Source organism: Passer domesticus, chromosome 6, assembly GCF_036417665.1.
Source record: "Passer domesticus isolate bPasDom1 chromosome 6, bPasDom1.hap1, whole genome shotgun sequence".
NCBI lineage: Eukaryota > Metazoa > Chordata > Aves > Passeriformes > Passeridae > Passer > Passer domesticus.
In genome coordinates, this window is record NC_087479.1 from 8,203,712 (window position 1) to 8,347,456 (window position 143,745).

The 143,745-nt window shown below is 46.5% G+C and overlaps 2 long non-coding RNA genes across 7 annotated transcripts; one reads left to right on the forward strand and one right to left on the reverse strand.

The window, feature by feature from the left end:
• The first annotated feature begins 9,249 nt into the window (after positions 1 to 9,249).
• Positions 9,250 to 115,298, forward strand: LOC135302554 (uncharacterized). Of its 6 annotated transcripts, XR_010364153.1 has the most exons (6): positions 9,250 to 9,374; positions 22,494 to 22,652; positions 22,750 to 22,863; positions 30,786 to 30,953; positions 107,208 to 111,470; positions 112,166 to 115,298. It is a non-coding gene; the product is annotated as an uncharacterized LOC135302554 (long non-coding RNA). The 6 variants fall into 6 exon arrangements; XR_010364152.1 differs by having other exon boundaries at positions 107,208 to 115,298; XR_010364154.1 differs by lacking the exons at positions 107,208 to 111,470; positions 112,166 to 115,298 and adding an exon at positions 77,986 to 78,102.
• On the reverse strand, positions 58,690 to 94,811 carry LOC135302555 (uncharacterized). The gene is made up of 3 exons (XR_010364158.1): positions 94,546 to 94,811; positions 91,650 to 91,701; positions 58,690 to 58,999 (listed from the first exon to the last, which is right to left on the reverse strand). It is a non-coding gene; the product is annotated as an uncharacterized LOC135302555 (long non-coding RNA).
• Positions 115,299 to 143,745: the final 28,447 nt, after the last annotated feature.

Below are 143,745 nucleotides of genomic sequence, written 5' to 3' on the forward strand. Positions count from 1 at the left end.
GGACATGTGTATATACATTAATGGGGTTTTTTAAACAGACCATCAGTAATGAGCTGTTAATGTTTTCCAAGTGCTCTTTCAATCCCGTGCTCTGATTTGCTTCGGCCGCACGGCGCGCTCGGGAATTCCGGATCCCTCGGTCCCTGTGCAGGATTGCAGATCCCTTTCCATGCTCCAGGTCCCTGCTCAGCCTCGGCCTCCCCAGGCTCTGTCCTTGCCTGCCCCAGGTCCCTCAAGCACTGCCACAAGCCCCAGCTCAGTCCCACATACCCAGGCTGGCCACGCAGTGGGTTGGTGGGACCGGTGTGAGCTCAGCCAGGAGGAAGGTGTAGGATGAAAACCCAAGGAATTGCCTTTCCAGGAAACCTGCTTAAATCACAAGCTGAAGGCTCGTGGCTCGTGGCCTCAGGCGCACTCAGGAAAACAAGAGCTAAGTTTCTACACCCCCTTTCCTCCCACCCCCAGCTCATCTCTGGGGCACCCTTGGGAGGCCACTTGAAGAATCAGTAATTGAGGAAACTGATGCAAACGTGATGTCCCAAAAGGTTGTGTGGGAAGCAGATTTGGGAGGGATGCTCAGATAAGTGGAATTTTTGCTTTTGTGCCTTTCTTGAGCAACATCATCAGACCTAAGGGTTTCCTGTTTATTTATTCAGCACTCACTGCTGTATTACACACTTAGGAAATCACAAAACCCATTGTTCTGAGGACAGGTGAGGTGGAAATAAAGGCTGCTATTTAGGCTGGGGCATTTTGGCTGGTGCTGAGCATCTTGTCTTGTGACTGTTCTCATGCATCAATGAAGTGAGCACAAACACACCCTGCAAACATCTGGAAGGAAGATGCCTCAGCTGTGCTGAGCAGGACCAACAACAAAAACAACACAGAGCGGCCCCAAAGCTGCTCTGCTCCAGGCCAGGTAGCAGAGATGCCCCAACAGTGGGCTCTGTGGCAGAAGGCAGATGTAGAAATGGCTTTGTACCACCCTTGGTGAGTGTTTGGCCAGCGTGGAGTGGCTGTAGTAAAGCTGGGGAGCTGGAGTGGCCGGTGCTGCAGGAAAACCAGCTGGATTCCAGCGTGTCATCCGCATCTGTTCCCCCCGGGGATGTTTGCATCCAACTGCTCTCCCAAACCAGCCCACCACACAGCCTCCTCTCGCTGCAAAAATGTGCTCAGATGACTTAACTTGATGACTTTGCTGAGCTGAACCGTGTCCAGCAGCGCAGTCATGTGTTTGGAGAGGGAAGAGCTTTCCAGGGGAAGCTGTTTGCCCATTGAACCCAAACAACTTTTCATTGCTGGTGGGGGTACAGGGAAGTCTGAGTGCCCTGGGCAGGGTACCATCCATGCCTCCATGCCTATGGAGCTTGGCAAGGGAAGCAAAACCCAGTAATTCAGCTCTTTCCCACATTTTCCAGCTACTGGACAACCAGCAGTGGGAAGCTGTGGCAAGTCAGGAAGGACTTGCAGGAAGCCTTTGCAGAGCCTGCACTTGGCTGTCACCCAGTGATGCCAACAGGGCTGGGCTCAGAATGTCTGGGAATTCTTCCCTTCCTCAGCAGTGACTTTCTCAGCAGCCCAGCGCTGGGCTCAGAATGTCTGGGAATTCTTCCCTTCCTCAGCAGTGACGGGATTCCTCTGTCTCTCCCCAGTGGATCACAACTGGTGATGCTTGGCAGGACAAGGGGTAATGGCTTTAAACAGAAAATGGATTCAGACGAGATACAAGGAAGAAATTATTTAGGATGAGGGTAGTGATGCCCTGGCACAGAATGCCCAGAGAAGCTGTGGCTGCCTTTGGATCCCTGGAAGTGTCCAAGGCCAGGCTGGACAGATCTTGGAACATCCTGGGATAGTGGAAATTGTCCCTGCCCATGGCAGGGGGTGGAAAAAGGTGGCCTTTAAAGGTCCCTTCCAACCCAAACCATCCTCTGAGTCAGTTGTTTGTCTGAGGAAATAGGGGGCTGGTGAGCTGCTTCAGTGTCCTGGGGCTGGGAAGGATGAAATCCTTTAGGATCTGAAAATGTGTAACTACAAATGCTACATATTACTGTTCCAGCCTCACCTCATTGCTGTGAGCTCCATGGGATCGTGGACAAGGATATTGTTTCCCCTATGCTCATGTGGGGCCCAAAACTCACAGTTGAACAACTTCACTTACAGTTTTGGTAACTGTGGTGTTTTTTTTTTTTCCATCGGAGAGGTGATTTGGTCAAAGAAAAAAGGTAAAATCCTAATTTATTTGTCTCCTGAAATTCTAGGAAGCCTGATTGGTTTCAGCGCAAAATTTAAAAATTGCATTTTCTGAAATAAACCATCTGAAATTATTTTCAACTTATCTTTATTATTTTTTCATTTAATTATATTAATTTACTTTCATTTAAGTTTCATTGAAGTGTTGATTCTGATGCAGAAATTACCCTAAACTTTTCATTTTGCATTCTTTGTGATAATTTAATTTTTTTAAAAAATTCTAACGAAATATCTAAACAGGTGGCATGATATTAGAGAAGACCAATGGATTGAAATTCTGAATTTTATTCAACCCCACCTGATTGCTTGAGTCTTTTTTAAATACTCAGCAAGTGCAAAACTGCTGTGACATGACTCCAGGTAAGAATAGACAGATCGGTTGCTCTTTTTGGCATTTTCTTTTGATCAAAGCTATAAATCTGCTTAATACAAAAGCAAATTTAAACACAGTTTTTTTCATCTTCTTTTTATTTTTCTGTGTCTTGCCATATGTTACTTTTTAAGAACTGAGTAATTGCATGCAGAAAAAAGCAAACAAACAAACAAAAAACCCCCCAAAAAACAAAACCCAAAAAACCCACCCCAACAACAGTGACAAGAAGTTAATGCTAATAATACTAATGATATTCCCCACAACTGCAGCACTGAAGAACCCATTATTTTTACTTCTGGCATAGTCTTCTCTAAACTGTTTTATTCTGGGAACATATTTGTATGTTTATATTTATTATCTTTATTTATATTGCTATTTATTAATAATTATTTATATAAATACATTATAGAGAAGCGTTTATTTGCATTATATATTAATTTTTATATTGTGGCGCTTTTTACCTGATTTTTTACCTAATACCCAACCATGGGTCCCAGCAGTGGTGCAGGTTTCCCAATCCAGTGAAGGATCATCCTGGACAATCCCAGCTCTTCCCATCTTGTCATCTCACCAGCTCCATGTATTGGAAAGAGAGGGAAAAAAAAGGGAAAAAATAAATTGCATCCCATGATGCAAAGGTTGTTTTATCTCGCGGGAGGTTGAATGAGGCCTCGTAATTGCTGGGAGATTTATGAGTCTGGAATTCTGCTCAGCTCTCACTGGCTGATGTCTCCATGGTGTGGAGGTTGTGAAAGCACCTTGGGAGACCACATGTGAGGGAACTTCAGAAGGTGTGTGTGATCTCTGGGGGCAAAATGGAAACCCCACGTCCCACAGGAGGTGAGTTTGTGGTGTTGGCAGGGAGCCAGTTGTCCCCCCTGGCCAAAATAAAACCTCTGCAGTGACACTCTAGTGCTGCATCAGATAAACAGTGGTGGGGACAGACTTTGTGGTCCAGGCTGCCTCTGACTCTCTGGGGTCCTCACATGTCAGAGGATCGGGATGGGTCATCCACACACCTCTTTCAAAGCAGGAAGTATTGGAGCAGCCAATATTTCCTCCATCCCACAAGTTCTCCCCACAAGCACAACCTTGCTCCTTCGGGAGGTGCTGGTGCCTGGGGCCCAGATTCCTTCAGGGTGGAAAGGCAGTGGGACAATCCAGAGCCACACTGGTGCCTGGGAAAGCACCATGGGATGCAGCTGGGTCAGGAAATGCCTTTTTGTCCTTGTGCCATCAGGGTGACCTCACTGCCAGGCTGAGCATGGATCTCATGGCTCGGGTGCCATCCCATTGTCACTGGGGGCATTGGCACTGCCATTCACCCAGCCAAGGCCTGGTGATGTCCTCCAATATTTTCAATATTTTACTGCCAGAAGCATCCCTGTGACAGAATGCATGCTGTGTTGAACCCTGACCCATTTGCAGCACTTACTTAACCAGCCTAACCTGACCACAAGCCTGCAGCACTCACCAAATTTAAGAATTAAGTCTTCTAGCTATTTTTTTTCTTTTGCATTTTCCTAAATCCCTTTTTCTCTGCTCTTTTCCACATAGTTTTGTGCAGCTCTGCCTAAGAGGGGGGCAAGGACAGCTGCATCACACTGTGCACAGGGAGGTGCTCATCATTCCTGCCAGACTTTTCCTTGCTGCTCCTGTGTCTTCTTCTGCATCCAGCTGCTGCCTTCGATGTGGCGCTTGACAAGGTCACAGAGTTCTCTTTTGCAACACAGTGAAATAGGCATTCCAGTAAATATTTGTGGAACAGGGTGACTCTGTTTGAGCAGTGGGGTGACCAAAGCCAGCAGAAGGGTGTGAGGATGCCAGAGCAGGCTCTGCTAGATGTGGGCTCAGGCAGAAACCTCACCTGCTGTGAGGGAACTCAGTGCTCTGCTCAGCCCTGCCCGAAATAACCTGTGTGTCTGCAGACCACAGAGACTGACAAGTGACAGAATCACATTTGTGTTTAGGCAACAGCTGTTCCAGAACCCCATGGTAAATAGTCCTGCTGAGCCCTTTCCCAAGGCTCTGCCTCCCCAGGGGCTCCCTGTGTGCTGCTGCAAAGCTTCCCTGCAACGCTCATGGCTCCTCTCCTGCATGGAATTTGTGGATGGGCAGTGCCCAGCTCGGGCCAGGTGTGTTGTGACCACCCAGGTGTGTTGTGACCTGCCCACCCTAAAGAGCTGCAGGGTTTGTGTTGGTCTGGAGCAGCTGGGGATGCCCTGGGGACTGGACTGTAGGAGCTGCATCCATGAATCCACTGTGACAGTGACAGAGCCCAGAGAATGGCTGGAGCTGTGCCAGGGTGGGTTTAGGTTGGAGATCAGAATATTTTTTCCCCCCAGAGGGTGCTGGGCACTGCCCAGGCTCCCCAGGGAACATTCCCAAGGCTGCCAGAGCTCCAGGAGCATTTGGACACCAATGCCAGGGATGCCCAGGGTGGGATTGTTGGGGTGCCTGTGCAGGGGAGGATCTGCACTGGATAATTCCTGTGGGTCCCTTCCAGCTCAGGATATTCTATGAAAAAAAGCTGAGGGTCTGTAACACTGAGAGGAAGATGATGGTTGTGTTTTTATAAAAGCTTTAAAGAGCTGTAGGATTTTGTGGATCACAGCTCTCTACAGTCTCTGATCCTGCTTGCAGCAGCTGAGAGTCAGTGTTGGTATTTTCACCCCGTTCAGAGGAGCTGTTCCCAGGGGAGGCACTGCCAAGCCTTGCCTGAGGGCAATGACATCTCAGTTCCCAGTTGCCTCCTCTACCTTCAAACACCTACAGACCTCCCCAGCCATCATTCTCTCATTCCTAAATTCTTGATAAATGGACTCTTTCAACCAACTAATTCCCAAGCACCCCCCTGCAAGCCAAGACAATTAAAGATGTAAATATAACATGCACCAGCTTTGACACCTCTGAGAAATCCATAGGTGCAGGGGTTTGGTTTTTTCTTTTTTTCTTTTTTCCCCCTGGTCTTAAAAACAAAAAACTTCAGATGTTTCACCATGTTGTATTGGTGGAGCTTCAGTGAGAGGAGAAGTGCCTTTCTCTGAGGAAAGGAGTGAGTTTCTGGTTTGGCTGGTTACTCCAGGACTTCACACCTTGTTTGTGAGATGCAGCTGGAGGCATTTGGTCTGGGGCTGGGTGCGGATATTAGAAATGCCTGAAATACATATTTGAGTAGATGCATAGCCAGGAGCAGGAGATGAGATAAGCTCTATGGTTTTGCATAATACAGGTGAAACCTTTGTTGCCTGGAAGATGGGAATGTCACTGCAAACCTGGAGAGATAGAGAACAACAAAACCTCGGAGCTGATCTCTTTTGTATTTTTGTCTTATGAACTTTGAATTGAACTTCTGCACCGGATCTGATCTGGATGAAATATCATATCTGGGGCTGATCCTTATCTCTTAAACCTTTCCTTTGTCTCTTTGATTCTTTGGGCTTTACCCTCTTGTTTTGTTGTGAGTGGCCCAGGGCTTTGATCTCGGCTGAGCCCCGGCGGGCAGCACAAACCTTTGCTTTGCTGTGACACACACAGGGGGACACTGGGGTCTGAAGAGACAAGAGGGTTCTTCTTCTGTGGCAAAGTCCAAAGGCAAACGGGGTAACTTCAGAATTCATTGTCTCCCCTTACATGATGGGAAACTGGAAATTCACACGGGTATTTCCCCAGTAAAGAAAACGCACCTGTGGGAACTTGGTTGTTGTATATCTGTTTCCAATTTTATTTACAATCCCTTTTATTTTTATAAAGAGTTTGAGCAATTTAAGCTTACCTATCCTTTAATATAAAATAATTGAAACCAAAACTCTTAAATGCTTTATAATGTCTTTTTCTCTGCTTTTTACAGTCATGAGTGGAGGTTTTTATTTTTCCAAAATATCTAGGCTGCTAAGCTTGAATTATATTTTACCTTTTTGGGAAATTCCTTTACTAGAAACCAACAGCTGGTCTTAATCTAATCGGATGATACCTGCTGATCTATACAGTAAGAGCAAAGTGAGGCCAACTGTGTTGGAAAGCATCAGGGGCTAAGCTGAAAATATTCATTCATTGTTTTGGACTTCTTTTTTTTTTTTTTTTTTGAAGGAATGATGTAGAGAGACACTTCAGGCTTACTCCCCACGTTTTCCATTAGTGGTAATTTAAAACTTTGAAAAATGTACAGTAACTTGCCTAGGTCAGCTGAGTATCAGCATGTAGCTTTTCATTCACATTTTTCATTTAATCCGGTGGCTTTGAATTCCTTGCCTTGTAAGTTTCTATATATGAAGATTAGAAACTGCTCCTGGCTATGGAGAATTACATGCTTTTAGATGAAATTTAATCCCTTGTAAAAGGTTTTGTTCCTGGTGATCTTTCCTGTTCACAGCACTGGTCTGCCTTGCTGAGAGCAGATGACACAGGTGAAGCTATCAGCAGACAATAGACAAAAAAAAAAGAATAAAAATCAAATAATCACAGCCTGTGTTTAGGATTAAATCTTTATCAGAGGTTTTGGCGATCTGGCAGCTTAGATATTTCTGCCTTTGATTCCAGGAAAGCAGCCCAGCAAAACGAAAGTCTGCAAAACCTATTGAGAATAAATTGGATGCGTCCGCATCGTCTGTGTTTTGACAGAGTTTGAAGTGGGAAGTCTTGGCTTTGGAAGGGTTTGGTGTGTGATCCAAGCACACCCCATCCCACGGTCTGGCTGGGACTCCTGTCTTCCTAGCAGGATCAAGACCTTTCCCCAGACTTCACCCCCTGAGAACTTTCCTTGGAGGGAAGAGCCAGCACTCATCTCCTGCTCAGAGGCCACTGAGAATTTCTTCTCCAAGCAATTGGTCCTTTACACACTTTGGGATGCAGAACTGCCCAGCAGGGTCTGGGGCTGAAGTGAGTCCTCAGGCTATCCAGAAAAACAAAGAAGAAGCACAGATTGAAGTTTCTGGAGTTCTGTGTCCAGCTCTGGGGTCCCCCAAATCAGAAGGACATGGAAATGTTGGAGCAAGTTGTGAGTGGAGGCCATGGAGATGCTCCAGGGGCTGGACCCAGGCTGGGAGAGCTTGGGGTGTTTACCTGGAGAAGAGAAGGCTCCAGGGAGAGCTCAGAGCCTAAAGGGGCTCCAGGAGAGGTGGAGAGGGACTGGAGACAAGGCATGGAGGGCCAGGACACAGGGAATGGCTTCCACTGCCAGAGGGTAGGGCTATTTCAAAGATGGGATATTGGGAAGGAATTCCTGGCTGTGAGGGTGGTGAGATTCTGGTAGAGGGTGTCAGAGAAGCTGTGGCTGCCCCTGGATCCCTGGAAGTGTCCAAGGCCAGGCTTAGAGCACCCTGGGATGGTGGAAGGTGTCTCTGCTCATGGCAGAGGAACTGGAAGATCTCTGAGATTCCTTCCAACCTAAACCATTCTGTGATTGAAAAGCTCTGCTTGGGGTGAGCTCTTTCAGCCTGGGAATTTATTGCAGTCAAAAAAGAAACCAATTTTCCCCTTCTAAACTCTCTATCCAACCATGCCATTTCAGCCTGACATGAAAACTAACCCTGCAAAATCCTGCTGCTTTCCTTGGCCCATGGCTCTGCCTCTGCCACCTGTGAATCAGATGACAGGATCTCATGTGGGAATCAGGAGCATCTATGGCACATGCCAGGAGAGCAGGTGTGGAGAAAATGCCTTTGAAAGCTTACTGATCTTTTTTTTTTTGTCTTATGATATATGGATTTAGAGGGGGGCTGTGTTTTCATGGAGGTATCCCTGGGGCCTGTTGAATCCTTCAGTAGAGGACAAGGAGAAAAAGCCAGATGACTTAGGTGACAAATTATATAGGTTAAATCACAAGTATTTCAATCAATTCTGGCTGCTGGTGAATGGCAGTCCCTGGATGGGACCTGCATACAACCTTGATGCAGAAAAATTGGTGAACCCTGCTATTTTCTGGCACTTTTTAGAAAAATGAGGACAGAACTGCTCATTTCAAGTTGCTCTCCTGGCTCCAGCAGAGTTAAGAGTTGCTGGAGCCAAACAAAATTCAGAAAATTTCACTTCTGAATAAAGCATGTGAGCCTGGCCCAGAAGTGGGCTGCTCTCTTCCTTTTATGAATCAGTCTCCAAGATATGCTCACATTCCTGAGGAACAAGCCTGGAATAACACGGCTGGCTTTGGGTGCAATACACTGATTGTGAGGAAGCAACAGTCTCCCGTGTATGAATAGCTTTTATGTTGCAATAGGTCAGAGCTATAGCATCCAGTGAAAAATGGCTTTTTAATGTGCTTTACGGGCTGTCAGGGCAGGATGAATGTAAACCACGGACCTGGCTGTGTCAGAATGATATTTTATTTTTTTGCTTTATCGCCCAGACACAATGAATCTCAGATCAATTAGTTTTGCTTTGAAGTTTGCTCTTGATCCAGATCTTCAATAAAAAAGGAAGTTTCCAAATCAGTGGTCTGTGAACACTGTTTGTGATTAATTACCCTCTTATAATCTGAGGAATTCTGGTCGTCGCTGTATTTTGAATACCTCAGACTGCATGGGGAGTTTTATTTTGGCTGGTATATTTGGAAACTGCTAATAAACACCTACTTCCTGTTTTTCTTGCTACTGTGTATAACAAATTGTTAAAAAACTTGCTTTCCCATTTCAGCCTCCTGCCTGCTAGACCAGACCTGAACCATATATTGGCTAATCAACACCCTACATCATTTGCCAGAGAATTTTCTCAGCTCTTACAAGCAGGACGCTGTCTCTGGCTGTAACAAAAAGTGAGTAACTTGAAGAAAAACCTCTGCTAGAGACAAATACTGACTGATCCGGTTTTAAATTCGAAAGGAAGCTCTCTGCAAAGCTTCCTAAAATAACGGAGTGTTTTCCTGTCGATGCCTGGGTTAATTGGGGATGGTCATGGATGCGGAGGCTTCGTTCTCGATGCTGAGCCGTGCCCGTGGTGGGAACATCTGTTTGGGCAAAGATTTTGAGGTTAACACTCTATGGAGGATGTTTGTTTAGACAGGATGAATGCTTTTGTGAAATCTAATATTAGGCTCTATCTAGGTATGTCCGCTTGGCACCGGCCTCCGCATTTTGTGCGCGAACAAATGTTAATTAGCAGGGAAAGGGAAAAAAAAATAAAAATAATTCCCCACTTTGTGCCTGAAGTAACGCGGCGTAACAGTGGGAATAGATTAGTTCAGCTGCTGAAAGGTCCTGTGGCTGTTGCCTGGTGCAAGTGTTATCAGTGTTTGTGTGGTGCTCCGGGGGTTTGTTTGCTGGCCGTGCCCGCTCGGAGCGGGTGACTCACAGCAGAGCCCATTTCCAGCACGTCCAAATTCCTTAAATCCATCGCTTTTGTGGCACTAGCGGTAACAAACACTTTCAGAAATTTCCCTGAAATGGTGTGTTGAGGTTGTTTTGAAGCCCAAGCCTTTGTTTTCACAGTCTGTGCTGCTTTTAACCTTTTATATTTCGAATATACTTCTGTCCCAGCTCTCTCTGGGGTAGCTGGCTCTGGGGGATCAGCTCAGAGTTTGGGTTGGGCAGGGTGGAGAGATGGATGGATTTGCAGAGTGATGGTGGTTTCAGTGCATGTCATGTCCTGCATTCTCACCATGTCCACCATTCTCATGGATTTGGAGCAGGTGTGTGTGAATCACCTGGAGTGGACACACTCTCTCCAGATTTTGGTCCTGGTTCCTGCTGATGGGATCTGGCAGCATCCAGCTGGCTGCTGGTGTGCAGAGACCTGTGGGGTTCATCTTGGCTGGGGGCATTTGATCTGTCCAGCCTTGAGAATAGAAAAGAAAAAGGAAATTGAGGGGACACCTCATGGCAGTCTACAGCTTCCTGATGGGGGGAAGAGGAGGAGCAGGCATTGATCTCTTCTCTCTGGTGACCTCTTACAGGACATGGGGAATGGTCTTGAATGTCAGGGGAGGTCTAGGCTGGGTATTGGGGATGGCTTCTTCTCTAGAGCATGATCAGGCACTGAACAGGCTCTCCAGAGAAGTGGCCACAGCCCCAGCCTGACAGAGCTCCAGGAGTGCTTGAACAATGCTCTCAGACACAGGGTGTGACTCTTGGGGATGGTCCTGTGCAGGGCCAGGAGTTGGATTTGATGACCCCTGTGGGTCCCTTCCAGCTCAGCTCATCCTGAGATTCTGTGATTCCTCTGAGTTCCCATTGCTGCAGGAGGAGGAAACCTCTCCCCAAGCCCAGTGAGGTTTGGTCATCTCTGACCCTCAGATATCCCTGTGATGGTACCAGACCTTCAGGCTCACTAAACTATCAAAGCAAAGCACAGCCCTGAGGATGCAGGTCAATGCTAGGGTTCAAACCACCTGCAAATCTTGGTGTCTGCTGAATTTGGGTCCACAATTCTCAAGATCTCCACAGCCCCAGGCTGCTTCTGCTCTGGTGACACTGGGGTGTTGTGACAGCACAGACTTTAGTGGTCCCAGCTGCCTGGCCATGCTGGTGGTGGCTGGTCACTTTTGCTGGCCAGATGCCACTGGGCAGGACAAATTCCAGTTTTGTTCCTCTGGTTCCTCATTTTCAAAAATCCAGTACCTCTTTCACATCCAAGTCTTGTCAGTCCTCCTGTTTGTTCCTTTATTAGTTGCTTATTTGGAAGTGTCCTTAAAGATGCCATTTGTAAATGGTGGAGGCTGAAGGGTCACTTTGGAGTAAAAAAGGTCCAGGTGTATGGGAGTAGAATATTCTTCCTTGCCTCCTCACTGGCTGGAACACCTCATGGCTGCTTCACCCAGCCAAATATGAATGACCTGCATCTGCTCAGGGAGGAGCTCCAGCCTGGTGGCACTGCCACTTCCCCCTCTGACATTTCTCCCAGGAATACCCACTGCCCTGTCCCTGCACAACATCCTCTTCTCAGCTGTCTGCAGCCACAAGCCTTTCAAAGCAACAAAAAGGAGAGAGAACTGGCAGGAGGTGGAAATACCCATGACTGAGGGCTGGAAAACCCACCTGTAATTTTGGGCCATCTCAGCGTGATCCCTTGGGTTCAGCATCTTCAAACATGACTCAAACATCACTGTCTGAGTCACCTTGAAATGGGGCAGGATGTGGGAATAAAACCAGCAGGCATCACGGGAACCTCTGAGTCAAACAGGTCTCCAGCAGCACTGGGACAGAGTTTGGGATAGAGGAGGGCTCTGGGGTGCATAACCTCTCTAATGGAAATGTCCTGGAGGGGCTCTGGATGCTCCAGGAAAATGGGGCACCCCTCCCTTTGCTCAAGTGGCCAGCAGGTACCCAATAGCTCCAGCAGCATCAGAAGTGCTCAGCTTTGCCAAAATATCCTATTTTTTGGTGCCAAAAATATCCTTTTGGCTGTGCTGGCAGAGTTTTCTTCTTGACTAGCAGCACACACAGGTCAGGGCAGTCTCCAGCTGTGCCACCACCTCTCCCACGTGCCCTTCTGAGGCACAGCACACCTCAGCAGGCGCTGTTTGCTTTCCACCTCCCGTGTTCTTGTTATATTTAGAGCCTGTTTTTTGGCTGAGCTGCCCCCGTGCTGGGGCTCTCTCCTTGGAGCTGGCTCAGGGTTTTAAGCTCTGCCCTCAAACAGTGCCCAGGTGGGTGGCAGCTGGCCAGATGTGCCAGCCTGAGTTTTGGCAGTGAGGAGGGAGAAGGCAGTGGGTGGAAGTGCCTGTCCTTCCTGCCAGCTCCCCTGTGGCAGCCTGGTGAGCTCTGATCATCCTGGAACCATCAAAAAAGCAGTTTTGTCCTCAGGTTCCAGGTCTGAAGTGTTTGAGATGTAGTCCCACTGGATGGAAATGAAATCCCCCATGGAAGGAGAATTTTTAACTTATTCTGCTGGGCACAGGGAGGTTAAATGAGCTGCCTGCAGTCAAAGAGAGCTCTGGACCAGGGATCTTGCTGCTGGCCCCAGATTCCTGTATCACAGCCCCATTCCCATCACTTTTTGTCACTATAAAAGCCCATGGGATCAGGGACAGGTTGGTGCCACAGCACTGGGCATCATGGAGGGCTTAGCAGCAATTGCAGCTCAGTCCTGACCCTGTGGTTTCTTTGTGCTTCTCCAGAAGGTTGTGATTAATTCCTCACTGGAGGAACAAAGCACCCCTCTTGAATATGCTGAACTTTATTAATGCCCACAAAATTATAAAGGAAAAAGAAAAGAGGAGGTAATCTGAAGAATGTTTGACCGTGAGCCCATTTGTGTTTTGAAATGACACAATGTGTGTGTTTTATGATAGCTGCAACCACTTTGTGTGGAGATAAGAGATTTAACATAATGTTTTTTTTCTTCGCCGTCATTTAGGAAAAAAAGAAGCCAACATACCATTGCTGAAAAACATAAACAAAGTGGCCTTTTATATCTCTTACTTAAAACTCAGGCTGTTCCAAATGTGTTTTTACTGAATGGCTGGTGGGTTTGGGGTTTTTTCTTTTTAAGTAGCAGAAACGTTGGTCAATTTTAAAACAGTTCCCTACGGCTTCCCAGGTAAATAAATTAGAAGTTAGAGCTGGTTCAGTAGCCACTTCCTGCCATGAAGGCCAAACAGGATCCATTCCCTGTTTTCTCTGTCACGCAAGGAGCGGGCAAGGAGCACACAGGTTATGATTAGGAGAGTGTTTCAACCTCCTCTCTATTTAATTAGTCATATAATTAACACTTTCTAAAAGGAGGTAATTTTTTCCAAGCCCTTGTAAACTCCTAACCACTTCATTGAACTGTTACTACTTTCAAAAAGGCTGCTGCAGAAAATGCTGGTGTTTCCCAGCCTTGGACACTTTTCTCCCAACCATAACACAGGGATTGTCCAGTTGTGGACAAAATCTGTACCAAAAAAAGCTAATTTATTCACTCTGTCTCTCCTAAGGCTGTGGTTGCCTTATAACAGGTGAAAGACATAAACTTTGAGTAATAAATAGAAAAAACAGTGAGGTAAAACTGATCTTAAGGCAGCAGGAAGGAAAATATCAGAATTCTGGAAAACTTGATGTGAAAAATGACTACTTGTAAGACTTCTTGTTGGCACATGGGCAGGGGATGTCCCTGCAGCTGCAGCTACATCTCCTTCCCTCCCTCAGTGCTCAAATCCCAGGAGCACTGGGATTGGCCAGGATCAGGCTCCTGCAGATCCCGAGGGACAGTGGAGCAGCACCTTTCCAGAAGGATGAGCAGCAGCTGGGTGGGATGTGAGGTGAGATGCGATGTCCCTACTGCCCCTTGCTGGGTGAGAAACCATCTGCAGGTGGGCCATGAACCACATCCCTGGGGTGATCCAGGCCTGTAAAAAGTGCTACACTCCCCAAATTCAGTTTTTTTTTAAACCTGGATTGTTCCACCAGGTGGGGTGAAGTGATCAGGAGGGGAAAGGCTCAGCCATGAGCAGCTCAGATGATGGGGAGATCTTACTCCAGCTCCCTGGCTCTGCTGGTGGATAAAAGCCATAACTGAGCTACATTTCAAATGCCCACAAAATTTCCTAAACTCAAGGCACCATTTTCCCCTTGGGAAACTTTCTCAGGTCCAAAAGCAGGGAATTCCAGCTGCTGCTGGGGAATAACCTAAATTATTTCTCCCGCATCCCAAAATTGCCGGTGTGAGACGCAAAGCCACAAGAGCTTCTTTCCTCTGCCAGCAGAAGGATGAGGCCCCCGCAGGGACGGGGCAGAGGAGCAGGACCATGGCCCTGGGGAGAGCCTGGCCATGCAGCTGGCTCTGATCAAAGCCTGGCAGCACTCGCCGTGTCCGACAGCCCTGTTTACATTATCCGGCAGCAACGCGCTCGTGCAGCGTTTCCCAACCTGGTCCTTGCTTCCATCTGCCCGGGAAGTACTGCTGGATAGGGGGGAGGGGATATCGAGGATGGGGAAGGGCAGCCAGCCCCTTCCTAGTGTTGCTGGGCACAGGAGGGATGGGATCCCCTCGTGGTGCAGCCTCTGTGGAGGGTGGCCACTCTACAGAGCAGATGTGGTGTCCTGGAAAAGGGAAACGCTCGCATCAGAGTGAGGGGAAACTCCCTCCCCATGGAGTTCTTGGCTGCTCTGCTGTCCCTGACTCCAGACTGGTGGAGTCACAATATGAAAGCTTCTGTTCACAGGGTTTTCTCTGTGAGTTCTCTGAGTTCTCCCTTCTTCACAGAATCCTAAAATTCCAGGATGGTTAAGGTAAGGGACCTTAAAGATCCTCTTGTTCCGCTCACCTGCCATGGGCAGAGACACCTTCTATAGACAAGATTGTTCCAAGCCCCATCTCCCTGAACACTTCCAGGGATGAGGCAGCCACAGCTTCTCTGGACACCCTGTACCAGGGCCTTACCACCTTCAGAGGGAAGAATTTCTCCCCAATATCCCACATTCCTTCTGTCAGTGGGAAGCCATTCCTCCTTGTCCTGTCACTACAAGCCTTGTCCAACCTCCATCTCAATGTCTCTTGTAGCCCCTTCAGGTACTGAAGTGCCACAAAAAGTTCACCCTGGAACCTCCTTCTGTCCAGGCTGAAGAATCTCAATTCCCTCAGCTTTTCCTCTTTGGAGAGGTGTTCCATCCCTCTGATCACCTTTGGGATTTGAGTCCTCTGGACTCACTTCTTCACAGTGTGCAGGAGAGTTGGGTGATTGTGGCTGCTGAGTCTTGGTCCATGGACATCTGCTGAGCTTTTGGCCACCTGTCTCAGTGTCCTCATGACCCCAGGATAGCACCACCCCTACCTAAGAGCAGCCCCTGGGATATGAGTTCCAGCAGCACTATTCCAAAGCACCTGCAAGCCCTCAGGATGAGAAAAAAGCTGCAGTGTTTTCTTCTCTGGGCAGGAGTTTTAGGGAGTTACAACAAAGCACAGAGCACAGGCTGGATCTGCTGATGGAGGGGCAGTCTGGTCTCCTGGAGATTAAAGAAAATTGTGCATCATGTGAGGATCCAGGGAATGGTGTGGGAGGATGTGGGCTGTGGGATGGTGGGGAAAAGGGTGGAAGAGTCTTGGGCTGCTCTGGTGCAGCTTGAGGGTGTTTTGCAGGAACACATCTCTGTGCACCATGTTTGGTGCTTTTTGACACTTGTTTTACTTTTTTTTTTCCCCCTGGAATTTATTAATGCTATTAGTTATTAAATTATTAATGTTATTATGGTTCTAGGACTCCAAGGCCCTGTCAAAGACCAAGGGCAGTTTGGAATATTACGATGGGAAATGGTCCCTTGGTCACTCATCTCAGGGTGAAAATTAAGTAATATTATGTGGTTAAATTCTCTTCACTTCAATTTTAGAGGGAAAAACTATTGCCTGCCATGGTGGCTGGTTGGTCCTGTGCCCTGAATTTGTGTGTAGTAGACCCACTCATTAGTGGGTGACAAACTGCCTCAGGGCAGGGCTGAATGTCCCTGCACATCCCTAGGAGGGGTATCTGCCATTACTTCTCACTCCTGAAAACTGTCACCTTCACTTCGCAGGACGTCATCCATTGAATTTCCTCGCACTCCTTGGAATGTGCTAAGTAATCAAAAGGAGCAGCTGACAAAATAAATGAGGAAAGTGTGTTTTTTATGGGGACGTAGCCCAAAGGGCAGGACAGAGCGTTTGGGATGTGCAGCTTCTGCCCTTCAGGAGTGTTGATGTTCAGGTCCATAGGGCAGCTGGCACAAAGGGTCACTCCCAGCTCTAGGCACCCAGACAAAATCCCTCTGTCCCTGGCTTTGTTTGGTGCTATCTGTCTGCTTTCCTAATTAGCCGTAGTCCTGCTACCTCTCCTCGCAGACATGATGCAAAATAAATGACCTAAGAATTCCCCCCAGAGCATGGCTCATTAGAGATGGACCAAACACCAGGAAACATACGAGAAGGGCTGGTCAGAGCCCGTCATGAGGTGAGCTAAATGATCCAGCAGCCCCTCTCCCTTCACAGGGATCTGGGTCACACACCAAAGGCTCCCTGGCTCACACCCTACAGCCACGCAGCTCCGAGTGCGGTCGGGCTCGCTCCGAGTCCACACACCCTTCCCAGTTATTCCACAATCCTCATGAACATATGGCTCTAGCAGTTGTCAAAAAATGTTGGACAGAGGCTTTGTGGTCAGCTTGATCTGTCCCATCTGGTCATCTGATCTCTTTGTTCTCTGGACTCCCATCCCTCCACTCGCTGTGGAGATAATTTGAGTAATGCTTCCCTTGTTTTTTTCGTTTTGCTGTGTCGTTATTTTCCCTGCTAGGAAGTGCAATCTTCTCCTCCTTGGCTTCGGGGATAAAAATGGTATGGCTTGACCCTGGCTGCCTGGAGAGATTTGTTTAGTCTTTCCTGTGTTGTGGAGCACACAGTGTGTGCAGCACAGCAAACCTGTCCAAGTTCAGCAGGACAGTTTGCATTGGGGATGCCAGAAGAGGTGAGAAATATCATCCTCTGACCTGGAGATCTTGATTTTCACCCAGGTGAGGTGTGGTGGTAGGTCTGTACCTGCATTTCTTCAAACCACTCTAAGCAGTGGGTTTCTCGGAGCTGCGCTCTTCATTCTTGATGTGTCCAGTACCTTGCACTTACTGGAGAAGGGATGAGGAGTCCCCGGGGGTCATGTCCATTGCAATTCCTCTCTCCTTTTTATCAGATCTCTGTTCTTCCAGACCCAGCTTTGGCTGAACCCCAGTGAACTTCCCCTCCATCCCGTGCTCTTCCCCCTTCCCCACCAGCACTTTTGCCGCCGTGAACTTCCCGTGCCCGACCCGAGAGTGTCTCTGAGAGGTGTGATCCAAGTCGTGGCAGGAATGGCTGCAGCCACAGGAAGGAGATCCACCCCTGGCTCCTTCCCAGCCTTCCTAATCAGGGGAGGAATGTCTCTGGATGAGCCAGTGGCCACTTGGCTCTGCTGTGCAAGCGCTTCCTCTGCGAGCCATCTGTGCGGGTCACTTCGGGCAAAGCACACCCTGTGCCCTCATGGATCAGCATGTTTTGCACCTCTGGCACCAGCTGGGAGGAGGAAGGCTGGCAGGAAGAGGAGGGTGATACACAGACTGAGGAAGGGTGCAAAGTGGGTCAGCCACTGCTGTTCCTACCTTGGTGCACGTGGAAACAGGATTCTTCTGAGAAAGGCAGCTCCTGCGTCTGTGCTGAGGGTGTTAGGGGTGCCCATCGTGCCAGACAGTGCTTGTTTCTTGTTGTGGATTTGGAGATTTGTGGCCAAATGGCAGCTGCTTTCCTCTTCTTGATGTTCCATGATTGATCAATAGGGAGGCAAGACCTGCCCTTGCAAACAGGGGCGTCTCATGAATCCACACAGGACAGGCAGGAATGGCTTGGTGGCTGTGAGGGTGGGAGACCCTGGCAGGGTGCCCAGAGCAGCTGTGGCTGCCCCATCCCTGGAGGTGCTCCAGGCCAGGCTGGACAATGCTTGGAGCAACCTGGGATAGTGGAAGGTGTCCCTACTCATGGCAGGGGTGGAATGAGATGGTCTTTAAGTTTCCTTCCAGCCCAAACCATTCTGTGATTTTGTAATCTCCTTTCTCACTGAGATCCCCACCATGGTTACTACAACTGCGTGGAGAAGGCTCAGATGGACGTGCCTGAGTGGTGTGGCAGCAAAGACTCTCCTCAGTGGTTACAAACCCCCTCTGGCAGCCCCTCATCGTGGTGGGTCTTGTTGCTGTGTTTGGAGGCTCCAGCACGGTGCCCATGGGTCGCTCAGGGCTCTCTGCATCCTGCAAAACTGGGGCCCAAGGCTGCTGCCCTCCCAAAGCCAGCGGTGGGACTCCACACTGGAATAAGGCAAACAGGATTTAACCTTTGCTACGGCGTGTCCCAGCCAAGAGCTATTGTTAACAAACTTGGCCCCCGTCCACTTGGCCTGGGTGGTTCGAAGAGCAGAGAGTAAATAATCTGTCATTCGAAAGAAGTTAATATTTACAAACTTGGGGCCTGCTCCTGCTGCCATTGCTGTTGGGGAGAAGGGTTTTGCTGTGGGCTTCACCTTCGGAGGAGCAGGGCCCTGCAGCAGAAAGGATTGCAAAGTAGAGCAGCTAAAAATCCTGTAAGCAGATTTGACACCCTGCCCTGCAAATACAATGGCAGGTACTGTTAGAGCAGGGCCTGAAAAAAAGCCTCACTGAAAATACCCCCTTTACACCTCCATGCAGGTCTGTGGAATGCCATTTCTTTATTTGCCTTAGTATTTTCCCTAATAATTTAAGTTGACACCTCCGTGGTGGCATTTCTTAAATATTAAAAAAAAAAAATAAAAGAAGAGTGGCTCCTATATTTTTCCTCTTCTTGAGTGGGCTTTTACCCTCTGATTATATTCCATGGTCTTTCCAGCTTCCACTCCCACAAAGACAGGGGGCACGTGCTGGCCTGTGAGTATCCACTAATCCTATTCACTCCATGAATGCTTGAATGCTTCCAGTTCAACATGGATGTAGGTTTGGCAGCCCTGGGGCCTGGGCTCAAAATAAGGAACTTCATTGATGGATCAAGGATAACTCCGAGCTATCACGGAAGCTGGAGCTGGAAAAGACCAGTAGGTTCTTCCAGCCTGTCTCCTTGCCAGTGCAGTGCTCTTCATTATTTCTCATCAGAAAGGAGATCCAGTTCCCTGGATATTTGGTTTAGCTTGGACACATCTGCTAAGGTCTGCAGATTTCAGTCCAAAAACAAGAGTTATTTATTCAGTTACATTTTCAAGTATTTTGGGAACTTTCTGCCAGAGTGTCCTTTGTTTTTATTTCCTGTGCTTCCAAGATGTCTATTTAAGCAATTTTGCATGCACCTGTAATGCAGAGCCCTGCATATTTATTTCAAGGAAAAAGGTGCAGGGGATGAATGTCTCATTAGCATTACTTTAATCATGTAATTTTGGAAGGCAGCTGCCAAGCTCTGAGCTGGAGCATTGTAAGCAAGTCTTTCAGGGGATTTTATTTCTCCTGGAGTTTTCTTGGCAGGGACAGGTTGCAAGATTTGGTAGCTGAGCGGGTAGTGGAATTATAATCCAAAAATTGTCCATTGGAATGTCCAGGTAACCACAGGCAGAGATAGCAGAGCTGTTTCCACATGCAGACACAGCAAATTTCAGCTGCTTCTGTGAGTGTTGTGACTCAAGGAGCTTTGAAGAATGCTACACAAAAAGCATCCGAATAATGTTTTTATACAAAAACATTGGTTGGCTCAAGGGAAATCCAGGGCAAGAGTTTGTGGCATCAAAAATGGTGCCTCTATGCCAAGATATATATCTGTTATATTATATATAATATAATACATATAGTAGATAATATATAAAACATAACATGTAATAGATATTATATTACAGCTATCATTATATAGATATAATTATATTTATAAACATTGTTTAGAAACCTTTTAAAAAATTTTAATTGAGGTTTTAGAGCTGAGTTCCAGATACCACTAAATTAATATTGCTGCTGTGCCTCTTGGGTGGTGTTAGCAGGGTTAATGGATGAACTATAACCTTTAAATGAGGTACAGGTGCAAAAGCAGATTTGATAAGTGCCACCCATGAGGGAGAAGGTACAAAGCAAAAATAATAATGCATTGAATGTGTTGCTTTGCCTCTGTCCAAAGAAGAAGAGCAGGAGCCAATTAGTTTTTTTTAATAGTTTAAAATTTATAGATAAAAATTAAGATTTTCTATTGATTTGATATTTGATCACTGCAAAGAACCATCTGATAGTTCGATGTTGCTAATTTTGTCTGGGTTAACACTGAGTCACTGGAAGAGGTTGCCCAAAAAAAGTTGTGGATGCCCCATCCCTGGAAATGTCCAAGGCCAGGCTGGATGAGGCTTAGAGCAACCTGGGATAGTGAAACTCCCCATGGCAGGGGAGCGGGAACAAGATGATCTTCAAGTTCCCTTTCAATTCTGTGATTTTTTTCAGATTTATCAGTGGTAATTTCAGAGGCTGGTATTGCAACATGGGCACACCAGAAATCTCCTGTGCTTTTAGCAGGGATAACAGGAACTGACTCAGTGAGGGCTGACAGAGGGAAGGGCTGACAGCACTGAGCCTGTTGTATCCAAACCTGCCTGTCTTGGTTTGAAAAGGCGGGAGCCTTCCTTGAAATAGAAAATGCAAACCCCCTCCATCAGAATTATTGTAATTTTGAAATTAAGGGGCTCTCAGGCAAAGATATGGGAGCAGGAATAACAGCTCTTTACTAGGAAAATTAAAAATACAAATGCAATAGTACAAAAAAGAAAACAAACCACTGCCAGAGTCAGTTGAGGAGCTGTCCCCCTGTGTGTTAGGGTGGTGGCACAGTCCCATCCCATGGTGGCTCAGCCCTCCTGCAGTGCCAGCTGTGGTTCTGCTGGAGCAGGGATCCTGCCCAAGGCGGGAGTTTTCCTCTGGAGCTCCAGGGCTGCTGGAGATGGACCTGGTCTGCCTCTGGGAATGCAGGGCAGGAGAAACCTGCTCCTCTGGGAAGGCAGGGCAGCAGAAAGCTGCTCCCCTGGGAATGCAGGGCAGGAGAAAGCTGCTCCCCTGGGAATGCAGGGCAGGAGAAAGCTGCTCCTCTGGGAATGCAGGGGACAAAGGCTGCTGTGCTGTCCCAGGCTCAGATTGTATCCAGGTAGGAATGCTTAGCTCCTGCCCTGGGGGGAGCATCTCCCCATGGGATGTGGAATTTGATCAGCCATGCAGGGACACTCCCTGGCCATGGACAGCAGAGATCTCCTGGAGGGAGGATTGGCTGTGGGAGAGACAAAGAAATAACTGCCCCATGGACAGAGGATAACTGCCCCAGCTCTGACAGATGGGAAATAGAATACAAACATCCAGGCACATCTTTCAGCCTAAGACACGGCTCCAACAAGAGGAAGCCTGAGCCAGGAATCAGCATTTGGGGACAGCCAAGAACTGCAGGCGGTTTCTGACCAGAATTTCTATCCTGACTGACCAAATGTTAAGAGAGCCTCCACAGATGTAGGAATTATTTAGGTCTAGGTCTTGTTTTCAGAAGTTTTGAAGGCATTAATCTGTGTGTAACTAAGTCACTGGTTGTTTTTTGGGAGACATAACTGGTATTTTAGGTAAGAACAAAATGAGGTGAAGGATTCCAAGGTATCTCTGGGAAAAGTAAATGCAGAGCTTATTTTGTTTTGATATTTTGTACTGTAAAGTCTCATGCACTAACTATTGATTATTCTTTGAGTGAGCTGACAGATAAAACATTATTTATGGGACATGAAATCTGTATTTATTAGCTGTTTAATCCTACCAAAAACAAAACAGAACAAAAAAACCCAAAACAAAACAAGAATAAATCAAAACCAAAGAAAGTAACCACAGCCTACAAGTACCTGGCAATGGAGTTAGCACATGGAATCAGCTTTATTCCTCTTTTATTCTTCTCTCCTTTGCTCATCCTCCTTGTTATTTGGTGTATCATTAGTCCATCCTGGGAGGGAGAAAGTGGAGCTGCACACACCTGACCAAAGGACATGAAACTGCAGTCCATGAGAAAAGAAACAGCCAGAAGAAATGTTGGAAAGCCCTTGCTCAAGCAGCCCATACTGCGTCCAAGTTATGTAATGGGTAAAATTAAAATTAAAAGTCGTGGTTGACCCAAGAGCCAGGAAATGCATTTCCGAGTGGCAGCCACTTCTCCATGTGCATGCTTTGATGCATTTCAGAGCGTGGTGTTTCAGCTCCCCTGGGTGCTCTTGCACTGTCCCTTCTCTTTTGTGCTGGATTCTGAGTCAAGACACAAATCCTCCTGTCTTTGCAGAGAAAATGTTCCCCAAAAATGCAGTGTGGAAGGGTGTGATGAGTGCAGACCTTTCCTGTTCTGCACTTTCTGTGGTACTTCTGCAGTGATCTTTTGAGGGTGTCAATGCCCCTGTTTCCATAACACAACTTCCACACCCAGAGGAAAGCACTAGTTTGTGTTTTTCCTTCCTCAGGAGTTTGGTGGAGGTGGCAAATAGAGCTCTTTATGTCCCATAACTTCCCTGCCCGCTGCCAGCTTGGTCATGGATGTGGAAAGATAGAAGATGGTTGAGAGGTTCATTGCAAGAAATGATACCTCCCCTTTCCAGATCCCTCCTGAAAACCCCTCCAAGGTATTTTGTTATTTTATTTTATTTTATTTTATTTTATTTTATTTTATTTTATTTTATTTTATTTTATTTTATTTTATTTTTATTTTAATGGCTGCAGAGACAAAGCCTGAGGAAGCAGCACTAAGAGAAATAACATCTCCATGGGCACTGGGAATGGGACTGCAGCTATGATGATCTCCAGACTGAAGCAAAGCAAAGTTAGGGAGAGGTGGTATGTAGAAAAAATTCTGTATTTTTTCAAATAGTTGTTAAAAAACCAACTGAGCTTTGAGAAGACAAACCTTTCCTTGTAACCTGTATGTGTGATTATGTGCTTTGTCATCTAAATGTGCAAACATCATAATGCTTCTAAATTTTACCAAAATAGTTCTAAGTCTTATCTGAGGCAACTGCATTTGAAAGCAATGAAAATGTTAATGCTAACAACATTTTTTTTGTTCTCTAAATTCCTATCCTTAATTTAATATAATACACTGCTGTTTTAAAGGGATATTAATATTCTTTTCAAAGTGTTTGGGACTTTTACATAATTTAAAAAATATTTGCAGCTGTTTTGAATGTATCTGCAAGTACTGATAGACAAAAGGCATGGATATCCATAAGAACGTTGTCATAATACATTCCATATTAACGTAAGCAAAAAAGAATGTTTGCTCAGGAATACCAAAAAAGGTGATTGGAAGACCCACTTCTGTGGCCTTAACATCTTCCTGCTAAACAAGTTACACTCCTTATTTTTTTTTCTGCATTCTTAATTGGTTACTTGCATCTGCCTTTTAGAATTAGCAGCTTTTTTGCATTTGGATCATCCATAGAGCTGAGCTTGGGCCATTTGTTTTAGATTTCCAGAAATGATTTATTTGTACTGTAATGGGATGGAATCATACAGTGTTTCCCATTTGTTTTCAGCCTTAGTTCAGAGTGTAGCTTAAGCTCTCATAGTATATCTGGGAGTGCTGATTCCACTCTCATGTCTAAGGACCACAAATCTTTTCTTCCACACTGTTTGCACTCTTCTCTCACTGTATAAAAATCGAGGTCCCAGGGTCAATATTACATTAGGGGGAAAAGATTATCTTGGAGGCTGAAAAATTTTGCTCCTGGCTAAATCACTAAAGGATGGGGTGTGAATGTGTGTTGTGGTAATGAACAGGGCAAAAAATCTTCTCCAATAAATTTCATTTTCCCTCTATGCCCTGCATTATATTAGAACTCCTGACAGAGGGTGGGATCTTCCTTAGGCTGTGTGCTGGGCATAGGCACAGTACTAGAACCTCTTGGGAAGGGGATATCCGCTAAAGTTATTTTATTTTCCTTCTTTTGGAGTCATTGGGGTGGTCCATGTAGAAGAAAATAGCTGTAGAAGATAGTAGTATTTTCTTATAATAACTGACAATTGTAGAAACCTAGAAAAAGAGGGTAGATGAGACCTCATGGAGCTGTCTTGTCAACCCCTCTGTCCACAGTAGATTGGCTACAAAAAGAGACTTCTGTTGCTTTTCATCTTTTCTTTCAGCCTTTACATTAAAAAAAAAAAACAACACAGCAGCAGACCAACAATGAATAATAGAGGGGGAAAAAGGGAAGCAACAATTTTTATGACATACTCAGAGTTCCTTATGGCTGTGTTTGAGGGCACTTCTGTGTCCACAGTGCTTTATGGCCATTTTTGATCACTTATTGCACAGATCTGGCCTTGTAATGAATGGACAGTCCCTCTCACCGTGATAATGGAACATGAGAGTACAAAAACTTTGAAGTGCAGGAGGCAGCTGAAAAGAAAACAATAAACTATGTATATGAGACTGGCTTGTTGCTTGGTGATTAAGAGATGAGGACCCCGTAGGTCAGCTCCCTATAGGTACAAACAGATGTTTGCACTGTTTCACAGCTGCTAAATATGATATAAATCCAAAGAATTTCTCATGTTTTTATAAAGTTAAAAAAAAAGTACCCAGACAGCAAATTTTTGGTCATTCAGATACTCTTACCAAATGACATCTGGTTTCTGTACTGCTTATTTAAGCAATCCTTAAAAAAATGTTTGCCAAGGGGAATAACTCAAACCTTTTAGTTCTTCACCATATATAACTGTACAGTTTAGATTACAATGTAGCATGCAGAGTTTATTATAAGCAATGCAGTTCTTCATTTCTTAGCTAGCGAGTATTACTTTAAAGAAAATAGGATAAATATTATGTAATTAGTTCAGGGAAATTCATGTATAGTTACATTTCAGAGTGCCCGAGTTTCAGATCCAAACGATGACAAAGAAAATGAATTGTTTCCATATGTTAGGAGATAGCCCCAGTTGTGAGCAGAGAGCTGAGGCATAAAAATGCAATGGGGCTCCCATTAAATGGAAAGACACAACTCCAGTGAGTGGGGAATTGGGATGTGAAGGTGCTCTGAAGGCACCAAAATTGCTGTTAGGAGCAAAGGAGAAGGAGAAATGGGTGCTTTCAACAGCAGGAGATCCTCAGATCTTGTGCTCTGACTTGCTGATGTCTAATGAGATGTGAATTTCTTCACACATCCCTATTTGAAGATTCCTGAGGTCTCTCTGGGTTCTCTGATGCCTCCAAAAGGGTGGTGTCCATACTGATGCCATTCCTTCAGGGCACTTGACAATGAGTCTGCCACTCCTACCTGGCCACCTAGGAGCACAAAGCATATGGGAACTTCATAGCCTTAAGACCTCGATCCCTCTGCCAAAATTGGTTGAAATTGGCTAATGGGCTCCAAAGTTATTTTCTTTGGGACTGAGAGGGGACAGACGGACTCGCTCTTAAGGGAACATAATTGCCTGCATCTCGTGTCTGCGGGAAGCCAAGCTAAAAATCTCAGTATTAAGCTTATCATATAAATTATATATGCATGTATTTTACAGAGGAAGATTTATGGCTTTCAATATCTAAGCATTTCATGCTTTTGAAGTAATGCATACTTTGATCCAACAAATACTTACACTTTCAAGTCGCCCAGTGTACTGAGGGTTCAATAATGCTGCTTATTTTGAGAAAGATAAATCCCAAAGAGCTGAAGGACCATATCTAGGCTGTGATCTATGTGTTTTCTTTGTGGTCTTCTCTGCCATTTACTAATCAAAGGATTAAGGCTAGAAAGGGTGTATTGCCCATTAAGGCCTTTGAGTGCTGCATATTGACTCAGTGACTCCCACCCTTTTTGAATTGGTGGATGTGCAACTTTCCCCAGTTATTTTGAATCTAAAGAGCATGTTTTTCTTCATTGCTTTTCACAGGCCTGTCTGTTAGTCTTCAGATAGAAATTTGCACGTCCACAGTGTCTATAACATTAAATTTATCTGTATCTGTGGTCTTTCTTGAGGTGCCTGGCAATCAACAGCTTTCTTCCCTCTCTTTGTCGAGCAATTCCAGTGTCACAAGTACCATGAATCATCCATTTTGTATATATCTCAATGACTGGTTGGGTTTATTTTCACATGAATACACACATCCCATAGTACTGCTTGGTAGCTAGAAGCAAAATGTGGTCATATGTTCTGCTGTAATGACATGATTGCATTTTTGTCTGTACTTTTTTGGTCTTCTTGATTTGGTCTGTCGCCACCATTGTGAGATGCCCTGGACTAATTGCCCATCAGATGACAGGGAAACGTGCAAGTCCTTGAAAGTGGAAGCTGGTTTATATGGACAAGAATGGAACCAGCAGTGAGTTTATTCTCCTTTTTAAGCTCCTGCAAAAGAACGTGCTATATTAGAAACCTTCTTCTGGGGCTCAGGGCAATTAATTTTGTTGCACATTTGAGCAACACACTGAGATCCTGCTCGAGGGCAGAAAAGCCAAACACTTCTGCAGTGCAAGTATTGCTGCAGTTGTAATTAGTGGTAATAACAACTATTGTGGGAGCAGTCCTAAAAAATATTAATAGCAGGACTGATTTAGTTACAATGGTCCTCATGCCTGTGGTGGCTTCACTCTTCCCTTTTCTGAAGTTCAGCTTGCATTTTATTGCCGGTCTTATCAGACTGGATATTGACCAAACTGGTACATTTGAAGGGTATTTTCCTGTCAAATAAACAACAAACCCCAGTGGTTAATTTGTATTATTCCTCTCCACTCTTTCTCCAGCCAAAACACAGATTTTCTCCTCCTGCCACAGTCCCACAACTTCCTGTTTAGTAGGAAACTTGATTAACTTCTTGGCTCCATCAGTCCTGAAGGTCTTGCTTTTATTAGGAAGAAAATTCTTCTGCTTGCACAAGATTTTGCTGGGAACAATTGTTCACAGTCAGGTGCTTCAGGCACAGCTTTTAACTGGAGTTAACTGGGAACAAACCACCACAGGGGCAGTTCATGCTGAAGACACCGTGCTTCAACATTGCCTGAGGTGTCCCCAAGCTGAGATAAACTGGGTTTGTAACTGGATGTGCTCATCTGTGAGCACCAGGCTTGCCCTAGTTTTTAAAAAGGTTTGAGCATGTTGCAATATGTGACAATCAAGAGGTTTTGTAAGGGTGTTGGTTTTGGGATTTTTTGGGTCTGATTTAAATAAACGGACTAATTCTTGCAGGTGGGGAGAAATTAATCTTACAGTTGTGTCTTGGCCTCTCTTGACCCTGTGAAGCTCTAGCCAAGGGCCCAGAGGGGTTGACAGGTTTGTTTTCACTCCTGGTTTTCTTTCCTGCTTGGTGTGTAGCAATGTGCTCTGGCAAGGGGCTGGGCGTACTGACAGTGTTTGGCACAGAAGAGGAAATCAATAGCTTCACACTTCTTGAGAGCAGGTCTGGTTCCCCAGGCTTCAAACCAGAGAACTGCATGTGATGGAGCAACTATTTCTAAGTTTTGTAGCTCTTGAGAACATTTTGTCTTAGAGTCATGTTGTCATCATATAAGAAAAAGTTGGGTTTTGAAGAATTCCTGGAAGGTTCTCCTTAAGTTATTTATTTTTTGTCTTTTGATGTTGGGGTATTCTAGGGAAAAATGCTACAGAAAAACCCCAAAAGTGGGAAAGAGGACTTTTCACCTGGGGATTATGTCCATGGGTAGTAATAGACCCAGTAAGAGCATCATAAATCCTTAAAATATGGCTCTTCCTTTGAGAAATGAAGTGTATTTATGATGGTATAAAATGCTACTCTTCATTCAACTCCATAGACTTTGTAACTCCTGGGCATCTGTAGGTAAATACCATTTCTGTGTACATTACACGAAGGTCTAAAGCCTTTAAAATAAAATCAGGCAGAGGTATTATTTTGGCAGAAAGCTTTTACGCTGATTTCCTGATGTTTGCAAATATTTCTGCAAGGATAAACATCTCTGGAGAAGTCAGCTCTAAATAAATAAATGTTGCAGCAAAGGAGGAATACCCTGAGTGGGTGTACTCCAGCTGTTGGGGTTCACTGGATGAAATGTGTTCCACATCTTCCCAAAGCTCAGCGATGACAGGCTCTAACTAGAAATTCTCCTTTCTTAATCATCATCACAGTAGTCAGAAAAGGTGGAGAGGGGAACATCCCAGGCTCTTCTGGGTTTAAACCCAAATTAGCATGAACATCATCAAGACTCATCAAGAAACATGCCCCGTGGCCAGGCTGCTGTGTGGTGCAAATATGGAATGTGATGCAGGGTGTCTGCTGCTTGCAGGCTGAGCTTGACATTTTTGCTTAATTCACCATGGCCATGCGAGTGCAGCGCACGCTGCAGACAAATTCCACTCTTGTTACTACTCTGCACTGCTGCAGAGGCAACACTTCTAATTAGAGACTATCTCTACATTTGGCTTGGCAGCCAAAATAAACTTCTAGGAGTCGCATGCTGGATGGCTTTTATCTCCATGGTGGTGGTGGGCTCTTTCCAGCAAGCACAATTGCAAACACACATGGGGACCAAAGGCATAAACATTTTGGGGAGAGGTTCAGTTAAAGTTCCTCAGCACTGCATTGGAAAGCCCCACTCAGCAAGGTTTCTTTTCCATGTGGCTCTCCAGTAATATTGAGAGGGAAAAGCTGGAGGAAAAGTGGAGAGCCAGGGTGTGTAAGAGCATGAGGAAAAGGAGGATATTGGTGAAAAGCTGTGGAGGAGTGACATATGGGAGTCTTGTGTGTAGATCTTGGAGGCCTGCGTCCCAAGACTAGCTGGTTCCAGGACATGTCACCTCACATGGACCAAAGTGACACCCAACAGAGGCAGGGGGGATGCCCACATTGCTGGGCACAGCAAATGCTACCTGTCTTCAGCCAAAGGTGGTTTCTGTACCATGGACTACTCCATTTGGGATGGGTTTTCAGGAGTGCCTCAGAGGTAACCTCAATGAAATCAAGTAGCTGAGTTCATCCTCTACATCTGCCTTGGTTTTTTTGTAGTCCATTGAGTTAGACATCAAGGGCAACACAAGTTTTCAAAAGTCTTGCATAGCAGGAGAGCAAAATGTAGCTTTGGATGATAAAACCCAAGACTAGCATGGTTCCTGGGCCTCCTGACTCCTGTCAGAAGAAACAAAACCTCAGAGCAGCCCAGCACAGGTTGAAATGTGCTGCTTTCTGTGGGGTTTCATTATTTCTCTGTCCCCAGACCCGACTGCAGTGACACCTCTGGAGCTGGGCAGACCTCACCCCACGCCGAATTCCTTTCCGCTGAGGCATGCCAGCAGCCCACCCCGCACTCCAGATGTTGCTGCTCTCTGAGAAACAAGAGCTTAATAAGCCAGGCTCACCCTTCCTCCTGGGGTGAGCCCAAAGACAGTCAGAGATGGAAAATTGCTGCTCAGTACCATGAACAATGTGCTTGGTCAAAGAGCAGTGCCAGCACTTTGTCTTAATGGAAGAGAAAGCCGAGACGCACAGTGCAAAAATCTGAGCTGCCAGCAGCCAGCGACTTTAACATACATTGAAAACTATCCATGAAAGAGCACACTGAAACCAAGAGAAAAAGCCCTGAGGTATATTTAGACAAACTGAAAAAGAGCAAGAAATGGGGGGGAAAAAAAAGATTCTGTGTGGCTTTCATAGGTTACGTTTTTCCCAGTCTGTATTTCACTCGGGTTTCTTTTATTGGCTTATCATGAGCACATGCACCACAAAAACACACGCTTGCACGGGACTGCACAAATAAATCTCCTGGTTTGCACACACAGGACCCGGGTTTGCCATTGCCCAGAGGTGTTGGAGCTCTGCTCCTACAGGATTTGGACAGACCCTGGATATTTTTATGCTCAAGCCTGTGTGTTCACATTGTCTTTGCTTTTGTTGAGCTGAGTGGCTCTACTGCTGGTTGGTTTGTTGTCTTGTTCCCTGCTTTGTATTCCTGACCTCTTCCTCCAACTCTTCTCAAATAGGACACATTTTTCCTTAGGAGAGCCTGAAGTGTCAGGAAATACAACATCCCCCTTTGCTGGGGTAAGACAGCTCAGAACTGATGTTGTAACCTATCAAAAACCACATTGGGAAAGTGTCTAAGCCAAGATGCTCACCTGGTATCTTGTGTCCTGCTCTTGCACAACCATCTTCTCAACATTCTGAGCCCTTTTCCCACTGGGATCCACTCGGCTCAGCCCCATTTCAGGTCCCAGCAGAGCTCGAGGCACTAAAACGCTGCTGTTGGCCAGGCTGGCAAGTGCTCCTGGAACACTTTTGCTGCAGGGGAGTCATCTGACGTTGGAATAAATGGGTGCTGGGATGGTGACCAAGACCGGAAGGGAGCGCGGGGGACATCGGGCCGGATCCAGGCATTGTGTCCTTGGGTGCGACACCCCGCAGACACCAAGTGACAACATTTCTCCGTGAAGAGTCTCATTAGCTACCAGGGCTGGGCTTTTGGTGAGCTGTTACTCAGTGGAAGGCGCTGGAATCTGGCCCGGAATAACCTCCCTCCAATTTCTCCCTCCCTGGAGCTGCAGGAGTCTTTCTGCACCCCCATTCTGCAGGGCCAAGCCCAGGTCCCCAGAGACCAGTCCTGTGCACATCCCGAGCTCAGCACCAGCCCATAAATCTTGCTGCTGGATCCAGGCAGTGAAATATGAACAAAGGAAACCACCATGCAGTGCAGGGGTAGGGTGGGGAATCGCTCTGGCACCCTCCTTGCTCGGAAAGAAGTGAGAAAACATGGCTTTGTGTTGCTGTTGTTGTAGTTGTTGTTTTATGGTTTCTACAGATGCTTCCAATAAAAGAATTATGAAACTATTCCCATCGGTGGCCTGTCCTCTACCCGCAGTAGTGACGGAGAAGTTAGCTGGATTTCCGTCAGCAGAACAATTTGAGTGTGGACTCCACTGCTGCAAATTTAGGAAAGCTCTCCATTTGCTGCCTGCCAAGGAAACAGGTGATTTTTTTATTTGTTAATTTTGGACATTGGCAGGTGATGATGACGATCAATTTCAATTCAAATGTGTGTGTCTTAGTACTTCTGTTATTACAATTTTTCCTTCCTGGTCCTTGATTTGCTGATTATGTTTAATAATCAGTGTTAATAATTAGTGTTCTGGGGCTTCAGCCATGATCTCTGCCTGCATTACTATTTGCAGCCTCCTGGTGTGCTCCAGGGAAAGGGATGAGAGCATGGCAGAGCAGCCACTGGGGAATTGTTGAGCATGGGCATTGAGGGTCTGGATGTTGAGACTTTCTCTGGAATGAAGCATAAGTGCTGTGGTTTGAAGACAGATCCTCATGCAGAGTGAAGGAATTACATTTTATTTAGGAAGTAACTTCTTAAGCAAAGTGAACAACCAGCTAGCAAATGCTGGGTGATTCATTTAATCCATAAAATGTCATTCCTGGACATGACTTTTAGGAAACCAGTCCTGAGTTTGCTGTTTTCAAATGGAGTTTGGGCTTGTAAAACCAACATTTAGGCATGCAATAGCTTTTCTGAGAAACATGACATTTTTTCCCAGTATTTTCTGCTCCAAATGCACTCTTTTATAAGTGAAATGATGTTTTTCCTCTCTGCTCCCCATGGCCTTGCCTGGCTCTGAGGCTTCCAGTCCTCAATTATGCTGCTGCAGCTTCTTTAATGAGGTTGCAGAGATGTCACCGGTACAGCAATGTCTTGGGTGGTGTGGAGCTCTGGAAGAGCTTGAGCAGCAAGGGCTGTGTCTGCAAAGGAGGGAAAACATCCTGGAAACATCCCAGCTCTGGCTCTGGGGCTGGACTGTTGCATGCAGAGCCAGAAATGAGACCTGATCTCTGCTCTCCAGGAGAGAAGCAAACATGTGGTGCTTGGGCTTTTTCCCTCCCCATCAGTGCACGTGTGGTCTCCTACCCTGGCTCAGCAGACACGTGGCATCTGCTCAGTTCTTCGAAGGGCTGAGTCCTAAAATATTAAAACAGGAGGTAAATAATGAAAAGAAAACAAAATTTTAGAAAAAAAAAAAGGAAGAAATAAGTCCGGTTGCGGCAGGATCTGAGAGGCTCATGCTGGAGTGGGCATTTAGCAAATGGCTGCTCTTTACATCACAGGGCAGAAATATGAAAAACATGAAATATGTAGCAGGGCTGGATAAAAAGGAAAATGTAATAAGAGTAGGACAAAGAATGTCACATGCTCCAACCGCATCTGAACTTGGCAGCAGCAGCCCAGGGAAGCCCATGTAAATCCTGGGAGCATGTTAAAAGCATTTTCACCCACAAAGACTGACATGCATGAAAAGTACCTTTTCAACAATGTCAATCAAAAGCCTGGAGAAATAATTTACTAATACACTGCCTTGCAGGGACACATGGCTGATGGGAACTGTGTTCACATCTTGGAATGGGAAATAATTTGGGGTGGGTTTGTAGCAGGGGCAGAGAGGTGTGAAGTTGTGTGAACGAGCCTGTGTGTCATTGCTGAATTTAAATACAGTGAGCAAAGAGAGAGATTTCATCAAGGAGCAAAAGGAAAACACAACAGCAGAAGGAAAGTGCTGGAAAATGAAGCAGAGACAATAAAATGTAACCCCAGACCAAGGGGTGCTGTGGAGAAAGCCTCCATGGAAAATGCTCTGGGTATTGTCTAAGTCACATGGAAAGGAAATTATTATCCAGGCAAGAAACCCAGGGCTGGTGTGTGCAAAGGGAAGCAGCTCAGTGCTGCAGCAGGAGTGGGGTAAGATCGGATTCAGGATTGTCCAGGACCTCCCCTGGCTCAGCTGTGCCCAGGGGAGCAAATCTTCCTCCCAGAGAGGTTCCTCAGCTGAGCCCTGACTTCTGGAGGCAGCATGGCCATTGGATGTCTCTCCTTGGCCTGTCCTTTGTGTATTGGAGACATGCCAAGATCTGCAAAGACTTAGCTACACTGGTATTTTTTCCCCTTGAAAAAATATACTTTCTAATTTATTGAATTAAGGGATACATGTTATTTTGCATTAAAGGGGATATGGTGAAACCGTAGCATGTTCATTTATTCGTATTTAATTTGGCTGTTGCAGAAGGAAATACTACAGTATCTTCCAGAAAAAAAAAATTCTATATTTTAATATATTTTTAATAGGGAGATTAAAATTCCTTGCCCTGTCCAGGAGTACCTGTAGGATACTCCTGGACAGGGCAAGGAATTTTAATGTTTTTTTTTTTTCCATGTAAGTCCCTGTCAGCTTCTGCAGGTTGAAAAACTTTAGTTTAGATATTTCTAAACTCTGGAACTGTTTTCCCCAAAGTTCTGGGGTGTGTAACTTGACAACAGCCAGTGTGTGATCATGTCTAGGAATGAATGCTGCAGGCAAGGTGGGTGAGAACTGTCTGTAGGTGGGGGACAGAAATAAAGAGGAGGAGTTGCTCCATCTTTATGCTCACTCCTTTTACTTATGTGGAGTTCTGATAACCCTTAAGATAACTTGTGGCTGTTTCCCCTTGTCCTGTCCCTTGTTCTCTGGGAGCAGAGCCCAACCTGGATGCATCCTCCTGTCAGGAGATGCAGAGCCACAAGGTCCCCCCTGAGCCTCCTTTGCTCCAGGCTGAGCCCCTTCCCAGCTCCCTCAGCCTCTCCTGGGGCTCCAGACCCTTCCCCAGCTCCATTCCCTTCTCCAGACACACTCCTGCCCCTCAATGTCTCATAATGAAGGACCCAAAGCTGAATCCAGGATTTGAGGATTCAGTTCAAATCCTTTTTGAAGGAAGTAAAAGGGAAGATCCTGCACACCTTCCTGTGGGTGATTTCCTCCTGTGCTTTGTCCTGCCTGTTGATCCCATCCCTGCCCCACAGCCCCGTGCTGTGCCCCACATGGAACCTACTGGGACAGCTGCTCTCCCTCCCCACCACGCAGCTGAGTTCCCCTGCAAAGACAAAGACTTATTTATTCTCACTCCTCTTAAAGTACATATATTTTAGTCCAGGAGGATTTGCCTGCAATAAAGATCTCTTCTGAGATTCCTAAATCACGAGGTACTCAGGCTCTCCAGACCGTGATGCCCATGGACAATATTTGCACTGTAGCCTGACACATCTTCCTGCTTTAGAATAACAAAAAAACATGCAGCTGGGACCTGCTAGGCTGTGAGGACTTTAATCACCTGCCTTTTTTTTTTTTTTTTTTTTTTTTTTTTTTTTCCCCAGAAGGGCAGGTGCAACTTGGATTATCTGCAAAATATTTTTTATTACTTAACAACACGGTCCTTAATGCAGTTAGAGATGTCTTTATTCATTCTTACACTCCTGAGTATTTTTGTGTAAACATTTTTCATCTGTGGCAAGCAAGTTTGTTTGTTGTGTTTTGTCATGTCAGAGCAGACTGTGATTAGACACTGAGATGAGACTACTAAATATTTTCAGATGTTTTCTATTTCCCCAGCGAAGAGCTGGATTTGAACCAAAGCTCGGAGGTGAAAGGGTGATGTGTAATATATTGAGACATCTGAAATAAAATAATGTAATGTTTTTAATATTTAAGAAGAAAAAGGCAGCAGTAAAACATTGTGGAAGGAGGAGAACATGAATACCTATATATTTTAATTTTAAATGCATGCAGATGTTGAATTTTAATCAGAGCATGTCAGAATCAAACTGTAACAAAGGCAAAAATGTGAGATCTGTTTTCTTGAATTGCTTCCATATTTTGGGCTCCAGATTTTTATTACATATAGCACTGCATCATCATATATTTATGTAAAGTGCCAGCATCCATTGAGTTGGTGTATGCCTGATGGTTAGCATGTAAAACACTTTACAGTGAGAAGTATATTCTTTCTCTCAGTATGTGCAGTATATATCATATTATACAAGCCTATGCCTTCTTGCACAGTGGCAGGGCTCGTTTTCACTGCTTGGTACATCTGGTGTTTCTTTTGGACCCCTCTACCTCTTTTCTCAGTTCCAGAAGACTTTTCTGGTGAAGATCTCATGAGCAGGGTCTGGAGCAGAGGGGAAGCTGTGCTTTTAAAGGGGGTGATAAATGCTGGAGAGCTGGCACAGATGGAAGGTGCAGAAGCCAGGCATCACTTTGTCCCTCCTGTGTTTCACACAGCCATCACACAGCCCCTGCTGTGTTTGTCACTGGGACATCCTGCTGCCACCCAGGAGACACAGAGCAGCAGGAGCTGGGAATGGAGGGGGCCTGGGAGCTCCCTGCTCTTCCCCAGGCAGTGCCACCCTGGGTCAAGCAGCAGGGCTGGCTGGGGATGTGGGTGAATGATGCCTCCACTCTGGGGCTGGGCATCCCTGCTTCCCTCACCAGCTTTTCCACATCTCTGGATTTGTTCTGAGCCAGAATCCATGCTGTGAAATGTCTTGTTCCAGCACAACTGCCTCACCTGCCACCATGCTGTGCAGTCTGCCTCTTGCAGAGGGTCAGTTTTAAAGCAGAAAAATGCAGAAGTCCAGCGATGACAAGGGACTGCTTTAGGCAGAGTTACAGAAGGGGTTCAGACGTGCTGCGGGTTCGCTTTGTTCTGGCAGCAGGAAAACCTATGGCATTTTAGCAAATAATTGCACTGGTACCAGTGGAAGACTGGGGTTCCTCAGCAGGGCTCCCTGTGCCTCCTGCAGAGGGCACAGGGCTGGGAATAGGTGCAGGAAAGCCATCCTGGGAACCCCTGATCTCAAGAGACCCGTCAGCCCCTTGTACCCATCCCAGAGGTGGGCACTGGTGTCTGTGTGGGCCAGGCTGATGCTCCAAAGCCACTCTTCTGTTCAGGATGCCCCACAGCTCTCTGAGGGGGTCTGCATTGGGTCTGCTTCCTTTTTTGGTTCCTTTTCTGGATTGCTTTTCTTCAATGAATAGACTTTTTTTTTTTTTTTAAGCCCTTCTCATGCCTTCAGCTCCTGGAGTGAAACACGTGACCGCTCATTGCTGATGTTTTTCCTAAAACAGTGATGTTTGTGGAACGTGTCTCGAAAGCTGCAGCCCTGGCTGGTCTTGGCTGCCAACTGCTCTGTCCTGGGAGCCTCCAGCCCTGGAGCTGAGGTCCAGCAGCACAGCCTGAGCCGGGAGAGGGGGAAGGCAGCTCTGTGCCATGCTCAGGCTCCAGGTTTTGGCAGGGGAGTCTCTAGGTTTGTGGTAGCACAAGTTCATGCCTGAGGCTAAAAGTTAATCAGAATAAAGTGATTTTATTCCAGCTGGTTTACTTAACTGACACTCTGCAAATACTGTCCTGAGGTCATCCACCTTTTCCTCTACTATCTGTGAATTCCCACTGGGTTGGAAACTTCCCCATCTCAGCTGTGCTTGGTCATTCCCCCTCTCCCTTGGAGGCAGCTCATTTAATGGGAGATGTCTTCAAAAAGCTATTCCAGGTTGTTCCATGACAGGAGAGATGTACAGCACATAAGGAGGGATGTCCCTGGGAAGGTTTTGCATCTCCTGGTGTCCCCACAGGGGAGTAATTTCCACCAAAGGCCTCACCCCACTGACGTAGCTGTGGGGAAATAGGAGAGATCATTTTCAGGCTGCATGTTTTTCCTTTTCTGTCCCACTCCACCTCTTAATGGGTCCTTTTTGTTCAGGGGGTTTCCTGCCCCCTCTTACAGCATCACAAGCTGGATTCAGGAGTGCTTTATTCTCTTTAATGGATACTGTTAGGATGACAGATGAGTGTGGGATTTCTGACCTTTTATTAAGGGCTGGTGATATTATTAGGGATTCAGAACAAAAAAAGGGACTATTCCAAGGGCTAGATTAATAAAAGCCTCTATGTGCCTGACTCCTGAGGTGTTGGGAGTTTATGTGCTTGAAGTGAGCACCCCTGTACCTTTGGTTTTCCTGCAGGGAAGGGTGATTCTCTGCCATCCCCTGGGTATTTGTGCTTGTTCCCTGTGCAGAGCAGGCAGAAACAGAGTATGACAGCCCTAAAAAGATGTCCCTGGCTTTGGGAGCTCTGGATTTGTGCAAGAGTAAAGCACCTGAACAATGAAGGAAGGCAGAATCAGGATCTGGCTCCTGTTTTCAACATCCCAAAAATACACCCAGGGCTGGATGGCAGAACTGGGACCCTGGTGAGCCAATTCCTGCAGGGGGAAGGGTCTGGGATTGCCTAAGACAAATAGGTGTCCTCATCAAACTGTGTGTCATCTGATGCCAGGACTTTTCCCCATGAAGACAAAGCAGGACCCAGGCCCCAGGTGGTGCCAGCTTGGACATTGGTGGTCCTGCCTCCCTCAGGAGCGTTTGAATGCCCACACTGTTTGGCAAAAGTGATCCTGTTCCTCACATGTCTGTGTTTTTGCTCCTGAAGCTGATGGGATTGCTTTTTGAGGCCTCAGCAGGGAGGTCATTCCCACAGCAGACGTGCAGATGGAGCAGTGATGCTGAAGCACTGCAAGACGTGGAGCTACCGAAAACCCTGAAGATGCTGATGGACCTGGACTGTTCAGAAAGGTTTGTCACAGGCCAAGCATTGGTTATTTTTTGTTTTATCCACAATTTTCTAAGACTTTTGGAGCTGCTTGGCAGCAGTTTGGCTCATACCCCACGATCTGAGCTCATACAAAACTCTCATTGACACCAATAATTTTCCAGCCCGTCATTCCCAGTGACAGCAGCAGTTTTGTCTGGGCAAGAACTCTGCCATGAGGGCACATACATTTTCCAGGGTTTTCTCAGGTAAAGGTTTTAGTTTCCTAATTCTTTCCCCCTGGTAGGTGCTGAGCTGTCAGAATCACAGCCATGCAGAATTCCAGCTTAGTTAAAACAATATCCTAAAGGTTGCAAAACCGTGCTGCTTGCCAAGAGTGAAAGTTGAATGTTCCACTCTCCTCACTTGACTATATTTAGTTCGGGATCCTAATGAAGTCTTTCTTTGTGTAATTTCATGTCTACAGGGCAACTGTGAGAGAGGACTTCCTAATTCTGTCAGGATGCTGGCAGCCCTTGTGCTGGGACAGCGTGTCCTCTGGGCCTCTGCTGCATGGCTCTTGTACAGTGCTGGATTGTGCCCTGTGTGCTACTGGGGAGATCCTGTGGCATTATTCTTTATTTTCCCTTTTCCTCTCTTTCTCCATTTTTTTTCCTCCTCTATGAAAGAAACGTGTGTGTGTGTGTGTGTGTGTGTGTTGCAGCAGGTTAATTGCTGGTTGTTTTCCTGCAGATTTTGATAATAACGCTGCCTGGTGATGGTGGGTTCAACCAGAGTATTTTGAAGGGTTGTTTGGGATTAAACCCCCCTTCCTTTTCTGCTGTCCCAATGAACAAGCATGGGATGGTGAAACACAACCTGAAGATGCAGGATATCCTCCCCATGCTCTTCAGCTATAGGACCAAGCCATGGATGACCATGGTGTGAAACAGAATCACAGAATTATTTAGGTCAGAAAAGACCTCCAAGATTTCCTAGTCCAACCTTTGACTATCACCACCACATAAACTAAACCACTGAGTGCCACCTCCAGTCATCTCTTGAACATCTCCAGAGATGGTGAGTTCACCATTTCCCTGGGCAGCCCTTTCAAACACCTTTGAGTGGTGAAATTCTTCCTGATGCCCAACCTGACCCTCCCTAACCAGCCTGAGGCCATTCCCTCTCCTCCTGTCCCTGTTCCCTGGGAGCAGAGCCTGAACCCCCCCGGCTGTCCCCTCCTGTCAGGAGCTGTGCAGAGCCACAAGGTCTCCCTTGAGCCTCCTTTTCTCCAGGCTGAGCCCCTTTCCAGCTCCATCAGCAGCTCCTCAAAGGACTGACTCTCCATCCCCTTCCCCAGCTTCATCAAGTCTTGTGTCACCTCACTGCTCCATCATTGGTGCCTTTCCCTGCCTTCCTCTGCACACAGCTCAGGCTTTGAGGATTTTCCTTCTTCCTCACATCCATGTTACATCACCACAACATGCCAAAAATTATGTAGAGAAGCATAAAAACAATCATATCTCTGGGATTCTGTTGAGGTTTCTCAACATGAGGATGAGGCTGTGCTGGAAGGAGATCTGCCAAGTGGAAATGCCCCAGAGAAACACCAGCTCCTCAGGGTAAAAACTCTGGAAATCCAAGGAGGAAAAGGCCACGCACGAGCTGCTTTTGCACTTCTGTTCCAGCAGAAGTGCAGGGCTGGGCAGCCTGCCGTTCATCAGCCTCCTGGATATTCATCTCAGTCCCCAGCTGGCAGTAAATGTGTTGTCGGATATCCCTCTAAAGTTGTGTAAGTTATTGCTTTCTTGGAGTGCCTTTTATACCTATGTGTCTTTTTCTCCCCGTTCCAGCATCTTACAAAGCTCTCTTTAGAGGCGCTCGGCACTGCTAAATATAGGTTTTTTGCAAAATTCCAGGACACGTCTTCACTTGGCACATGAAAATTAGTTAACAGGCTGCCATGAGACCTTTCTGTGCTCTCCCACTGTTCTCACTCCCACGACACCTGACGTGGAGCACACGGGCTCGCGAGCGGCCTCGGCTTTGCTCCGCGACTCGCCGTTAATCAGGATGAGGAACGGCCTTCCCAGTTCATAAATCCAAGGCAAACTCCGTTTCCCACATTTTCTGTCAAAGGGACATCAGCAGGCTGTTTGTATTAATCCATGCCCTCCCCAGCCTCGTGTTAGGGGAGGTGAGATGTGGCTGTGGGGGCCTCTGGGGTATGGACAAACACATTTCCACCCTCAGCCCCAGACCTGTTCTCCCTCCCTGGTCTCTGAGTTGCACACGTAGCCCTTGAGCACAGATTGTTCAGTCACTGAAACCACAAACTAAATATTTGGGCTTCCAGCACATTAAGTAAACATGTCCTATCTACACCCCAGCTGCCAGGAGAGATGCTGAATTTGGGGATGAGCTCGCTGCATTAAAAATTCCTAAATATCCATGATCACTTCACTGGGGATTGCTGTAAATAGCTGTAGCTGCTGAGCAGTGGTATGAAATTAAATCATAGGGAACAATAGTGATTTAAGTGGCATTTCTGGCTTTTTATGGGAAAGGGAGGGGAGCAGAGGGAATGTTTCACAGCAAAAATCATAAAGATGGTTAATTCTCCCTCGGTACCACCAGTGCCTTGGAAAAGATCATGGAAGATGAGCTGTTCTCCCTCAAAAGTTCAATGCACTGATGGAAAATCCCAGGGCAAAACTAGAGTGAAAGAAATGTTGATAGAGGGAGTCACCAGTAGTTAGTAACCATGGCTGCTGTGCAGGGTAGAAGTTCTTTGTTAGGTTGTTATCGCAGAGGATTAATTAACACTTGGGAGGGACAAACACATAGAAATGAGGTAGTGAACCCCAGATCTTCTCCTCTGCAGCAGCTGAGTGTGGCATCAACTCTTGCAGGATCCCTCTCCTCTGCTATATCACCTCTGCTTTTTTGGCACCCCAGTCACTGAGGTCTTTTTCCCACCCACTGTTTTACAGGTGGAGATTTAACTGGATTACTTTCAACATTTCTCTGAGTGCCTGGGGCTTTACCAAGTTACTCCCAGGGACTGTGTCCAGCCTTCATGGAAAATGTGGGGTGTCTTTCCACCAGCAGTCAGGGAGGTCGGGTGCTCTGCCTGTGCTCAGCATCCATTGCACCACACACCTCATGCCTTGCCAAGGTGCGTGCACATGTGCCTTTCCCCACTCTGGATGAATCACCTTTAGGGTTTCTTTTAATTAGGGGTGAAGTGTTAAAAAAAGGGGAAAAAAAAGAAAAAAAAAAGGAGGGAACTTCTGCACTCTACCATGCTTGGAGAGTTTGCATCATTGTCTTTCTAGATATTTCTAGATATACCTGATTGTGGATATCACATATGCCTGAACAACTCAACTCTTCTCTTTCTCTTCCATTTGTCTAGTCTAGTCTAGACTGTCATTTCACAAACCCAAATAGGCTAGATTTCAAAATCTGGCTGATATATACTCAGTGGAGGGTTGTGAAGCTATTCACCAGCATTTTTTGGACCACAAAAGACTGCTGTCCATGTATTCCTCTACACTTAATGGGGGTCAGGTTTTGGTGCAGAGCTGAGACCTAATTCAGTTGTTTTTCAAGTCACTGTTCTGGTCCATTTAGCCCCCTGACTTGCACCACTTTGGCACCCATGGGACCACAAAGAGCAAGGAATCCAGGTTTGAAGGTTCAGCATTCCCCTCCCCTCAGCTGTAAAATTAAGCTTCTAGCAAAAGCACCTCTGCATAGCACATCCCTGAGATGGAGAAGGCAGTGGGAACCCCTGGGCAGCTCCAAAACTGCCTCTTGGACTCCAGAACATTGAGAGAGGGAACAGTGAACACAGCAATCCACATTACCCTTCCCACAGAACAGTCCAGCTGGGCTCCAGAGCAGCACATCTGCATGCACACCATGGTATTTAATACCTCAGCACTGAAATAGAGTAATTATTTCATTTATTAAGACACTTTTCTTCATTGTGCTGCAGTGTCTGGATGCTCCCCCCTCATACAGAATCATTTTAGAGCGTTAAGGGGAAAAGCATCAAGAAAAGCACATCTTTGTAGGAAGATTTCTTAGCAATTTATCTTCTGGGAGGGTAAAAAAAGTGGAGATACTTTGTATCTGGGAACTCTTAAATTCATATTTATACACATTTCCCCTGGGGCAGGATTTATTGTTAAATAACAATAGGGGAACAGCATGATTTCAGTGAAGACATTTGGGCTAGTGAATGTTGGAGCGAATTCCGCTTCAGCGTTACTATTCAAAGTCAGAGCTGCCTTTAAATTGCTTTAAAAGTAAATCCTGAGCAGAAATACCCCAGCCCAGGCGCTGCTTCTCAGTGGCACCAGTGCCAGTGTGTCTTGCTTTGCTGCAACCAAAGGCCTGTGTCGTGCAAGCCCTTGAAATCTTCATTTTAATAATGAAAAAAATCCGGTGGAAAAGGAAAATGCAGTCTCAGGGCTTAGAGCACTTCAAAATTGTATGAAACCACTGGGTATTTGAAGATACTTTCTCCTTTCTGCTTTTCCTGGGGGTTGTCTACTCACCTGGTGTGGGATGGTGCCGGTGATTCCTGTCTGCTGGAGCGTGGTGGGTGCCTCTGGGGATAGAGGGTCCCTGTGGATCCCACCCTGCTGGCAGTGGGCCACAATGCCTGATGGAATTGTCCTGTGGTGAGACTTCTGCCCTCACCACGGGGTGGGCATTTTATTAAAGATGAGGAATCTCCCTTGTTGTGACAGAGGACTTGTTTCACGTGTCTTCTTCCAGCAGTTGCTTCTGCAAATGTGTGTCCTCTCCTCCCTTTCCCTTTGCCTGCTTCCCAGTGCTGAGGTCCCCCTGAGCTCCCCACAACAGCAGGATTTGTACCCTCAATTCTCAGAGCTGTCCCACTTCCCCTCTGTAAGTGATATTTGTGTCCCAGCCTGCAGCAAAACCCGCTGTGCACATCCCTGCTCTTGGAGATCCAGCCCCTTTCTTTCCACCAGAAAAATATTTGCCAAGTAGTCCCAAGGCTTATTTAAAGAGTTAAATCTCTGTGTGCCCCTAGAACTGGAAAAAATGACCAGGAAACCTGACCAGGCAGGTACCAGTTTATCCCAAAATCTGTACTTTCTGTGCTACACCTGCTCAAGGCACAGCGATGGGGAGAAGCAAATTTCCATCTCCTATGAAGAAGAGCTTTAGGGTCTCTGGAATCATGGCAATGCTGTTTAAAGAGTTAAATCTCTCTGTGTGCCCCTAGAACTGGAAAAAGGACCAGGAAACCTGACCAGGTAGGTACCAGTTTATCCCAAACTTTGTCCTTTCTGTGCTACACCTGCTCAAGGCACAGCGATGTGGAGAAGCAAATTTCCATCTCCCATGAAGAAGAGCTTTAGGGTCTCTGGGACCATGGCAATGCTCCAACATCCACGAGCCCTCTCAGGCAAGCAGCTGGAGACTTTTCTCTTGGAAAAGCCCATAGGAAAACAACTGAAGAAATCCAAAGAAGGAGTTGGTCTCAGCTCTGCTCTTTGCACGCTGTCCTGCTTCCTGTGAGCAGCATCCAACGATGGCCTCCCGTCCCTACTGCGGCTGCTCCGGCCGCCGCTCTGGCACACGCGGCAGCTTGTGCTGCTGTCCGAGTGCCAAAGGGAACGTCTAATGGGGTATTGTTTGTGTGTGTTCCTGAGATGGAAGTGATTAACATAAAATACGTAAAAGGATCATGTCAGGAATTCTCTCCAGAGCTGCACGGTTAGCGGGCCCGCTCTGGTTCGCATTACAGGATTACAGCATGTTCCGTAACTGCTCCGTGTTGGACACAGATTTGGGGCTCTTTCTCCAGTGTTTACAAACACGGATGGGAGCTGAGCAAAAATGCAGCCAACTGCTCATGGATTTATGGACTTCTATTCCATCAACACAAACACACATAAGGATATTTACGTTGTCTTCATATCACGGCAGATACCAGAGGGTCCTTAAATAACCCCGCAGGGATGAGCAGCTCATCCACACTTCAGATGCAGGCAAACAACCTTGGAAAAGCTTGGCAGCTCTTCCTGCTCTCAACTGATAGACATGCTCTTCATCAAGAGCCTGGAAATGTTGCTCCTTTGAGCTCCAGACTAATTCAACACCTAAAATATGTGGAAAAGAACTGTGCTGAGCTGGTGGGAAACTCAAGCAGTCTGAGGTGCTGGAGCCAGTGAAGCTGCTAAAACATAAGGTAACATTCAAGCTCAGATCTCCAAAGCCTGATCTGTTTGTCAGCACGGCTACATTGACTCTTGCCTCATGATCCTCTCACACAAAGAGCCCAGGGACATCTCCTTCCCTTTCCATGCTGTGGAAGTGGGTTTAGTGGAGAATCATTAAAATAAAGCGGGGGGGGAAGGAATGCAAAACAAATCTAAACCCCCAAAAGTTTCTATTGTGAAAGTGTCAGAATAACTGTCCTGGGGCTAATTTTACCCTGGGTGTAGCTTTATTGATGTCAGTGTGGAAAGGAAAGGCCTGATTCACCCCTGCACTACAGCAATTTTAAGTTGAGGCTTCTGGGAAAGCTACATTGGTGTTAAAGTGATGCTGCAGAATGAGATATGAGCCTGGTGCATGACTCTGCCAGAGCCAATGGCCTCACATTAAGTTCATCTTCCCCACTGGAGGCTCTGAGGAACAGAACCAAAGTGCACAGAGCACATCCCTTGTTGAGTGGTTTATTTTGTGCCCTGTTTGTGTCTGAAGGTCACTGCCCCCAGCTAGCCAGACCAGAACTTGGTGGTCCTGCAGATGACCCTCATGTCTGGATGAGAGGGGCATTTTGGAGCAAGTCCCATGCTCCCATTCTCCTCTACCTTGGCCAAACTGGCATCTGTTGGAGAGAAAGTGATGATCCTCATCATGAAATTTCCTCTTTTGTGTTTCTCTCTGCTTCTGTCTCTTCTCTTAATCCTGCAAGATTGCCTTCACTTTGTCCAGCTCTAATTTCCACATGGGACCTCCTCCTTTTCTAGTTCTACCACTCCAGAAAAATCCAGCTGGGATTTCTCTGCTGCTGACTTCCCAGCCACAAATGGCTCACAGACCTCACTGCTCAACTGACCAACATCCATTTTTCTTTCCATGGTTCCCTGCTTGTTTCTCTATTGCATGCCAAGGATAATGTGGCCATGCCTCCACTCTTGTCTATATTGTGCATCATCTTCTCCTGGTCACCTCAGTGCCCTCATCCACAGTCAATTCTTGTAGATTTTATGCAGAACATCCCCTGTGGGATTCCTCTATTCCCACAGCTAAAGCTTTCATCCAGGACCTCATTCCTCTTCCTGGTTTCTGCAATACCCTTTCTTCTAGTCTTCATAGGAAGCACTCCATAGCTTAACAATTTATTGTCTACTTCTTTTTAAACCTCTCATCTTGTGGGTGTGGCCAGTTTCATCCCATTGTTTACCTGTCAACTTCTGTCACCTCTTGACTGGACAAGGTAATTTCTCTTGACCAGCCTTCCTGCAGTGCTCAGCACAACAGACCCAAAGACCATCAGAACACAAGTAGCCAGTGGTAATATAGGAAAATCTATAGTGGTTCCCATGGCAAAGATGTGAAGAAAAAAATCTGTTCCTCTGCTCCAAGATCAGCAAAATATGAGGATGCAGGAAAGGATCCTGATTATGCCTAAACTCACAGCAAACCCCTCCCCAGCTTCCACAGTGATTTCATCCCTCTAAGTGAAAGGACTCTGCATCTCATTTACTTTCCCTCATTTTATTTATTTTATAATTGACTTTTTCAACTTCTGCCTGAATTGAAGCCAAAGCTGAGAGTGACTGAATTCCAGCAGGATGCGAAGGCCTGGACCTTCCCAGTGCAGAGTCTCCCCATTGACTTTGGAGTGATGCTCAGACAGTTAAAGGGAGCCTGTGATCTCTCTGGAAGAATATCCCCATCCTTGGGAGACTGGTACAGTGGCATGGGGATCTTTTTCATTGCTGATGTCCAGGAGACACAGTATTGCCCACCAGTCCCCACAGCAATGCCCTCTGTTGGGTAAATTTTCTTGGGTCTTTTATTCAGCAACTTAGCAAATACCTTCTTGGCCTTTTATGTTTTACTAAACTAAATTTTGTGGAACAGAGTCACAGGTTGCTTTCTGGTCTGTGAGGAAAGCAGGGAAGGGGACTGCATGTTGAGTTGAAGAAAAGATGGAGTTTTTGGTTGTGGGGATTTCAGGGTCACCCGGATTTTAAAATAGTTGAGATAGTTGATGCTAAATCTTCTTAAATCCATCAATATTAATCATTCTACCTTGATAATCCATAATGGCTTCTCTCTTTTGGAAGTATTAGCAACAACAGGAGAAAGCAGATAAAGACAGAGATTTTAGATGATTTAAATTCAGCATTCTTTCATTTCGCAGAACTGTTGTTCATGGCCCCTCCAAGACTTATACAAAACAAGCAGAGCTGATGTGTGAGAGCTGGAGGCCATGTACCTGTTTGAAAAACCAAATGGGTTGAAAAGTATGAGCTGACTTTTTTTGTATTGAATTGTTCTAATGCGTAGGAAAAAAATTAACAAGTGAAACCTTGCAGCCCACAGGGCGCTTTTATCTGCCATGTTTCTTAATTAAGTGGAGATGAGCAAGTTTCCTGCTGGTGGAAAGCAGGCCTGCAGAGAATTACAGGGCACTACCTCAAGATAAATCCCCTGTAAACCAGAAGAGAGGAGATACCGTGGTGCTATTGAAAAGGAAGGTTCTTGAGTGGTGTAGGCAGATTGTGGAAGTCAGTCATGATCATTCACAGCAGCTCCGGATGTGACGCAAACCCATTTTTTGGCTCCTTTCTGAAATTAAGCATTTCTGATGAGGCGGAGGAAAGCTCAGGCCAGATTTTATCTAATGTGGGCCACAAAGGGTCTGATCCTCACCTGCTGGAAATAGGAGTAACTCCACTGACTCACACAGAGTCCCACTTCTGGGAACGCAGCCCAAACTACTCATTTTAGTCCAGGGCTGTTGGCAAAACACGGCATTTACCCCCAAATTACGAGGAGCTCGCCACCAGTCAGTGAGTTTCCAGCACGGCTACTTTGGCCCCATCACACGCTGCTAATCTCTTCAATGATTTATGTGCTCTTTTAAGTTTTAATACTCCCTCTGTCATGAACCTTCCTCACTAGCAAGTTGACAGTTTAAATTAGTGTTTAGACATGGCTTTCATAATGTCAGCTTTTGTTTTGTCTCAGTCATCTGTTGGAATTCCTTCCATTGTATCTGAAGTGACTCATGACAATAAATGACTTCTTTCTTCTTTTGTTCTTAATCGGGGAAAGAATGGAATGAACCATGCAATATTTGTAAAAGAGCAGTCTTAATTAGTCCTCAGCTGTAGCTAAAGATGCTTGTCTTGTCTCTTTAGCATATTAATGCAGGAAGCCATGCGTTCACGTGGGCAATTGCCATGTTCCTGAAAAGCCTCGTTACAAGCCAAATTCTCCAGCGCAAAAGTATTCCCCGGCCCTGCTGCTGCGCTGAGCCCTGCCAAATGAGGAGCCTGTGCCCCGGGGCTTTGTGTGGGGCTGCTCAGGCCTGCGAGGAGAAAAACGGGCACTCTTTGGAGTGATTAATCTCAAGGATTGAGTTTCTTTTCTGTTTTGTGCCTCTTAAAGGTATAAACTCTCTGAGCTGAAAGCTGGAGCTTCGCCTCAAAAGCTCACAGCTGCCGCCTGTGCCTTTCCCTGTTCCCAAGGGGGTGATGCTCACTGATTATAGACCTCAAAACTTTCTTTGCAAGGTTGAATTGTCTAAAATACCCAAGTGCTGATGAAATCATTTGAGTGGGAATGTGTTAATATTTTGCACAAAATTAATAGTGGCTTGTTTTAGGGACAAAGTATGCTTTTGCGCTGAAATGCAAAAGGCTGTATCTTGTATTGCCAAAGTTGCTCTGACCATGTCATATTTAATACACTCCTGGACCCAGTGAATGGTAACAGTGTCTTCCTTCTTATGTTTTCTGTTTGTCATTTGAGAGAAGAAAATTGATTCTGTGGGGAAGTGTGGGAAAATGGCATTTCCAGCTCGCCTCCCTGCTCACTGAGCGCTCTCCTAGTCCATGTAGGGCCATGCCCATGATGCCAAGTTATGCAGTAATTGTTGTGAAACGCAGCTAAATAAAGGTTTAGGTTGAGAGCTGTCTTCTCCCTGATTGTGTTTTGAGGAAGGGCTGTAATGGGGGTTTGGGGATGTGCTTGTAGCTGTCACTGGGTTTCAGGCACTAAGTCTCCTTTCCCAGTAAGGCTCCTTTTCCTGAGACCTGGCTTGCCCAATGGTCTGAGAGCATGGATTGCAGCCTTGTCTTACTGGTAAAGGGGTTAGGCTCCCATTTCATAACATACTTCCCATCTATCCATATTTCTCTCCAGTTTTATGCTTAATTCCCACATAATGAAGCATCCTGGACACATCCCTTAGATCCTCCTGAGGTGCTTCCTATTTTAGCTCATTAAAGAGTGTCCTGTCACAGAGCAAGACACAAGTGTAGAGGGTCAGCAGGAGATATTTAAGAGGATGGAGAGCCAAAAATGGTCACCAGGAACCCATTTCTTCAAATCATCCCTCTTAGAAAAGACAGTTATGTTTTGCAAGTTCTGACCCAAATCTAGTGCTTTTTGGAGAAGGAAAAAGGAAGCACAAACAAGGCTGTGATGAGAACACTGGTGAGGTACTGTTTGCTGTGCTCAACAACAGCCTTGCTGAGCCCAGAAATATATGAATAACACCATGAATTCTTCTGTGCCAGTACATGATGCTCTTTATTTTAATAGTCTGTTTAAATATACATACAGCTATTTTTCTCTTGCCCAGACCTTGTAACGAAACCAAATGTCTTAATAAACACAAGGAGAAAGCGAGCAGCTGGAGAAGGACATTAAAATGTACAAACCCAGCAAAGTCCTGGGGAAATCATTGCAACTTTATTCAAAGTACTTTCAAAAGTAAGTTGCTCCTCTGGAACTGGACTGAAATAAGTGCTGTGCTGCTTTCCCTCTGTGCTCCAAAGAAATCCATGTTCCCTCTCAGGTCTGAGGTCTTGTACAGTCTCCAAAAATATTTGTACAATTCATGGTGAGCTCTGATGGATTGTGCTGTCACCAGGTTCATAAAAACCATGGTCTTCTTTCCAGCCCTGTCCCCCACCTCTTGCTGAGGAAGATTTGGCACAGCATTTTTAGGGAAGCATATGTTCACTGGGAGAAGTGGTACCATTTATTGGCTTAATTGGTAAAATTGAGGAAAACAGAACATGTCTGGGACACAAATCTTTCTGCAGGTGCAGTAAGGTTTTAGGCAAATGCCCAAACCAGCCTTGAAAATCCAGGTTTTTGCAGGCACAGATATTCGGAAGTACGAGTTATGCCTCAGAGCAGACTTTGGGCAACAGCTTCACTTTTAATATACAGAGATTGTGTGCTCTGTGTCCATCTAACATCTCACAGTGAATTTCTAAGAAAATTGCAAATTTGTGATGGCAAGGCCAGAGTGTGAGAGCACAAGATGAGTTCTTTCCTTGTAGGAGAACTGCCATGTCTTTATTGACTCCAAAGAAATACTTTCTAAGTATTAAGAAGTACTTTCTAAGTACTTTCTTTTGCACAACCTCACAAATCTCTGCTGTGATGGTGTATGCCTGGTCTTCCCTAAAGCAGGAGCTGCCAAAGGGCAGAAATACACTAATATTGCTTTTTCCTACAGCATCATCAAACGTGTTCTTAGCTTGTCATCAGCTGAGGTCAACTTTTCCTTCCATCTGTGTTTACACTGGATTGGGATGAGTGGGTTCTGACCATGATCAAAGCCTCAGGGTGGTTGTAGCATAGAGGTGCTTTAGACTTCTGCTGGAAAAGCTATCCAAAGGGTTTATCAGTTTGGCACAGTGGTAATGGGCTGTGATTTCACAGAAAAACCGGCAGATTTGGATGCCTTTGAAATGTAGAGGAAGATGGGGCTGACCATGTGGAAAGACTTCCAACCCTCCTGCAAAACCAGATACTTCTGTAAGGGCCTCTTAAGCAGCACTTCATTACAACTTTCCCATTGGCCTCAAACTTAATGTTAACCTTGGCCCTGGTGCAGAGAATATTGACTTTCAGGGTCAATAAATCTTAATATGGATCAAATTGGAAGTTATGTTTACTTACTTTATAACTCCTTTCCAGTGCAATTACTCTTTACACAATGCAAAGGCATTCTGCACATTTTTCTTCCTCTTCTTCGCCATTTTGAGGCGCGTAACTCTTTCAACAAGAGCCCGGGCTTTCCAAGGTTGGATTTTCCTCCAAAGCTTTCTGCCACAGCCGCTTTGATTTTTGCGTTATTTATCTCCTCCTACAAAAGGCAAACATGATTTTTTTTTTTTTTTGTGTCAGCCCTAGTGTGGATCCACGTCAAACGACTGCCTCCTGGCGTAGCCGCGCCACTCCGTCCAGGAACGGCGCGCAGTTGCGTGGGATGCCGGAACCACAAAAGGTTTTTCAGATTTCCAGGATTCCCAGCCGTGTCGCTGAACCACACGACCTATCCTGCAGTCAGTCATTTTCTGTGCTCGGCTTTTTAGTACTGGTGCACTTTCCTCTTTGTTTATATCAGCCAATACCTACAGAATTTTAATGAGCGTACAGTGAGTTGCCTGTACGTGGCAGGGTGTGTGCTGCTCCCATAATGAGGCATGTTTAGAGCCTGAGGCTACAGAGGCAAGGAGCCAAAGGATGTTATTATCGCCCTTATAAATTGTTTTCAAAATAAATAAGATACAGAGTGTTTCACTTCGAAGGGGGAAAAAAAAGAAAAAAAGGAAGATTTGTGCTCTGTGTACTGACCCAGGGTGGGGGTGGGAGCAGGAAAGAGGAGGAAAAAGGGTGGGTTGATCTGTAGCCTTTTGATTTGAGTCACTGCTGTTGAGCACATGTGAACTCAGTGTACATGTGTTGCTGGGGCTGCAGCCAGGCCCAGATGTGTCCAGGATCATGGAATCATGAGGTGCTTTAGGTTGGACATTAAAAAACATCAATTTCCAGTCCCTCTGCTCTGGGGAGGGACACTTTCCACTAGCCCAGGTTGCTCCAAGGCCCACTCATCCTGGTTTTGGACACTTCCAGGGATGGGGAGGCACAGCTTTTGTGGGCAACTTGTGTCTCACCACACACATAAGGGAGAATTTCTTCCCAATATCCAATCTAAACCAATCAAATCCTTCAGTTTAAAGCCATTCCCCCTTGTCTTATCAAAGGTGTGGAGAACAATTGGTGTCTATCTGCACCAGTGAGCAAAGATAGCAGAGGAAGGGTCCTGCACATCTTTTGTTCTGTTATTCCCATTAATCCATCCTGGACCATGCTCTATAATTGTGTACCCAGGAGCTGAGGTGGGGAAAGTTGTGCCCATCACTCAAAAGGATCTGCCTGCGCCCCCATTGCCCCAGGGACTGGTTGAGCTGGATCCATCCTCTAGGGATCCTGTACAGGATTCCTGCCTTCTGCTCCTTCACTGCCTTGGTGTGGAGGTGACCAGGTCTGTCACTTGTGTGGTGAAGACAAGAAAATCTTGTATCCTACTTGAAAAAAATGAGAATGAAATAGTATGCCTTGGGAAGTAGAAGGATCCAGGACTGTTCAGATCACAAAGAGACATCCAGCCAACCTGACAGGGGTTGCTTGTAATGAAAGCAATTCCGATCATAGGAGGTGCTGAACCCCAGTTGCTTAAAACAGGTAACTTAGAGAGGAAATAAATAAATGGAAACACGTTCAGTGCAAGGCTGCACTGTGGCTTTCAGGGTTGGGTCCACCAAAGAACAGGCAGATCCATGGCTCGGCCTTTGTGGAGCAGCTGATTTAGAGAACGAGGCTTGCTCCATGCTACAGCTGACAAATTCCAGGAATGGCTTCCAGGCCAAAGCTGGTGAAGGAACCAAATGCCAAAGGATGGTGTGGTGCATGCAGGAAAGCTGCAGAGCAAGGTGCTGAGGACATCTTTCCTTCAGTGTGGCAATGGGACACAGCTGTGCAAAGGAACATCCATGGATGTGCAGTGACTCTGTGAGCCATCCTCAGGCAGAAGGTGAATTCCAAGTCTTTACATAAAGTGCACTGGAAAAGGGAAGGAAACACCACAAGCCAACTCTGTCTTGTATCAGCCCCTTCAGAACAGAAGGAAGAGATTAAAATCATTAGCAATTGGAAAAATCCAGTTTATTCTATGCATTAGTGGTGTTGTCATGCAAACACATCTTCATAGAGCAGCTGCTGTCCTGGGGGCTTTCATCCTTCCAAAAGTAGCATGAGAAGACCCAGTAGGTGCACTGCACCTTTTGTTGTGAATTCTCTGGTATTAATAAACCAGAGCATGTTCCTGGGCAAGGGTTAGCCCAGCTGTCCCACAGCATTAACTTTCTGCTCTTTTAGCTACTGCTGAATACACCAGAGCACCCTCAGATACTTACAGAGTTTGGTGTATGGTGGAGCAGTATGCAAATAAAGTTGGCAGAAGAAAACACCAAAATTAAAAAAAAAAAATAATAAAAGCGCCATGTGGGAAGCAGAATGAGAAGAAGGAAAATAAAACCACAGAAAAACAACCTGCTCCCAGCCCTTGACACCAGTGCTGACTCCCTCTTCCCGGTGACTTCTTGTCTGCTCTTGTGACTTCCACCTAAAAAGGAAGAGGAGGAGTCACCTTCATCCCTGGGGCTAAATTTGCAGTCAGCAGGGCACTGTCAGGTGGGGATGTGATGGAGTGACTCAGATCTGTCCAGAAACCACAGATGTGCACCTTTGCATGGCTCACTTCGTTGTGACAGCCCTGGTTGTGTGATAAAGACTTCAGGGACACCAGTAAGCGTGGACAGCTCTCCAGCCAGCTGCCAGCAAGGAGCAGAGCTGTTGGAAGCAGAGGTCTTCCCATGGAGATCAGGTCTGGGCAGGGAAATGGGAGAGAAGAGGATTGATCAAGTTTGTTGCTCCCTCAGGGCAGTGCAGAGGGAACTGTGTGAAACCCAAGATCCCATTTCCAATGTGTGGTTCAACTAGGTGACACAGGAGCTGCCTCCTGGAGCAAAAATGCACATGTGGCACTGCTCTTGGAAAGTGTCCATGGAATAGGTTGAAAATTACCTTTAAGATTATCCAGTCCAGCCATTAACCTGACTGCCAAGTCCACCATAAACCACGTCCCCAAGTGCCACCTCTACTGGTCCAGCTCTCACTGGCAAAGGCTGGTGACAGGATTGGAGCAGAGTGGCCACCAGGTGTGGAGGAGCTGGCATTTGTTGTCACATCATCAGTTTAGGAATCTCCAGGGTGTGAACCAACCTACTTAACATCTGGATGGTGCTTTAGAGCTTGGCTTGACCTGGGAAGGCAGTTCATGCCTGCCTTTTCTGATGAAAAAACTGTGTGAGACACTTCACTGACAGACAGAGCCTTCAGTGAGGAGGTTTTCCGTGAACCCGTAGTTCTACAGATGAAGTTTCAGCAGCCCTGACCAATTGGCAAGTGTTTCCCTTGTCCAGTAAGTATTTGGCATTTGTTGATGGGATTTATTAGTAGTTGAGGGTTTTTTTTTCAAGTAGTTATGACTCTTGCCAGGGGGCTAAAGGCATTCCAGTTCCTCAACAGGAGACTGTTCCTAGGAAGATGGTCTAACCTGACAAAGAATGATTTGGAGTTTGGAAGCGGATTTCTGCTCTTGGTGAAGAGACAGGGCATACTGGGAATCGGCAAGGAGCTAAAATGCCCCTGGGAGGCCTTTGAAAAGGTAAGAAGCTACTGAGGAAAAGGGATAAGCAAGAGGGGTGTGGTGATCAGGGCAGGAGAGAAGATGGGGGGACCCTGCACAGTTCAGGCTCCCTTTTTATTCCCTTCCCAGTTTGGTTTGTGGTTTTGCATTTGCAGCTTGTAAAGCTGTATGGAAGGAATGTGCAGCTGAGGGCTTTCGCCAAGTTGGTGTCAATTTGGGTTAAACCAGAGGTCCTGGAGCACAGCCTCGTTGGGAGAGTGGGTAACTCTCATTGAGAGGAGAGCTTTCATTATTCTCCCTTCAATTGTGGTGGCTCCTCGGGGACCCCATTCCAGGAGCAGGGCCCAAACCCTCTTACAGCAGGCACACTGCACAGGAATAACCTGCAGGCAGGGCCTCCCCCTGCGGCCTGGCAGCCCCTGGGATGCTCAGTGTCCTGCCATTGTCTTCCTCTGGCCTCCTGCAACGCTGTCCTGTCCTGTCAGCAGCGGCCCACGTGCTTCTCAGCTGGACCCCACCAGTGCCTGGGATCTGCTCCATCCAGGATGTTGACCACATGTTTTGTGAGGTGTCCAGTGTGTCTTAGGAATGGTACAATGAAGACACTTTCCTTCCCCAGTCCCTGGGGGTTCTGCTGCTGGATCCTCTCTGCTGAGGGCTTGCTGAAAGCCCTGACTGCAGCCAGCCTGACAGGGAGATCCTGCCAGCTTCCAGCTCCAGCCAGAGCTCCTCTGCAACCCAGTTTGCCTTCTGGGATACTGCATTTTTTCCCCATGCACAGATAAAGTGGCAATCTTCTCACTTTCCTTCATTCTCAGAGTTAAACTGCTCACAAGGACAGACTGGTTTGTGCAGGGGGATGACTTCCAGTTGGGGATTTCTCTTGTTCTCTCTGTCCTCACATATCAAAAAAATAAGTTTTTGTTGGGACACAGCTTTCCTTCCTCAGGTCACACAGACAAGGTGGGCTTTTTTTTTTTTTTTTTTTTTGAGCAAGAGCCTCCTGACTTTATAGTTTCTGGGTCAAAGGAATGTCAAAATTGTAAACATGGCCTGACTGTGCCTTCTGCCCCCAGTGCCAGGTTTGCCTGATCTCAGCCAGACTCATCTCCCTTCACCAAAGGCCACAAGGCATGAATGAAGTCTAAGGTAACGATTTGTCTTTTAGAGTTAGAAAGGAGAGATTGGCAGCTTGGAAATCCAACCCCTTCATCCTGAATGCTTGAAGAGCTGTTCTCAGGCCTGCTCCCTCCCTTCCCACTGCTCACACAAGATCCCAGCATGGTTGCAAAGCCCTTGCTTGGGCCTGGGGCTGTGGAGGAGGGAGCTGGGCTTGTGTGGTCTCTGTGCTTCATTTAGGTTTGGTGTCACGTGCAACTGATGAGTTACACTCTGTTTTGGGGCAGGGCAGCTCTGCCTTATTGCCCTTGTGCAAGTTTCACCCACAGAGCTTGGCTGGACCTTTCTGGTGGGGGGAGATTTCTCCTCTCCAACCTTGCAGGTATTTCTGCAGAACCCAAAAACTGCTTTGACAGCTTGGCCCTCCTCACTTGCTCTTTCAACTCAACTCAATTTTACAAACCACACAAGTCTTCATGTGCCTGTTATTCAGATTCCGGACTTAAACAAAGCAGTATGATTGCTGTGACTGCAGGGAAGCCACCGAGCCTTGTGGTTTATTTACAGAAGGCAAATCCAACCAGCAGGTCTCATAACTCACCATTGTTCCCCTGTCAGCCCTTGGGTTGGAAATGCTGAGCAGCAGCAAACACATCATAAGAGACCACCTTTAATTATTCATATGCTCTCAAGGGGAAACCAAGATCTCTGATGAAGAGGAAACAAACAGAATATCTTTGAACTGTAAATCATGGCTGCAATAGCTTTGTTCTTTGTTTCGCCAGAGTTTTGTTTTATCTGAGATCATAATTTGTTTTCAGTGAAGCACTAGATTAAATTAATTGAGGTTTAGAACACTATCCATTTCCGTTTGCAAGTGCTTTCACTGATGGTATGATCTTGTCTGACTTGTTACCCCTGCTGGCTCTGTTTTCCTGACCTCCCCTTAGCATCACATGCTTTAGAGCCATTTCTTTCTGTTCTCTCTCTTTTATTTTCTTTCTCTTCTCATTTTTTTCTCCCTCTTTTTTTTTTTTTTTAGGCATTTTTTAGTTTTGAAAATCTCTGCTCTCTCCCAGCTATTACTTCTTTCCTAAGGATAACTGGTGAATTTCCTCTCTGGGGGGGAAGACAAGTCAGACCTTACAGGAAAAGCCAAATCCAGCTGCTGCAGCACCTGGACCAAGCACCCCACTTTTGTGGAAGGAAGGTGGTTGGTTGAGACCCCAGATTAAAAAGTTGATGCCAACACGTTTTGCAGTGGAAAAAGAACAGGGATTCTTCTCTGGAGGAAGTGTTGAGGCCCATTGCAGGACAGAGCTCCAGAACATTGGCTCTGTTGTTAATTCCACATGTAATTACTGCAGTTCTTTCCCACAGCCCATCCCGAGGACTGGTCACTGGCAGACACCATCCAGACAAGGCTTTGGTTTGACTCAGTGCTGTCCATGTTGCATTCCTGGGACATTCCTGCAGGACAGGACAGCACTGCATGAGTGGGAAGGGACTGCAACACTTCATGGAGGGTTTGGGTTGGAAGGGACCTAAGAGCCCATCCAATTCCCCCTCCTCCTGTGGGCAAGGACATCTTCCACTAGACCAGCCTGGCCTGGAACACTTCCAGGGATCCAGGGTCAGGCACAGCTGCTCTGGGCACCCTGTGCCAGGGCCTCCCCACCCTCCCAGCCAGGAATTCTTTCCCAATATCTCATCCATCCTTTTCCCCTGGCAGTGGGAGCCATTTTCTGTGTCCTGTCCCTCCATCCCTTGTCCCCAGTCCCTCTCCAGCTCTCCTGAAGCCCCTTTAGGCCCTGGGAGGGGCTCTGAGCTCTCCCTGGAGCCTTCTCCTCTCCAGGGGAACACTCCCAGCTCTCCCAGCCTGGCTCCAGAGCAGAGGGGCTCCAGCCCTTGGAGCATCTCCATGGTGTCTCTTGATTTGCTCCAGCAGCTCTACATCCTTCCCATGTTGGTGCCCCAGAGCTGGATACAGAACTCCAGGTAGGATCTCCACAGAGTGGGGCAGATGGTCAGAATACTCCCCTTGCCTCCTGCCCACGCTGTGGGACCAGCCCAGGACTGCAAGTGCACATTGCCACATCATGTCAAGTTTCTGGTGGCTACAAAAGACCAAACAATAAAGGAGTGTCCTGCCAAGGTTTCAGCTGGTGCCTGGGGAAAGCTGTGAAATGACTGCTCAGGGTAAGGGGCAGATCTTGGTCACCAGGTCCTCCTCTGGGCAATGCAATGCCTGGATGCTGCTGCTGCTGTTCCTTCACATTGTCACTGGGCTGGATCACCTACAAAGGGGAGGGAGAGAAAATGTGGTGAAGAATCCCCACAAACAACCTGTCATCTGGAAATTATTTGCCGAAATCTGATTGAGTCTTCTTCTAGCCATTTATTGTATTAGCTAAAATGAAAGGAAGAAGCAAAAATCGTGGTGTGTTTTGTTCTCCTGCATATTTGAACAGCTTTAATTAAAGTTTTTAAGATTTAACTAGGAAAAAAAAAAGCCTGTTAAGGACCTATGTCTCTTAGTTGAGCTGAAGTTTAATTTAATCGTCGTGGTGTGACAGAAATGCTATCCCAGAGACCAGGTTTCTGTCCTCAGAAATCTTTTCACAGCCACTGAAGACACCTGACATCACTAATGCCAGACCTCTAGGACCAGAGTTATCTTGGAGCATTAAGAGGGCTCTCAATGACCTCACTTTCACCACAACACCACGACACCCACCAAAGCCCTGCTTTCAGCAGGAATTTGCAGATATCCCTAACAGTAAATACTGTTGAGGATCTTCTCTCCCTTTCTCTTTTTTTTCCCTCTGATGCTCATTTCTGAAGCAGATTTTCCCCCCTCCTCACCCCAGCTCCCCATATTTATTTTATTACAAGCATTTTCGCTAAAACGATTAACTCAATTTAAAATTTCAACTGTTTCCTTGCCAAGGATTTTAGGAATTTTCATTATTTCCTTTGGGAATTCTGAGATTGCGGTTAGCCAGTTTGGAGTTCAAGACACGAGAAATGCCAGCACAACTGAGGACTTGGCTGTAAAAGCATTTTCAACATGAAAGAATTCCAGCGTTTCATGAAAGGAAGTGTAGTACTTGAAGAGATATGTTGATATAAGGAAGGTCTTAGAAAAATGAAAGCCAATCTATTATTGCTTAAGTATCAAAGAAATCCCTTTGTAAAGGTGTTAAGCCCTTCTGAAGAAACACAGAACGTGTCTATTTATTTGTTGTGTGTTTAAATGGTTTATGTATGATTAAGGAGCCAAGCCAGTATTACTGAGCTGGCTGAGGTTTTGGAGCTCTGTGGCTGTAGGCAAACATCAGTAAAAAGGTAAAACTTCTCTGCTAGGATGTGTCTGCAGGGCTGTTATTTAGCAGAGATTTCACCAGCCATGGGAGAATAGGTGTTTTTTTGAAAGGTGCTCTTAAAAAAGAAGACCCTGCTGGTTCCAACCTGCAGATCCAAGGGACCAGTTCTGACCCCTTCAGCTCCCATGGGTGGAGGGTGATCTCAGTCTGTCACTGCAGCTAGAATTGCCTTATAGTGATTTTTTTATCCTTGTTTTGGGGGTTGAGCGCAGTGAAACTCTCTCTTTGTGCTCTGCTTGCAGGTGAGGAGGGAGTCCCAGGGCAATAAATCACCCTTGGGACTGATGCTGGTATGGGTAGGAGCAAAATTGCTTTGCCTGCAGTGGGTAGAGTGCTCCTGGCACAGCCGTGGAGATCTTCTCCTGCATGGCCAGGGCTGGGGGTCACCACATCAGCTCTGCACAGCTGCAGGAACACCTCTCCAAGGGGAATCTGTCCCACGGATCAGCCTGTCCATGCTGGAATGATCCCAGGAGCTGTGCCAAGGCCACACATCTGACCCTGCATGGGGGGCTACTAAATCTCCCCTTGGGACCTACAGTGAATCCCCACCAAATGACCCTTTCTCATCCCATGGCTTGAGCAACACAGCTCCCCGGGAGCTCTGCAGGGCTGGGATCCTGCCCTTCTCATTTATGCAACAGGGAAACAAACACTCGGGTTACCATGGGGTCCAAGTGGTGCAGCTGTAATTGCAACAGGCTGTGCCTCACTCCCTAAATCACACTGGGGAGGTGGAAAGTGCAGGCTGTGTATTGGTCAGGGGACATGGGAAAGGTATGGGAGCAGGAGACAGGTATCCCAGGGTGGCTGAAGGGGTGCCAGCATCTGCTCTGGCCAACATCTTCTGGCCAGGAGAGCAGCTTGGGAGCTGGAGATGCTTCGCTTGGGAACCTCTCTGGAGCAGTGATCATCCTGCTGAAAAGTGACTTAATTGGTGACACTTCAGTAGAAGCCCCAGCTGCACCGTTCTCCCAGCTCCCCTATAAAAATGCAACGCTGATGTTTTAACATAAACAGGATGCCGAGCGCTGATCCGGCGCAGTTCCCGATGGAAACAAATGTGCTCCCATGCTGTTCCAACGCACTGCACGCCGTGGGGCCTGTCAGCAGGATGACAGTCCTGAGAGACAGCTCATTTCCCTCTGCTCTGGGAATGGCATCACCCTAAAAGAGCCCCCAGTACAGCCCAGAACCTAAGGAGAGTTTAAGTTTCACCAGAGCTTTGCTGAGCAGTGTCATGTCCATCCCAAGGTTCCTGTCTCCTCTTTCTCATTATTGACACTCCTCACCTTGGGATCAGTGGGGCAGCACCTGTTAAAGATGGGAAAAGAAAAAAAAAAGGGGTTGTCTGCAAGTTTTCAGAGCAAATATGTCAATTTGGACTCTCAGGCTTTCATTGTGGCCACCAAAATGCCTGGTTTGCTGACCCCTCACCCCAACACCTCTTCTTGCAAAACTCAATCTGCAGTGCCTAAAACTGGCCCCTGAAAAATGATCATTCAGAATCTTTCCTGGAAATAAAAAAAAAAAAAACAACAAAAAACAAAACAACCAAACCCAACAAAACAGAGCAAACCCTGCAGCCTGGGCCCCCGCTCAGGAGGAGTTTGGCTGAGCCAGATGCCACCAGCAAGGGACATGAACAATAGGGACTTGGTGGGGGGCAGAACAATGGGGTTGGCAGCAGGGGCTGAGCTCAGGAAAGTACACACGAGCTCTGGGAGATGGTGGCTGGGTGCATGTGCCTCTCCAGAGCTTGAAAAACTGCACTTCAACCAAGTCAGGCAGACATTGAGGTGATTTTCTCTGACCAACCAAAATTATGTCCCAGCAAATGCATCCTCAGCCCTCTGTGGGGACCTGAGGACCCTGGGGATGCTGCTGAGGGGTTTTTGAGCTGGTGGGAGAGAAAAGGGAGGCAATGCCCCATGGAGAGCAATCCTGGACAGGCTCCTGGGGCTTGGAGCATGGGAGGTTTTGCCAAGTTCTCCACATATGTCTGCCACGGGAGAAAACCACACGTGATCTCTCAGAGACAGCTTGGAGAACCCCCAGTTAATGTGCCCCCATGCAAAAGGTCTCTCTGTTCTCCATTAAAAGTCTCCCCTCAGTGTCTCTAATTGTAAACAAAACTGAAGTGAGATCAGAATTTATGAAAAAAAAAAAAAAAAAAAAGGAGCTAAACTCAAAAACCAAGCCCCAAAGGAGGCCCCATCGTTTCCCACCCTCCCCTCTCCTGGTGCTAAAAATGCAGGTAATCCTGGTTTTATTTTCCTGCAACTAAATTTGGTGATGATGTCATGTGTGTGGCTGAGCAGAGCAGTTTTCTGAGTGGACAAGTAAGGCTTGAGGACGTATTTAGTATTAATTTATGCACAGCAAATAAAAGCTTTGGTGCCAGAAGATGGGGTGCTCTGTACAGCAGATCAAGAGTCTACTGGGCTCAGGCCTGCTCTGCTCTGTCTAATCCTGAGGCTTTTTGCACAAAATAGAGGCTTTTTACCCCAAACCAAGGCTTTTGGCACCAAAAAGCCAAAGGACTGCCCATGCAGAATGTGGAAGTCCCTAGGGATCAACAGCTCCCACTTTGAGGGTTTGGGATACCCCTATTTAAGGTCTCTGAGTAATAGGGACACCTGGCCACCAGAAAGGGTAATTAGCCACTTGTTAGAGCCCTAATTGAGTGAGAAGATTTGCATCTCAGGTCATGGCCACCAACAGCCAAGCTGAAATTTTGTTTTCACATCATAGGAAAAAATACCAAGTGCCAAGCCATGTGGTAAACCAAAATAGCTTATGAAGCATGCAGGTTTTAGAACACGGGGAAGGATGAACCAGGAAGAAAAAAAAAAAGTAGCTTTATATATAGATGCTAAAAACCGAATATATCACATGACCCAGCCCAAAAAAGGCTTCAGTGAAAAGTTTGTGTCTGGGATTAAGAGCACTAGTCATTACTTTAACTATGTATGGTATGTTCTCGTTTTGAGAAATGTGTACACCGAATATTTTAGCCTTTTCTCATGGAAGGATCCGAAAGGCAAAAAGCTTTTCAGTATTACGCAAATATTAGCCTTTCCAGGATAGTGTTGGCTGGCTGGCTGTTTCCTGTGCTCCTATATTTCCCTGTCTGTGCCTGCTTGTGTGCCCTCTGACTCCATGTGGGGTTTCTGTGGTGGTTTTTTTTTTGAAGCGGAATCTTCCTTTTCCTGTTGAAGGTGGTGAAATACAGGGCAGATCTGAGCTGTGCTTGCTTTCTCCCCTGACTTCCAGCAGTCCTGGTTGATAAACACTGAAATATTTGTGGGGTTTAGTGTGTTTGAGGGTTACTGGACTTTATCTGTTTTAATTCAATGCCCCACAATGGATTTGGGAAGGTCATGGTGTGCTGAGAGCAGGATTTGACCCTTGGTTTGTCAGGTTTATGGACAAACTAGGCTCTTTCCATCTCCTGGATAATTCACACTTATGGAGTGGGATTTAGGGCTCTTCTGGACGTGCCAGTGTCCCATCACAGCCACTAAAGTGAACATCACACTGGAGATACATGAAAAAACTTCCCTACTAAAAATGGACTGCCAAATGAGCCCAGCCAGGCTTAACCTCTCCTGGACATCAAACCATGGAATCTTGGAATCACCAAGGTTGGAAAAGCCCTCTAAGTTCATCGTGTCCAGTCCTTCCCTCAGCGCTGCCAAGGCCACCACTCATCCACGTTCCCAAGTGCAGAATGCACTGCCCAAGGGTGTGGATGTGGAAAGAAGCTCCAGAGATGTTCTTGCTCTCACTGGTGTTGCCACGAGTTGTCACAAGCCCTTTGGGAAGTCACAGGGTGTCCCTGCCAGTGAAATGGGGATAATGACATGGAGTGGCTTTGCCACATGCTCTGCGCTTTGTTGACAAACAGAGCAGAGTAAAACCAAGGTATCCCTCTATTATTATGTATCTCAGTTAGAAAACTTCTCAAAGAATATTTTGCCCATCTGTAGTTGATAGAATCCCAGAACAGTTTGTGTTTAAAGACCCCTGCCATGGGCAGGGACACCTTCCACTATCTCAGGTTTCTCCAAGCCCTGTCCAGCCTGGCTTTGGAAACTTCCAGGGATCCAGGGGCAGCCACAGCTTCTCTGGGCAACCTGTGCCAGGGCCTCCCCACCCTCACAGCCAAAAATTTCTTCCTTATGTCTAATCTAAACCTATTTTCTGTCAGTTTAAAGCCATGTTATGTTTTCCATTAAAATAAGCCTCTTTTAAACCTGGATTTATTGAACTGTGGTCAGCAGTTCTTCATGTTTCTTCATTTACAATCCCCTCCCCTCCAGAAGAAGAAAGTTGTTAAAACTCTTTTAATTGGTCAACAACTCTGTTGTGCTGGTAATGCTGCTCTGGGGCACTTTGATAAATTAAAAAAAAAAAATTGTTTGGCTCTCCCCTGTCAAAACAATTTGCATTGCCTAAGCTGGGATTGGGCAGGACCTGGAGCTCCCTCACTCTGTGTGGTGGCTTTGCATCCCTGTGGCTTCTTTTGCTGCTGTGAGCAGCGTTTGGGACTTGCACAGACTTTACTACACCACGGGAGTTACACCAGTGCCAGAGTCCTCCGTCTAGACAAGCCCTTAAACCTGATTGCTTCATTCCATTACTGATAAAAAGCACTAGACATGGGAATGAGTTTTCCTCTCCATCCTTTCTTCTTTTTTTTTTCCCCTTATATCCCCAAGGAAGGAAGACTTGATTTTTTTCTGATCCACCCAAAAGAAACCACAGCAACCACAACTGCAATTATATATATATATCTTTTAAAAAAACCAAAAAACCTTTCTGGCAATTCTTTCACATTCTTTTTTAAGCTTCTTTGCTACATGTAGAACAATAAATGATTTAAAAATGAAACATAAAGGCATCTGTTTGCACTATATTTGAAATTAAATTGGATAAAGCTGAGAGGGAGCAGCTAGTGACTAATACCAAACAGTGCCCAAGTAATAGTATGACGAAGTTAACAGGACCCAAGTTAAGCTAAGTTTCTTCCTAAGGCAGGAAAGACTCCTTTTCTTAGCTCCCTCTAAATGTCACACTGACTTTTTGCAAGATGGGGCCAAAATATTTATTTTCTAAAGTTATTTTTGGTAGAGAACACTTTTAGGTCTTTTTTTCCTTTGTCCTAAGAAGATGACAAAGCCAATGAACATCGACACCAAGGGATTATTGTCTGGTGGCTTGGCTGCTGCAAAACCATCACCAATATAAAATTCTCACATCAAAGTGTTTCAGTCACTTACTGGAGAAAACGGAGCACAGACCAAAAGCGACAGAAAAGAAACATCTGGATGTTTTCCTTGGTTTTATCCCATCCCTTTAAATCGCTCGTGCTCTATTGCTGTTTCCAGTGAGGCCAGGCTCCAACTGGTTGATGGTTTGGGGGGTGCAAGACTGGGGGAAAAGTCATCCCATTATCCACAGGCTCCTGGAGGGAGAGCAGATGCTCAGGAGGGCAGCTGGCAGCTACAGTTACATCCACAGCCCTTCCACTGAGATACGCGGTGTTGGATTTGATCTTATCACCTCCACAATTAAAAAGAAGTATCAGTTCCAGGAGGCCCATAACCACAGCTCTGGTGTAATTACAGCAGTCTTGCAGCACATTCACACTGTAGGATTATCCCTGGCCTGCCAGCTATAAATTATGCACTAAGTAGGACTCATAATGAAAAAAATGGCATCCTCAGAGCAGCTACCAAGAACATTTTAAGTGCTTGGTTATTGCAAAATGATGGAGCATTTGTAATGAGCCCATTGTTATGGTTTGGTTCTCTCTTACACTTGGCTTGGTGGTGGTGGTGGCAGGGAATTTATGTTCTTATTTTCATATGTTTCCATCTTTTTTAAGGCTTTTAGCACTCAATAAAGCTTAGGTTTTCATGACAATATTCAGACAAGATAGTTAATGAACCGGAGTCTTTAGCAATTGCAAACTGACTTTAAATGAAATTTATATTCTGAATCTGAGGCCATTTAGCCCTTTCTATTTTTAAATTCATTGCCTATCTGCCTCACAAATCAGGATTATTGGCAGAGTCAGCTGACCCTGGGGCTATTTGCTTATTTCAGTAGGTAAAAGAGAAAAAATATATATTATTCATCAGAACTGAAGGCCTCGGTATCCACGTAGCAAGCAGAGATTTGGGGTTATGGTACCAATTTCCATTCTCTCTAAGATACACCTTGAATCAGCAACTACATTACTATTTTCCTTGACCTGCTGAAATGGGAAGACTTTTTCCCAAATGTGGCTGTTGTGCAAGTGTGGGCACTGATGGACATAGAGATGCTTACAGCTTCCACACTCTCAGGTAGTTTTGTTGTCATACTAAAAAAGAAATCCAGTCTTTGTGGGCACTTCAGCATATTTTGCCTATGATTATTTTAACTTTTCAAGATTCCATTGCTATTAAGCATAAAGATTTCTGTGACACATGGTCTGATGCCTCAGAGATGGGACAGGAGCTGGGCTGTGAAAAGTAAGATTAATGAGCTGAAAATGCTTCTCAGAGCTGACAGATGATGCTGGCCCTTTCCCTCCACTTTAAATTCAGTGCTAGGGACCAGCTGTGACAGGGAAGTAGCAGGAACCTAATTTTTCTCAAAATAATAATTCTTGAGAGCTCACATGGATGATGTACTCAGCTCTTGATTGCCACAAGTTGTGATGCTGTGAACTCTGAGCACACACTTTCAAATGAAGCTGTGAAAACACTCAAATAGGGTGAAGAACAAAAAAAACCAAACCAAAACAAAACAAAAACCAGTGATATTCTTCACTTCTAAGGAAGGGCAGGCAGAAGTTGGCCTCTGATGTCTACTTTATCCAAAGAGCAGGTATTTTATAACCTGAAAAATCCAATCACAGAGAATTTGCAGGTAGGGGAGGGGGGATTACTGATCCAGTCCAACCAAACCAAGTGTGATAAAGAAGAAAACAAACTAGATATATTCCCACAATCACAGAAATATTGGTGGGAAGGATTTTCTGAAGGTCTGTAGGTTCTGCTTGGAATGGGATCTGATCAGTGATGGCTTTAGCTGAGCCTTTAAAACTTGCAAGGAGCAAGATTGTCATCACCTCCTGAGTGACCTGGCCCAGTGCTGCAACACCTTCAATTGAAGGCTTTTCTGTTAGTGTTGAATCAAAACACCTTGACCTTCAAAACCTGAGGGAATGCCCCAAACTGCACTCAATATCCCAGGTATGGGATCATCTGCGCTGTACTATCAGAGCAGTGGATCTACGAGAAAAGCAGGATCAGAGTATAGCCAGGTTCCGCACAGAGGAATGACACCAAAAGTCAGAGCAGACTCAGACAAGTTTTTCCTTGCCTGTGTTACTTCTTATGGATCTCAGCTGGGATGGCTTGGATGTGGGTCTGGATGGAAGACTCCCAAATTCCTGAGTGTTTGTAGCCAGAACTGTGTTTGGGTTGGATCTGCGAAGTTTGTAGTGCTCCACAAGAGCTAGTTATTTGTTCTAGCAAATGTACAAACAAGCAGACAAACAAAAACAGAAACGGAAAGAAAATCTGATCTGTTCCATCAGCAATGGGATTAATAAGCCTCAGTTTCCTATGGCTTTGTGATTTCAATTTGAGTACCCATGTGGATTTGATGAGGTTTCATAAGAGCTGATCTCCTACTTCAACTTTTCTCTCTGGCCACCCTTTTATTTTTTCACTGACCTTGTAGGAACTTAACATCTTGAAGATCTCATCAAACCCAACCAGAAAATGGCAAGGAATTCCACAGTAATTGGTGAAGAGTGATGGGAAGATGCACATGTAATCTGATCAAACAGGGCCTTGTTCCTGCAAGAATCTGGGCTAAAAACATGTAGATGGAGGTCATAAGACATCTTTGTGAAGCCTGTGTTTATTAATATATAGATGGGTCCTTGTCTGCCTCCCTGCAGAAGAATTTGTTGTTCTCTTCATCGGAGGTATTGTGATTTATAAGAAAAGGAGCAATTGAGAAGGAAGAATATGTTAGACAGGAAAGGGTTTGTAGATTTGGGACCATATTTGTCCTTACTTTGAAATCACTGGCCTCAAAGCTGAGAAGTAATTTGTCTGAGAGTCTCAGGAGAGAAACACTTCTTAAAATAAAAATAATGGGTAGGGGAAAAACTGCAGACCATCAGCAAGGAAGAAAAAGGGTTAATCCTGTCTACACCAAGCGGCCATTTCCTTGCTTCCAGCTGAAAGGTAGAAATTGCAGAGAAAAGATGTGAAATGAGAAGTGGGTTCACATTTATAAGGGGCTGCTCCAACACTCATAGTGGGAAGGTAGTGGGAAAAGCTGTCCCGAGTATGATGGCAAACAAACAAACAAACAAACAGACAAACAGAAGGGCTTTGAAGGTGGGTGGCTTCCATGTCCGACTGTTTGCCATTGACTGAAACAAAGTCGTTCTGTGGTTTGTAATTGAGCGGATGCAATGGGAGCGTTCGGGCCTTTGATGATGGGTGTGGTTAGACGGCGTTTAGCAATTGTGGCGTGTCCCGCTAAGTACGGAGTGGTCCCTATTGTAGCGCTTCAGTCTGGCCTGTGAGGTGGCCAAAGTGTGGGTTCAGTGACAGCAAACCTCCCCCAAGTGAGAAGGAGCTACAGCCGGGCAACTGCTGAGAAGAAAAGAAAAAACAGAAAAATCCCCACTTTTCTGAGCCCGAGGAGATAAACCCGGGGGTTAAATATTCTGCCTGGCGCCTCCTGCTCTCTTCTCCTCAGGAGCTTCCCAAAGAAGTCATCGGCAAGGCGGTGCTTCCCAGCGTGGGGTGGCAGAGGAAACAATGAGTCAGGTGAAGAGTCCCAGAAGAGCGTTTCATAAGCCCTTGGAAGAGAAACCGAGCAGCGCTGCCTGAAATAACTCCGGGTTGAGAACCCGAGAGCTCGGAGAGCAGCAGCCAAAGCACACTGGCCTGGAGGAACATGGCCAGGCAAGGCGAGGGAAGCACGGGCCCGGGTGCTGGGCTTACCCAGGAGGAGGACAGGAGATGCCAGGTCTGTCACAGGGCCAGGCTCTGGAGCTGTCACCCCAAATCCTTCATTTCCTGAGTCCTTGACCACACTGATGGATGTGGGAGCAAGGACAGATGGATTGAGTTTCTTTAAGAATGTTCTAGTCTTGCAGACACAGTGTGGAAAGAGGAAGAACAAAGTGACCACTGGAGCTGGCTGGAGAGAGCATTGCACTTTTACCTGCCAAGGACCTTCTGTCCCTGCAAGAGAGGGAGGGTGAAGAGAGAGGGATGAGAGGAAAGAGGGCAGATGGAGGGAAGGGAAGCTTTGCAGCAGCATTTGTCATGGAAGCATGATAAATGGGATCATCATGGCTCCCAGGGGAAGAGGTGAAGAACCCCACGGTGCCATCCAAAAGGAACTGATCCATGACATTCATGTTCCTTGTTTTCCACCCCAGATTTTTACATTTATTTCCTCTTTATGCACGCCACCTAAGTGGATCATCTTCTGTGGTGGCCTTAATGGGTCTTTGATAATTTTTGGAGCCTGGAAATTTGCTTGGAGCATATTTTCAGCCTAAATCCAACAGGCTCCCTCCTCTGGTATAATTAAGGTCTATCAAGGAACTGTATATGTTACAATAAGCTCCATAATTCAACACAGGATAGGGCCATCTGCCATGTCAGGATTCATACATATCCATAGGCAATTGAGATCTGGATCTTGCACTGACAGTGTAAGGATCAGTTAAAAGACTGAGGCTTTGCTCCCTCACATGATACTGTGACAGAAAAGAAATTAAGCTGTAGAATTCAAAGTCAATCCAATTTGTATAAATAGGCACTGCAAAAATCCAGAGCTGCAGCTAACCACACATGGACTTCTAACTTACACGGCAGCTCCTTGCTGGCAGAGAAAATTCTGAGCCAAAACATAGCATTGTTGGTCATGGAGAGCACCAACTGTCCTTGCTCTAATTGCAGGGAAGGGATTGAGGATTAGGAGTTCTTTGAGTTAAAGATGGCTGGCAGCTTGATGGTGTTTGTACATACATCAAAGGCTGTGCTTCTCCACAACTCATTAATTTGGGTTGGAAATCTCACAAAAGGAAGTTTTCCAGAAATTCTGTGTTCTGGTTTTACCCAGACAGTAGCAGTTGTGACAGCAGACCTTGGTCTGGGCTGGCAAAAAGTACAGAGGCTGACAAATATGATATTGGTGTCCTGTAGTAACCAAAATAACGACTTTTGATCAAAATAGTGACTTTGGTAGGTGGTACATGAAGAGGACTCACAACCAGAGTGTGAATCAGCCCCAAAGTAGTAACCAAGGACTCCTGACACCAGCATCCAACCCCTACTCCCCAGGGTGCCTCAGCCCCAAACACAGACCTTCTATAACTGGGGATTTAAAGCAGACATGGCACATTTTTAAGCCACATGACACCTTCTGCCAGATGACACAGCCCAGGGACAGGGTCTGGCACTGGTGTGGAAGGCAGGAAGCCACGGGCCAGGGCTTGGGTCATTCAAAGGCTGAGTCTACCACCGCCTGGGAATGTCACACTGCATTTAAGTCACCTTGGAGCATTCCCAGTGTCATGGCAGGAGGCAGTGCCAGTGACCAGACAGCCCAGGGCTCAGGGGTATTCCAGCAGGACCTGGCTCTGATGTTATTTTCTCAATATCTTCTGTCTATTCCCTTCAATTTCTCCAGGCCTCAGGTGTCCTGGGTGCAAGGCAGAGAGGAGCAATGCAGTCCCCAAGCAACAGTGCCCTGAAGGTGAAGTCTCACCTGTGTGAGGGCATCAGCTGGAAAATCAGAATCTGGCCCTTTCCCTTGGGAGGCGGCATTGCAAATTCCATTCAGATTATTTAAAAAACATAGCGATTTGGTTACATAACTAAATCCAAGGCAGAATGAACCAGAGTATTTTGCTTAAAAGGCCAACATGTAAACTAGCTGTTTTGCTTAAAATAAACAGGACTCTCCAGAGGACAGAATTTCTCACAGTCTCCTCTGGGCTGGCCGTGTTCCTGCAGAACTTTGCTCCAAAGCAAAAGGTTTAGATGCTCTGGGGCCTATGGCAATATGAACATGCATTGCCTCCAGCTGGTGAGAAAAGTTGAAGGTTATTGTGTTTCACAGGCAGGATCAGGCCTCCAGAGAGAAGGAGATTCCAGCTGCACAGCAACAAGTGCCACATTCAAAATTCCATGCTGAAATTCGTTATGAAATGATGCCATGGGCAGTATCCCATGCTTTGTTTCAAACCTTTCTCAGGAAAGTAATTAAAATAAAGTAAGGTGGCTGAAAACCTTCTCATTTCTACAAAGTCCTTGGATTTATGGAGTTTAGCCTGGAGAAAAGGAGTCTGAGGAAAGTCATTCTCTATTTCTACAGCCACATGAAAGGAGTTTGTAACCAGGTGAGGTTCAGTGTCTTCTCCCAAGTCACAGGACAAGAGGAAATGGCCTCCATTTCCACCAGGGGAGGTTTAGATTGGATACTGGGAAAAATTTCTTCATGCAAAGGATTGTAAAGCACTGGAATAGGCTGCCCAGAGCAGTAGTAGGGTCCCCATCTCTGGAGGGATTTAAAAGCCATGTGAAGGTGGCACGTGGGGACATGTGTTATGTGTTAGGTGGCCTTGGCAGTGCTGAGGAATGGTTGGACTTGAGGATCTTAAGGGTCTTTTCTAATCTCAATGATTCTGTGATTCTAGGTTTGGGTTTTTTTTTTCCTCTTTCTTCCACCTCATGTTTATCTGGCTTTTTTTCCTGAGGGTTTCCCATTAGAGACATTTCAGAAATCACTTTTGACAAATCATGGAGGGGACCTTCTTATCCATCCATCCATCCATCCATCCATCCATCCATCCATCCATCCATCCATTGCTGATCTTAGAAACATTTGTTTCTAACAGGAAGAGACAAGTTTGCTGGAGGAGGAGATCTGCAGAGAATAGTTGTTTCACCACAGCCTTTAGTTAAACTGAGTGTTATTTTATAAAAGGGGGCAAATCTGGGCTACTATTTTTCATAGCAGGGAGAGACCAGAATGAGCTGTGGGCTACAACAGCTCTTTGCTTTCACAGGATCTGGATGCTGAGAACAGCTTGATAGGAAAGCAGAACACCTTGAAGAGACAAAACCAGACTAATTTACAGAAAGGTCCTCCCATCACCTCCAGTTCCTAATGACCCAAATGACAGAAACGACCCAAAGTTATGTCTTTGGATTGCTTTTTATCTTTGCTGTTCTTGTTTCTAACCTCCCCATGAATCCTTTGCTCCTCACTGAGCTTTCTCCCAAAAGAGAACTTCTGAACTCGAGCACTACAAGGGCCTGCAGTGATAGAACAAGGGGGAATGGCTTAAAGTTGCCACAAGGCAGGGATAGATGAGCTACAAGGAAGAAATTCTTCCCTGTAAGGGTAGGGAGGCTCTGGCACATGGTGCCCAAAGCAGCTGTGGCTGCCCCTGGATCCCTGGAAGTGTCCAAAGCCAGGCTGGAGGGGCATGGGATAGTGGAAGGTGCCCCTGCTTAGGGCAGGGATTGTAACAAGATGAGCTTTCACGTCCTTTCCAACCCAAACCAGTGTGTGAATCTATGGTTCTATGTTTCTGTGATTACATCCAGCTGGAAAGCTGCTAGAAGGAGACAAGGAACCAGCGACGACCACTATTCCCTTCTGGAGTCTTCCCTAGCCCACAGCATGCAGGTGATGTGGTGGGTGTGCAAGGGCACAAGCATTCCATTTCTCTCAGCTTTGTAGCATTCCCTGGTGCGGGGATAATTCTGAATACTGCCATAATTAGTGCTGTGCCTCGGCGTTAACAGAAAATCCATCTTGGACTCCCGTGACTCAGCACTGCGGCAAATCAGCCCCGCTCGCCATTGTCTCCCAAATTCAAAACAGAAGGTCTGGTAAACACAGAGCCCTGACCTTTTGGGAAGGTTGGGTTTTACACCACGCCGAGGGGCTGGCAGGGGGAGGAAGCCTCCAATTCAGCTGAGCAGCGAGGAGCTGGAGCAGAGCAGCCAAAAGGATGTGGCTGAGGAAGCTGAGGGCAGCGCGGCCGTGGGTGATGAGTTGTGTGAGAGGGGTGTAGGTAGAGTGGCCAATTCAACAAAAATAAGGTTGGAGACTTCCCTGCCCACTGTGCCTGACATTAGGCTGAAATCCTCCAACAGACTTGGGGTCCCAGGTGCTGGGTGCTTAGGCAGTACCTGCACAAGAGTTTGGAAGCTGCAGAGCATTTGCTGTGGTGGTTTTCTTGGAAAAAAAAGAAAAAAAAAGAAAAGGCCCCCCAGAACAAAGCCAAGCTGTAAAATAACAATGTGTTGAATTAATTCTGCACTCTGGGAACGTTGAACGGCTGGTGGTGAAGTCCCAGGAATGTGATGCTGCTGCTTCACAATTCACCCTCGCGGAGCTGGGGGTGGTTCATTGTCTTCCAGCTGCACGCTGAGGGCCCAGGAAGAAGGAAAATGCATCCACATCTCCCAGGAAAGTCAAGATGTCTGTGTTTCTTGGTCCAGGCAAAGGATTAGTAAAGCACCATTAACCCTACTATAAAAACACACCAGTTAGGACTTCTTTCATCCCAAACAAAGTTTATAAACACACCCTTATCACTTAGAGAATGTTTATCTTCATGTGCTATAAGTGGATTGCAAGAAAGCAACAGTAGCTAATGAAATTAAATATGATGTTTGGAGGTACATTTTCTTCACTTAACTAAATATGCAAGCATGTGTGCATGCGTGCCTGTGTATTTAAAGAAAAAGAAGCAAGTCTGGGGTTTGGTTTAGCCTAAATCTCCCATTCCAACATTAATTTAGAAGCCTAAATAATACACATGGAAGAGTAGGAAAGAAGGAAAACTCTCCTCTCCTCTCCTCTCCTCTCCTCTCCTCTCCTCTCCTCTCCTCTCCTCTCCTCTCCTCTCCTCTCCTCTCCTCTCCTCTCCTCTCCTCTCCTCTCCTCTCCTCTCCTCTCCTCTCCTCTCCTCTCCTCTCCTCTCCTCTCCTCTCCTCTCCTCTCCTCTCCTCTCCTCTCCTCTCCTCTCCTCTCCTCTCCTCTCCTCTCCTCTCCTCTCCTCTCCTCTCCTCTCCTCTCCTCTCCTCTCCTCTCCTCTCCTCTCCTCTCCTCTCCTCTCCTCTCCTCTCCTCTCCTCTCCTCTCCTCTCCTCTCCTCTCCCTTACCCAAGCCAGCTCAGAGGAGCTTTTCAGGCCATGCTCTGGGAGGATTCTGCACACATTTGTAATTTATGATCACTCACTTTAGAAGCGATTAACGGCAGCAGAAACCTAATTACAGCCTCCCTGGCTGAGCGCAGCATCCTTTGGGGCTGGGGTTTTAATTGTTTTCTATTTACATTCAAGCTTCCAGGGGCTAACAGCCCAGTAAAGACCCCCAACTAACCCCTTCTCCTAAAAGCTTCATTTATTCTTAATAACATGTTTATAGACCTAGCCTCATTTTTCACAGGAAGGTCACGTTTGTTATCCGTGGTTGTTAGGGAAATGATTAAGGAATCCCGGAAACAGTGGAAGTTCCTACCAAGGAACTGCACAAATGTCTGTTAGCAAAATGCTCTTTCCAGCCTGTGAACAGCCATTCATGGACATGAACAGGAGGATGCCTGTGGCATATGGGATCTGTACCCAGGAGAAGAGCAGGAACTGCCTGCACAGTTCAGCTTAATGTGCTCTAATTAGTCCTCTTGGCCTTGACCAAACATAAATTACTGCCATCAGTGTTGTTTTTTACTAAGGGGAAAGTGGAATAGGTTCAACCCACCTCACAGAGGTAGGAAAATATTATTGCAGACAATAAATTTGTCAGTACTTTATTTGGGGAACTCGAGTGCAGTCACTCTGTCGTGCCAGCATCCCGGCAAACACGGAAGCTTTCAGATAGAAAGATAAAGGTCTCTCAAAAGAAAATCTCCTTAAGCAAACTGGAAACACAGCTCTCACTGAGGGAAGCTGGTGGATTAGTGTTTCAGGTTTACTTATTTGTATTAAAACTGGAATGAGCATTCAAGGGTGAGGAGCTCAGTGTGGTAGGTCCTGCATCACTTCAAATCAAATATTTTGGTCCAGCCGCAGCATGGTTACAGATGGCCACTGCTGGGAATGGATAGATGAGGCTACTGTGGTGTTGAAATGTTTGTGACACTGAGTTCTGATAGAACATTCATTTCAAATGAAAAGAAAGTTATTGCCTATTTTTTCCTAACTCTGCTTTACCGGTTGTATTTTCCTCATCTTGATTATTGCATGCCTAAAAAAGGGGCTCAAGGTGTGAGTTGCAAGGAGACTTTAAAAGGATTTTTACAGTAGCTTAGATGCACATTTAGGTTGCTGAGGATTGCTGTACATCAGCTGAGCCTTGTCAAGTGGAGCAGTGGATGTGACTCCAGATGCCAGGCAAAGAGCATTTCCTTGAGCCCCTCTGAAGGGCTTTTCAGGACAGCCTTTAACTCATGAGGAATAATGAGCTGGACCCAAGCAACTTTGCTCAGGATAACAATTTGGTTGAAACTGGTACACCCCTCCAGGAAATTCAGTTTGTAATTGTCATATTCTGATGAAAACCCCATTTATCAGGAGGACATTCCTGACATCCCTTCCCTGAACAGCTTAAATTCCCTTCATAAAAGCAGAACAATTAGATTAATTAATATTTATAGTAAGGAAAGTTGCAGTCGTGCTTCCAGACCCTTTTTTGGGTGCTCACAGATGAAACTTCCAGCCAACATCTTTTCATCATCATGTGCTGCAGACAACCTGCAGAGCACACTGATGTGCTGAAAGCCTAGACTGGGGTTTAAGGAGGGGTTCTCCATCTGAAAGTCTTGCCTAAGCCTGCAAAACTCACTGCTTAAAACATTTAGAATTGTGGTTGGATACCTGGAAAAGGTTCTTCCCCCAGAGGGTGCTGGGCACTGCCCAGGCTTCCCAGAGAATGGGCACAGCCCTGAGGCTGCCAGAGCTCCAGGAGTGTTTGGACAACACTCTCAGGCACAGGATGGGATTGTTGGGGTGTCTCTGCAGGGCCAGGAATTCAAATTCATCCCTGGGGGTTCAACTCAGGGTATTCCATCATTCTGTGTCAGCCCCATGGTGGCAAAGAACAGGCAGAGCAGCTCCTCCCTGCTGTGAAGGTCACAATTTGGGAAGCAGCACTGGACAATGGCCCATGCTTCCCCCAGGAGAAGATGGAGTTTGGCAGTCCTGAAGCATGGAGGAAAGGGTGGCTAACTGGCCCTGTGGCTTTCAATGAACTCCATGTGCCAAAGGACATCCTTGCCTCTTTGCTAATCATAGTGGTCATTCCAAAAGGGAACACCAAAAGGCTGGATCCATGGGTGATCCCAGAAAACTGCACACCTCCACCTTTGGTATTTCCCTTGCCTTTGGGTTGTGTTTCACAGAGCAGTAACTGGTGGAAGTGCAGGGCTGGGGGATCTCTGCTTTCTGCAGTGACACAAGGGCGAGTCCTTCTGGATCCTGAGGTGGAGGGTGTGAGCCACCAGTCCTTCCTCCCACACTGCCCGTGGAGAGAACGTGGTGCGGGACAGCCTGATGCTTTTATAACAACCTTTTCTTCATAAAAAGTCCAGTGGCCTGACCCTTACTTCAGCCTTCTCCCTAAACCCAACCCATATAATTCCTGCTGCCTTTCCCTGTCAGTTTGTGTAGTCCTTCCAGCACCTCCACCATCCAACTTTTTTTTGGACTCTCATTTTTCCCTTGCTTCTCCTGGTGGGATTTTGAGACTTACATAAATATTCCTGGGGACTCCAAGAGACCATTTTCTGCTGAGTTACACGGCTGGAAACCCAGAGCAATCCTACTCACTGGAAACACTGAAGTCAGTGGAGCTACTGCAGCATTTACCGGTGGGAGTTGAGCAATGTCCTGAGTAGCTTCCCCGTGTGTTTTCCTCCCTTTCTGTTCCCGTTCTCTTCCAAGGGAAAAGTGAGGAAGGGAAGATGAATGGATGTGTGAACCATGCAAACACATCGACTCCCTCTAGTGGCTTTGACTCCATATGGAAGTTGAGGGCTCGTTCCTTCATCTCCAGCCTCAGAGGACTCAGTTATCCCAGAGCAGCCCAGGGACTGGGCTCAGGCAGGACAAGGGACACTGCTGCAAGACCTGTCGTCTCATGAGACCCTTTTCCCTGAAAAATGAATTTATTTGGAGAAGGAACAGCTCATGTGCATTGGGAGGGGAAAGCAATGGAGGCAAGAGCTCCTTGTGAGTGTGGAGAGCCCAGGACTCGCTCAGGATTAAATACACAATGGCCTCTTGCTTGCTGGGGCTCTTGTAGACAGTGCTTTGTCCAAAAAGGGCTTTTATTCAAGTTTTTAAAGCCCTGTCACCAGAGATGCTTTATTTTGCCTGTCTTTTCTGCCCTATGTGGCTGATTTTTTGGGGGCTCTCCTTTCTTAGCTCCATGAAACCATACCTATGTGTAATTGTTTTTTCCTTTCATAAAGAAGTCTTGTGGTTACATCTGCAGCTTCACTAAGTTCAGAATCATTCCCAAAATCCTCCCCTCTGAATGCTCGAACACAAGACTTAGATTAGTTTTACTTTTTCAGTAAAAAGCCTTTTAAAATTTTGTTTTAAAACAATACCACAGATCCCTAAGGGATATATTTTTTTTCTCCCAGAAACAAAAGAAGAGAATTGTCTTCAAATTGTAGCCACAGAGGACAATGTCAAAGACATGCTCATTAGCTAACTAGGTCCTCAGTGCAATGATCCCAAATGTCCCTCTGGATTTCCTTGGTTTCCTGCAATCCCCAGTCCTATTACAGGCATTCAGGCAGCTGTGAAGTCTTTGCATGTTTAAAGTGCAGCCAGTGTGAACAGACTTTTCCTACTTTAAGAACATATTTTTTAAGAATACAGGAATATTAGCTATGAGGAAGAAAGGTTTTACAATGAGGGTGGTGAGGAACTGGCACACGTGGCCCAGAGAGATGATGGATGACCCAGCCCTGGAAGTGTTCAAGGACTGAGCAACCAGATCTAGCTGAAAATGTCCCTGCTTATTGCAGAGGGATGGACTAGATAGCCTTTAAATGTCCCTTCCAACCCATATTATTCTGTGATTCTATGAATATAAATTTTTCAGCACTCCTTGAAGATGTGACTTCTTCTGCCCACCAGTGGAGCTGCAACTTTGCTCAAACTCTTCCTATCTCAGCATCACCTCTGTCTCTTACAACCACTGCCGCACACCTTGAAAGCTCTTGCAAAGATTTCTGTGCCACCCTGAGGCTTTCATCATGTCACACCACAGTGCATTTCTAGATGGTTCCCAAAATTCCCAAACCCATTCCTACCGGCCCTTTTTTGTCCTCTCTCCTGTTCCTGTGCTACTTGCCACTTCCCATTCAGTATCAAGAAATCTTGCACAGGTCACTGATGTTCTTCATTCTTCCAGCCCCTGCTGGATTTGTGCTCTCTCCCATGTTTGCAGGAAGTAACCAAAGCACAGAGGTGCATCCTGGACCTCTTTTAAAAATTCTTTTGCGACAGCAATAGGAAAAAATGCACAGAAGTGGGGTCCTGGCTTGTCCCATTGAATGTTCCTATGCCCTATGACAGTGGAGCTATGAATAGAAGAAGTGATGACAATAATAATTAGGATGGGCTAATTTTTATTATTTTTCCATGGAAACTGGAGTGTTTCTGTCAGTGTGATGTCTTGTGCAGCCAGAGGAGATGGAGAGGCCCAGCCTCTGCAGGGTGACTCAGACCCTCTGGATGGAACAGAGGGGGTCTGGCCTGCACAGCTGAGCTCAGGTGGGATTGATCCCTTGGGATTTGCAACTACCCACACCCCAGCACTTGTAACGGAATGGAAAACGCTCTGGGCTTTTGGAAGAGGCAGTCCTAAAATCCCTGATGGGAGTTTTGGTTTTCCTTTTGTAAATGAAGCTGGTGATCCCAGTTCCTGACCAGTCTTTGTTTGCTGACAATGTAAACTCCTGGGGCAAGGATACTTTTTCCCCCCGGATTGCAGCAGAGTTTGGCTGCTTGCTCATCCTCTCCTGCCTGGGCCTCTGGCTGCTGCAAGGGCATGAAGGGATCATCACTGTCAGTTTACAAACACAGGCATCTCCTTTTTTTTTTTTTTTTTTTTTTTTTTTTTTTTTTTTTTTTTTTTTTTTGTGGTTTCCTGCTGAATCTCCAGACTAGGACACCGAAAAACATACAATTAGTAAATCTCCAAATCCCCATCTGAAACAATTACAACCCCGTGGCTGTGCAGCAATGAGATGCTGCTGGATAACGTAATCACAGCTTTACATGGCTGCTGCAGATCTCTGGGTTTGTAATGATTTCATTTCCCCTCTCCCACCTCCTTTATATTTGCCATTATGTGAAACCCTAAGAACTAATTACAAGTGGGTGGATCAAAGATGATACATTTTTATTTTCCTTCCAGCCTCACCCACTGACGGTGAGGAATCCAGCACAACCCATTAAACTGTAGGTACTTGCTGACAGAAAAGGAACCATCTGCTGAACAACTTCTGTTAATTATTTTGGAACACACTAACGAGAAGAAAGCACAGGCCTGTAATGACCTTTCCCTTGGTGGCAGAATCCACTGCAAAGTAGACAGCTGTGGCTTGAAGCCAAAAGTTAATGGTTAGTATTGGCACAAAAGACTCCGGCGCACTAGTATTTATTAATTTCCCTGTAGTGGAGAAAATATTCCAGGCATTCTGAGTAAAAAACTTCCTAGCACCTGCACAAAACCCAGCTCCAAAATATTCATTTAGAGCATTTTTCAAGAGTCCCTCAGAAAATGTGGACTTCACATGTTTACTTCCTCGTGGTGTTCTTTTTGTTTTGTCACATCTGATTTGGTCAAACAACCTTTTGTTTTGTTTAGCAATGAGCAATATTTACACAGGGCTTTTTTGGCACATAAGAATCACAATTATTTCATGTCCCTGAGGCAAAGAGGTCGATGGAAACTTATGCCCCTTGTAGACACGTGGACTGGTAACTCATATGTTTTATTTTTATCTATTTTGTCTGTTTTAGTGCACCTGAATAAACTGGCTTTTTCTTTGCCCTTTCTGGTAGATGCCTGCTGGGCTTAATCCAGAGATCACAGAGGTTTCTGTGGAGCTGAGCAGACTTTGGATCACCCCTCAGAGTATCTGGATATCTTGAGTATGAATTACCCATCTGCCTTAATACTTAAATGGTGTGAAACTTCACCCTGTTTCTTAATAGGTTTTGCAACAGAGCTGTGCCACTGTTTTGAGGGAAGAGAACAGAAGAAGGATATCCTACTGAACTCTGCAGAGTATTTCAGCTACAGCTCTGTCCCTCAATGCTAAAATATCGAACCTTTGAACTGTATTTTAAATTAAACAAGGGATTGCCCATTGCACAGGAGGCCTGGTGTCCTCTGCTTGATTTCTTTGGGTTTTTTTTGACTGTGGAAACTGTGGCATTTCAGTGCAGCAGGGCCATTTCAAGGAGAGTTTCCTCCTGTGCCTAACCAGGAGCTCTAACCAGGAATGCTCTTTCTAGGTCTGTGTTTGCAGCCTTACTGCTCTAAGAGCAGCAGGTAAAGTAAAGACGAAACATAAGTGGTAAATTAAAAGCTGTTTGTGTCTAAGTCATCCCATCTGTGTCTTTTGGATAGAAGTCAACCATCTTTGAAACCACATGCATCAAGCAATTGGCTAAACGTCCTCATAGACAGGATGTCTCCTATTTGCATTTGAAGTGCTGTGCTTTCTGTTTAAAATACGAATGCAACTCCCTTATACCATTTTCTCGACCTGTTTACAAATAGTGGCTGTTGCATAATCGAAAATAGGTGTTAAAATGCTGAGGCTGTCAAGGGGCTTTAAAGCATCTTTGTGTGAAGTACATGAGATTTATTGAAAACACCTGAGGTAGTGAATGCCCCGGGCTCTCCCCTGCCTCCAGCCCAGCCCACCACCACCACTGCCACCCACCACCACCTTTGAAGTCCCTTCATTGGTCATAGAGGCTCTGCAAGTTCGTGTACACACCTATCATTCAAAGGGCAATATATTATCCACATGACAGATGTAATCAGTCCCTTGGTCTCTTAGAAGTGCAGCTGTTGGTGAATTCTTTTTTGTGAATGTAATATTTGAGAAGACTTAAGTTAAAAACTGACACTTCCATTGAAATCTCATCTCCTTTGGAAAGAAGGTTTCCCTTTTCTGGCTCTCCTCTGCTTGTGACAGCCAGGGATGTGTCAAACAGCATTCAACTGACAGTTTCCAACAGAGATGCCATTAGCAAAGATGGCATGAAAATAACACTCCCTTAGAAACACTTTTAATGTGAGCTGTTTGTTTCCAGAGCTGTGGCAAGGCCAAGTGAAGAGGAAAAACCTAATTTAGGAGGAAGGCATCTATTGCAAGGAAAAAAAAAAAAAAAAAAGAGATGCTGCAGCTTGGGAACAGGTAGATGCAGAGGAACCAGAAGGAGCAGGACCAGATGAGGAGAGGGAGAGATGCAGGGACCAGTAGTCATGATCTTGGACCATTTAACCCTCAGTCTATGCACCAAGCAAGGTGACTCCAGCTCAAATCCACACTAGAAAATGACATTAAGAGCAAGGAGAAGTGTGGGGGAACCATCTGAAAAAAAATTGTTGGCAGCAGTTGCCCAGAGAAGCTGTGGCTGCCCCAGCCCTGGTAGTGTCCAAGGCCAGGTTGGACAGGGCTTGGAGCACCCGGGGATGGTGGAAGGTGTCCCTGCCCATGGCAGGGGGTGGAGCAAGATAAGCTTCAAGGCCCCTTCCAATCCTAACAATTCTATGATTCTCTGATGTCTGGAAGGAAGGCACTTCCTTGCTTTGCAAACAGGGTAAGGTACCCATCCCCAGCTGGGCCAGCTGCCCAAAGTCTTGGCTCAACTGGGAGGCAAACCCCAGGCTGCCCAAAGGCTCGGCCAGTGCCTGAACCACGGGCTCGTCCTTTCCTTTTATTGGTAAAAATAAAAATATGACCTTCTTTTGGCAGCCTTACAGAGCAGATGCTGCTTTTTAGATGACAGCATAGAAATGCAGAAAAACTTTGGGGATTTGCAGAAATTCTTTCCAACGACAGATTGTCTGGCCTACCAGTGTCATAATGTCAGGCCTGAAACACGCCGTAAAGCTTTCTTTCAGCAGAACAAACACAGCCCCCTAGACCAGCTCTGTGACAAGCAAGTAAAACAAAGCAGGATAATTGTGGCTGGAAACCCACCAGGCTCTTAATGTGACCTCTTGAATACTAATAGTTATTAGAGATGCAATGAATAAACGTCAGGAATATCACCAGCAATCTGTATTTAAGAGAGGGACTCCAGAGGAAAAGTTTGTGAACACAAAAACCACTTCTGAATGTGAGTTACAGAGGAAGTGCTCACATGGCTTCTGGAGAGCCTGGGTGTGTTATTAACACCCTGGTGGACTCAAGGATGGAGACAGAGGACTCCTGGCTGCTACAAGCTACCAGATTGTCAAATCCCCTGATGCAGAAGATGAAATCAAATATTTTTATGGAGCTTTTTTGCTCAATAAACACACAGGTGGAAAATAAGTGAGAAGGGAATAAAAAGGATATGGCACAGTGCATGCTGATCCACCTTAGCATTTTTGAAAGGCCACAGGTTGCCTATAAACAGTTTTTTGTGGGTGGGAGAATGTGTCAGTCATGTAAACAAGGCAGCCTCAGGTGCCCAAGGCTCTTGGGAGATCCCACTCCATTCTCCCTCCCACCCAATTACTGGATAACTGGGGGAGGTGAACCAGGGGTGTGTGACTTATGGGGTTATGGTCAGAGTGCCTTCAGGGCAGGAAGGCTTCCTTTCCTGGCAGAGTTTGCCTTTGCCTTTAACTTTGAGCATTTTAACTATAATCTCAATACCTTTTCTACTTCCAAATATCTCCTTCATGCTCCAGCATCAAGGGTGACATGTCAGTGCTGAAGTCCTGCCCAGAGATAATTCCATGCTGAAAACAAACCCAGAACTTTAATATATGCAGCCAGAGACCTGGTGTTGGTAAGACCAAACTGCAAAATGAAGAAGGTAGACTTTGTGATGTCAAGAGAAGTTCTGCTTTGGCTGACAAGTTTCTGCTCTTCTTTGCATAATAATGTGAACAGAATTCACAGAGTAAAAAAACTAAAAAAACCCACCAAAACAACAACAACAACCCAAAAAACAAACACTCCCTCCCTCGCCCCCACCAAATAAAACCACCGAAACCAAACCAACAAGCACCTCAACCCCATATTTTGTTTGTGCAGGAACTGGAAGAGGAGAGAAATGGGACACTGGGTTTTTCCATATGTGGGTCTCAGTGCTGCAAAGGAGAAGCTAAGAGGTTTGATTCCAAATAGCCATTGGTGTGTGGCCATCATTTCATCCTACTGAGCAGCACATTGTACATAAGACTCCTTGCACTAATTCTTGAATTTTTGATTTCAAATGACTCAGATGCCTTGGATGCTCCTTGGGTTGGTGCCTGGCTCTATACTCATGGCAAGGAATAGCCTGACCTCTTTTATCCACATTTAATGAAGAAGCAGAGATCTTGTGTCAGCACAGCCAAAGCTGGTGTGGCTCGTGCAGAGCTGTTCCCCTTTAAATTGGCTGCTCAGCTGAGCCATTTGTGTGATTTCAGCAGATCAGATATGTCAGCCTGTTTCCTTTTTCTCATTCCCTTCTCCAGCGTCACCAGTGATATGACTTAAGACTTGGGAGGTAGCACTGAGGCTCGTTGGGTGGTGTATGTAAAATGAGACACTGTTTAGTTTCAAGGCTGGGATTTCAAGAGCTTGGTTGCACAGGCTGGGTAGAAAAATGTTTCTTTTTATAGGTTTGAGTGTGCCACCCTCAAATGTCATAGAGAATCCCCTTGTCCGTGCCATGGACCTCTGCATCTGCTTGGCTGCTTCCTACTCAGCCTTGTCCTTACCTCTTTCCCCTCTTTCTAAGGGAAACAATCCCTTGGAGGTTTTTTTTTTGTTTTGTTTTAGGTTTTTTTAGTTGTTTGGGGGGGGTTTTTTGGGGGTGTGGTGGTTTGTGGGAATACAAGGTTTCAGCACTAAAGCACAGGTTCAACTTCGGTGATTGAGTTGGACAGGAATATAACAATGCCCTAAGATACAAAAACACCCAGCTTGTAAGAGAGGATGAGCCAAACCAGGCCAGCCTTATTTTGAGCCTGAGCTGGGTTCCCACCTTTCAAACCCACACCTCACCCAGGAGCAGAGGTGTCCTACTGGGAAAGCTGTGATCAACGTGGTGCTGATTAGACTTCAGATGGCACGAGCTTGAGGTCCTAATTGCTTCCATGGGTGTTTGCACCTACCCTGTGCACTGCAAATTGGAGGCATGGCTGGTGTGAGGAGATATGTGACTTGGGCCAGTGACACAAGCTCTGTGCTGGGGGGCTGCCTGAAGGGTGTTTCACCCCGTTTCCCACTTGCTGCAATTAAATTTCCCCTCTCTTTCCCACCTTACACTTCCCCAGACTGTTCCACCTTGCTGTGGATGCTGAGACTCTCCTGCCAGTCAGGCAGGGGTAGTGTAGAGCTTTTAGAAATGAAATTCAGAAAGTCATGTCCCCTTTATCTGATGGGCCCAGGGAGCCTTGGCAGGCCCTTTGTTCTCAGCTGTGTGTGTGTGGGGGGAGCCAGAGGATCCTCCTGGTTCTGGGATGGGATCTAAGGGGACTGGTACCCAGAGAGGCTCTCAGATCTGTCTGCCTGCCTAAGCGTCCTAAAAAAAGTCCTAAAAAACACACTGACTGCAGCATGCATAGCCCAGTGTGAAGTCAGCCAGGAACAAGCCAGAGAACCTGCCTCTGACCCTGAGGACATTGCTTGAAAAATATTTTCCAGAACTCAGTGCCTGGGGACCTGCAGCTAACAAACATTCTGGAAGTGTAATCACAGCCTTTGGCTCTGCTGCCGAACCACCTACGGGAGGTGAGTTTAAAGAGAGCGGCTTTAAAGCTGTCAACAGAAGAAGGAGGGAAGCCAAATTGCTTTCGTGCTTGCACTCTCGTGCCAGCTGGTTTGTCATGGGATTGGTATGTAGCAAAGATAGAGTTGTCTGCAGAAAAGCTGTATTATTCTTTTTTTGGATGGGCCCGCTGGAGATCAGTCAGGACCCACAGTAATTTCCTGAGGGGACAAATCCAGGCCTGAGATAGGCCACTGGCTCCTCGGAGGTTGCATGGAGCTCTGTGTTGGGTCACAAAGTCAGCCTTTGAGGAGAAGAGCTGGAGAAGCCTTCCAGGAGTGAGAGCTGATAAGACAGCAGCTCCCCAGCTGTGCTGTGGCCTCACAGAGCCGCGGATGTCATCGGAGGAATGAGAATTAATAACCCTGGGCCAGACTCTGACCTCTGCTATTCAGCCATAGATCCCTGGCAGCTCGTGGGACTCATCCCAGCCCTCCCACAGCCCAGGTCCCCTTGTCTCCCACGGATTCTAAATGGAGCTGGGGACATCTGGTCCCTCTCCAAAGCAGATCCATGTGGAGAAGGATGTAGCATTGGAGAGCAAGCTAAAGGTCAAGGGTGTGAGCTGAGCATCAGCCTGGGCAGAGTGTGGCTCCACTCTTCCTCCTGGCATCTGGAATAGAGAGGTGTGATAAGGACCACCCAGCCAGGGATGTAACTTCCTGTGCCAGTCCAAGGGTGACCACTCAGATTGGGTGAGAATGTGGCACAATTGGTCAGAATTCATGAGCAGGGCTTGATGTAGGCTTGATAGAAGAGAAATCCCTGGCCCCAGGCAAAGCATGTGGTGTATTCCCACAAGGATCCAGGTGAAACTGAGGTCAATCACATTAACAGGAGCTTTTCCAGACGAAGAATTTGCCAGGTGTCCCGGCTGCAGGGTGGAAGGTGTTGGTCAGCATGAAGCGTCCTGGAAATGCTCTGCCGGTGTCAGCTCTGTCTGTGGGCTCATGGGACACACAAAGCCTGAATGATAAGGATGGGGGCAGGTGGCCCTGTGCAATGGTGCAGGGCAGTAATATATTGCCAAAATATCAGACAAAGTCTTCCCCCTGCAAACCTCAGTGCTCTTTCAGGATTTTCCTCCAAGATGCAGACATGAATACCCGAGGTGGCACCCTCAGCATTTCCCTCAACAACTCCTTAAGTTCATTTGCTCAATAAAACACACTAATGTAAGAATGCAAAGGGAAGAATGGGCTGTAGAGAAGAAAAGGACTAAATATATGCAGAATAAATCAAGGCTGAAGTGTTCCCAGACCCCAGAGCATTCTTTGTGGCCTGTGTGGGGCTGGGGTCTTCCCTTGGATCACCCACTGCCATTTCCTCGGGCACCTTGAGGTGAGAAATCTCACAGCTGGCCAAGCTGGGCTGGACAGTCCTGACAAATTATCCTCCTCTAAAGCCCCAGCTGGGCTGCAACCCTGCGGCGATATGAAAGCAGAGCCCTTTCCTCACCCTCTTGTCAGAGGTGCCTTTTCAGGGGTGTGAGATCGGCACCCGTCGCTTCCTGGTGCTGCGAGGAGCCGTGCGTGAGCTGCAGCCCCACGGCTCCTCCCCACATGTGGCTGATCCCTGGTGATGCTCAGCCCACACCCTGCATCCCCATCCTCCCCACGAGCTGTTCCCACCCTCCAGCTGGCTGGGGAGAGTCTCCAGCTGCCTCCGTGAGTCAGGAGCGTCGGCTCGGCCCGTCCTCACCTTTCTGGAAACCTTGGCAGCCCCTCGTGGGCCCCAGGGACATGGCTGCAGGAACGCGCTCTCAAATGAGGTTTGCAGTGGGGAAAAGGTGTGGGGAAGGAGGGCACGTGGGAGGCTCAGTCCTAGCTGCCACGGGACTCTGTTCTCCAGGGAGAGAAAAGGATTTTGGGGGATCATGGATTTTTCAGTCACTTTTCTTACTCCACTGCTGTCTCGATTAAACCACAAACAACCAAGCCTAACTCTGTGATTCCTGGGCTTAATGGGGTGGATGGATTGAATGGTCCTTTCCTTATTTAGTGCAGGTGATCCAGAGGTAAATGGTGCTTGCGAGTGGCTGGAGATGCTGAGATGAAAAACACGTGTGGAGCCGAAGGGCTGGGAAGGGACTTGTTAAGTCCATGTGTTGTATTTCTCTCAGCCCTGAGCTGGAGGCACTTACAGGACCCAGCAGACTCCACAATGAACAGTTCACCTGTAGACCTCCTCTGGGTTTTCCCCCAGAGCACTTTGCAGCCTCAGAGAGCCTCCAGCATGGAGTGGACAGTGCCAGGCTGATGGAGGGCACTGGGGATGAGGATGGTGTTGTTCTCAGAGCTGAAGCAGGGGCACTTCCATCCCAGCTCAGACAGAAGGACTGGTAGGAAGAACAGTGTTTTTATTTAGTCTTTATGGGAAAAACTGATACTGCTCCTCCAAGATCTCTGGGTATTTCTACAGGCTTTAGGACATGAGTAGTGCTCTCCTGACTTTTTCTGGAGACACAGGTCTGTAGGATCCTGAAGTTTTCTGGTGTCCTGGTGAGTGCTCTGAGGCTGGGACTCCAGTGAGGCACAGGCCAAACCTCTGCCTGCCCAAGCTGGCTGGTACAGGTGGTCCCTTCCCATTCCCAGTTCCTGGGATATTATATCATCTGATGTGTTTATCCATCTGTTTGCAATCTTGGGGAGGTTGGTGTGGTTTTAATTAATGAGCAATTGTTTTTGTGGTTGTTGTGCAGAGCCCAGAGCGATTCAACAGGGGTGGGGGATGCTTATAAATAAAACAATTATTATTACCCAACTTCATTAACATGCAATGCTGCTGTTCCCTCCTTCTGTCCTGCCCCTCATTGCTGTGTCTGGCCAGGTGGGTCTGGAAGGGACAGTAGTTACAAGAGCCCAAATGCTCTAAGCAGTGGCACTGTGGACTCTCTGATGAGTCTTTCCCTCATCCAGGCTACAAATAATATCTCTCTCCTCCAATAATTTCCAAAACACTTCCAGAAGAAAAATTATTTTTGAAAGTTTTGCTCTTCTGCCAAATTGACATGAAATCATCAGTGGGTTAGAAACTATTTGCAATAGATTGATGGTGTGTGTATCCACCTGTGCACAGTGGCTATATAAATTCTGGGTTTGGGGGAAATGAGGCCCAGAAATGGGCATAGGTGCCTAAAATCACATTTAGGCAGGATTTTGTACCCAAGTTGCAAAAATCCCTTGCAGAGGGGCTCTTGGATGCTCCCAAGGTGCTGGATGCCTTTGTGCCCATCAGGTGCTGCAGCTGGTTCGTTCCCCATGACCTGCTTCACCTCAATAAGGGTTATTCTCGGGTTTGCTTTTTTACTGCCTGCCTTCTTACAGCTCCTCAGGGTCCCTGGAGCCTTGTGATCTGCTTTCTCCAGAAGATTTTATAATTGCTGCTTTGTTTTTCCCCCAATAACCAGAGCAATGCAGTACAGCTCAGCGTGCTCAGCCTTGCACCTGCTGTGGGGATGGAACCTGCACCCACCCCCCCTGCTTTCCACTGTGATTTGGATTTAATCAGGAGATGTTACACTGGACACGGGATGGGGTGGCTGTGGGAGGGTGTGCTGTGGCAGTACAGTGCCAAAGGCATTGCTGTCCTTGTCACCTCATGGCCACAGCCTTCTCCACCCTGGGGCACACAAGATGCAGCCAACTGGCAGCTCTCCAGGGTCCAGGTGGCTGCTGGCCCTCGGGTTCTGCTTCTTTGGGGATGGATGTGGCCAAGACTGGCTCCTTCCAAGGACTGGAAGGAGCACGAAAAGAGCCCAGCAACTTTCCTCAATCCATGCTGATTTGCCTGGATCTTCATCCCTGAGCCAGGCCACACCAACTCACAGGGATCTGGGGAGAAGCAAACCTTGTGGTCTCACCACAGACAGATCCAGACGTGCTCCGCAGCCCCAGCACAGTGCAGAGTATGAATTCCCCATCAGACAGCTCTGCTTTACCCTCCACATCTGTGTCTCCTCACTGAGGAAGGGTGAGGAGATGCCACCACATCCTGGTGTAGGCTGGAAAGGCAGATCTGGCTGTGCCTTGGTCCCTATCCAGGTGTAAGGAGGTGTCCTGGGACCCCATAATCCTGCAGCATCAGCTGGAGCTGGAGGAGCTCTGCAGAATCCTGAGATTTCAGAATGCTGGGACAGCAAACTTTGGGATGTCTATTGGGGGAACACCACAAATGTTCAGGAAAAAGTTCCTTTTATTCCTTTGAGCTCCCACAGTGGCTTATGTACCCTTTTCCAGCCCCTCTCTTACCAGGAAGGTATTCCAAAGCTGGGGTCTCCTGGAGCCCAGCAGGACATGGGTGACATCAGCTGTCCCCTGGCTCTGAACAGGCAGGAGCTGCAATGAGCAGGGCAGGTGCTGGTCCTGCTTTGAGGAGCTGATGATCTGCTGGAGGAGAAGCAGGAGGTTGCTCTGCTTCTAATTGGGTGATGAAAGCCCATTTAGGAGGCCAAGACCTAATGGTCAGAAGCAGGAGAGGCAGGAATGGAAATGGGACTGATTCCTGGTGCAGCAAGGATGGAGCAGCCAGCACCAGCTCTCCCCACTGTGTGGATCTCAGTTCTCCTCATGGCACAGGGATCTTGGAACTGCACTTGGGGAGGATGGGGTTAGCTCCTGGGAAGGCCTTGGCATTAAAAGGGGTGGATAATACATTTTGAACATCAAGATGTCTTGGCTGCATGTTGTATTATATTTATATTGGGCTTTTTATTAAAAAAAAAGAAAGAAAATAAGAGCTGATTGGAATGACAGTTTTTATCAAACAAAAATTCCATGTCTCCTGGAAGATTTTGGTATAGACAAAGATTCAATTCCAGCAGGGAAGTGCTTGGTTGCTTTGGTGACATCCTGTCTGAGGGGAAAAGGCATCATGGACCCTGCAGACCACAGATGAGCAAGAGCAACCTCAGCCTGGCAGATGAGGAGGACTGGAGCACACAGTGAGCACAGGGCTGAGCACAGATATTCCCTGCAGACTCAGGGTTTTGAAGCCATTCCCATGGCATCCCTCTCACCAGCCCCCCGTGCTGTTTGCAGCACCTCTATGGGTGCCCCATCTCTGTAGGGTTGGAATGAAGGATTTCTGAAGGGAAGAGCTTCTAAAGGGACAACATAATGCCCTTAGTCCCCCTGTTGTGGGGGTCTCAACAGCTCTGGCTTCAGAAAAGCCTCTGCAGCACCCAAAGATCTGCAAATCACACACATTGCCCATGAGCTATGTTTGCAGAATTGGGGAGAAGAAGTGATCCGTGGACATGGGAGATACAGGGCAGTGAAGTGATGGAATAATTCACTTAGTATTGGGACATTTATGAGTCACCTTCCTCTGCCCCTCCCCTCCGAGGTAGATGTCATAAGGGAGACTAACCCCGCAGTAATCTCCATATAACATATGTGATATGTTTACTTATTTCTTTCCTCTGTCTTCCCTGCTCTGCAATGTAAATAGTCATTTGTTCCTCTTCCAGCTGCTGGTACATGGTCTCACCAGTAGGAAATATATTATCATCCAATAAAACCAAACTCTTGGTGGCAATGATGATGATTTATTGATTTTGGCTCCATCGCTCTCCCAGATGGAAATAGAAGCTGGCAGTTAGCTCATGTCTTACAACCCAGCCTAGCCCATTCCTTCAGCTTGCTGAATGCTGCACTTTGGAGACAGGATCTGCTCCTCCAAAGAAAGTTTCCAGGGCTGTGGCTGGATTTCTTTAAGACTTCAATCAGTGTCAGTTAAATGTGAATGCATCATGGGGACCCCCACTTCCCAATGCCGAGCTGCCCCTGGGACAGAGACATCCAGGGCACCTCTCCAGCCCTGCAGGGATGTGTCCACCCCAGTAAACACACACACTGGGAAGCTCCTGAGCCAACCCAAATAAACACTGAGGAACAGCCTACAAAGTCCTGACCCATGGAAACTTCCTGGGTCCAAGGTCTCTGCAGCTGGAGAGGATGTCCTTGCTCACAGCTGCAGTGCCTGCTCCCTTCCCAGAGACTCCGTTCCCTTTCCCTGCCCACCCTGACCCCATATGAAGCCACGGGGCTCTGAGAAGTGGCCTGGGAGACCCGGTGTGCCTCCTTCCCAGGGTCTAGTGCTGGGCTGCTCTGTTTGCTGGCTTGAGTTCAGCAGGCAGGGCCTTCCCTGGAGCAGGGTTTCCAGCTGAGCCCACACACTTGCGCTGTGAGAAGAGCTGAGACCTCTGTGGTTGGTTCGTGTTTCAGAAGCCACTTGTGTGTGGAAGCCTCTTGGCTGGGCACTACTGGCTTTGCAAAAAACCCTTTTTTCTTTAGTCTTTTTAATTTTTTTCCCCTCGTTGATCCTCTAACCAGGCCAAGAGGAACAGTGGGAGCCACCAACCTGCTCAGGGCTGAGCAGGTCCTGATGCCTTTTGTGCAGGGTGAGGATTAATGGAGGTAAAAACAGAACCACCTTGGCTTGCCTCATCAGCTGGTTTGGAGACCTGGATTGAGTCCCCACAAAAAGGCTCTGGCTTGTAAAAGAAAAGCCATGTACAGTCCCTGAAACTCAAACATTTGTTTGATTTTTAGGTCCACAGCTTCTTTGGAACAACCAGGCTTGGATAAAGGCATGGCAGGACAGCCACTCTGCGCTGCCATCTTCACCCTGGTAACCCGCAAAGCAGCCTTTCCTTGATGTCCCACTTTTGGCTGCATCACCCACCGTGGCCATGAGCTGGTGGAGAGGGGTTTTCCAGGAGCAGCCCAGGAGCAGTAGCCTGTTTTCCATGGCAGGAACCTGCCAGCTTGGCCGTGCCTGGGGCTAGACCGGATTACAAATGCCCTTAAAACTCCCGCTTCATCCTCCGACTGCTCCTGGTCAGAATCTTTCATCTGTTTTGGGAAAGTTTGGTTAACTTTCATGTGGTTTCCAAAAAAGAAAATCATCCACCAGAATTTCCTGTTATGCCATCAACCTCCAGCTCGGCCAAAAGGAGCAGTTTACTGTTGTTTACATAGCTGCAAAAATGTACTAGGACCTTCCCAGCCCAAGGTGCCTGCTTATTCTTAAAGCCTGGCCTCCCGAGGCTCTGAGTGCCATTTGCAGCTGTGTTTTGCTCTGCAGGCTCTCATTTCTGGGGAGGGAATTTCTCCCAGGCAGGAAACCATGTCTTCACATGCCTCCACTCCACGCCTCGTGCCAAGGGGCCCTGGTTCTGACGGGGGATGCAGGATGCTCCTGCATTTGCAGATGTGTGCTGGAGCAGGGAAACTGCTCTGAAAGCTCCTGCTGCCACTGTGAGTGCTGTTAAATTGTGGCATCCCCTGGCTGGGCATGGAGGGAGGGAAATGGCTCAAGGTGCAGCAGCCAGGGTGGGTGGAAAGGGGAACTGTGGGGCAGGAGGAGGGAGAGCAGCAGGAAAGAATGCAGCTTCCCAAGAAATCTCATTACTATTTGGGGAATGATGCTGAGTCCTTGCCAGACAGGAGCCAGGCTGGGACCCCATGTAAAATACCTCTGGGATCTGTGGGAAGGTGAGCAAACAGCCTCTATCACAGGGGCTCTCTTGGAAGACATGTGGTCTTCTATATTTTTGTGTTAATTGGCCTCTTTTCCAGGTGCTGGGGTTTGGCATATGGAAAAGTGGTACTTGCACAGGAAAATAAACCTGTTTTTTGAAGTAGACCTGGAAGGATCTGGAGAGCATGGGGGAGGCTGTTAGACCCATCTGCTCCCTGTACCTCTGCCACGGGGCACCTCTGGAGTCCTTCAAACATCACAATGAAAAAACAACCTCTCAGCAAATGCTGCATTAATTTTGAGCATTATACAAACCATCTGTCCTTGGGGTCTGCTGTCTGGGGAGACAGCTCTGGCAAAGCCTGGCTCTTGCTAATCAAACAAAAGGCCAGTGTGGGAATGTATCTATGGGAAAAGCTCCCCCAGAGATAATCAGGGGGTCAGAGGAGGAGAGGAACCATTTGAATTTGTACATTTGGGGTGCTGTAGGCATAATTTAAGTCCTGAATGGCCAATAACTCCAATTCCCCAGCTGTCTAATGATATGCAACCATGCATTTCATCAGGGGCCATGGAGATGCTTCAAGGGCTGGAGCCCCTCTGCTCAGGCAGGGAGAGCTGGGGGTGTCACCTGGAGAGGAGAAGGCTTCAGGGAGAGCTCAGAGTCCCCTCCAGTGCCAAAGGGGCTCCAGGAGAGCTGGACAGGGACTTGGACAAGGGCCTGGAGTGGCAGGACACAGAGAATGGCTTCCCACTGCCAGAGGGCAGGGATGGATGAGATACTGGGAAAGAACTCCTGGCTGTGAGGGTGGGCAGGCCCTGGCACAGGGTGCCCAGAGAAGGTATGGCTGCCCCTGGATCCCCGGAAATGTCCAAGGCCAGGTTGGACAGGGCTTGGAGCAGCCTGGGATGTCCCAAGGTGTCCCTACCATGGCAGGGGGTTGGAAAAAGATTAGGTTTTTGGTCCCTTCCAATCCGACCCATTCTCTGGTCTGTGTCTCTCTTCCTGTGATTTGTTTCAGCACTGAGACCTAAGGGATCCACTGCAGTGGGATTATGCTGCTGTTTGTTGGCAGAGCAACAAATGCTTAAGAGAAAGCAGCAAAACCTCCATCTAGAGGTGATATCTGAGTGATTTCAAGGTCTCTGCTCTTTGAATACTTCTGAAAGACCTGCCATGAAGATAACCCCATTTCCCACTCAGCTGCTTTCACCTGCAGGGATTTTACACCCCAGCAGAAAGAGCTGAATCACTGAGCTTCCCCCAGGGCACTGATCACAACCCATAAAGTGCATTGAAGTTTATGGAAGGAAAAGCCAAGTTACATTGGTCACACATAATATCTGAAGTTTATAAAGGGTTAATAAAAATTTAACAGGCAGTTTTGCAAATGGTTACTCACTTAGGTGCCTGATGTGGTCCTTCACAGCCGTCATCTGCTCATTAGGATCAATCTGTAACACAGAACAGTCAGACCTGTGCTCTGCTTATGGACAGAAATAATTTGGTTTCATTTTTCTAATGTGGAAGATATTTTAACAGAAATGCAGTTCTTTGAAATATACAAATGAAAGTCTTGAAGTGGCCTTACTTTTTAAGGAACAAAGTAAACTTTTAAACATATATTTTTTTTAATCAGGAGAAAAAAATCAGTTTTGCTTATTTCCTCTCTTTTTCCTTTTAAAATGTGGAAAATAAATCCTGCAACTCTTTTCATCATATACTCTTTTTTTTTTTCCAGATCGACTTTAAAAAGTAATTTCTGAACAAATCCTTAACTAAGACTCTGTGCTTTTATGTTTATATAGCTATTGATTTGCAGTATTTTTAAAAATTAAACCTTTGTTTTTCCATTAATGAAAATTTATGTAAATAAAGAATGAAAAATAAGTCACTTTTGATATAAGTAAACGTGTAAGATTTTTGCCCAGCTCAGAAGTGATGAGGATTTCAAAATACGGTCTTAGGAAAATCTTTCTGCAAGGTAAAATAACGATGTGACCAGCATAGGAAACATTTTTCAGAATATTTATCAGTTCTAAAAGCCATTCTCCTGTATGTTTTTCAGTGAGTTATGGAAAATGTTTCTCTTGCAGGAGCAGGGCAAGAAAAGTAGAGACTTGGGGTTGCCTTCTTAATGGAAACCAGCATCACATAATGCTTTCCAATAAAAAGAATGTTCTACCCGACTGGAGCTCCAGTCCTACAATAATCAGTCGGAATACAATTATCCATCCTGGAATTAGATCAGTAGAGCTGGTGAAAACAACCCAAAACATTGTTTTTTCTCTTTTTTTGTTTCCCTAAATGAAAAGTTATTTTCAAAATTTGTTTAAATGGAAATATGCTTGCCTGAACATCAAACACTGGAAAAGACCTCTCATCATAGAATTGTAAAATCGTGGAATGGTTTGGGTTGGAAGGGATCTTTAAAGCTGATCCAGTTCTACCCCCTGCCATGGGCAGGGACACCTTCCACTGCCCCAGGGTGCTCCAAGCCCTGTCCAACCTGGCCCTGGACACTTCCAGGGATGCAGGGGCAACCACAGCTTCTCTGGGCAATCTGTGCCAGAATCTCACCACCCTCCCAACCAGGAATTCCTTCCCAATCTCCCATCCATCCCTGCCCTCTGGCAGTGGGAGCCATTCCCTGTGTCCTGTCCTTCCATCCCTTGTCCCCAGTCTCTCTCCAGCTCTCTTGGAGTCCCTTTAGGCCCTGCAAGGGGCTTTGACGTCTCTCTGGAGCCTTCCCCTCTCCAGGATGAACACTCCCAGCTCTCCCAGCCTGGCTCCAGAGCAGAGGGTCTCCACTGCTCTGGTAATTTTTTGATTAAAATTATATTATTTTTTGCCTCCTCCTCTAATTTAAATTTGGCAAAACAAAAACATACCTGTACTTTTTTTAAAATTCACTTTCTCCATGGGGAAAAAATTCCTATATTCTGACTTTTTTACCATGAAGTCATACCTAACAGTGGGTGCCCTGAGAAGGTAAGTCCATAAATTTAAAAAAAAATCCTGCATGTTTATGTGTTGGTAGATGGACAAACCCTCATCTTCTGCACAGGGCTGTAGGATCTTAGTGGGAATGTGGTTGGGATGGCCTTGGGATCCCTTTTCAGCTGCAAGGCTGCATTTTAGGCATAACATGTTCTGAACCTGGTCCATTCAGTCCAGGTTCTGTCTCCAACAGGAAAAAGACACAAAGGAAAGTGTGTGTGTGGTGTTTCTCCCAAAAATCCCACTACCTCCAGCTCGGAGGATTTTCTTAGCCTGATGTGACCCATTTTCCTAGTAATCCCACCTGGAGTGCTCCTCCAAGTAATTGTCCCATCCCTCTGGGATCCCAGGTAAGCTTTTCACACCCATAAGAAAAGATTTTCAGCAGTTCCTTCCCCACCATGGGGGAAATGCCTCCTTTTGTTTATTTCGAGTGTGACTCCTTTGCATGGAGCTGCTCCTCTCCCACATCCTGCACAGAAATCCAGCTTGGGAAAGGTTTCCCACAAATGAATCATCTGCAACACTCCCCAGAGCATTTCTTGATGCCCTCCACTCATGTGAAGTAACAAATAAATTTCAACAGCATTCAGCTTGTGAGGACTGATAAGATCACAGCGAGAAAGGGGACAGTGCCAAAAATATCCAGCTTTTTAAAGGATGTGCCATATAATGCTTTTAACATTTGGAGTCCCTGAGGCCAAAGGGATCATTAGATCATCTACTGTGACCTGTAAAATGCAGGCTGGAGAGTTTTGCCTGCTTAGCCCTGTGCTGAACCCAGGAATAATTGGTGTTTAAGTGAACGGGTAACACTGAGGGTACTAAAAAGCACCAGCACATGAAATTGCAGCTTCAGTAGCAAGGAAAGATAATGAATCTGTCAACTGGAAGCTGCTGTCCTGGAACTGGAGAAAGAAAAACGAATGCCTAAACTCACACAAATGAGGTAAGGAGGGCAGGATGCTCATGGCCATCGCATGTCCATTGTCTCACCTAATTTTTCTGAAGGGTCTGAGAGAAGAGTTTGATGCAAGGGGGCAGTGGGAGCATGGGAGATGCAGCAAATCCCACATGGTTTTGTTAAGGACAGATTGTGTTGCTCTGACTCAATATATAACCATAGATATCAATTAAGATAGCTGATTCCTTTGGCAAGGGGAACTCGTGTTCCAAATCTGGCCTCAAGAAATTTAATATTGGGTTTGAATAAAAAAGGAGATTACACAAGAAACACCTTGTACCTTCAACAGGAGCTACAAGTTAAAGAAAAAATAGTCTTTTTTTTGGAGACTCACCTGACATCTGAAGAACCTGTTGAAGGATTGAGAAATAAAAGCACTACGACTTTGGGTGATACTGTCAAACCTGAGAGATACCAAAGAGGCAGCCAGAGTAAAATGGTGGAGTCGAAGACAATTGGCCACACAAATGCAAGGTCAAGTGCAAGCCAGAACCATTCCCTGGATTGGACAGCAGTGGTTTGGAAGTGCAGGAGATGGGACAGAAGGATACACTCCTTCTCTGTGGGCTGACCAAGGACCACCAGCACAAAAATAGCTGATATGTTTAGGCTAAAAATCAGGAGGAATTAGATCCTGAGAGATGTGGGTGTCTGGCCACCTCACCAAACTCAGGGCAGGAAGAGTCCAGAGCTTCTCGTGTCACGCCTGTAGGCACAGTCCTGGGATTGGAAACGAGAGCTTGTGGTATGATGTGCTGGGTGTCTGACTGTCTGGAATTTCCAAGTGGGATTAGAAGAACAGCTGATGCCCATGTTTGTCATAGAGCATTTACAGCACATTAAATTAATCACAGGCTTTGGAACTTCCTGGCTCTTGCAGGGGATGAGCATTATTTCCTCACCATAGCTTCTTTCCTGCTCCTTGTGCAATCTCACTCCTGGATTTGTTTTCTTGCCCTTCCCTAAAGCCTAGTGACTGGTCCCAGGCAGAGCTGGTGACCACAACACCAAGATGTTCCTCAGAAGGGCCTTGACCACTGCCTCTGTTATAAAAGCATTGCTAGATCTGTGCTCAAGCACAAATTTTTTTCCCACTTAATTAGTCAATTATGGTTGGGAGTCCTCTTTCTCCCACAGGATGCATCATGGGCCACTTCCATTTTCCCCTGGCATAATTTATTCTCTGCATGGACCAAGCTTGATCTCTCCCATTCTCTTTCTGTGCCACACTGCAGTTTTTGTGGCTTTTTAAACACATGTCCGGAGAGCTCAGCTGTGAGGGTTTTGCCCTTCCCTGGGCTGGAAGTAACATCACAAAACTGAGTGAGTGAATAGAAATTGCTCACCTGCCCACAGGTCAGCATGACTTTTGCACTTAATTTGGGTGATTTTGCTGCACTTGCTGCACTACATAGAGGAGGAGTTTGTTCACCTGTTTTCACTGTAAAATTGTGAGTGTAACAAAGCTCTAACAATCTTAAGATATTGAACACTCTTTTTGATGAGGTGGTGTCAGTGAGAACAGAAGAAGAATAAGCCAAATAAACACAGTCTCCCTCCCAGGAGCTACCTTTGATCGATCCATTGGCTCAATGACTAATTGATCAACCTATTTTGGCAAAGATTCCTTCTCAGGATGTCAAAATAAAGGAAAAGAAGTGCTCCTTATCTTTCTCTCCACAGCCATCTCTTTCATCTCCTGTTAATACCTTTTCTGCTGAGGCTGGGGGCTCCAGCTGCCACCCTGGAGCTCTGTTTTCACCCCAGGTTTAACTGGGTTCTTGCACGAACCATTCAGATAAAGCCAATGGTACTGTAGGGGCAGGTGGGTGTCTCTGAACACCTGCAGAACCACATGGCACGATGTGACCACCACTGGTGAGTGTGGCCACCCTCCAGGGATGTGTCAGCCAGAGCCCACACTCGTGCTTGGCAATGGGAAAGTGCTGTGCTCCATTCTGCTACACCTTCAGCCTGAATTAAGCAGGAATATGATGGGTCTCACCAGGCCCACAAATCAGGCTCAGTCCTTGTGTCACCCTGCATAGAAGGAATAAGGAGAAAAGCGTCATTTGACATTCAGGGAGCTCTGAGCAGGCACCATTTGTCTGTAGGAGAGCTTGGTCAGACCTGTTTCACTGCTGGACACTGGGGACAGCAGCCTTCTCCCACCATCTGTGTATAATAAATGAAGAATTTGGGTCATAAAAATTTCTACCCTGTTTAAGATGCACGGTATTGCTTTGCTCAAGCTAACTGCCCCTGGCAGTTCCAGTTAATACTTCCGTTTGAAATAAAAAACCTTAAAAGCCTTTTAAGTTGACATTTAAAGTAATTTGGGAAACAATGTGAAAACATAATCTCTCATCCAGGGTCTTTTTGCAAGGTATGGAGTGAAGCAGCTCTGCAAAGCCTTTGCCCGTGGCAGACAGGCTCTGTGAAGCTTCGGGGAGAAATGTTTATCCAGCTTGTGCAATATCATCCCTGGCTCCCAGCCTGGCCTTGCTCTGCTGTGATCATGGTCAATGCCTCTTTTCTCCACGGCTTTGCACCAGCTAATGGGAAATAAAATAATGCTGGAGCAGGTGAAGGTGCTTAAGGAAGCCTTGGCACTCTCCAGGAGCATGTGGCACATTTCAGCCTTCCTGAGGAAGCCAGAGCCATCCGTCCCTGGCGAGGGTGGACAGAGCTGCCTGGTATGGACTGGCATGGCCTGGTGTGGCCTGCAGTGGCCTGTCACAGCCTGGCATGGCCTGGCACGGCCTTACAGATCCTGTTCCACCATCTGCACAAGGCCTAACTCTAACTCCCACCCGCTTGCAGGGGAAGGCCCTGGGTCTCCTCGTTTTCCCAAGGGAACCATGAGTCACGTCTCCCCAGGAAAATCCCCCTGCACCTGCACCGACCCCTGGCAAAGGAAGAGGGAAGATGGTTTTGTGCAAAATACCCCAAGTGTTTTCACTTTGCAAGGGCTGGTTGGGCCCGTTTTCCTGGCAATTAATTTGAGCCATTTTTCCACAAACATTTTTTCCCTCAAAAATGCACAGAAGTTTTTGGGTTTGTTTTTTTTTTACTTTTTTTTTTTTCAATTATCATGTGCTTGGAATCCTGTCTTTAGCAAGTGCATGGCTGAACAGCTGTCTGTGACATGGAGAATTACAAACATCATTTCAGCTCATGATTTTGTTTACATAGTTTGTGGAAAAATGGTAGAGCTTCAGAGATGTCTCAGTGATGTTAGAAAATTTTTTCTCAGGAATTTTGTTGTAAAAACAAGGCCTTTCTGGTGAAGGGAAATCTTTAAGTGCACCTCACCAGACACAGGCAACTTTGAACTTCAACAGTATTCAGAATTTTACTGTAAAACAAATAAATAGAATTTCTCAAGGGAAATGTTTATCACAAAAAAACCCAAAACCAAAAAACCAAAAAAAAAAAAAACCACAAAACCCAAACAAACCAAAACCAAACCAATCAACCAAACAAAAAAAGCCAGCATGGAGGGGGAATTGTTTTGAAATTACTTCCAAATTTTTCTTTCTTGTTAATCTGCAGCTGTATGAGTCCTCCAAGACAATCCAGCTTTGGCCAGTCCCAAGAAGCACATGGTGAGAGATTTCCCAATGGGACTAACCAGAGATATCATAGAGAGAAAATAAAATATGTGTTTACTGAAGGCACCAGGGACAGAGTTCACCTGATAGTTCAACAAATCAAAGTCTCCATCTGAGCCACCCACTCCACATTCCTCTACAGGCAACAGAGGACTGATCCATACGGAGTTTAGAGGACATGGATGGCCATGGGAATATCCATCCACCTCAAACTAAGGTAAATGCCCACATTTTGCCAGGAAAATCCCAGGTGAAAGGTGATTTTTTTCCTACCCAAATAAAGAAAATCTTGGGAAGAATTGCTTAGGTGAAGATACCCATGGCATTGGCAACAAAATTAAAAGATAACACTACTAAAGTTGATCAAGTGTCTTCCAGGGCAGATGGACAGGTGTCTGTGAGTGCTGTGGTGACGGTCCTTGATTAATTTAATCATTTAATGAGTTTTAAAAGATGATTCTGGAGTACCAACCACCAGGCATATGTTCAATACTGGCCAGGAGCAGGAGTTTCTACTCGGCCAGGGCTTCCATTGTTTTGTAAAATGAGAATCATTCCCATTTAGAATTATAAGCTAAAAGTCACAATTGCCTCCAGGATAAAAAAACCTGTAAAGGGATTGGGATGTTTTGTTAGACTGTGTTGAAGGAGGTAATTTGTTTTGACTTTTACATTGTATCAACTGTTAAGTGTAGCTGAACATGTAGAACTACATAATCTGCTCTAATAGAACAGGATTGTATTATGATAGAAAAGTCAAAATGTCACAAATTGAAACTACACTATCAAAATGCAATGTTTTGACTTTTTCCTGACCAAAGAGTGCCATTGACATTTGAACAAGTTCATGCTTGATTTCAGAAGGAAAGGAACAGCATTTTCCAGCGGAAAACGTCTTGGTCAAAAATATTTTGACTGGCTGAGCCAGGGATGGAAATGGAGGGTGAGCACAGGAGAAGTAACTGCTGTGGATTTCTGCTTGAGTCGTTCTGCTCAGTCCTACTCCGTCCATCTCAGGGTCTGTGGGACAGGAATGGAGCTGGGAATGGGACATGAACAGCCAAGAACACCCTCTTACAGAGTTATAGAGTCCCATTTATGTGTTCTTCTCTTTACTCTGCTGAGGGACCAACCCTGACAGTAACCCAGAGATCCCCTGGGACTATCTCACCTCTCTGGAAAAAGAAACACTGGTGCTCTCCTGCTCTGCTTGGCTCAGGGGCAGCAGATCTTGCACTCCAGCATGTCCCTGCCCATTTATGGAACATTCAGACCTAGTACTTTGATCAACAGATCAATCTTTTCAGCACAGCCAGAATATCAGGATTTAGCCAATAATGGTAAACAAATTACTCTCCCTTTCTCAAATTATGGATTTTTTCCCCCATCAAAGTTCTGTGGAGCAAGACGGAAAATTTCCAATCTGTAGTTTTCACCTGAAAAATGCAAAGTTCTTGAACTCTTCATTTTGTTGCCACCCAGTAGGTCCAGCACTGAACAGTTTCATTATCCCTAGAAATGAGTTATTGCTGGTGGAAAGCTGAGCAGCAGATACTGTCACCAAGGCCCCTTACAGACTGTGGCTCAGGGCAGTGTCTCATCTCAGTTTCACTGATACTTGTCCCTTCAGAAGCAGCTGAAGGATGTAGTTGAACTGAGTCCCTGATATTTGGGAATTTCTAGCCTGGGAAAAAAAAAAGAAAAAAGTGACTTTTAAAAAATTCTGGTCGTCTTGATGTACACAGAATTTCTAGAGTTTTCCTTCCATGGGGCATTTTCAACAGCCTGGCTCTCCATTTCAAGGCTCAACTCTACTGAGTCCCAGCTCAGTGTTTAGTTGTTAACTTAGAGTAGCATGGTCCTGAAGACAGAAACTTCCCTCATTTAGAGCCTACAGAATCTATAGAGTAGATAAAATAACTTATTGTTGAGATCAAAATGCTGCTTGGCCCAGGGGGTCTACAGTCAAAGTCTTGCTGCAATGAGGACTCGTGGTCAATGTCTGACCCATGGAAGCTCCACTAGTGTTTGTTTCTAGCTCTTTAACACATACTCTAGAACCACCAGAAATATGTTTTCCATCCAGGCCCTTCCTAAGCCATACTGAAAATGATGGCCTGAGTAAAATTTTACGCCACACTTGAAGGTTTATGAGTTTGCAACGCATAATTTACCCCCGGTGAGGGACTCACTGGTGGTTTTGTGCTCTCTGTAATGCTCAGCCAGCATTGGCCCTAAAGATAGATCATCAGTGTTTAAATTGTGAAAAGAATGTTGATGACATTTTCTTTTCTTTACTCCGCTCTAGACAAGAGAGGTTCATGTAAAACATAAGCTCTGGCCCCTTTCCAACGTTAATGCAATTTACTGCAAAAGTGCTCACTTTTTTAATTAAGCTGGAATGCTGCTACTCTTCCTAGGAATGCAAAGCCAACGGGTTACTGACAGAGGGAAGGGCTGATGACGGCAATCTACAATTAACTGAGCAGGGAAAGGCTTTGCCACCTCTGCTGGGCTTTGCTCAGGAGTGAAATTTACTCAAGGAGCAGCTTTGGGTCCCGGCAAGCAGAGAGGCTGTTCAACTGTCTGAGGAGTAATTCTGCAACCTCTTCCCTCTTTGGTGAAGTCACCGTGATCAAGTGGCTGGGATGTGAATTTCATAGGCTGATCTAGTTTCTGAATAAATAAAAGTCTGGAATTTTTTTTTTAACTTCAAATGGCTCAAAATGAAGAATCTACACCCCCTCCACATGTGCCTGTAGAAAGCTGTTTATGAAAGGAGAGCATAAAATATTTGATCATGGTTTTGATCCAGAACATGCAAACATTTGTCCTCTTGTGCCAGCTTCACCTGGTGGCTTTCATTTTCTTCGACATAAAGACAGGGTGAAGCAAAGTAATAGAAAAATAGAAAACATCTTTGTCGAAAATGAGATTGCAGCTGTGTAACTGGAGCGCACAACCATAAATCAGAATGTCAAATCCAAAGCACATGACTTTTTGCGAGTTCTCCATGTGTGCTATAATGTGATTACAGCCTGGTTACTATTATGATTTAAAACAAAGTCTTTCATGCTAGAAACAAAATGCGGAATGTGAGCAGCCTTGGGGGAGAGAGACGGGAGACCTAGCCCTGCCTGTCAGAGGTGGGCTAGAGGGTTTCAAGTGCTTCTCCGTCAGGTGTAAGGGAAGGACTCAACCCCAGCTTTGGCTGCAGTCTCAACATCAGGGACAAATTAGCCAGTGCTGCTCAGCTCTGTCTCACAATCCTCAATTAGGGATGGGGTAGGTTTCTGTCTCCCCATGTCGTAGAAAATCCTAAAGCCAAATACACAGATTACAGAAGTCATTCTTTTCTGCCTATCATATAAACAAATGGTCCAGCTGTTATTGCTAAGATTCCAGTTTGAAAACTTGGACTTTCTTGTATAAACTTCAATGTAATGGTATTTAAAGTGTCATAGACAATAAGCATCTAATCCTAGTCAATAAATTGCAGACTAGTTGCATGAGCTTCGAGAGCTGTTAAAGACAGCTGTGCTTTTTTTGTAATTCAAGTCATTTCCAAATTGGGCAGCCCTCCTGGTGTATTTTCAGACAAACACAGTGTGCTCAGAAAATGTGTTGTTTGGAGCAGCACGAGTATGAAGGCAAGGGCGTCACAATCACCCAGAGACAGAGGGGGATCACATTCTCCATTTCTAAGAAGCTCAGGTTGACAAGGGAGAATTGCTGAGATGTCTGTGAAATTAGTAAATGGCCCTGCAGATCTCCGGAGGGAAAAATGTGGCCCCTGTGGAGAAGAAGGGGAATATTCCTATTAACTTCAGTTGAGCCAGCAATATAAATGGGTCCGTAGAGACTCCCATTCCTTTCAGAGAGAGGGGAAAGAGGGCAAGTATTTTCTAACTATCACTCAGCTGTTTTGGAGAAACAGCAGCCTGCAAGGTCTGAAGAGGGTGGACAAAGCAATATTTTCTAGGAATCAGCCAGCTGCCGTGCCCCTGAGGAAGGCTGGTTGGAGCCACATGGGCTCCACCAACGTGAGGTGTCTGGGACACATCTCAATGCACATGACTTCTCCTGCTGGGATCAAACACGAGGGGTCAGAACAGGGCTCCCTGGGTAGGGAATTTTGGGATCGCGATCAGGGCTTTGCAGAAAGAGCGGCAACCACCAGCCCTTCTAATTCCTCTTGTTGACCTCAGTAGGAGATCAATGCTTCTGAAGACCAGACAGGTGCTTGCAATAAGCTTTCAGAGCCTCCCCACCAGGCTCAGGGTGGAAACCTTGGCTCAGATGTGTATTTGTGAGGTATTTCAAACGTTACATTTGAAACCAGTTAGCACAGGGTCACTGCCTGGTATCGGGGGTGCCCTGCAGGATTTGGTGGAGTTGAAAGGTGCACTTGCTGCTGGGCTGTCACTCTCCCTCTGTGGCAGCTGCGGTGACAAACATCCAGCCGAGCTGTTTCAAGGGTATTTTTCCACATCTGTGAGCACCAGGCAGATTAATCTATTACTTTCCCTCCCACCCCCCTGTAAGTCGTTTTATGGCCATCAGAAGGTTTACACCTGAGGAGCAGCCCTGCCTCCTGCTCTGCAGTGCTCAACATCTGCCCCTCAGCATGGATCAAATATCCCTCTCCTTGTCAGCAGCATGAGTAAAACAGACAAGCTGGCGGAGAAAATATAAATCAAAAGCCTCCACTGCAGGGCAGGATTTTTCCGGACCTTTTCATGGGGCCGAGTCCCCGGCGCGCTCACCTGGGGTGCATAAATCCCACTGAGCACCTGCTGCAAGGGCATCCCAACACCAGGCTGGGTTTAAATATGTGCAGGCAAGGTGCTTTTGTCCAACCCATCTCCCTGTGCTGCCCCAGCACTGCATGGGGAAGGGTCTTAGGATGGGCAGCCAAGCCCCAGTCCTGGAGCTGGGAGCCTTTGGGCTCAATTTCCAGCTTGGCCACAGGCTTCCTGTGTGGTCTTGGGCAAATCATACAGTGCACGGCCCGCTCTCAGCGTGCTGATATTTTGAGAGAGCCGTGGTTTGGCAGGTGAATGAGGAGAGAGGAGGGTTTATTATTAGCGCTGGTCAAAGCACAAGCACCGGCTCCGTTGCAGTTTTGCAACTCTCTCAGAGCAGGGTTGGGAGGGGGAGGCTCATCCAAACTTGTGCACCCCAGGGATTCATCCCTGCCTCATGTGCAAGTGGCAGCATCTCCGGGAAAGCAACTCTTGCTGCTCCAAGCAGCCGAGAAACCAGCCCACCATCACGTACATCCTCAGGAATGTGCGCCTGTGTGGGTCTCTGTAGACAACCCTGATTCATCACCTCCAGAGCAATTAATAAAAACTCGGGCTGGCCCTTCCCCAATATATTGAAAATGATTTGCAATTTGAGAGCGAGAGTCAGTGTTGTTTTTCACATGGAATCAGTTTAATTAATCACACTGTTTGAACAGCTGGGTCCACCATGCACTTCTACTCGAGTTCAGCATTCCTAGAAAACTTGTCAAGTATGAATCAAAATAATACCATCTCCCTGCTTCCAGTGATTAATCGTATATCTCTCCTCCTCATTCACACCTAAACATCAGCTAAATCAAAAGCAGCCTCCTTCCCCACCATGGAGCTTGTGGCTACTCGCCAGTCTAGGATAAATTATCTAGAAAAGGCTTTGAAAAGCTGTTGGGTTACCCTCAAACTTTTGTTATCAACGCCTGTTGCAATTTCACATGTATTTGTAGTCTCTAGGAGCCAGGGACCGCACAGGAAAAGTGCACATTCCAAAATTAAGGATTTGTGGCACAGAATTAAAAAAAATAAAATTAATTTCTTGCATCTGGAAGTCCAAGTGAGGTATTTGCGGGAGGTCTCCAAAGGGCGTCTGAACAAAGGGTCAGAGTTTTGAAGAATATGGCTCTGATTTCCAGTGAGGAGTCTGGTATGTCCTGCACATTTCTGTTTGCTTAAAACAAGGTTCTGACTCCGGCTTTGCGGCACTCTGCCGGCACAGATGGTGGATCCTGGTCACCAACACCACGTGTGAGCTGTGAGCTGGGGATATCAGGGCTCAGGCATGGAATGGGGGCTCTGCAAGCCAGAATGAACATGGAAGAGGTGGATACATGTGGGATTTGTCCCAAGTCTGTGGAAATCTTGCCAAGTGGGTACAAATTACGGCCCTACCCAGAAAACAACAGATTCTGAGAGTGCAAAAGTGAAGATGTTTGTGAAAACAAGGGAAAGCTTTGGGCAGACATTGGAAGTTTGGCTTTCAGAGGGCAAAGAAGAGCCCTTGAGGCTATAGGGATTGCCCACCCCAGTGGAGTCATAGGATAGCACAGCACAGCTATTTTACTCACCAAATCTGTCCTGCAGAACCTGGCCCCAGCCCTGGGAGGGCTTAAGGCTTTTTTTCCTCCTGCCATGCCATTGGGCATGAGCCTTGGGAAATCAAAAGGGGAATAGAAATAGCTGAGCCTTCCCCGAGAAACATCCAAGAGGAGCTAAATAAATATGGGGTTTCTTTTAAGTAAAGTTGGGATCGAGGAAGGAAGGAGATTAGAGCCAATAGGGAACTAAAAAGTAACACCTGATCTTTTTCAGGGATCACCAGTAGAAAGAGGCTTTCTCTGGAGGGAGAGAGTGTCCAGATGAGCCTTTCCTTCAGCACAAAAGGAGATGTAAGTAGGGAAGTGAGGTTTGGAGACATTGCTTTTATGCCTCCTTCTGGTCCCAGTATCTCTACATTGCAGGAGAAAGGCATCAGGCCTGGAGATATGGCCTTCATCATCCTAGAGGACACTCAATCCATCTGTGCTCCACAGAGAAGTACCCCACGGAGGCACATGAGCTGCCTTCAAGTGCTGCCTAACAGGAACAATTACTGTTCTGGCACTGCCACAGTGTTACAGGGCCAGGACAAGGCAATGAGCCCAATCTCCAGGCAGCACAGTGGCATCCAGGGATGGACAATCGAAGAGAGAAACTCAAGGGTGCTCTCCCACCCTCCTCTCACAGGATTCAGCCTTGACATCAGTGCCATTCCATCCATCTATTCCTCACGAGTGAGTCCTTCCTGTGTGCTTCCTTGGGAAATACCATAAAACACAAGTAGGCAGGGGTGAGGAGAAGCTTTGTCCTGCCAGGATGGCTGTGCAAGACCTGATGGGAACCCATCAATCCACCCTGTCACCAGGGGTGCCAATTAACCAGAGTAAAGTGCTTTGGGGAGATAAGCAAAGCCAATTGTTGACCTTCTGAGGACTGAGCGATAGCAGGACAAGTCCTTAACTTGACAGCTGAGCAGGCAGCACATGACGTGTCCCTGTTGCTGGAGGCTTTTCCCAGAGGTTCCCTGTCTGCTTTTTAAGCCCATGGTCCAGTATTTTGGTGGTAATTTTGTGAATTCTTTAAGAGAGGAAAAGGGCTGGGTGTCGTTTTCTCGGGATCGCCGTGTTTTTCCATCCCTGCTGTCCGCTGACCCATCTGCCAGAGGCAAGTGTGTCTGCCAGACGATGTGTGTCAGAGCGCCTGCCAGGGGCTTGTCCTTAAATGTGCTGTTGGTGACATCCCCTGCTCTGCTGAGAATGTATAAAACACCAGACTGCTGCAAAAACCAGCCCTCAGAATGAATCACACCTCACTGTCCCACTCAGTGTTCAGGCAGGCCTGGTTTGCTCTGCAAACCCTCCAGGAGTTCCCTACCATGCTCTTCAGCTGCCTGGGGTCACACATGGCAGCAAAGGGAGGGAATAATCTGTCCCTGCATCCATTGTTGACAGAATAAACCATCCTGGAGGTATCTTGCCACAAACCCAAGGAACTTTCTAACAGGCAGGATAAAAAGGTCAGGATAGGAGTACCTGGGGAGGATGTGGTGTCTCCATCACCAGGCTGAGCTGGTTCTGCCACGGGGCAGGAGCGTGGAGGAGGAGACCTCTGGAGTGCTCCCAGACCCGCACATCTGTGCATGCAAAAGATGTGATGATGAAATGATTTTGCTGCTCCCTCAGGCTTCTCAGCCACAAATTCCCCTCATCATATCCCACTTCTTCTATATGATTCTGGCAAGAAAATGCATACTTTGAAAAAAAAAAATTAAAAGAAAAAAAAACCCGAAAAGAAAAGAAAAACCCTGGGTTTGCTCTCCATAATGATACCAGATATCCTGCCAACAAAAATACAAACCCTGAAATGGATCTAGTTCTTTTCCCACATTTTTCTAAATATAAGGTCTGAATAGCAGCTCCAACTCTCACTTGGAAGGAAAGCTGCAGCCCAGGGCTGGGGTTTAGCTCAGCAGGGGGATGATTGCCTCCGGCAGTGCCTCAGGGTTGCATCCTGGATGGGGGTTTCCCAGGAAGCTGAGCAGCTCTATCGGGGCTGAAGCACGTGGGCAACCGTGTGGGACAGCCCAGGCTTCAAGCAACACCTTTTGCTGCATCCAAGCTAGACGGAGACTTTTGTTGGGATAACAAATGGAGCAAAACCAGCCAGGAGCTGGGATCCTTGTCTGGGTGAACTTGGGCACTGAGGGGATTTACAGCCAGCTGAGCAACCACTGCTGAGCTCTGATCCCTCCTTGAGGGTTCCCCACCTGGCCCTATTTTGATCAGATCCCACATCCTTAGCAATTTTCTCCAAAAGATTAATGGATAACTCTAAATCAGCAGTGAAGAGACTAGTGTTACTGCCTACATTGAGAATTTCTAGTTTCCTTTCCCTCTGCTTGGATTACAACAATTAAAAAAAATAATAATTAAATAAAGGTAAATGAAATATACAGCCTTGAGATCAGAAGTGGGTTTTTTTTCCCATTTGAGCACATATAGTTCCCCTTCCTGAGGTCTTGCCATAGTGTCCAGGATGGAAACAACAAGGATTGCAGCCCAGCCTTGCACAGGTATCAGAAGAAAATAAAGGTCTTGGTGAGTTCAGCAGCAGTTGGGTCCAGTGCAAATCAGTGAATGGTGTATGAGGCCAGGGTATATTCATTTTTAATTCTTTCAGCTCTCTCTATGGAATTGCTTATGCCTTGCCTGGGATGTTCCAGGCCAGGGATATCACTCAGAGAAAGCACAGCTGAACCTGGGAGTATCACAGGCAAATTAAAGGCCAGGTGGGGAATCTGCTGAAATAAGCAGCCTTAGAGGGTTGGGGTCCTTTAAACCCTGAATATTTGTGTCTTTTCAGCTGGACTGTCCCATGGGCTGCAAGGCTGGATTTTCTCCCACTCATCATTTAATTATCAGATCCTTTTCAGGGTCTTTTCCAGGTCTTGGACTGGTTTACAGGACCATCCACCACCTCCCCTTCAGGTTTTTCCCATGGAGTATTTTTGCTCCTTTCACTCTCTCTTTTGCCTCCTTTGGCAGGAGCAGGGGATGTTGGAGATGCCAATGGAAACACAGACCATACAACCCCCAGCTTCAGGCCCTGGAGGAGAGGGGTGCTCTGAGGAAGCCTGAAGGAGTGCTGGAAGTGGGAGTGACCAACACCTGAGGACACTGCTGGACATTCCCCTGAGCCAGTGCCACCTTCCCAGCAGCTTCTTCAAGCCACACTTGTCAAAGAAAGCATCTGGTAAAAGATGAAAAATTACCTTTTTTCCAAATGACCTTTTGGAAAAGATCACCATTTGGAAAGAGTCCTTTTTATTTTTTTTAATAGTACATTGGAAAATGCTGATTTTTATTTTATTTTTTTCCCGTCCATTTTCATTTTTTCCTCTCATTCTCTCTTTCTTTTTTTTTTTTTTTCTTTTCCATTTCCAAAATCTGGATCCTCTGGTCCTCCCATTAAACAAAAATGTTCCTTTGAGTGGGAAGCTGCAGGGATGTGTCTGGGTGAAGCCTCCTAGGGATGTCTGGCCCTGAGCTTGGTGGGAACGGGCATTCATTCACTCAGAGCAGAGTTTTTTTGTGTGGTAGTCTCTGAACAGTCCCTGGTATCTGCCTGCTCTGTTTCAAATGTAAGTCATTCAAAACATTCCCTGTGTTTTTTTGCTCGTAAAACTGCTGAGGTACATCCCGCACAGTGAACAAATTACTCAGCTTTAAGTAGATATTTATGCTAATTATCCATGGGAAACTCCTTCTGCCATTGTAGTTTTTCATCTGCTGGCACAATATTCCAGAGGTTTTATGTGGCGTTAACTATCAGCAGTAAAATCCCCTGAAAGTAACATGAGAAGGAAAAATCTGTTCTGCATACATTTATTTTCTTTAAATGTTCTTGATTTGCCATCTATGAGATGAAAGTGTTTACACTCAGCACTCCCTCCCCATCACTGCAGCAGCCTACTCTCCCTGCCTGCTCTTGCCTCAGTTTATTTACTGAAGAATATTCGTATTTTGTAAATCCCAGGTATTTATTCCCTTGATTATTTTGGCATGGTGCATTTTGAGGATGCTTGCTTTGTTTTAAGCAAATCTTTTTTCGGCCTTTGAAAAGCAGAGCACTAGTAAAAACAAAGGCAACAGCAATATTTGTTAATGTAAGTCCACGCTCCTAAAATATTTATTCTTTTTTCATATGAAGAAGATTAAATGCTTGCAAAATTCTACAGACACATGCACATATTTGACCCAGAAGGATGTCTCTTGGGATTTGTAACAGCAAATGTGTGTTGAACAAAACGTCTTGGCCCTGTACAAACTTACTTTGTGTTCTGAAAGCCAAAAACTTCATTTTAGCATGACCTTAGAAGAATAGTGATACTTTTAGTATTTCCTGGTATTTGGTGCAAGGAATGTTTTTATTTGAATGCAGATGTCATTTGGTTTACAGGAAGGATTTGGTAACATGTCCATGCCAGTACTGCACTTATCCCAAATTTCCTGCTATGGAGGAAGAACATATGTCAAAGCTCACTGTTTGTTAAATTGAAAAGATTCAGTACACCAGAAGCTTCTCTTCTAAACATTGTGACTTTGTGCAATTTACAGAATGTTCTATCTCCATTAAACAATAAACCCTTGACCCCTGGAGCTGGCTTTCAGGATCCTGCTATTTGAGAAGGTAGACATAATGGATGGCAATAATAAATGAAAAGTTCAGGAGGTTAAGAAAAACTGTTTAATTATTTCTCTAGAGCGTGGGCTGCAGAAGAATTGCATATCTGCCTTCTCTCCTGCAGGAGCCCTGCAAGGAATGACTGGGGCAGTGCAGCTCGGGCAGGGGATAAAGCAGGTTGCTGGCCCTCAGCTGTGTTTATGAACAAACAGTCTCTGGATACTCTTCCATCGCTGAACCTTTCAGCTTTCTGTGAGTTAACTCCCTGCCAGCAGCGAGCCTGTGCCAGCCCCACAAACCTCAGCATCTGTTTTGCAAGGCTCTTTTATTTGTTAGCATGTGAAAGCTATTGCTCATGTGTGCTTCCCAGCTGTGGTGTGCTTGGGCTTGGTATCTTTAAAGAAATCTTTGCTTTATTTGCTTGTTGAACCCAGACACACACAAAGCACAGAGTTCTCCCCTCCCTGCATGAGCCAGTAATGCAACCTCTGCTGACAGGTCCCCCTTCCCTGCCTTTCCTCCATGCAAACCCAGGACAAACTTCATGACAAGAAAATCAGGAGGCTTTTCCTCCCTTCCCTTGAACAGGGAGCTCTCCTTTTTACACTCCTGTTTGGTTTCTGTCACAGCACTTGCTGCATTCAATTATCCCATTCTGTATCATGGGACCGAGAGCCCCGAGCTAAAATCATCATGCTCTAGTTATGCAAGTCACTGTACAAACAGCCAGCCAGGGAAAGGCTGCTCCAAAAACATCCACGGCAGGGCAAGGGCTGAGGCAGACACAGGGATCAGGACTCATCACATCCAAGCCCAAGCACATCCACGGCAGAGCCTAATATAGGATCCTGCTCAAGGTCTGGCCTGTGGCCACCTGCTGATAATATTTCCTTCTCTTGGACATGCAAAATCATGGAATGGTTTGGTTTGGAAGGGACCTTAAACATCACCTAAATCGAACCCCCTGCCATGGGCAGGGAGAACTTCCATTATCCCAGATTGCTCCAAGCCTCATCCAACATGGCCTTGGACACTTCCAGAGATGGGGCAGACACAGCTTCTCTGGGCACCCTGTGCCAGGGCCTCCCCACCCTCACAGCCAAGAATTTTTTCAATGCCTTTTTTTGTGGCATCTCTTGGGACTTCTTCCATGTACCATGGAGTCTTCCATGTCACATGGAGTGTGGCAGGACACAGGTGTGTGTTGGATGCAGTCGTGGGGTCACCCAAGGAGGAGCTGGAGTGTCTCTGTCACTGGGACACAGCCCTGCCCTGAAATGGGAACACCCCGGTGAATCTCCACCATCTAATTCTGAGGGCAAATGCTCTGCTTTGGGCTCACAGCTTGCCATGCCAGATACCTGGCATGGTTTAATGGCAGGATTGGCAGTGCTGCTTTAACTCTTTGGACTCAGTGACCTTAAAGGCCCTTTTCCAAGCCAAATGAATCTATGATCCATGTTTAACTCCCTTTTTATGTGTCTTGCATAGCTCAAGGCTTCCTCTGAGGGTGTTTTGGGAAAGGAAATTCATCATTTAATGCTGAGGCCAGCAGATGGAGCAGACCTTCCTTTGGGGTAAATCAGCTTGTATTTGTGATCTCCAAGACTCTAGATCAGTGTGTCAGCTAGAATGTTGGCCAAAGGCTTTTTATTACTATTTTATGACAGATTTGGAAAGGGTTTTAATAGCTTTTCACACTCTCTTTCTCCATCTAATTGCCTTGATCTGCAGCTCATACCATCAGGAGTCATTTTCCCAAGATGGGCCTGATGTAAGAAGAATGGCTTGACTTTGTTCTTTCTAAATAACCCCCTTTAAATCAGCTTTCCTTCTCTGCCTGCTGTGTGGGATATGAAAGCACCCCAAACACAACACAATCCCTCTGGTGTCCCCACAGCTCTGTCAGGAGGGTGGGAAACGCGACGTCACTTTGTGACCCTGGTGGAACCCTCTCTGTTTAAATAAACAGCCCAGGTTTCATGTAATGTTACACTCCATGGGGAGCCCTGGGACAATAACAGAGCAGGAACCACTCATATGGCTCCTCTGGGATGGATCAACAAACAGAAGGAGTGTTGGGCCCACGTTGGATGGGACGTGTCCCCAGTCTGCCACCCAAAGAGCAAAATGGCTTCCCATGGCCACCACCTGTAAAGCACCAAAAAACCACTTTGGGTGGAATATTCTTCAGGCCCAAAGTAAGTTCTAAGCAAAAGTACACATGAACATCGTTTCCAAGCATAGATTTGAGGTTAAAAGGTCTAATGCTTATTGTTGCTAAGGAAATGGAGGGGGTGATCCCCAAAAAACATGTTTGCAAGCACTCTCCTTTTGCACCCCTGAGGCTGTGATGCAGCTTCCTGCCCAGGTTTGGTTTCTTTCTACAAAAGACATTATTTAGGTCCATCAGCCATAGGAACAGAATTCAGCCAAGGCCTGCAGGTGATGAGAAAATAAAAAAGTCCAGAGAGTGGGAAGACAATCTGTTTATGGGACATGGGAGCTCATCCTGGCAGAATCTCCAAAGCAGCGGGATTTCTCCTCTCTGTCCCAGTCCTGGAGTACGTGACATTTTCCTCACACTGGCTACTTCTACAATGAGAAAACCGTGGGATTTTGAGGTCAGTCTTCCTTGGTAAATTCCCCATCAGCTAATGACTAAAATAACGATTCCCCACCCTGTCCCCTCCCTTCCCCTCATGGGTGTGGTGGGAGAACAGTCTCATTTCCACTCAAGAAGGTGTAAGGAGGAGCTTTGGCTCCTGGTAAAAGCTGTCCCCACTTGACCTGGCTGCCAGTGGTATCTGTCCCTTTGGCCCAGAGGTTCAAGGAGACCAAATGGGATCGTGACCACGTCCCTCCCTTGGATGCTGCTGGCCACACAACCTGGCAAGCCCCAGGCTGGGAAACCTTCACTGCATCCTTCTCTGGGCACACTGAGTGGCTCTTGGCTCCAGGCCACCGGGACAGCTCCACATCCAGCCGGAATCCCAGCAGCTCCTGTCCAACCACAGCACAGAGCAGACTTTGGGCCATGTTCAAACCACTCACTGCAGCCTCAGTGAGAGATTTAGGCACTTGGACTTGCAAATGACCCAGGGTTTTTCCACCTTTCCCATGTTGTTATTGCTTCATTCTGGAGTGCCTTCAAAACTTCCATTTTTCTGGAGCCAAATGTGATCATCTCATGTAATGTTTCCCTTCTACCTGAACACAAAACCTCAGCCAAAAAATATTGTTAGTTCCTCATGGCAATGTCACCAACTGCAGGCTCTCTGTCTCCAGGGTTCCTCAGGCAGCTTTTCTCTCACCACAGGCTGACAGGTACAAGCAAAACCAACACAGCAACCAGAGAAAACCCTGAACTCACCAGTCCATCCTGAAAGAAAATGGAAAATGTGCAGCCTCCTCTCAGGAGATTTTGGGAATACCTTCTTTTGGGGGAGGACACCCTGCAGCACACAAGACACATGTTTGAAGTGGGATATGAAAAAATCCTAGGGTGTTTTTTTGGTTCCCATCATGTGCCAGCAATGATGCCTCACTTCTCCAAAGCCACCCTTCAGCCAGGACAGGTACAGACCCACCACCATCTTGGGTTCCTCTTTTAGAGCCACTCAAGTACCACTGAGGGTCCCAGTTTCTAAGAAATAGGTGGCACCATACCTTGGCAATTTGGTGGTGGACCAAACCAACCATGATGGGAAGTTTTCTGCTCCTGGTCCTTCATCCAGAAGAGACTGGCATGCTGAAGTCCCTCCCTCCCTTGGAAATGTCCCTCATCATCTTTGCACTGCAGCACCAGGAGGGAGCCCCTCAGCTCTGCCAGAGGAGCAAGGGGAACCTCATACAAACCTCTTAGGGACACCCTGGCCAGGGAAAAGCCAATGAAAATAATGACTCACTTGACCCCTCACAAGACAGCCAGCACCCAAAAGTTTTCCGCACAGTGTTAAAAACACCATGCACTGGCCTCAAATCTTGCCGGCCACGCCAGACTCCCACCTGTTTATGTGGAAAACTTTATGTACCCAAAGCATGAAGTTTTTCAGCATAATGTGTTGGCTGGATCAAGGTTTCCATGTGCTCCAGTGCTGTCAAAAAGCAATGTCTCAGCCAACACGGGATGCTGCAAAGAGGGCACAGAAAGTTTGAGTCTTCAGGAACTCATTTGCAGCAGCTCCCTCATTCCTTAGGTACTCAGAGACCTCTAACCTCCTGCCCTTTGATGCACAGAGTGCAGACTGAAGGCATCTCTGGAGGATGAAAGAAAAGCCCCACGCCTGCACTGCTTTGCAGCTGTGCCCTGGGGGAGGGCCTGGACAGAGGTAAAACAACTGAAACTGGCAGGATGGTGAGTACAAAATGTGGCAAAATAGAGAGTGGGCTTAGGTAAAACAGTGCAAGAGGCAGGGCCTAAAAGGAGAAGAGCAGATGATAAAAAGCCTTGTTTGGAAATAAGCTGTGTGGACTCACATGGTGACTCCTGGGGCATCCTGTGCAGGGCTGAGAGTTGGACTCAATGATTCCTGTGGGTCCCTTCCAAATCAGAATATTCTGTAATTCTGTGACTCTGCACAAAATGTTTGTGGCAAAAGGTGAAGTGCAAACATCCTCTTTCAGGAAAATTGCCTTTGTGCAGGAGCAGTGTCAGGACTAGTGCTGGCTGGTCTTAATCTAGGATGAGGGACTTAACTATTAAGAACCGGGGAAGGTACCTGGACAAAGGCAACAGCACTCCCAGATGCTCTGGAACCCATGAATGAGACGTGGTACAACCTCCCAGCCAGGTCCTGGGCAAAGGTCTTACATGTCCTGATCCCAAAGTTCAGTCTTCTGTGCTGCTATTTGAACACTTGCAGCATGTTCCCCCTCCTGAAAGGGTGGAGAACAGAGAATTTTTCCTTCAGCCATGGAAATGCAACACTATTCATGCTGGACGGACTTGGCAGGTTTGGAACTCAGGGTCAGAACTGAAGTCAGATCATTTTGCTCAGGGCTTTTTTTAGTCAGATCTAGAAAACCTCCAGTTTTTCACACTCCAAATTTCTGACTGGCTTTAAGTTTCCTTATGAACTTCCACTTCCCAGGCTGAACAAGATCTGATCCTTCTGCACCTCCCTGTAGGACCATCCAGCCCATCATGGTGGCCATCTGCTAAACTCAGCCCAGTTCATTGGCATTTTGCTTGTGCTGGGGACACAAACCTGGACACTGCATCCCAGACAAGATCTAATGGTCCCTGGGCAATGGGAATAGTCACAGCCCCTCATCTGCTTGCTGTGCTCCTGCTGCACATTTCTCACATGTCACAATTTGCCAAGGGTGTCTCAGCAAGCAGTTAGAAAAGCTCCTGGTTGGAATAATCTCCAATTGCAGAATGCAGTTGCATTTCTCAAACCCAAGGCAAGAAAACATCAAATAGTGATAATCAAAAGTGACGTCGTTTGACTGAAAAATACACAGCCCAATTATTACAAATCCTGGCGATGATTTCTCTTGCTTCTTCCCTGGAGAAGCCATGCTGCCAAGGGCTGGGTGTCCTGGGGACAGTCACACTGAGGCAATGCCATTCTCCCGTGCTGAGTTTTGCTCTTGGACACTGATGAGTTGAACTCTGAGTTGATCGAGGTCCCGGGACTGCAGCGGTGAGTGACAGCTTTGTTAAGCTGTGATTGATGACTCTGCTACCAAATTCTGATTAATGTTTCCTCCCAAAGCCTCCTTGCCCTCGCAATATGCTGTCCATTAGCCCCTGCCAATATCTGCCTGGAATAACCTCCTGGCTGTGATGGGCGTTGTGTGATTATGGTTATCTAAACGTGTGAATAATTGGGAGGTTATGCCATATTACATGCTTCATCAAGTCCTCTATTCCAGTTTCAGGGAAACATTTGAAGTTCAACACTATGTCTCAATTATGCCTGAATTTCTGGCAAGGGGAAAAAAAAGTCCCATTAACGAAGCTGTCAAAAACACATTCTGCTTTAAATTTCCTGGGACAATTGGACAATGAAACTTGCTCACTCAGTAAAGAGCTGCTTTCTCCTCACAGCATTAACAGGCTCTTGGATTTATTGGATTTCTTTCTTGCTTGGGCTCTGAAATGAGATCTTGATAAAAAGGAGTTGCACAGTAAATGAGTAAGCTCTGTAAACAATAAATTCTGTGATGAAACATTTATCTCCAGACAGTCTATATGGAAAGCAATGCTGTTCTGGTGGGATATGGAATGAGTTTGCACTGTGGTGATATTTGCAAATGATAAAAGAAATAAAATAGGTCTGTTGTTGCAGTGCTGGGACAATCTCGTTACTGAAAGCAAGACTTTATTCTCACATGTGCTCTGGAGGGCATGGGTCTGGCCTGGGACTCTGCCCCAGGCAGCTTTACACTTCAGAATTTTTATGGGGAACAAACCTATCAATATTCTGACAAATTCCTTTGAAATTTCAGGAGCAAAGAGCAAAGTGCTATTGTAGAGTTACAGATGTCAATGTTGGACACTGTGACAGGCTCTCCAAAGCAGAGCTGGGCCTCTAACTGGGAACCCAGACCTCCAGCTGTTTATTCTCCCAGTGCTCATATTCTGTGTGCTGGCAGCACCTTCTGCCAGGATAAGGGAGACTGGTACAGGCTGAGCTCAGTGTGAGCAGACACAGATCAAGAGGTGGCTGGAGAAGTCCAAGAGGTGCTCAAGGAGAGGGAGGAGAATAGCAATATCCATCACCTCTTCAGCTTGTTCTGCCACTATTCCCAGTGTCAGACTAGTTTGGGACTGGGAAGTCACCATTCAACTTGTTTCAGTAGAGGCAAGTAAAATCATCAGGAAATTTATTTTTTTTTTTTCAAAGACAGTATGAAGGACTTTTTCTCTGCACATTTTCTCCATGGAGTGGAGGCCATCTGCATCTTAGCTCCCTGCTCAGTTGTGATTTTGTGGAGAGGAAGGATCTGTGCTCCATCACAACAGAGACCAAGCAGGGTCTCTGCTGGTCATTCAGGGGCTGTACAAGTAACACAGGGCAGTCAGAGCAGGGGTGGTGGGGATTATGCTTTATGCTCTGTGTGTGCTGAGCAGGGGCCACCAGCTGTGGCAACTCCTTAGTTCATGGCTCTGGAGGGATGGCTGTGCAATCAGGTCACCCATGGGATGATGACAGAGCCAGTCCCACACCTCGGCTTGCACCATGTGTCACCCGTGGTACCTGGATTGGCATGACCAGGGACATCTCACAGCTGGGGTTTCCTTGTTGTGGGAAAGCAGCTGGCAGGCTCAGTGACAAAGTTACACAACCACGAAATCACTTTTAATAGGGACAGTAACCATGCAGATTGTAGCTTTTCTCCACCTTCCCTCCTCTTTGGGTCCTTCCCTTTCTCTCTTGGGGTGCTCCCTGCTGCAAATCCCACAGGGAGCATCCTCTATCCACCTGGCCATGCTGAGCTCACAGTGCCTCTTGCCATATAACAATAGTGGAAAAGATGAGGCAGTGAAAGGCTGCAGGAAAATCTCAGCAAGGTGATTGCATGGAGACAGACCAAATGTATTTATATTTCCCGAAATATTGCAAAATACATCCAGCCTTGGCCTACAGTGAAAGCACAAGCAGTAGAGGAATCTAAAGCGTGCAGATGCATTGCATACCAGCATGGAAATGTGACAGCAAGACAGGGCCAAAGCAGGCCAACCACACTCCCTTGGGAGTCTAGGAAATAAGTGAATCAAACAGGGCTTTGGGCCAAAACAGGCCAAAAAAAAGGATCCCTTTAGGAGTCCAGGAAATAAAAAGAATCAAAGTGTGTTTGGGGCTGTTACAGGCCAACCACAATCCCTCTGGAGTCCAGAAAATGAGTTTAAGTATTGTCCAGGCCAAGACAGGCAATTAAGCTTCCCCCCACAGGGACAAGTCAGTTGTGAACAGCAGAAAGTGGGGCCATTCTGCCCTGCCATGGTCAGGACCCCAGAGCACAGGTCAGCAGCCTCCTGCTCCCCAGTGTCCCTGGGAAGCCCCAGAGGCCCAAGATGCACATCTGGTGCTCTGGGATAGAGTTGCCTCCTGGCCAGGACCATCCCTCCTTAAATTCTCTTTGGGTTTCCCAGTCCCTTTAATCATAGAATCCCAGAATCACTGAGATTGGAAAAGAAATCCAGGATCAGCGAGCTCCAGCCTGTGACAGATTCATGCCTCATCACCAGCCCAGAGCACTGCGTGCCACATCCAGGCATTGCTTGGATACCTCCAGGGATGGAGACTCCATCACCTCCCTGGGCAGCTCCTTCCAATGCTTAACAACACTTTCCATGAAAAAATTCTTCTTGATGTCCAACCTGAACCTCCCCAGGACAACTTGAATCTGTTTTTCCTTGTCTTGTCCCTGTTCCCTGGGAGCACAGCCCAACCCCCCCCAGCTGTCCCCTCCTGTCAGGAGCTGTGCAGAGCCACAAGGTCCCCCCTGAGCCTCCTTTGCTCCAGGCTGAGCCCCTTCCCAGCTCCCTCAGCCTCTCCTGGTGCTCCAGACCCTTCCCCAGCTCCGTTCCCTGCCCTGGACACACTCCAGCCCCTCAGTGTCCTTCCTGAATTGAGGAGCCCAGAACTGGGCACAGCACGTGGTGGCCTCAGCAGTGCCCAGCACAGGGGACAGTCACTGCCCTGCTCCTGCTGCCACACCATTCCTGATGCAGGCCAGGTGCCATTGGCCTTCTTGCCCAGCTGGGCTCACACTGGACTCATAATACCTCCCTGGATTTCCCTGGAGGCCCAGCTGCACGTGCCCCAGTAAAGAGTTGTCCTGGCCTCTCTCTGCCCATGGATGGCATCCCTGTGGCACTGCTGAATGTCCTCATGGACGTGTTTGCAGCAGCACTGGCCGCGCCTGCAGGAGCCTTGTCCAAATTCATGGTGGTGTTGGCCATGTTTGTGGCAAAGAGGATTTGTGAACTTCAGAAAGAATCAGGAATAAATTTCTTCCACAGTTCTAGGCTGACAGGTGGTCTGGGCCCACAAATGCAAGTCTGCATTGGGGCATCTCCACATGAAGATTTTTAATTTTTTTTTTTTTCTGGCAAATGATGACAACCATGGGGGCCTCAGCACCTTCTCCCCGAGGCTGTCACTGCTGTCACTGAGGGGCCACAGAGAGAGCAGAACTGGTGGCTGCTCCCTTTTATCTCTGAAGCAAATGGTGGCTAAATGGGGAATAAATCAGAGGAGGTACTGACAGTCCACAGTCAGGCCCGGGGATTTACTGCTGCAGGAGGTTTAATAATAGAGCTGTGGATGTTGCAGGCCTCTCTGTGATGGGCTGTGGGATAATTTAATGATCAGCAAAGACAGAAAGCTGAGATAAGGATAACTGTAGTGTCCACATTAGCAGTGTTCCCTCTCTGTGCTGGCTTAGCTCCCTCAGAAGGGGCAGCCAGAGATGAAGTAAATCATGGTGCCAGAGATGAAGTAAATCAGGTGTCCCTGTCCTGTACCACTCCATTAAGGCAAATTGCTCTTTAGTTACTCACCAGCACCCACCTGAGGGTTGCAGGCAGTGGATGTCCCCTCAGGCTGAAGAACAGAAGGGGACCATGGAGATCCATGAGGACAAACTCCACAGCATGGCCTCCAGAGGGACAGATAGCACCAGCACAGAGTTGCATCTCTGCAGGGTGGAGTGCAGAGGGACAAACACCACCAGCCAATATCTAAAATGAGATCTTTAAGTAAGTGACCCAGTCTTAATCACCCTTGAGGGGCATAAACAGCTCAGGCAGTGTCATGAGGAGTCTACCACGAGATACGTGTTGCCATCACTCATGGCACTTTTGGTGATCTCCAGAGAAAACAGAATTCGTGGTTTCCTGACACCCTTTACCTTCTTAAAACAAACTGAGAACTCAAAGTTGGCAACACTCAGGTCTCTCTCAGCCTTTTAGATTTGGGTCAAATTGCTTTTGAGCAGGGGAATTTCTGTTGTAGGAGGCAGAGATTGAGGCAGGAGTGCAAGTGTCCACACTGTCTACAACTCAGTTTATTGGTGTGTCTTTTCCTGATGGACACACTGAAAAAAAAATGCAAAAGTAATCTCCTTCCCTGTCTCTGCGATGCTGCAGTAAGTGAACTGACCTGGAGCAACACAGCCAGTTAAAATAAATTTCTGGAATTAAACTGGATTTCCTGGATTAAAAATGCAAACTCATTGACTGCAGCAAAATCACTGCAAATTCCTTCTTATTTGGTTTAGTGGTGGACACTCCCCAAAGTCTTCCTGGGGAAAGTAAAAAACCATGTGTGTCTTGTAATTAGATCTAAATGATTATGAAATTTTGGGAAATTGGTGTTTATGACACCTGCTGATGTGAACTTCCTCCTCCTGCTGAGAGATGACAACGCAGGAAAAAGACCAAACCTAACTTGTCTGACCTCCCTCTGACCTACGACAAAATCACTCAAGACAATTTGACTTAAAAAAGTGATGGGCTCCCTGTTGTTTGTTGAACTGAAAAAAAATCCCTTAACTTCCAAGTACTAATTTTCATTATTTTGCATCTTCCTTCAGGGGAAAATCCAGAGTTATTATGAAACCACAGGTGATATGACCCATTAAAGATGGGATTTAAGCATTGGTTTTATGCAGCAGATGGATAAACTATCAGTCACTCGCCTGTAGGTGGAAAAATCTTTGCTTAAGCCATTAACACTCCCCAGTGTAATACTACCTGTGTTCAGCAAAGGGAAATCTGTTTTCTTACTGTGATTTGATATTGGGAAATAACAGGAGGAGATAAGCTTTATAACAGCCCTGGAAACGTGTCTGTGGTAAGAAATGAGCCACGCAGCAAAACCACCTTTGGCATGAGCCTGGCTATTCCACAAAGGGCAAGACAGCCCTGGCACGGGCTGCAGACAGAAGGGACAAGAGAAGAAGAGCATTCTGCCTCATCCTGTGGGCTCCCAGCATCCCTCCTGGCTTGTGGAGGGATGCCCCAACCAACGCAGTGGCAGCAATAATGGAATTTGGGCTGCAGCTCTAGCAGAGCACCCGCAGGTGCTCCCCCGTATCACTGCGGAGAGCTCTGCTCCACTCACAACTGCTGTCCTCAGCTGCTCCCGCTCATTTCCGCACGTTCCGAGTGTCCAGATCCAAGAGGGGAATGGCTTCCAAGGCGAGGAAGCACAGATGTTGGGAAATCCAGGAAGGAGGCTCATCTAGAGTATTTAAATATGTAGCTGCTTGAGTGCATGGCTTCTCCGTGGAAACCTGTGCCTCTGGCAGGCCCCATCCAACAGCCACTGGAGGCAGTGGAAAGGTGTCCCTGGAGTCAGGTGAGGTTAAGCTGCACTTGCAGAATCTGGTGTTTATGCTTCTTTGAAATGCAGATACTTAAAAAGCCATTGCCCGTCCATCCATCACAGGGCACTTGACTTCCACATTTCCCCTGAGTTACTGGTTTTCCATGATCCAAACACGTGCCTGTTTCAATGCTACTGGCTGATCTCTCTGTTCCTTGCTGGAAGGGATCTCTGTGTATCAACTAACAGAAAGTTGAAGTCTGTGTGTTTATGTTCTGTTTATTGTACCTTTTTTTCTCTTGTGGTTCTCTCTGTGATGGTTCCCAAAGTCTCACATGTGGATGCAAACACCTAAAGTTTCCATTAATGATGATGATGAATTTAAACAAGTTTTCAATCCTTCCCACTGTATGAAATCCAGTGTAGCCCTGTCCTGGATATTTTATATGCTAAGTGGTCCTTGGGTATTTTCTATCTTATTCCCAAGAAATGAAGAGTTCTTTTTTTCCTCTTCCATGCCATGGGGAGGGAAAGACACATAGCAACACTTTGATTGTCTCTTGCCTCTTGACACATCTGTAGCAAAGACTGCAGAGGCCTGGAACAGCTTCCCAGAGCACCGGGAAGGGATTTAAAGCATAATCCCATCCACAGATGTAAGAAGCTCCTCCTTCAAACTGAAGAGGAACCTTTTGCAGGTCCCTGCCAATGCTGGTTACTCCAACCCATCCCTGAGCATGGTGAGTGCCTGGATCCCACAGGACTCCAGGGCTTCACAGCTTAAGGAATAACCCAGATCAGAGATGCCAATGCTCTGTTTGATTAAACTCTCTCACCAAGCACTGGGGAAGACGGATTTACACTAACCTTTTTTCCTAAATGAGAGGGTACTCTTACATTCCTTTTCTTTCCTTTTTTCTCTGTTGCTGTTTTTCAACCCTGAAGGCCAAATCCACAAGAGACATAAGTCAGATGTGGAGACACCAGACCAGTTTGTCCTAGTTGAAGATCCTTCAGAGAGCTTTAGGATCTCCGCATCTCATTTTGGAGGCCCTCAAAGTTTCTGACCCAAGAATATTTTCCCAGCCATTTTTTTGTGGAAGCCAGGTGAATCTTGCCTTTGTTTTTGCAAGCAATCGATCTCCACCACCCTTTTCTCTGATGCCACAAGTTGCTTATAAGGTGGCTCTAGAGAACACCCTGACTCTCATCTCAGTGTGACTTACATGCTGTGCCTTTTGGTGGCTTTTTCTGAAACAGACTACAAGTGTGAAGTCTTTTTTCTATTTCCCCACTTTCCTCTTTTCTTCCTCTGCTCCTGTTTTCAATCACAGACTGCCCAGGCAGCATAGTGGTCAGGCTTAAAGACTTGCTAGAACTGGATTCAAGATTTATGAGAACTAGATGTAACCAGGCCTCTCCCAGAGGTTTGGGAAGAACAGCTGGAGTCTGGCACTTTCCATCATGACAAGGACTATTAAAAACTAAGAGTTGAACTGCAAAAAGCAGGGGAAGGAGGGGGGGGATGTTTAGGCTTAAAATGCAAAACAAGCGCCTGCAGTATCCAGTCCGTCTGCACAGGGGCCAATTCTGACAGCAAACGCCTTTCGCAGCTGCCGAGACTTGGGCTTATTTTAGAAACCACTTTAGAAACAAGAGGTTAAAAGAAGAGAGGGAGGGAGGGGGACTGGAGGCCGGGAGCTGTCTGTGTGCAATCCCGAGATGCAGAGCCGGGACTGGCGGAGTGGGTCACATCCTGCGCTGTCTGGAGGCCGTTCCGGCCGGGCCACCCCACCCAGGGCTGATGTAATGGCCCGGCTGTGTTTGTGGAGATCACCAAGGCGTGCGTGTGTCCGGCCATCCCAACTGTGTCCAGCCATCCCAAGCCAGGATGGCAAAGCTCCTCCACAGCAAAGAGGGAGGGGATGTCGGCTATGCAGGGAAATTTGAAGGCTCTGAGCTCCTGCCTCCATGCTGAGTATCTGATGCCTCAGGTTTAGCTTTTCTATTTTTCACATTCTATGCTGCTTTAATGTGTGGGTCTGGGCTTCATATTAGGGGATGGTGAGCTCTCTTCACAGAGTAGAGTACAAAGCAATTCCTTCTCAAGCTGGGGACCAAGGACAAATGATCCAAATCTCAGGCCCAAGAGCACAAACAATGTGGGCTGAAGAGAGTAAACAAAGGGGGATGGAACTGCATGGGCTAAAGCTGGAATTGGACAATCAACTCCAATATGCAAACGGACCAAAACTTATAAAAGCGTGAGATCCTGTGACCAGTTGGGCATGTTGTGACTATTTTGATTCATCTTGGGTGCGGCCCTGGCTGGGCTCTTGTGCTGCCCAAGGTGGATCCATGGAGGCCTCCTAATAAATAAAGTTTATTCTTTAACTCTCTCTAGTCTCTGTTCTAGGTCAGCCTTCCCAAGGCATCACATCCTTGGCATTCCCACCCAGTCCTTGCCTTCCATGCTCTCCGTCCCTGTAGGGCCATCTCAATGCACAACCTGTCCCCTGTCCAAGGACTGCCCAAGGGTCACGCCCAGCTGGGGCTGGGGGACTCATGGGCCTTCAGCTGCTCTCACCTGGCTGTAACCACAAGCAGGATGGGAGAGTTGGGAGGGAAATGGTGTCACTGCTGGAAAGCTGGGAGGAGACCTCTTGTGTTATTTCTCCTGGGCAGGTGGTTTGTGCCTTCGTTGATGGAAAGAGGGGGGATGTGCCAGCACAGTCAGGCTGATCATGGTAATTATGCATTTTCTAGCCATATGACTGTTTCAGACCTCAACTCCCCACTGGCTGAGGTGTCGGTGTTGATTCAGAAGGGATCCCACATTCCTGACTCCTGTGTCCTACTTAAATACTTACAGCTCCATGAGATGGCTCCATCCCAGGATGCCAGCAAACAAGGCAACCTGGATTTACGTACGCTTTTTATCTGCCTTTGGTCAAGGCTGCTCCATGCTATTAAATAATATATTTCAAATTAACATGGAAAAGAAACAACGTCTCTTTACCAGCTTTGCTTGTGCCCCACAGTTTTATCTGACAGCCACCAACATGGCGACATCCCCACATGGCCAAGATTAGGGAGTCTGTGCCTTCTTTTACTCTGGGGATTTTGTCCCCCATTTCCATGGGAATTCTGACTAGAGAAAAACCCACCTTCATCCATTGGCTTTGCCTCATGCCAAATGGTGTTTCAAAGCTCTCTGTTAGTCCCAGACAGGAGCCATAAACATCCAAAATACTTCACAGGATGACCTCGGCATCTGTCTGGGTGTCCATACCATGGGTGGTGTATCCCTCTCTCTTGTCCTGCAGTACTAATTGAGGTGCCACACCATCTCCTTTTTCCTAAAACACAGGTACCATGAAGCCCTTGAAATTCTGGGGTTTCTGTTTAAGCCAAAATAAACGACCCATAAATCACTAACTCCGAACACCATATTAAAAAATAGGAATGGCTGCACAGAACACACCCTTAAGCAGGGGCTGGATGGCAAAAGAAAGAGAATTGAGCCTTCAAGTGCCAAATAAATTAAAATGACAAATAAAACTGCCACTCTGTAATGAGCAGCAAGACTGGCTCCCAGCTGGTGTTTGGGTGAAGCCAGGTTGCCTCGGGAATGTCTGGTGGATCTTTTGTGCACAAAGGCACCCATTTGACCCATCAAATGTCCAGACATGGTGGTGGCACAGGCCAGGCCTCCTCAGGGATGGCAGCATAGCTGCTTCTCAGCAGGGAAGTTGTTTGGGATCCACATCTGGCAGCACAGCGTAGTCCAAGACTAGGCTTCTCCTAAAATTAAGCTGAACTTGTTCCAGTAGCTCTACCCAGGAAGGGTATCTCTGGGGAAAACCACTTTCTCACCTCTCCAGGTGAAACAAATAAAAATTGAAAATATCAGTTTAAAAGTTTTATTTCCATTTCCTGCCTTTAGCTGCTCCCGTCATAGCAGTGCTGGTCCCAGAGACTGTGAGACTATGACAGCATCTTCCAAAACAAGAAGATAAAAATACACATATCCATATTTCTGAAATACACCTTTTCCTCTAAGAAATATTCTTGGTCTTGAACATTCTGAGATAGCATTTCAACACATCTCTTCATATGTTGTAGAATAAGGCACATGCTGGCAAACAGTGGGAACGTAATTATTATGACCTTTTCCCTAAAAATGTTTGTTACTGGTTGTTTTGGACTTTTTTTTATTATTTTCTTCTTTCTTAATGTTAAAAAATCAGCATCTTTCCTTCAATTTTTCATTGTTTCTTAGCAACTGAACAGTTTTGATCACACACAGCTCAGGTAAGGAGATAGGAGGGGATTTGGCAGACATGACATTCCAAAAAGGTGACCCTTTTCTGCTCTGGGTTTTCAGCTTGGGCAAATCTCCTGGGAAAAATCACAGCCAACACCAGCCCAAACTGCCCCATAACACTTCAACATACTGGCAACAGCCTCCCATTAGACACCTCGTTGTATTTATTATTTCTCCTGCTCTTTGGGGCTGCCCTCTGTGTGAGATGGAGCAGAGAGGGTCTCCCAGAGCTCATAACATCTGCGGGAGGGTGGGCACAGGTGTGTTCCTGCTCCACACTTGTTCCTGCTCCCTGGGAGACACAACAGGCGGAATTTGGCCCCATGGACTTTCACAGGAGTGGGATGTTATGGTACCAGGACTGCAGGCTCATAGCCCTGCCAAGACACAATAAAAAAGAGCTGTTTCATGGTGGAGGAATATGAGGAGCACATGTTTGGTCAAGCTGGTGGGCAATGTTGTTCCTTCACCTCCCAAGGCTGGCTGGGCTCTGGAATGCCCATAAAAACACCCCCCACTTCCTCCCCTTGCTGCAGGGGCAACAGAAAACCTTGATTTCATCCCATGCAATTAAAACAAACGGTTGCCACATGTAAATATTTGTGTTGTTACCCATCTCGCTTCATCTGTGGGGCTCCAAAACACAAACAGCAAAACACAGCCCTGGCCATTAGAGCAGGGCCTGGGATGTGCAGCAACCAAGCCAGAAAGACCAGGAGGGTAAGAGGAGCTTAATATGGGACTTTTGCTGGATTTTGAATCAACACAGTGCTCATGGAATGGTGCTGCTCCTGCCCTTGGGGGTGTCCCTGTGAGAATACCCTTTTCCCACAGCCTTCCAAGCTTCCCTGAGCATGATGTCAAAGGGACTGTCACACATGTCCATGGAAAATTCATGCTCCAGGGGTGGAAAACCCATGTTTGGTCCTTGAAACATCCTCCCTGGTGATGTATCCAGAAAAGCCCTGGTCCTCAGCACATGTCTGCCACCAGCAGTGGGTAATGATCCCTGTGGTCTCTTCAGGGGGATTCTGTGATTCTGTACAGGACAAATCCCTCACCCCTCATGAACACCAAATTATTTTAATGCAGTTTGCACCCACAGGACTGGATCCAAAAAGGGGGAAAACACAGCTAAAAACAGCCCTGGTTGCTTGTGCCTGTAACCTGTGTGACACCTATGCATGAGCTTGTGCATTATCCAGGTTTGGTTCAGCTCAGCACAAATATTACAAAATCAGGCCTTTGCCATGTTTGTCTCCAAGGTTCTGTCTTCTGGCATTTAGGAGGGAGGTGGATAATTATGCAGCATTTTTCCTTCCCTTGAGAAAAGACATGAAACCTGGATCGTTTCTGGCTTTCCTTGGTGTCAGTCCAAGCAGAAGTTAAAGCTCTCACAGCAATTTCTAAAATCCCCTTTCAGATAACACAGCAGCCGGGTTTCAAGGTTATTCTCAAGGGTGTAATAGCAGTATTTCTTCTTTACTGCAACACCATGATCTTGTGCATGAAGTTTCAAGAAGCTTTAGGACAACTTTAAGACTGGAAAGTGTTTTGTTACAAAAAAAAGGAAAAGAAAAAAAAAAAAAAGTTCAAACCACCCTGTTAATTCCAGTCTGCTTTCTTTGTGCTGTTTTGAATAAGTTAGAAAGCAAACTGGGAAAATTTAATTTACACCAGAAAAAGAAAAAAGTGCATTCAAGAGAAAAATAAAATGTACACTGATACTGTTCCACTTCAACAATTATTTGTAGCATATCCTATATATATGTATGGGGTATATATACACATATTTATATATATATAAATGTTTTTCCCCTCGGGGTTTTCCTTTTAAAGATTTTTGCCTTTTCACATGTGAACTGTAAACAGACTGACAGATGGAATTCTTTTGTATAAACTGTTTCAGATACACTATTCTTCCATGCCTATGTCAGTTGTTTACAGTATCAAAAAGCCACAGATACGCCTAAAAGTAAGGAAAGTTGGAATTTCTGCCAAACATTTGGATACCATCCATCCTCAGAGGCTGTACCCTCAGTGCACCGGGTGGTGCTGAGGAACTTCTCACTTAGAGGCTCCTCCTCATGATGTGTGTCAGCAGGAGGTTGGGGATCTTCAAAGCAAGGGCTCGGGAGGGAAGAGGGGGCACTTTTGTGGGCCCCCAAATTTGCTGCTGCCAACATCTACACTTGTTAATGAGCATCTAATGGGCTGGTGGCTGCTGGGCTGGTGCTGGGAACATATGGAGCTCTCCATGTGGGTGGTGCATGGTCCCCATGGCACTTTCTTCTTCTTCTTCTTTGTTGTTGTTTTTTTTTTTTTTGGTTTTTTTTTTTTGGTTTTTTTTTTTTTTGTGGGGTTTTTTTGGGGTTTTTTTTTTTTGTTTTTTTTTTTTTTTCCCTAATGTGCTTTCCCTCCTTGTTTTTGTGCCCTGAGTGCCAGGCGAAGAGTCTGACCAGCATAACCAGCACAGAATCATACTCAGTGCTCTCCATGGCTCTGTGTGAGTTTTTATCAGCCTAGTTTTGGTATCTGAAGTGTGAAAAAAGCCCAGAGGCTTTCAACAGTCTTCCCAAGGAATCTTCTTCCTGTTTTAAGCTGTCTCAGCCAGGAAAATTCCCAATGTTGTCTCAGGAACAGCTGTTCTGGGTGCTCCCCTGCCCCATGGAAAAGCCACGCAGACAAAACTTATATTTTCTGTGAACTCCATCTCTGGCACTTACCCTTCACCTGTGTGATCTTCAGTCATTGAAAACTTCTCCAAATCCTTTGTGGTGCTTTTTTTCCCTCCCCAAACCATGCCATATGGAAGAAGGGAAATGGCCACATGTCCCCAGCACCACCAGAACCTGGTCTGTCGTGCACCAGAACTAAACACCAGTGGACTGATAAGTCCAATTATGGCCCATCAGGAAGACCATTGTGCCTTCATGTCTGAGGGACTGGGAGACCCTGACAAGTCCTATCAGCTTTCAAATCCTCTCCCAACACTATAAAAAAAGAGGCCCCATGACACAAAGGAAGGTTCTGTGAGATTTTGAGTTTAGGAAAATTAGAGAAAAGGGCTTCTGGATGCCAGCATGTACAACTTGTCCGCATAAAGCTCCCCAGGGATTGTCTCAGGAGCTGACCCCCTTCCTTCCCAGAAGATGTGGTTTGGCAAAGATTTGGTGTTTGTTCACCAGGACATTTATTCATCCAAATTTGGAGCTCAAAAAGGTACCAGCACTAAATGCTTTGAGAAAAATCTTCACAAGAAAACCAACAATAAACAAACCAAAGAAAACAACTTCCAATGGGCCAGCACAGCCCACTCCCATGTTTGCCATCAGAAGTTGTTCTACATCAAGTCAAACCCATAATCTCCACTGGATTGAGATCACTCAGGAGTTTGTCTGCATGAACACCAGGGATGCTCTGGCTGGGGAGCTTGGATCCAGCTCTGTCCTTTTCCTGGCTGGAATGCCAAAGCTTGTGGGTACCAGCACATACTGTCAGCTCAGCAGCTGCCCAGGCATGGCTGGATGTGGAGCTTGGTCTGCCTGGACACCCAGGAAATCTGCCCTCATTTACTGTAAACGCTTCACAGGCCCATAACTTTCTGAAAGCTACTTCTTCATGTCACCTTATCCATACAGAGCCACGTTTCCACATTCCCAATGGGAATAACACATTGCAGTGGTGGAAATGTGGTGGCAGGCAATAAGGATGGATCAAGAAATGTGTGGAAAATTCAAGAGCAGGCCTAAGAAGTTGCTGTTTAGGCCTCCATCCTACAAGGAGCCAGGTGTCTCCAGGCTCCCTCTGGACCACAAATGCTTCAGCTGTGGCTCACCCTTTTCAAAGCCTGGATCTACCCTCCTTTTCCATTCCTCAGCTGGGAGCTCACCTGACCTGTCTCAAAGATTTTCACCTGTGGACTGTAAGCAGGATGGTTGGATGCATCCTGAAGCATTCCTAGATCACTGCTGCTCCACCTTGGTAAGAGAAACTGGGCAAGGCTTACTGCAAAGAGGGGAACACAGAGGATGGGAAGGGAGAAAAGGAAGCTCAATAAGCAGGTGGGGGAAATATATTAATGAATCTGTGTTTTGCTGGAATATGGAAGAGAGACATGATTGTGCTAAGAGCAAACTGGACTCTGGAGCTGAGCAAGGACCTCATAAGGTTGTCCCTTAAAGCCTTGAACCCACACTGCCACAGGTTGCCCAGAGAAGCTGTGGTTACCTTATCCCTGGAAGTGTCCAAGGCCAGGTTGGATGGGACTTGGAGCACCCTGGGATAGTGGAAGGTCTCCCTGCCCATGGCAGGGGGTTGGAATGAGATGATCTTTAAGGTCCCTTCCAACACAAACCATTCATGTTGCACACCCTGTGTGACTGAAGTGTTCCTTTGCAATGCTGTACAGTGTCTGAACCACATCAGCAGGTCCTGTCCCTCCTCCTCTGCTCACTGCTGGTGCTGCTGTGAAGCAGAGAGCTCAGAGAACATGCACATTCCAGCATCCTCCCAGAATACAGCTGGGATAAGAGGGATGGACCTAGGGGAAGGATGAGGCCATTGCAGAAACTCCAGTTGTACAGACAACCCCTTTGGAAGTTGTAGCTCTGAGATGGAGAACAGCAACGTGAGGGTGCGTGACACTTCTCCAGCTCCTCTTGCAGCACTCAGCTCCTTTTCCAGGCCAGCACAGGCTCCTCTGGCTCCAGGGGAGTGGGGCTGCTCTCCTCTGAGCCTTCTCTGAGCCTGGAGCTGCTGTTCCTGAGGTCTGTGTAGCCATGGTGAGCTCTGTGCTCATGTAAACATTGCACAACCACGAGCCCCCGCTGTCTGAGGGCAGCAGAAGCACCACCGGGCTCCTTCTCTTTGGATTGCTCTTCCTGGGGGAGGGCAGCATTTTGTGGAGTCATGGCAGCAACCCCCGGAGCGGCCGGTGAGCCTGCGGCACACTGTGAATTACGCTCACGTTGCTGAGAGGATGGGTCACATTTTTGGGAATGCGCCCTGACCTCCTCTGGTGATGCTCTGGCTTCCTGAGGACGGAGACATGGAAAAAATTCTTGCCCAGACTTGAGGAACTTTACGACACTTGATGGAAAAGCTCCCAAATCCTTGCCTGGTGGACACCCCTCCAGGAGGTGGGATGGGGACAAGACCATGGTCTGAGCAGCACATCCTGGAGGAAATGGGGCACAAAGCTGGAGGAGAAAGCACTCTGATCTCCCCCATTACTTCTGAAGTTCTGCCTCATGGGGACAGCTGGACCATCTCCAGAACAAATCCTTGTTGTGCTCCTTGCCTCGGGGGCAACAGGGTTGGCAGGTAAGACCAGAGCCTGGTCTGTGATAGGAAGGAACCTATGGACATGTTTTCTGCATAAACCCTTCTCCTCTGCTTGGAGACAGGTGCAATCCTGTCCTGTAGCTGAATTTAAGACAGACTGGCTGATGGTCCCTGAACTGTTTTGCCACCTGCAAGTTCCGAGCTATTAATTTGCACACTGGAGTGTTCTTTGGAATTTCAGATTTAGAAATGCAGGAAGAAAAGATTGCACGTGGGCAGCTTTAGCCCTTCCCAAGGACCTGCTGGCTGAGCTGGTGGGAAACTTCAGCTTCTCAAAAGAGACAAAGCAAGGTGAAAACCAATTTATTTTTCCATCTCCATCCCCAGCAGCTCCTGGGAGGAGAGAGGGAGCTGCAGGAAGGGCTGGCTGTGTTGAGAGGGGCAGAGCATAGTGCTGATGGACAAATCCTTCCCACAGGCTGGGGTTGGGCCGCACTGGGCATTCCAGACCTGGCACAGCTCTGGAGGAGGTGGAACAGTGTGAGACACCCTGTGAGGCTCTGCCAGTGCAGGGCTGGGAGTGCTCTGTGTGAAAAAGGAGCACGATGCACAGACCTTCCATGCCTAATGGAAACAGATTTTTCCTTGACACACAAGCACAGAAGATTTGTCTGGAATGAGAGCCCTGACCAAGGCTGGGCAGCAGAGAAGGGTTTCCAGCTCCTTGCAGAGAGGAAGGAAATCCGCCCGTGGGACAGACGATATTGTCTTTTGTTTGACTCTGCAACGCTGATTAATGAATGCTTTTTTGATTTCACAAGAATTTCTGGGGTTTGTAAACTTTCTTCAGAGATTTTTCTGGGAAAAATGGAAACCATGCTCGGGGTTCTCCTTCTGCAAACAAACTACTCAACATTTTCATTCAAATCAAAATTTTCCACAGATAGTAATGATTTCTCAACCAGTGTTATAAACATGGTAGGCACTGCATTATGATCTAGACAAAATTTGTGTTTCAGCAGCAAGAACTCAGGCCAGAGCCCTCTTCTGATGGACCTTGTATAGTAAGACACAACCTTGCTCTGAGGGCTTCAGAACAGAATACACAAAGAGCAAGAGAAAAAAGAAAAATACTAAAAATACGCTTTAACAGATGGGGCACTGAGGTGGCAAAAGATCAAGTGATTTGTTTGACGTCAGGATCATGGGAACATTAAGTCAAAAAGAGGAACTAAATCCATTCCTCTTGGAAGGCTCAGCACATATCTTTAACCACAGACCATCCTTTCCCTCTGGTGTTACTGACTTTTGGCTGAATTTTTGCTCTTCACTTGGGGATGGCACTTGGTGCAGGATTATTTGCTGAGGATCAGGCCCCTTATTGGAGTGGGTTTTGGCTGATTCATCCAGTTCATCACCTGGCACAGGAGTATAATGCATGATGCCTTTCTTTTTCTCTCAAACCCTCCTGGAGAGACCCAGAGTCCTGATGAAATTTTTCTCTATGTCAGTGTAGGCAATGCTGGCAGAGATCTTAGACTTAGCCACTGATACAGTAATAATAATATTAATAATAAAAACAACAGCGTCAAAATCAGACCTGGATCTCAGGGGCTTTCCCTGGATGCCTGGAACCTGCACCCAGGATTGGTCAGATCCTGCAATGGATCAGAGCATCCCTGGCAGTGCCACATCTGCAGAGACAGAAGGAGAACAAGTTTATCCATCATCTGGTAGCTGGGGAAGACATTTGGGCTTGGTTTCCTCCCACCTGGCATGCTGCTGGAACACTGGCAGTACTCCTTTGACCATAATGGAAAGCATGTCCAACACATGGCCAAAATCTGGAGATTTCCCCTCACTTTGCTTCCTGTGTCAGCAAAAATCACAGGATGGCCAAGGGAGCTGACCCTGCTCTTTGTCCTCCCGTGTTTCTCACAGCTCCTGGACAAGCTCTGAGGTCACCTGCAGGGCCTGGTGATGGGGACAAGCCCCTTGCTGTGACCCCAGGAAGAAGGGACAGTCCTGGGAGGGACGGGCTTGGGTGGCAGGGTGGCAGTGGGGCACTTTGCCGAGCCCTGCTGGGCCTGGCGTGCGGAGCGGGCTGGGATTAGAGCTGGAACTCACAGCATTTGGGCCATTGTGCAATGCTGGGCAGCTGGAGGGTTTCACTTTTCAGAGGGAAAAGAAAATATGAAAAACTAGAACCAGAAAACTCCTTTCTTCCCTCCTTTTTCTTTTTTTTTTTTTTTTTTTTTTGGACCTATCCAGAGCTTTCCACAATGCTGGTGATTTAAACCAGGCCTGGAATATGAATGCAACTCTAATATTTCTACCTTCCTGAGTTACATTGATGAGTCAAGGAGCTGGCTGAGGCTGAAATGCAGCCATGTATATGCACAGGCTATGGATGAAACCTCCTCTTGCATGGACACCTTGTCAGCCAGGGCTGGATCCAGGAGGTTAATAATGTTCTGCCCTTCATGGGAAAGAGAATATGAGTTTAATTTAAAATCTAGACATGCCTTCAGCTCTGGAACAGAGAACACAAAGCTAATCTCACCGACAGGCAGAGGGAGATGGAAGTGGGGCACATCCTGCATTCTGCACCCAGGCTGAGTCTGGCCTGGGAGCTGATTTTTGGGACACCTTAGCCCATAGGTGTAAGGAAGCAGGGCCAATTTGGGGGGAGGAATGAGGGGCTGAGAAGGGGAGCAGGTGCCTGGGGTGAAGCACCAGCATCCCTCGCTGTCTGGACTTGGAGGCAGCAGCAGGGAGAGCTGCAGGTGACTCTTCACAGGGACAAGGGGACAGAGGTGGCCTTGGTGTCAAACCAAAGCAGGGAGCAGAGGAGTCCCAAAGCCAAACAACTGCCTGGTGCTGGGAGCAGGGTCTGGGCTTTGCTCTCTGCAGCCCAGCCAGAAACCCTTAAAACGGCCTCTTCTCCCTTTTCATCCCTCACCCACATCCTCAGCCTTCTCACAGCCTCCCCCCCTCCATCCCCCATGCCAAATAAATCTCCTTAGATTTTAAATAAATGCCGTAGTGTCCTAAAAGTCTTGCAGCCTTGGAGAGGGGGGAAAAAAAGAAAGAAAAGGTATTAAACCTGAAAGAGAAATAGTAGATGTGCACCTTCTTCCCTTTGGTCTCTCTGAAGGCTATTAAGTGATGCAGGGTGACTGTGGACAGGTACATGCAAATAATAGGATCAAGGCAGCAGTACAAAGGTTTGTCTCCCAATCTTAATGCAGGTGTGGGAGACACAAACCAGGTGGCTAAAAGGCTCCTTTGTTTGAAGCTGTCAGGAGGAGAAGCTGATAATCTCATGCCTCATCCCTAAACTCTCTTTCAGCCGTGTCAAGGCATCTCCTCACATCAGGAAGTCTGCAATGACATGGCTATGTGCTAAGCTCAGTTAATGTGGTCTGAGGTTTAAACACTTCAGGTTAAAAGTGGATAATTGGTGGTAGTGGATTTTAAAAGCTCACACAGGTGCCTTTGAAAAGAGGTCAGGAGTCAAGTGCATCTCTCCTATGAGAAATGGTGAGCCTTTCCTAAGGAGATCAAAATTCTTCCATGGAGAGCCCCAGGGCCTTGTAGGAACTGTTATTAATTTAGTCCTGTATGTTCCAAATAATGGAAAAACGATACCACATGTGTACAACACCGGGGAATCGGGGCACGTTCTCTCTGGATAGATAAACTTTCACCTGGCACTGGTGGATTGTTAATTAAGTAATCCCCTCTCAGCCCAAGCAGGAGCAGCACGGGAGCTGCTGGGGGTTCTCGCCAGGTGAGGGTGGGGACAGCACGACCTCAGCTCCGATGGTACTCTTGGGGGTGAGGACAGAACCCTACAAGCACCTCCCCGGGGGGTTGTGATGTCTCCCAGACAGGTTTTCCAAGGAATTTGGGCACCCTGGCCGCAGTTCTGCTCACAAAACCACCCCCGCAGGTACCCAAGCAAAGCGCACCTTTAAAAGACAACTGCTCTCCCCTGGCGCGGTGCTATTTTCTCAAATTGTGCTTAATGAAGGCAAAGCTGGAGGAAATTAACATCCAATTATTTTCTTAGGGTGGATTTCTTTGTGCCGGCCGCGGGACACGGACCTGCCCAAACACGCAGCACATGAAAGCGGCCCCTGCCCGCGGCAGGATCGGGTTGCAAAGGCACCGAGCTCTCCCTGGAGGAGCCCTGCACCTGCCCGGAGTTTAGCAGGGATGGGAGTGGGGAAAACACAGCGGATCAGGGCCAGGAGAAGCTGGTTTTCCCCCCTCTTCACCATGTGTGCGAGTTTGCGGTCTGAGCATCCAAGATGACAAGCTCCAATAAAGAAAACAGCATCGTTATCACCCAAATTTGCATTAAAAGTGCGGTTTGGTTTCTGTTTGAGAGTGGTGGCTGTTACTAGCTCCTAATTCCGCTGCCTCATGTGCCTCCAATTTCACAGTGCCAGCAGCTCCTTTGACTTTGGGACCTTATTCTTTCCCATTTTTGGTGAGCCCAAATACACCCAGAAGTGTCTCGTGAGAACGAGCTTATTCCAATTATGAGAGAACACAAAGAATCTGCTCCTTGAAAATATTCAGATGAATTTGTTGATATATTCTGAATGGGTTTATAGAGCATTTTTAGTAAAAAGGCACCCCCCTAGTCCTGCTGACTGGAGTCTTTGTAAGCAGGTGCTCATTTTGCCAATTGTTCAAGTAAAATAGCTGTTTCTGTCCTCCTTACTTTTTTTTTTTTCTCTGTTTGTGTCTGGGGACAATTTGGGAAGTATTGCCATTGGTGAAAACATGTTATGTATTTATTGTTATTCTTATTATTTACTATAAATTTATTTGTGTGACAGTAGCAACTCAGAGGCACAAAGCAAAAATATGGTCCCTGCTCCAAAAGCTTTAAATTATCCCAACCCCCAAACTGAATGGTGGCTCAGAGTTCATCCATTTCATTTCAATTTTATATGGCATAAAAACTAAACACTGTAAGGAAAAAAAAAAAAACAACCAACAAATGAAGCCTTTACCTTTGTTGCACAGTCCATGGGAATTATGCAAACATTTCTTTAGGATTTTTTTTTTTTACCTGAGAAGCAATGAAGCCAACACTTTTATAGAATGGTTTGGGTTGGAAGAGACATTAAAGATCATCTTATTTCTACTCCCTGCCATGGGCAGAGACACCTTCCACTATCCCAGATTGCTCCAAGCTCCACCCAATCTGGCCTGGAATATTCCAGAGATGAGGCAGCCACAGCTTCTCTGGGCACCTTGTGCCAGGACCTCCCCACCCTCACAGGCAAGAATTCCATCCCAGTATCCCATCCATCCCTGCCCTCTGGCAGTGGGAATCCATTCCTCTCTCGTCCTGTCACTCCAGGCCCTTGTCTCAAGTCCCTCTTCCAGCTCTCTTCTAAGAAGTTTCACTTTTGACAAAATGATCTTTCCTGAAAGGAACAAATACCTCATTCAAAGACATCTCCCAAGCTTTGGTTGTAAGAAAGTTAAGAACAGCACTTTCCCTTTTTTATTAATATTGTTTGTTGGTAAAATGGCTTAATGGCTGCAGGGTCAGTTGACAGAGAGGAGGTAACATTGTTCTTCTCCTCCAGCGAATGTAGTGTTTGGCATGACTTCAAAATAACCCTATTGTTTGTCATCTTCTCAAAATACACTATAAAACCCTGTTAAAAGGGAAGATAACGTTTTCTAAGCATAAGTCAAGTGCCGGGTTGCCTTTTTTTACAGCTGCTTGATGAGAATTAATGGTGTTGGATCTCCTGTTTTAAACACATTTGGCCAGGTTTTCTGGAGGCACCTAATTTATCTTGAGGCTCTTTCATCTATTATCTAACTGTGAGCTTGTTCGTAGCTCATCAGCCATCCTGGTTTTGACAGGGGGCCTTGTGATGAGCAGCCAACAGCGCAGAGTGTCTGGGCCGGGAGTATCTCTGGCAGGAAGGTGATGGGAAAAGCCTAACCTTCTGCCACTCCTCCCAGCACTCACCAAACCCAAAAATAGAGTCTTGGATCGTCACACAAAGCCCCTCAGAGTGGTTCCTGCATCCCAGTGGATGCAGATCCTCTCTGGATCAGGTCCTTTAATGGAGAAATGGTACTGTCAACCCCTTGGGAGAGCTTGAGGTGTTTGGAGAAATCTCCCTTGTTGAGGGGACAGTCATTGCTTTGGCCAAGGCACAGTGTCCATGTAGCCATCAGGAAAGAGGAGAGAGCAGCAGAAATTTTGAAAAAAACCCCAAAACCTTATCTAATAATGGTGGGAAATAAAGAGCTTATGTAAAAGAGCAATTTTTCCACAGTTCCCAAGCAGGAATTATCTGGTACATGATTCAGGACCATTGCAGATGTGTAGATTTTGGGCGTGAGCTCCCAAACCCATTCTGGAACCAGCCAGAGGAGATTTGCAAAAAGGAGGACATCGCCTTTCCTTTTTTTGTGCTTTCAGCATCGATGTATGCGAGCGCTCGGAGCGGCAGCTACGGAGCTGCTGGAAAGTTTGTCACCATAACACTGCCTGTTTATGCTTTGTGGGGATGAAAGAACAGCTTTCTTCAATTAGGCTTTGTACTTCAGCTGGCAGGCGGGTGCCGATTGTCTCAGACTCCACCTCTGGGCCCAGCCTGGCCGGGGGAGCCGGCGCAGGCCGCGCCCGGCCCTGCTGCGGATCAGAGCTGCTCACCATGGGCAAAGTGGGAGAAATCCCACTGGGAACAGCAGCCGCGTGCACTCAGGTGGGCTCGCTAGTCCAACCTGCTGGAATTTTCAAAGCACGGGATCACAGAATGGGCCTTTAAAGGGCTTCTCATCCACAATGAGCAGGGACTTCTTCCACTAGGCCAAGTTTCTCAGAACCCCATCCAGCCTGACATGGAATATTTTGTTTCCAGCAATGGGACATCCACCACCCCTCTGTGCCAGGGCCTCACCACCCTCATTGCATCAGTTTTCTTCCTCATACCTATCTGACTCTCCCCTGTTTCAGTTTAAAACCATTCCCCCTCATTCTATCCTTTCTCAATGCTTTTCCCCTTCAGTCCCTGCTCCATGCACCTGCAAGGGGCTGGTATGGCATGGAGAATCCTGGTGGTTCCTAAAGAAGAGTTCAACCTCATTTCAAAGCATTTTGAAGTGGTGGTGCAGGGACAGCAGTGTCTTTCCATTGACTCGGGCAAGTTTTGAGTAGGTTGCCTGGATACCTGGCTATGGAACACAGCATGTGTGAGCAGCCGATGGATATCTCTTTAATAAGAAACAGGGCATGGAGAGGGAGCTGCCTCAGTGCCAGTGTGGATTTATAAGGCACTGACTGCTCTGTGTCAGGGAGATTTGCAGATTGGGGGAATTTGAAGGGGGTTTATGGCTCGCCAGAAGCTGATAGCAAAGCTGTGGCAAAAAGTCAAAATGCACCACCCATGGCAGCCCTTCACGGGGAAAACTGACTTATAAAACAGGATCTAGGGAGTGCTGTGATTTTGCCTCAGAGCTCCTGAAGGATGAAATGCATTTTCTGAGTTAAGACATGACAGAGGAAAAAGCATGTGGAGACCATGAGATGAACGAATGACAATTTATAACAATTAAAATCAAATATACATCTTGACACTCAAGCAAGTTCACATAAGATGCCAACAGCTCTCCGCTATTTGTCATCTCTGTTATTTGTCATCTGTCCTCTTCTGCTTGCATCTTTTACCATAATCACCCTAGAAAAGGAGGGATCACAGAGAATGTCCACCTGTCCTACCCCCTGCACGGGGCCAGCCCTGCAGTGTGACCCTGGGCTGTCACACAGCTGAAATTCCTCTGCTGAGGCCAGAACTGATCATGGTGGCTTTTTGCATGTGCCAAGCAGAGATTCACCAATGGAGAAAGATGAGTATGGTTTTTTGCACATGTTCTATGCTGACCCTCTCAGCAGGATTCTATCGAGGTCTGGGGTGGGTGAACAGTGAGCAGTGTTGGGGCATGAGGAGGCAATGAAATTGTGACCCAGGAAAGGAGCTCTGCTTCTTCATAGCACTTGGAGGTTAATTGTAAATCCTTTGCCTGAGAATAAACACAAGCACCAATGCTGTGAGAACTGCTCAGCCTCGGGAGGAAGAATTGCTCTTCATGCTCTGAACTGAGACTCTGATTATTTATTTATTTCTTTTCTGGCTCAAAATATTTCTCAACAATAATCAAGGGAGAAACAATGGCCCATTCACGGGAGCACTGAGCTCTCCCTTGTCCCAGGTCCAAGTGGGCATTGCTACTGAGAACTGCATTGACCCGGGGCTTGGCAGACCCAGGTGCAACATCCTTCTTTCCTGGGGATTTCCAGCCTAACCCTGAGCCAGGTAATTGGGCCGCTAAATCCCTTTAAAAGTCTGGGCCCTTTCCTCAGCTTCTTCACTGTAATTCCTCTTCTCACAGGTGGGTTGTGAGATTAAACACATGAAAGACTTGGAGGCACCAAATGCCGCGGTGATGAGACCCATCTGACAGAGAGATCAGTAACCCAGGGCAGCCGAGCTGGAAAATGCCTTAGATTTTTCTCCCCGACAGCAGGATGGCCTTGTGGATAATTGATTTCCCCCTCGGAAGGCTTGAAGTATATTTTTAGGGAACGCAAACATTTTTATTTTCACTGCCTATTTTTCTTTCCTCCTCAATAAATGGCTTTTCCTCCGCACGGGCTGGCCAGCTGCTCTGAAAATTCAAGGAAAAAAAAAAACAACTCATTAACTTTCCCAAAGCCTTAATTGTCCCATTTATTTCAGGGCAGTAGGAAAGCCCATCTTTCAGTGGCTCCCTCGCCCTGCTAACAACTCACCGTAATCCTTTCCATAATCCCCAGGAATGCCGATCGCTGCGGCAGTTTGATTCTCCTTGCTGATGAATTGCAGGGTATTTTATATCCTCTTGTCACAACCCCCTTCTCCTGCCTTTGCTCTTTCAGCAAGGAAAGTTACTTTTATGTTACCCATCTGGGCTTCCCCCACCATCAGAGACTTTTTTTTTCTCTTAGGTACACAAAAGCAAATGTTCTGGGAGCTCTTTAAAATACCTGAGCAACTGGTAGTAAATGAGTAATTTCCTGTTGTTCTAACCTCTTTTTTTTCAGCCCAGTAGTTATCTTAGCTTGGCATGTCAAGATAGTTGCATGATCTTCAGTGTTTGTGTGGATAAACATTATCTCAGCTCATTCCTGAGCTGATCAAACTGATTTTATAAACAGCCAGCTCTTGGTAGTGGAAAAAGGACTGGGTTGTTTTTTTTTTTCCTTTCTTATTTTTTGTTTTCTTTTTTTTTTTTTTATTTGTTCCAGGAGTTTGGTGGGTGCTGGCATGCAAGAAAACTACTGTATATGTGTTTGCATTGCAGAAAGTGCAAATCTGTCCACTTGAATCTTTTTTGAGTGAGCACAGTGGGCAAACGAGGTGGTTTTGGAATGATCTCATCCCAGGATCCCGGCAGAAAACAGCCCGTGTACATAGCAGAGACTGGAATGTGAGCAGGACCTCATTCATAAACTTCCTTACCATTTCTTTACACTCAAAGGCAGGAATAAAAAGCAGCCAAAACAAGCAGAAATGGTGTTCTGGAGTTAACCAAATGGGAAAATATATAGATACGCTTTTAAATTTTATTGTATTATTGAACTGAGATACTTTTCACCATCTGCAGGAGGCTTCTTGTGGTGATACATTCATTCTTTCTCTCGGATCAGGCTGGAAACTTTATTAAGTTTTTTTTCTTTCTTTGTTCTAAACCTATTTTTTGTGATAACACCTCAGCTTTCTACCACCTGCCCTATTTCAGTGAAAATACAGAGCTTGAAAAATGTGTTATAAGGGGTGCTATGAAAAGACTGGAGCTCAGAGGCCTAAACTCAGTTACAGAAGGTTTTTAATTAAAGCTGTTAAATAGCAAGGGGAGAAAAACAATTAAATTTTGTACTTTTTACAAACAAAAGCACCTTAGGTTTTCATCCTCCAGGGCAGGGAGGCAGTGAGCAGCAGGTATGGACAGGTGAGGTCATCCTGCTGTGCTGGAGTGAAGATGAAATAAATTCAGGCTGCAAAACCTCACTGGGAGGCTCCTGTTCTCTCCACCTGGGTCCCTGGTCGCATTGGCCAGGGGTCACCAAACAAGGCACAGGTAAATCTGGGCTCCTCAGGCATTTCCCTGGTGAAATACAGTATTTTTAAAGGCACATTTGGAGCTTCAACCAGATGTGAGTTCTACCATGCTAAGCAACATTTTCACTGCTTTTAAGTCCTTTTTGTCAGCTTGGCAGTAAAAATTGGGCTGGATGATTATTGCAGCCACTGGAAGAATTTTTCTGTGGTCTAATATAAGTGCAACCAAGGAACTCTGGCATGTGCCTCCAGCAACTTGGATTTCCAAGTGGTCTTACTTTTCAGTGCTGGACACTCCCAGGAGGAACTGAGTTTCCAAGAGAAGATGACAGTGGGTGTATTCAGTCCAACACAGCTGTAGGTACGGTACAAACATGCAATTAGAGACAGTTCCTGCCCTGGAGAGCTTGGAGTCTAAATAGACAAACAGATCATCTCCAGATGGTAGGGGCTGAGGGTGAGCTGGTGGGAGAGCGAGTGAGTGCGTGGCACTTCTGCTGCTGGATGCACACAGATGGTCAAAAGGCAGGGGAGAGAGAAGAGCCTCAGGCCTTCACAGGGAGCAGGGAGCTCAGATTTCCTGCAGAAAGCCTGCAGGGGTGGGGCTGGTATGATGGCTGTAGGGCTGGTTACTGCAAGGGATGGGGAGAGCTGGAGGAGGGAAAAGCAGGGAGAAGGAAGGAAGGAAGGAAGTCCATTTATAGCAGCTTCCTCTGAAATGCGGGGGGGCTGCCAATGCGTGTCGATGCCTGGTGGCGAAGAATGGATGTGATTTAACTTTATTAGACACTCGGGAGTTTGCTGTGGAAAGGAGGATTGATGGAGAGGGCACGGATTTTGGCCAATCTGTAAATGAAGAGCACAGTGGTGAAGAGCTTTTCCACCTCTCACCATTGCCAGCCTGGAGATAGGGACTCCTGTCCCAAGACCAGGCTGCAGGTGGGGTGCTGGAGGATCACAGGAGCAGAAACCCTCCAAAAGGAACTTCAGGCAGCCATGTCTGGCTCAGAAAGTCCCCGATCTGCAAATATTTGGGAGCTGAATAGGTTCAGCCTGGTGTACAGAGAGGTGTCCCTGCCCATGACAGGGAGGGATGACCCTTAAGTTCCCTTCCAACCCTTAACATTCTGTGATTCTTACAAATCCCATACTCTTCCCCAGGCCTGTAGAGGCTTTGGTCACTTCCAGAGGCAGGATATTTGATGGCATGACTCAAAGGATTGTTCCTGCTCCCTGTCACTTCCGTGCCCTGGTCACTTCAGCCTCCCTTTGGAGGGAATGCAGCCGAAGTACAGAAACCACCAGTTGCCCGGGAAAACATCTGAGGATTTATTTCATACCACAAGCACTGTAGGTGGCTGTAAGGCTTGGGAGGATGTAGATGAGAAGGATTTGTGGGGAAGTGTTGAATGGTGGCCAGAACAATAAAAACTAAGAAGAGAGAGGCACCTCTCCAAGTAGGGCTTCACCAGAGTGGGACAAGGAGCAAAGCGTCCACCAGGCATCAAATGGCACATGGCTCTGTGCTGATTCCTGGAGTTCACCACCAAACATGGGAAAACTCTCGTGTTTAACTTGGCAAGAGGTGAGCTGATTTAACTGGTATAGCAGAGATGTAGTTGTGCAGAATAAATCAATGGGCCACAAATTACACAGGAAATTTGGGTTTGGCGTTCAGGGTCGAGGAAGGTGGGAAGATGAAGGAAGTAAAACCTGATCCCTTTTTAAATATTGCTTCAGGGTAGAGATGACCTTGCTGTAGTTCTTTCAAATTCCCTATAAAAAGGGCAGGAATGTATGGCAAGCCACTCTTTCCCAACAGGTATCTGGTGACACAGAGAGCAAAATTGGAGCAGGCAGGATGAAAGACAAGGCAGTAATCACAGTCCTTTGTATTAAAAGGAAATTATACCAAGGTAGGATGAGATACAATGAACCCATCTAGACAATCACCTGCCCTTCATATAGGCAACATTTCTAGGGGAAATATTAACTGGATGAGGGTTCCTACAAGCTGTAGCTGGAGTGAGACCCATCAATGGTTTCATCTGACAAAGTGATTGGCTCAACTTGTGCCATGTCAAGGCTCTGCATGCACTTGGCTGGTACCAGGAAAGCTTTGCTCTTCTAAAAATAGCAGCTTTGCCTGTTTCAGTGTCTTCAGATTTTTGTAAGTTGAACTTTATAACCTAAAAAAAAAGACTCATAATCAACTGAATACTGTGCAAAACAGAGATTGTAAAGACAGTAAGGACAGAATTAATGTATAAGGGATGTCCTTTGAAAAGACATTCAGTGTCAAATAAAAACTCTGCATAGCTGAAAATATGTCACTTTAGGCAAATGGAAAAAATACACACCTGATTCTGGTCAGAAATTTGTTTAGTTGCATTTTCCAGCAAATGAATCTTCTTTTTTGTTTGTGTTTGCTTGTTTTTCATCTAATGCATTTAGCTTTCCACCTACCCTATAACCCTATTCCATCTAGTCTAGACTGAATTTCCAACTGCGTTGTGATTTGATTAAGTTGAGCTAATTCTCGTCAGATGATTTGAAAACAACCCGATTCAGCTTCTTCAGATACCTTGGCAAGCTGATCCCTACCTACTTGCAACTGCCTGGGATCACTTCTGATAATTCAGATCATCTGTGATGCCTTTAGGGACTGATCCAAATTCTGCTAAACCAGCACAGAGGTTTGCCCTGGTCTAACAAGCTTTGGACCAGCCTCCAGCCTCTCCAAAACAGCAGGTCATATATCTGACTGAAGGTAAAGTGGCTGGCCAAGTGCCTACAAAATGCATTGTAATACAAGCTTGGGATAATCAGAAGACAAATTTTGTGTATGTGCAAAGTATTAGTGCCCTTAATGATAAAATGCTCATGCTTGACATAATTTTTGGAAGAGGCTTGGAAACGGCAGGCTTGAGCTGCTTTCCACATGGGAATACCTTGCAGGCAGTAAAGAGCAGATGGAAAAAATCAGCATGGAGGGAATGAAGTGCTCTTCATGCTGCAAACCCCAGGATCCATGGATGTGAGCTACTGACACTTTGTTATGAACTGTTTGCCCTAAACAGGCATCCTCCCAACCCTGGAAAAGCTTTCCTGACAGGGACAAGCTGTGCTTACTCAGGTCAGCTGAACCTGTTTAGGGAATGTCTCTGGGCAATCTGCTGGCTCTCCCACGGGGGATTCTTCATTCCCTTTACTCCCTGAAAACCAGAGAGCTGTGTGGTCCTTTCCCCTGCAGCAGGACACAGCTGATGTCTCAGGGACATCATTCTCTCACCTCCTCTGGCAGGCTCATGGGGAGGCACCTGAGCACACGGGGAGAGAAATGGATTTTGTGTCCCCACAGTCTGCCCACCTCTGTCACACCTCAGAAACTCCCATCTGGTGATGCTGCAGTGCAGTCTGCACCCTCCTGAGCTGCAGGACTGGAGCCACCAAGTAATTCAATCAGGGGAGCTTTAGGACAGAAGGAAATTGTAGTGGAATTCAGAAAAGATCTGTCCTCACCGAGGCACTCGCTTCATGGTTTTGGCAGAGCCCTTTGTATCAGCAGCAATGTCTAATCACTAAATAGATGGGCTGAAAAATCACTTTGTGATATGGATGGGCTGCGAGGAGAAGCATATTCCTAAAGGAAGGCCCTGGATGTTCATTCAGAGTTTTTCCAGAGGGCTGCCTTGTCTGGGGCCCAGCTGAGCCAGCAAATGGGTCTGTCTCCCTGTTCCTGAAGTGCACATCCCTGAAAAGCTGCCACAAAATGCTCCAGCCCTCTCCTGCACCCCAGGAGAACACTGCCTTAAGGTGACTGCCTTACCTATGCTGTCATCCCACCTCT